The following is a 139,426-nucleotide window of genomic DNA, read 5'->3' as shown; positions in this document are numbered from 1 at the left end:
GTGAGAAACAAAAGGTTAGAACAGAACACAAACACACAACCTCAGAAGTTGGTTGCTTTTATTATTCTTTTCTTTAAATCAAGTTGGAACAAACAGTTTGAGATTCTGTGTCTTTTTTAATCATGAACTTTGTTGCCCGCTTTGCTATGAGTCAGTTTTCACACTGGTAACAACACTGATGTTGTGAACCTTCATTATGAACAGGATGGATCTCCAAGCAAAGCAGCAAATCACACATGAACAAAACACGCAGTTTTTGTGCAAGTAAAGAAGTAAAGACAATAAGTTGCAGTTATAAAGAAATAGCTAAAAATCACAGAACCTTGACATGTTTAGTGTAACTGGCCCAAACAACAGAGAAATAAACCCAGACAGTATATGCATGCATTTGGCCGTATGCATGCGATGGCAGCATTAGGAGACAAAGTGCTCATCAGTCTTTGTTAAGAGACTTCAGGTAGCATTTGTCTCTCTAATTAGACGTACGTAGTTTCAGAGGTTGTCTGGAGCAGCTAACAAATTAGCCGAATAATGAGCTCATGAGACGAGATTGGATAAATTGATGGCGGGATAATGTGTGATCATTTCATCAGCCAGGTAGTTAATCGGCTGGTCTGTTATTCAGTCGCTCCGAGATCCCGTTAGTTCGTCAGTGAAGCGTCTGTTTGACGAGTCAACCAACCAGTCGCTCCTCACTCAGCCACAGACTGAGACTAACTGGTGTCAGTGGTTCAGATGAAGTCACGTAACACAAGTTGTACACTTAAAAATCAAAATCCAGTAATAGACAAGATCTGATTTATTTTTCGACTTTGATTGTTAATGTGTTGGTAACATCTACATCCCTGATACAAATAAACACTTGTGGTAAATCCTCCTCGTCCTCCTCCTCCTCCATTTCTTGCCCCTCTTTATCCAGCCTGGTCTCCTCGGCTATTTCTGAGCCAATTAAAGTTGTCCCTCTGCCCGGTTTTCGGACGGCCGAACACAGCGGACGGACTTCATTATAATCCTGGAGAGGGAGGGGGAGTATGGATAAATTCACAGCAGGTCATCGGGGGAAAGAGGGGGGAAACAGACGTGTGTGGGAGAGCCAAGTAAAGAAAGACAAAAAGAAAATAGACAAACAGCACAAACTGGATATACGTTCTCCACTGAGCCCAGGCTCTTCTCATGCTGCGGAAGTCTGAAGATTTAAATCCAGCCTGGAAATATCGGGGCTTTGTGCAACAGTCAACAACTGAGTTCAAGTAATTAACTGAAGCACTACTTAAAGATGAAAGTTTAGGATCAGAGTTTAGATCAGTGAAAACTCTGATCGTATCTCAAAGACTTTTTCTCTTTGGTTTGTTCAGTTAAGGGTAAAAATTGCTGTCATATTTAATTGTGATCGCAGCAAAACGCTTGTGCTCTAAAAGTGCCTCTGTGTTATGACTTGAAACAGACGGAGGCACGAGAAGTTGTCATAACTTTCAATGCAGTGGTTAAAAGTCAAATAATGACACTGAAGCGTCCACATTTCCCTGTGTTTACCAAACTAATGGAAATCAACCTGGAATAATAACTGCAGAACTGAACCTTGGTCTGGACTCTGACATCTGGGCCAAGTTTGAAAACATGTTTGCAACCAAATGAAGTAACATTTAGCTCCACAAGATGCTACATGCATGTGATTTTAGCGGCCTCACATACCACAACTCACACTATAACTACAATCACTTTTTCTGTCGTGATCTCAGAACAGTTTTTTATTCACAGAACGCAGACCCTGAAATTCTACACAGTTTAAGTCATAGACTGTTAATAAAGATGGAAGCTAAAGTGATGCCTCCTGGTGGCTGGCTGCAGTATAGGTCACAAATACCTGCTCCTCCCCATTCGCAGATGAGACATGGACCAACTGGTTTTTCTTCAAGTCTTATTGTTTCTGGGAAATTTGGTTTATATAAAGTTAGTTGATGCTAAATGAACACGCGTCATCCATCTTTACGTACAGTCTATGGTTTGAGTTCTGCGTGTTCACATGTATAGTACATAAAGCCAGGAGGTGTGTAATTCTTCTCACAATGCAAACACAGTTAAAAAAGCCCAAGCACATCTCTGACCTTGGAACTTCAGGAAGTCTTATCTTCAGACTCGTCATCATCAGTGACGCTGGTCTACAAAACTGAGGTTTTACAATAAAGTAATGGTCGCAAAGATGCCGTCTCTAACAGGTTTCTGTCAGCAGCTCACTTATTAGCACCAGAAAAGATATTAGAGGGCCGTGAAGATAACCCGGCTCTCAGGAGAGACCGATCAAGATGGGGAAACACTCCCAGGTGACGGTGCTTTAGCCCTCTTTAATATCTTAGATGGAGATTCAATCGATCCACAATCCCATTCGGAGTGCTGAGGTGAGGAGCTTCCCACAGTGAGTCTGCAGTGTGTTGTATAAAGCAGATTAATATTGCTGCCATGCTTAGACATCCAGTAATGATTTCTCAACCTAATTTACAAAACCCTCAGTGCTGCACTAAATGTGTTTTGTTACTTCGAAGGTAGAAAAAGAGGATATATAAATACATGCACAGTTGCAAAAGGAAAACCATGTGTGCAGCAGTAGGATGTCTGTCTGTGTGCAAAAAGTTGGTTCACTTAACTTCCATGATATCATTTTTATTATTTGATATTAAATATTTCCTCTGTGGGAATGAAATGAAGTACCACCAAATACTCTGTATTTCCAGAAACTCTAAATAAAAATACTGAATGTAATCATTAACACAGCAGAGAAAGTAATTATGTGTAAATACAGAAAAATAAGTGAGAGGAAAGGGGCAGACAACAAGTCCATCCACTCCATGTACATTCTCATTTAAAAAAAAAAGCACAAGTTAATATAAATTCCACGCCTCAGTGGGTAATGTGGTTTTTTTGCCATATCTGCGTTTTACATGCTGATTTAAGCAAAAGCAAGTGTGTGAAAAATGATGTTTCTCATTGGTGCTGTTCCCTCCCCTTCAATTTCATGCAAATATGCACATTCACCTCTTCAGCTCACAATGTGGATAAAAACCCACAATGTCAAAGTTAGCGGACTCACAGGCAGACAGGACACAGATGCATGCACCTGCACATGGTAATGTGTCATAATATCTTCAACATCTGTAACAGCAGGTTTTTTTATTTGGAGAAATGAGCAGATTTACTTCCTGAAGAGATGCCAAACTGTATAAGTTGTGATCCTGGGAGGAATCATCAGGTCTTCAGCTGTCTCAAGTTGCAAAATTAGGAATAATGTGTTGTAGCTGGTCTCAGAATTTCAGAGATATGTTTGCTTCTACTGCTTTTAAAAGAATAGTTATTTGCATTTTGGGAAAAACATTTATTTGCTTTCTTGCAATGAATTACACGAGAGGATTTATCCCCTGTCACATCTGTGCAGCAAATATGAAGCTACTGATACTCAGCACCATGATGTTATTATAGATCCACAAGCGCTACAGGTTGAGGAGATCACTGTGGATGGACACAACAACAAAACTTTATTTCCAGATACCTTAACTCCAGCATTCACAGATGATAAAACAGATTTAAATTTTTCCATCAGTGATTTGGAACAACCAGAAAATGATGATGATGTTGTTCTTGCAGATGTTGATAAATTGCATGAGTTTTGTTCGATTTGACTCATTGGTTTGATAATCTCATGTAATAAACTAGATGCAACACAGTATTCAGTGATAATCAAGGTCCAAAAACAGGCAGAGGTCGTACACAGAAGACTCAACAAAATAAAACAGGAAATTAACTTAGTCTGTAATGTCACATGGTCTACAAATCTTTCTCAGATCAAGTTTGGGATTATGGCGACGCTTTAAATTCTCAACTCAAAGATGTCTCAGGTTGCAACGATGATGATCTCAGGTCAGATCCACGTTAAATACTCACCTGAGAAAGGAACGATTGGAGATTCTGCTGATGTAGATTTGATCCTTAAATGTATGAGTGACATTATGAGAAAAGATCTTTAGCAAAAATGTAGATGTCTTTTTTGTTTTCTAAAAGACCATGGCATTCAAAATACATGCGTGTGCCTGTGTGTGTTTGTGTGTGTGTGTGTGTGCCTGTGAAAGTGTGTACACGCATGCATTACAGAAACACACATTATCCCTGTGTAATCCACTGACCCTGACAAGCAAATGGAAAACAATACCTCAAACAGGATTGTGTGCATTATGAACTATTTTTCCTGAGTTTATTTTTTTTCCCACTTACGTCTCTTAATGAATTTGACTGCAGCCAAGGACACAGATCGATGCCGACGAGAGATAATGGACCGAACCGTGGGAAAAATCAACATGATTTTCTCCATCACGCTCACAGCTGAGCACGTTCACAGACTCGTGTCGACTGTCGACATGAAGGTCATCTTAACAATATTCTGCCTTTGAATTTAAACTTTATACTCCAATATTGTTAAATGTATCATGTCAATCACAAAAGTAAGAAAAAGCTTAATTGAAAGCTGTTAAAAACATACTTTTCTGGAATGTTAAATCTAAAAACAACATATTTTATGGTTGGCATACAAAATTTTAAATCACAATCTGAAGAGTAAATAATTGAAGAGTAACTAATGCTGCCAGATAAATGTAGCGGATTAAAAAGTAAATAAGATTTATGTCTCTGAGAAGAAGTTGCATAAAAAGGAAATACTATATGAATAATACTATGGAATAAGTCATTTAACATTTGAGTGATATTGCACAGGAATATATTTAACACTGCACCTGCACATTTTGGTGAATATTTTTCATGAGCTACTTTTCTCTGGATAACTTTTGTTAACAAAGCTTCATCTCTCTCCAGGGATCTGCTGGAGTTCAATGTTTTCTATTTTGAAGGAGCTCGCAGCTCAGAGGGATATACGTTCAAAGTGTCTTCCTCAGTGCTGCATTCCTCACTGCATCCATCCATCCATCCATCCATCCATCCATCCATCCATCCATCCATCCATCCAGGGTTGAATGTGACACTTTTAATTTAGTCTATTCAAGAGACTCCAATGAGAGCATATTATTTATTTGTTCCATGGTATAAAATAGAAGGATACGCTTTTACAGAAATGCAAGACAGAGTTTTAATTTTTTTTCATAAATTATACTTTGAGTAACCAAGAATCTACAAATAAAAAGACTTGGGTACAGCGCACATCAACGTCTTTGCATTATTCACCACACACACAAACACAGATTCGAAGATAATGAAAGTGCCAAATACATCCCACTCTAACTATTCTTCATCAAACTAATCCCAATATATGTGAGAAAAAAAACAAGCTGCACGACTTCCTCCTCCAACACATTTGAACTAATCAGCCCTCCGCTTCACTCTCACACTCAGATTCTGTCACTTTCCAGAGCCAGGATCTCTCCACAAAAAGAACAGCGAGATTGACGGCTGGAATTGGATCGAAATCAAAATGCTCAGGCTGTTCAGCCCATGTGGTTCATGTTTGTGACTTCAAATATGATTCATCACTCTTCTTCCTCTCCTTTCCCTCTGGTTCTGCTCCATGTGCTCGTTTGTTTTAAGCGACGAGAGGTTTGTCTCCTTCGGCGTGAAAAGAGAAGAACCTCCGCCAAGGAGGTTATGTTTTTGTCTGCATTTGTTTGTTTGATAGTGCCTTGCCCTCCAGATTATCATTCCATTTGTCCTAGGAGGGGAACGAGGACACTCAGGACAGAGAGGGCCTCCTCCGCTGACCAGGAGCTGGTCGATGTCGGCCAGAGGTTCTCAGTCCCCTCACAAATTGTCACCATGGTTTTCTGAGGCAGAACAATGAGGTCAGAGATCATGTCAACCCAGTCGGCTGCAGGGGTTTTACTGCAACATCCACCATCAGGTTGCTCAAAGATCTGGGAATCCATAGACAAGCCCTGTGCCAGACCATAATAGAAACATCCGGCCTGCAGAACACTGCAGCCAATCGCTCAGCCAGCCTTAGCATGGAGCTGCCTTGATGTTTTTCTATTTAAATGGAACACTTATCTCTGCCAGGCACTTGTCAGGTGACCATGAAGAAAAAGTTATTGTTCACATGCCCTAGAAATAACAGCTGAAATGTGTATAATAGTCAGAAGGGCCGGCTGCACTTGTTTTTCCGTAATTCTTCAGCTTCAGGATGATAACAAAAGATTTGTGTGAGAGAAATACCTCGTAATTGTTCAGTAAAACAGGCTGATGACTCAGATATATGACTCAGAGGACGACAGGAAGACTGCAAGCAAATTTTACAAAAGCGTGGTTGTGTAAGAGGCAGAAAGTCGGAGAAGGAAACATGAACAAAGAGCGAGGGTCAAAATAAAGGTCATAAAAGGTATTTTCAGCAGTGCTGGAGTTTAACACAGTCTGGTGGGTAACTGACGGAGAGCAGGCAGTTTGTTTACTGATGATCGGGGAACTGAGAGTAGGTGCGTTCGCAACAAGGTGCACAGGTGAGGGTGGGGGTCAGGTGATGACGATGAGACATAAAGCGAGGACCACTGCAGGGCATGAGAGGAACTGCAGGGTTTGAAATTACCCAGAGGGCAACAAATAACAGGGGTTAAAAGGCGTCTGCGTGAAATTAGAAGGAATTTGGTTTTGAGCACATCTTTGCTGCTTCCATTTAGTTTTCTAAAACTACAAATGAGGCTTTTTTCTAATTACATTTACAGATTACATCAAAGTTTAAACCTCAGAATAACATGCATAAAATTTAATTATAATTTAAACCATATTACATAGATTCATATTTTGCCTCTGGTGTTTGAACTGTGACACTTTTACTTTGAAATGGACAAAAATATCACCTGAGTTATTTTAAATTCTGAGGCTACTTCTTTTATTTTTGTTTCAGTAAAATGAACATAAACAGAAGCAGCTTCAAATGAAACAAACTGAATCTACAACTGTTCCTCCTGTGAAATATATCATGCACAACTGAAACAAGTGTTAAAACCATCGACGTATTGAATATCTCACACAATTTTGTTCATTTTCTGTCTGCAACACTTTTTATCAGCAGCACCCCCCCCCCCCCCCCCCCCCCCGTGATGTGACTATGACAACAAAGAGGGTTAAACCGCACCGTGCAGTGGGCGACTGACCCTTTCACAGGCGTGTCTCTTTTGACCACTTAGCACCACACACTCTGTGTCTGGATCCAGATCAACATAAATCTTTTGCTGTTGCTTCTGAACAGTTTGGGGTCGACATATTAACAAAGTCAGACGTGCAGCTACCTTAGAAACAAGGCAACTGCAAATTAATCACAGCTCATTCCCACTGCACGGGGCGATTTTAGTTGTTTCAAGAGAACAAGTCAGTTGCTATTATTTATTATTATTTCAAGAGTTCTGGAGGAAATAATTCTACTTGACAATAGACTGACAGTCGGATTTTATTAGCACAAACACAACAGCACAATACTATTAATATATATAAATCGAAGGTGATTGAAAGAGCCATGAAGTCAAAGGTTTATACAAAAGTAAAAAGACAAATTAGTCAGAATCCAGAACTAATTAGACATATGTATACACACATACACACACACACACATACATTTAAATCATCAGCATTATCAGTAATACACAGACACACTGGGGCTTGTTTGAGAAGCTGCACCATTTGTCCAGTGCAGTTAAATTACTATACTTTCCTAAATAATATGCGTCAAATATATATTACATTCTGGTACATCACAATTTTAATGTTTTATAAAGTCACAATTGCCATTCCACACAAGCATTGTTTCCCTCTGGGGCGATAGAGGAATCAGAAAATGTTCAGGAGCAATTTGCTCATCTCAATTTGGGCGACTCTACACAAGCACAAGTCTCAGCAGAGACTCTTTTCCATTTAGCTGCTCCTCGTGTCATACTCAGCTGAATGACCACATAAAACCAATTGAAATTCATTTGCTCGAGGGCTGTTTGAGAGAATTACTATTACAACAGGAGCCGGAGAGAGAGAGAGAGAGAGAGGTAGTTATCTCCAACAAATTGTTGACAGTGAATGTGAAATGAAAGCCACTGACAGTGTTTTCCTGTGAGGATCAAATTGGACAGGAAAGGAAACACGAGGCAGACGTCACTTTATTTTTGATCTACTAAAAATATGCATCTCTATCTGGAGGTAACAACTCCCTCTGGCTTTGGTTTCATTTCACTTCTATACGCTCACAAACACAATCAGTCTTACATAAACAGCATGTCCAAACGTTTGTCACATTATTGACTTCGGTGCCTAATTTGCACAGTTTAGGAAGAAGCACATTGGCAAAGTAAAATTTAAAGTGCATACAAATAAATGTCGGAATGAACTGAAATTGAAACAATGAACTATATATATATATATATAAGTTTTTAACAAGTCAGTGGAGCTTTGAGTTAAATTGTTTGAGTCGAGCTTCACTGAACTTTGAACAAACAGGTGAACGGCTCTTTGTGCAGCAGCGGTGGAGCAGCTTCAGATTTCCGTGGACACAGCAGCCGGTCTTTATTTGCTGCAGCTCAATTACTGCAGGTTACTTTTACAATCAATTTCAGAAAGAAAAACTGCGGCCAGCTTGAGAGAACATGTGAGTTTTCAGTTTAACCTTAAACACATCGATAGATTGTAAAAGGTTCCAAATCTTTGGAGCGGAAACAGTAAACGCCACAAACGACATGTGTACGTATGTGACAGCTTGGGAGTGAACCTGCCCTCATCGTGGTTAGAAGGAAACCCTGTCCGATCACGTGCTGTGAGTTACCTCATATCCAACATGTCAACACATCAAGAGGTTCCTTCTACTCCCTGTCTGCGCGGATACTCACCACTTAAAAGCCTGTAGAATAAATATCTCTCTCCCTCTCTCCTGAACTCCCCGTGGTGTTTTCTTTAACAGGACTAAAATAGAGGCTTCTCTCCATCCCTTAGATTTACATACGACAGCGAGCAGGTGACATGCTTCATTTTCACTTCAAGATTAAACATTTGCCGCACTCCTGCCGATGAGACGTCTGCACAGAAGTGAAGCCAGCGGAGGCTCTTTATTGATGTTGTAATCAGCCTTTCAGGAGAGAGTCTCTTTGGGAACCACTTTCGATTTAACAAGTCTCCTATGGGGCTGTGAAGGAGGGAATGGGCTCCAGCGAACACACTGTCACCTGAGGATAATTGGGGACGTGGAAGAGAGGGTACAAAAGAAAAGAGCAGTAACACATCCGGGGGAGGAGGAAGATTCCCAACTTCTGAGTTAGAGGGTAAATGTGGAGTGGGCGATGAACTCATGCAAACTTGAATGTGAGCACATACTGTGTGCTACACGACGGTGAAATTATTCCACTGATGCTTTTTTTGGGTTAAGCACAGGAGAAGGTGCCTTAGGAGCCCACAACAATAGTTAGAGGAGTATTGTCACAAAGCCACTATGGGGAGGCTAATGCATAAGTGAGTGAAACATAGACTGTATCTAAAGATGGATGACGCGTGTCAACTTCCTGCCACTGTGCAGAACTTGAGCGGATGTTTATAGCATCAAATAAGTAATCACAACCAAACTCAATGGAAAGATTTGCACATGAACATACATCTGTGTGTTAACAGCCTCCTAAAATGACTTTCTATCTTTGAGAAGAATGTATTTGAGTGTAGTTCATCCATGTCCCCATCCACTAACATGGAGGAGGGGGAGTTTACGAGCCAGCCACCAGGGAGCTGGTACTGTACTATTACTGCTATAACTATTATAATATTATGCTATAATTACTATTATATTATTATTGCATTGCTATCACTATGCATTATTATCATTATTATTATTATAGTTATTAACATTATCATTTCAGCAGTATGTTATTTAAACCATTCTTTGCACTCTAGTATCATGACTCTCTTATTTATGTCATTATTAAATGTGTATTGCACTCATCTTTTTGTCTTTTTGTGTATTTTTACCTTGTTCTATATTGTATTTTGATTTACCTGACTACCATGATAACTTAATTTGATCAATAAAGTTATCTATCTATCTATTAAGACTGTGGGTGGAAGCTGGAGGAGCTGGAAAACTGACACAAACAAGAACATGCAGACCCCACACAGAAACTGGGATTCGAACCAGCGAGGCGTCAGTTCTAACCAATTATCGGCCATGAAATTAATTTCTCTTGGCCGTGTTTGAAGAGATAACAGACCTCGGTTTGTAATTCAGATTTTCTGGCTCAATCCTGACAAAAAACTAAAGTTCAGAAACATGTGGACTCCATGTTCATTTTTCTAGCTCGTGTGTAATCCATCCAAACGACCAGGTTTTAAAATCTGGCACTTTCAAGGGGAATCAATCACAGTCCAATCTGGTCACTTTGAATGTGTAATTTCCCTCAGTGTGGAAGGCAAACTTTCATGTGAGCACCACAGGTCACTTTATAACTAAAAAATAAACAGTATGTCATTAGTCTGTGCAGTTTTAATTTACATTTTAATTGGATTGCACTGAGAGCGAATTAACGGCCAGCCTCCTGTAAGTAGAGTCTACAATCAAGCTGTTAACAAAGTCATTTTGTGTTGTGTGATGTGTTGTGTTAGGAGACAAATGGGATGAACCCTACGACAGACTGTCAGGAGGGACTGCATGGCTCATATCATTCATGTTCATCAGATGATTATTATTTGTGTGTCTGGTGAAGCCTCCAGCTTTCCTAACATTTCTACATTCACCTCCACACCTCTGGTTTGTAGTCTTTCTCTTCTACAGCCTGACAGGATGCCGACAAAACATTTCATGTTCCTCATGTCTGAGCGAGCGAAGGCACAGGAATAAATAAAATACAAGATGACTAGATTAGCGAGTCTTTCTAGGAACTGGATTCTCACCAAGTCTCACTTCTCCCTGTTTTCATATGTTGTGTTTTGAGGCTTGGCTGACTGGCAGGTCTGAGCTCTCGCACTTGTAAAGGTTACCGAGAGTTTTAAAACTGCCAAGTCTATTTCCAAAGTAGACGTCTGTCAAAAAGACTGGCTTCTATACACCTGTCAAAAACCCACAGAGAAACCCACACTGAGACATTTACTCAAACACACACACGTCTGTTATTTCATCGGCGTGTCAGCTCTGTATTTTAAAGCAGGATGCCGATGTTCAGGTCATCACAAGCTGTAGATTTAATGATAGTAAGTTATCAGGTGCAGATGGTGAAGGAGCAGGGAATGAATGAATGTCTTTAGTGTGATCCTGCAAACTAACAAACAAACACTGATGAAAGCAATCCTTGGCAACGTAGGGTAAATTGAGACCTGCACCCAGAATTATGTTAGCAAACTTTTTATTCAAGTGAATTAAAACATTTCCTACAGAAAAAAATCCTGCATGCATACTACAGAATGGAACACGTACATCTGCCAGGTTTCACCAGATTTCACCATAAACTGCAGTAAAGTGCAAAGTGTACAGTTTATGAATTATGACCCTACGACTTCTGAACTACTACAATTTGAGTTCTGTTTGTTTCCTTGACACTCAGGAACATCATACATTTATTTCTAACCTCATAAACACTTGAAAATCTTATAATGTGACACCAATGGCAGGAATATGTATTGCATCTCTGTATGAGTGATTCAGATTGCTCCACAGCGACCCTAGTGGTCAAAAACTTCACAGGGTCACTTTAAACGATGAAATGTATTTAATCTAAGCAGTTAGAATGACATTAAAGACGAACTGCAGAGTTTTCCAGTTACTTTGTTTACATTCATTTCTTTAAAATAACCCGAGTTACAAAGACTGAATCATAAACCTAAAAAAATCCTTTAAAGAAAAAAAAAAAGAAAATCAAACATCCTCTGACACTTGAACCTGTGATTTCTCCACAGTTCACATTCCGGTCAGGTTATTTCTTTTCATCCCAACAGGAAATAAATGTTATTTAAAACCCACGTTGCTCTGTAGTGCGACTTATGAACAAAACCACCCCAGTTCATGTTTAACAGCATTAATTGGCCTTTAGCTTTTGTAACACAGCATGAGAAAATACTGAATAAATAATTTCCACATTATACAAACACAAAAACCAGGCGGAACTGCTGCAGTCTGACGAGGGTGATGACAACATCGACATGGAACTAATAAATACAGGCTTTTGTGGTGATGCGAACATTCGCTGAACTTGATTTCACTTGATCTTCACTAACTGTCGTAAATGAGGGATAATGTAAATAAAACCGAACAAAAAAAAAAAAAAATCTTCATGTTGTAATGTCTTGGCCGGAATGAAATGGAATCAAGATTACAGTCAGATGACGGTTACGTTTGAGTTTGTAAAACACAAGAGGTCAATCGTGTTTTTAGTTTGGGTTAAATCATCTGTAAGTTTTGATTCATATAGAATCTCTGGTTATTTGAATCTAACTCTGTATGTGTCCCAACTCAGGGGCCGATTGCATCACAGTCGTAGGATCCTTCAAATGCGGCAGACGAATGTGTCCTTCCACTCCCGAGCAATGAAGGCTCCAATTGGTGGATCCCTCGGCCCCGTCCTATCCCACGATTCATTGCACTTTGGTGATTAACTATTTTTCAAAAAGATAATGCTGACGGCAAGCGACAAGACCAAAATGTCAGATTCTTACACATTAAAAATGTAAGAATCAGGCTCCAACTAAACAACTAATGGTGCAAGTGCTAAAAAAACAAAGGGGCATTTAAACTTATCGTGTCCAACTGTAGCTTTGTTGCTAGGTGACAGCGCTAGGGGTGGGACAAGTCGGTTATGAAAATTACGGAAATCCTCCGTAGACCAGACCATTTCATTTCGGTTCGACCTTTCGCAGACTACGCAGCACAGGCGACAGCGAAAAAGGTGGGACAAGCCGATAACGCAAATTACGGAAACCCTCCATAAGCAAAACCGTTTTCTTTCAGTCTGACGTTCGCGGTCTGCACAGCCCGGGAAGGCCGCCTCCTACATGGGCTGCGTACACCGCATCCTCGGAAGGAGATTGGCCCCTGAATTGGGACATTCTGCATCTTGTGGCACGTTGGGACTCGAATCTGTGAATAACTAACAGTTTAGGTCACCATCTTTAAATGCATATTTATCAGGTTTCACAGTCCAAAAAATATATATTCATATATACATGTTATAAAGAAACGCATAACGAGGATGTGGTGATCCCAGATGTTTATCTGCAGAGCGGAGACGCCTGGGACCCACGCAGGAACCATCACCGGGGTCAGAGCAGGTGACACAGAGATGTTCTGAGGTTCATCACCGGCTGACAACAATCAGAGTTTGGAGCCGAAGAAAAGCGCTTCAAGCTGAATTTCACGACTCCGTCATCTGTGGCTTCAGAGCATAAGTTATGTTATATTAAACCAAAAGCTGAATCCACGACAACATTTAACTGCACGACAGACAAAGAGCGGCTGTTTGATCTCGTGATTGTAGCAGTGCGCCTCATGGTTTTTTGTCAGCCTGATACCGTAAACGTATTATTATATATACAAATAATTTGTACCATATCATTTTGAAATACAATTTTTTTTGTTTTTGTTCCCTGTACAAATGCTCAGGGTGCCTTTGTAAACTACCCTTTCACTGAACTTTGCACGTCTCCCAGTACCTGCAGATTCGGATGTAGATAATTTAAAAACTAAGCTCAATTCTCGCCGGTTGGTTCTTCTCTCCACCTCTGCGACGCCTCATCTCTAGAAGTTTTGCAGCTCAGGAATGTTCTTGTAAAGGTCCAGTGAATCAGGGTTGGAGAAAGCTCCTCTCTGCGTCACCTCCCGGCCGGCGATCACCTGCTTCACAGCCACCTCCACCTTCTTCCCGCTGATGGTGTACTGCAGAGGGAAGAAGAAAAGAGCTGCCAGTCAAACCAGAGCTGACTTTTACAGCCGTGATCATCTGACAGGTTTGTTCATATCTGATTTGCAGCGTGTTCTTATTTCTCTTACCGGAATGTCTCGGGTCTCCAGCAGCAGCGCAGGGACGTGTCGAGCAGACAAAGCTTTTCTGATGGCTCCCTTAATCCTCGCCACCAACTCCGGACAGAAGGGCTTACCAGGTGCCATCTTCAAGAACAAAATAACTCGCTCTTCTCCATCTGCGCTGTACTGAGGAACGCACAGACTGTCTGACACTTCCTCAAAAGCCTCCACTACAAAGGAGAGTAAAACAAAAAGAGGCGAAGAGCAGATGAGAGGCAAAGAGAGGAGGAGGTGCTCAACAAACTTAACAGTAGGTAATGGGACATCAACATGAAGAGCATCACGTTTCACCCTCTGCTCCGCCTGAACGTTCAAGACTCACCGATGTTGTAGAGCTCTGAGCTGCCAAATCGGACTCCGTTGGGGTTCAGCGTACCATCGCTGCAGAAAAGCACGAGTTCAACATTCAAAACTCTAGAGTCTGTCATTGCAATGTAGCAGCACACAGGAAATAATTCAGTTTCTGTGAGCTGGTTTTTCATTCTCTCTTTATACATTTTTAAAACATTTATGTTTGAAGGATTTTGTCTCTGTTCGTTCACTTTATTTCCCTTTACCTTAAAAGAACTGAATATTTGTGTGAGTTATAAATCAAAATGATGTTATATAAATAATTAAAAACTTAAAAGTGGGAAAAAATACATACACCAAATCTCTGGTATTTTGAATAGAAGAAATTTAACAAATTAGCATCTAATATTAAATATCTACAATCTGTTTAAATGTATATTTTCACCTGTTCTTTTGCATTGTTCTCTAAATGAATGAATCAATTCAAACTACAGTGATAAAACAATTGAGAGGAAGAGTGAATATCTGACCTCCTGCCCAGCATGATGACGCCTCCGGTCTGTGGGTTGATTTTACAATAGTCTCCATGAGCCCATACACCTACGGAGAAACAGCAATACTGATATTAACACAAATTAAATTCTCTGAAGATTTTGTGATGGAAAAATGCACAGCATAGAATCAAATGATAAAACACAATAAAACAAACACATCTTAGAATGATTCAAATCAGAGGGTAAAGACTTTGTATAATAAAATGTTGAAAATGTTTTTTCTAAATGTTTAAGGTTAATTCAGACTTTATAATAATAATAATTATTATAATCATTCTGATCATAATCATGAGATGATAAATGTTTTATGTTGTATGCATTAGTAGAAAACTAGAAACAAAAAGTAAGGTTTGAGTTTTAACTTTTTTTCTGGTTTCGTTGTGTACATGTGAACTAGAGTGTGGGTAAATGATGGTGTTATTCAGGTTGGGGACTGCATGTGTGTAATCACATATGATGTTTGTGTACTTACCAGCGAACGAAGAAAAGTAAGCTTTGTGGTATTTGCTCCCATTCTCGTCATTCCAGAAGTGTGTTGGCTGACAAGGGATCGGCTTTAAGCAGACAAGCTCCCCACTTTCTCCCCACACAGGCTTACCTGTACACACACACACACACACACACAGACAGAGGAGCGAAACAAAGTTAGAGGTTTCAGATATACTTTGTCATACACACATACACACCTGAATTCAAATCCGACACAAAACACACACTGACACCGATGCAGTATAAAGTACTCTCAGATAAAAACAGGAAAAAAATCACCAGGTAATGTGTCCCACTCTCAGAACCTGATACACTTCAATGTGAGGTTTCACAAAGCCCTCTCCTCCTCCCTCAGGACGGTGTTACAGGCTTTAGAGACCAACTAAAATAATCCCATGCTCTTCCTACAAACTGCCTTTAAATTATCCCTCAGTCCACTCTCCTTTGAGGCGGTGGAGACATGCCAGTGCAGACAGCAGCAGGGATTGAGAGCTGGGGAACAAGGGACTAAAATCAATGAGAAAACATGGAGGGCTTTGAAGACTCCCAGCAAGATGAACAGAAAAACTCACTCTTTTTTTTGTTTGGACTGAAGTGTAAACCTGTATTTATCCAGGAAAAGTTCACTAATTACTCCCACAATTTTTCAGGCACGGCTTGCTTCAGATTCATGCCAACACATATGGGTACATGCCCATATGGGAGCAACCAAGTAGAACCACAGTCCTGTTCTGGTGGCTACCGAGCAGCTCCTGAAGCAGATGGAAAGTTTGCTCGATGGCACATTAGCGAGTTCTTAAATGTGTCTGTGATTAATTTTCCTCGTTAATTTTTTCATGATCCCTCCTCAACCTGCAAATTTGTAAAAAAAAAACAAAATGTGATTCCTGGACCCTGTTGTTGATGACAGATAAGAGCGTTTGGGTTTAAATAGAAAGCAAGTACAATTACCACACTGCAGTTTTATGTCTCCACCAACCAAAGCAGTTTATGTCTGCATACATTTAAATGATAGGATTTATGAAGCCACTGTGGTTTTTGACTTTTGACCAAAGAAATGCTTTCAGTTCATCTTTGAGTCCGAGTGACAACTGGTCAAAATTTAAAGATATTCCCAAAAAGCAGACTTGAGATACACGTGAATTGAGAGGTCACTGTGACATAGACCTTTGATCACCCAAATCAGTTAATTTGCAAGTTCAAGCAAATACTTGTACCAATTCGAAAGGAATATCTCAAGGTGTTAAAAAGATAAAGTATTCACAAAGCAAAAAAGGGTGAACGTCAAGGACCTTGACCTTTGTGCTTGAAATGCTAATGCAGCCATTCTTCAGTCGGTGTGAATGTTTGCAGCAGATGTGGTGACATCCACTGTGGGTGTTCCTAATATATTATGTTCACAAGAACATGAGGTCACCGTGACCTTGACCTTTGACCTTCAACTACAAAAAACGAAGAAATTCAACTGAACATTTGTAACAAATTTAAAGAAATTCCCTCTTGAGATATAATGTTCACAAGAATTGGACGAAAAACCTTAAAACATTCCGCCTCCGGCCGCTGGCTGTCACTGACGCAGAGGCATAAAGCAAAGAGTGCAATATTTCTCAGCAATTCACAACAGACACACACTCTCACCATCAAGGCTCCAGGCTTCCACAGGCATGCCGAGGTTTCTTGCTTGGATCTCGCCCCGATACACTGGAACTGTTGGGTTCTGACCCATGAAACATGACACTATGTCAGTGCCACCTGCAAAGACATGGGAGAGAAAAACAGTCATGCACCAAAGGAGAGATTTAGATGGTTCATAGACTGAAATGAAAAAACCTCACTTCAAGTCATTGTGTGCAGTTTTCATTTTAAAGAGGGAAAAAAATCCTAATGTCGAGAAAGAGTAAGATACTTTTTATGCTGACCGTGAATCACATAAAGACGTAAAGTGAAACGAGCTCCTCGCAGTGACAAACCCTCAGAGAATTACCACCCAACTCTGCTGCTCTACACACTTTTTTAGCTTCAATTAGTTCCTGGTTATTTCTTGCCACTAGGCACTCACATACTTTTCTTAGCAGTTAAAAGAGGACTAAAGAAGGAAACGATTGGCTAGTAGCCTAACAACCAACTAATCAAATAATAAACTAGACTAGCGTATAGCTCCACTAAAGCCCAACAGTTTCCATAAATCCAAATCAAGCTGCACCAAATTTCACACGCTCATAGATATCTGTCACTTTAATATGAAGATAAAAAGATTTTTTTTCAACTAGATCAATAAATTATATATATATATATATGTGGTCAAATTGAATCGAGGTCACTGCAGGTTTAAGAGATTATTTCTTACGTTAAGTACAAGTTAAGATACCTGGAACTAACTGTGCCTCAATGTGCAGGAGTGAAACTGAGTTTGGTATCCAAGCAACATATCAGTGACACTTAGAGACATTACTAAACTTAGTGTCGGTATCAATCTGGTATTTGGGCGACACAAAGCGGCAGATTTAGTGCCCTGCTCCACCTCCATTGACCTATATAGGAGTTCTACTCCACTATAGCACATCCCTTAAATCACACTCACACATACACACACACAGACACACACACACAGACACACACACACACACACACACACACACACACACACACACACCTGCAATATCCATTTGTCTCTTTCTACCTTCCAATCATTTACTATTTCTGACGCGTTCGATTCATCTCGCCTCCCATTGTTCCCTCTCTATCTCCCCGTTTCGCTCCCTCCCTGTATCACAGACTACATCCATCCATCTTGTTCGCTTCCTTTCAACTGCTTTCTCCCCCTCCGCTGCTCCCTCCTTCCTTTCCTTTCTTTCTGTTCTTTACACTCGTTCTCTCCGTTGTTTCTCTCTCTGCCAGGTTCTTTATTGAGCTTTAATTGGCTCCCAGGAGGAAGTGGAAACTTTGTCTTCTGATTAAACACACACACACACACACCTATAGCAGGAAGACCAGGCGTTATTATCATCACGCAGACTTTAATGGGTGGGTACACATATGCACACACACACACGCAGATATACTCAAGTATATCTGAAGCAAAAAGCCACTGTTGCCTTCTTGAGATGCTTCCATCAGCAGCCATTAAGCGTGCATCTGTGAGTGAATACACAAGAGGGTAACTTGTCACACTGATCTTGTGTTTCTCTTAAGAGCACTGACCAACCTGATGAGGAACAAGATTTTAAAAACTCTATTAAACTATATATGTGAAAACGAGGATCATCCTGTGGCAGGCTGCGGTCAGACAAAGTCACCAGGGGAGACAAAAAGGTGACCAGCTCAACGCGAAGACACAGAAAAGATAACAACACACAAAAAAAAGATGAGGGTTCTTTTCTTTTCTTTCAAAAGAGAAGAGGAGAGAAGAGAAGGAGGAGAGGGCTGACATATGGGCAGTCAGATGGAGGCATATTATAATGGGGGGAATCCAGCAGTGAAAGTGTTAAAATCCCCCAATGAGAAACAACGGGGGTCAAAAATCCCTGCTGACAGGATAACACATGCACACACACATGCACAGACACACACACACACACACACAAACAAAATTCAGAATAAGCACAAGATTAAAAAAACAAACACATAGACATATTCCCACTCGAGCACACGTCTGCAGACACAATCACACAGGGCGCAATCGGCAAATGGGCCCATCACATATGTCACTGTGGCCACCAGTCAGACACATATGTTGTAAATCCTATGAATCAACAAACACACACACACGAGCAGCGGGTTGACCTCGGGGGTCAAGGTTTGGGCGGTTGGCAGCCAACAGAGCTGCAACCTGCTGGTGCCCTTGGTGACAGGGAGGAAACTGACGGGGGCAGGACATGCTGTTCTGAAAACACACACACACACACACACACACACACACACACACACACACACACACACACACACACACACACACACACACACACACACACACACACACACACACACACACACACACACACACACACACACACACACACACACAGTGCGTCTTTGCATGTGTGTAAAAGTGCATTTGAAGCTAGATGCTTCCCCCATCACAGCCGTCCTTCATTTGTTTCGGTGCAGCCAATAAGCAAGAGAGATGCTCCAAGCCGCTTCTCACTGTGTTTGTGTGTCTTCAATACGTCACCCAGGCTTTCTAAATGTTAAATGTGTCAGGAAGCACAGAGAGGCAGATAGCATTCGAGTGCCCTGTCAACATTACAATGGACTGAGAGGGCCCCTGCAACTGTGTGTGGGTGTGTGCTGCCGATGTGGGTGGCGAGGAAAATGTGCATTCCTATACAATCTATTTTTTCTTTTTCATTCATCAAGAATGTTTGGAAAATGTTTACCGCTATTTGTGCCCTTCTGTGAAAGATATCGCTCAGTCACCTGAGATGGAGCCCAGCAGCACGTTGCTCTTGATGCAGCGGTAGACGTAGTCGTAGCTCTGAGGTTTGAGAGGAGATCCAGTTGACAGGATTGTGTGCAGAGACTGGAGGTTGTGTGTTTCCGCTGAGGGAGAAAGAGAAAAAGAGAAAATAATTATAAATACACGAAAGGAAAGATGAGTTAAAAAGGTTTCATTTAAATATGGTTGGGAGTGTATGCAAAAATTAACAACATGTTTCCAATTTCTCTCATGATTCAGATATGAAGCCAAAACCTGTCAGATGAGAACCAAGCACTCTGTGACGCACACATGCCCAAACCACCACAAGCCAATAACACCCTGCAAACTAATACGCTTCCAGCAACCAACCCTCATCCCATAAACACGCACAGACACACATGCACAGACACACACACACAGTGGGATCTTTTGCTTCCCCCCCCACCATGCCTCCAGGTGTCCTGGTCCAAATGTCAACCCAGGGAAAAGGGCCTCTCCGCTGGGGCAGCCAGTTAAGAAGCTCCCTCTACCCTCCCCAGCCCACTGGAGGCATGCTTGCAAACACACACACACAGCTCTCCCTCTGCCATGCTTTTCTCTAATAAGCATCCAAATGCGCGCACACACACACACACACACACACACACACACACACACACACACACACACACACACACAGTGCCAACTGGATCAAGTGGTTGGCTGACTGATGGGGGAGCAGCAGAGAGACAGACAGTGAAAGAGCAAAGTTGTTTTTTTTTGGGGGGGGGGGGTTGTACATGCCCACTTGTTGTTTAGCCACAGAGTTGGGACTTTGTTTAACTAATTTACAAGATGCATGAGTAAAGATTTGTGGTGATTACAACAGCACAGTGGGAAGTGACACACAACACTGGTTACAAGTGCTGATTTAACATTAGGAGAGGAGAGGAGGAGGGGAAGAGAGGAGAAAAGGAAGGACAAGTGGGACACAGCTAAGCCCTTTGCATTAGTTATAACTGGTAATTTACATGATGATGAGGACGATTCGATTCGATAGTTTAAAGAGGAGGGAATGAAGACAAACAAACATGGGGACATGAGGAAGAAAACAACAGAAGCTCATGTATGTAGATGCCAGCTTATGGGACTTAAGTGCTACATCCTTGTTGTGCACAGACATTACTGTGACCCGGGTACAGAAGTTGAAATACCATCAGAATAATGTGCTTGATTTATCAAATTTACACTCAATTAAGGATCCGAGCATAAGAATCTGAAAAACCTTGCAAGTGCTCTGTTCGGTGACAATACAGAACGTACCTTTACAAAAGAGCACAGAAATAATTTGAGCGTGCACGTCTAACAAGGCATTTTCTGTCACACAAACACTAAGGGGAGAGCGGATGTATGAAGGTTAGCAGGAAGGCTAATAAGCACTGGCACAACGCTGGTTATGTGCGGAGACCTGGTTCCCTCCCTTGAGAGCTGTGACAGTAAAAGCAATTAGACGGGCCTATCCATGACTCACATGAATTATCCTAACAGCACTTTTATCCATTCGATTCAGTGTCAAACAGCAGAGCACAGGACAAACTGTTGATTCACACAGTAAAATGGCGTAAAGGACATTTAGAGTCAAACAGCATCGCTTTAATAATCATTATCGCGTCCATCTGCTCTTATGGTTTCAGGTTCCACAGAGGAGGTGTGTGTGTGTGTGTGTGTGTGTGTGTGTGTGTGTGTGTGTGTGTGTGTCTGTCTGTGTATGTGTGTGTTTAAGGGTGAATGCATTTCTCTCCCTCACTTTCTGCTCGTTATTTGTGTGCGTCCATGTGCGTCTCTGGATGTCTGCTTGCATGCTCACGTTGGTGTGCACAAGATTGTGTCTGTGACCACAACTCACCGGGTTTCAGGTTCTTCTCCTGCAGCACAGACAGCCACTTGGCCCCAGTACCAAAGATGGTGATGCTGGAGAAGAGGAAAAGAAAGACTGATGAGATCAGAAAGGCTGCGTCAAATACAAGTATTTTCAATATGAAGGATTTGTGGACCTCTGTTTTCCAACAATAACATTTACATCACCTCCCTTCCCCATAAGGGGAAGCTGTTGTCTTTTCTCTTTGGAAAAGACACAGAATTTGCGTCAGTGTTGCCAACAAAGAGAGCCAATGTAAAAGTCCTCCTACATACATGTACTGTATTCTGCACAGTGACAGCAGAAAGAATAAACAACAGAACCAAATTAGCAAACTTTCTGAATCATCCTCCCGGGTGGTTTTAATGTTGGCAGTTTTCATGGCAATCTGTTTACTTTTGAGATGCAGAGATTGATGGGTGGATGGACGGACCGGTTGACATGATCCTTCCCCATCATCTTAAAAACTGTCAGTACAGTTTATTGGGTCTTTGGTGTCTCAGAAGGTTTTAATCTTGATTTTGAAACTGGGAGTAGAAATGAGGAATTTAGAAAAACAAATGTCCCTAAAACACACGTCAACAACAGATCTTGGTCAAATCAATGATGCCAAATGGTTGATCACATTTGAAGGAGGTTGGGTAGTGGAGGAACATGCTATGGTTACTGACAGATACTGAGTAAGATTATGAGCGATACAAAGATCTTAGACACCCTCAGATTAATATATGATGGGATGTTATTATTCAACTGGGCACAAAGCACTGATGGTGAAGCACGAATGAAGCAGCTGATGCAAGTGAGACTCCAGTAATCACTCTGAACTGATGCAATGCTCCACTTGTTGCCCTGAATCTATGCATGACAAGGCACAATTTGAATTTTGTCTGTGTGCTGAATGCAAAAGTAAAAAAAAAAAAAAAAGGGACAACCGTTAGTGAAGAGCCTTTGCCCTTAATCCCGTCTGCTCCAGTGGAGCTGCTCAGTATCCTGCTTGTACCAGGAAGTTCCCAGGAGACTGTGTCACTGTGTAAATGTAGAGCAACATGATGCTGAAACACTGGCTGTGTGCTCAGTCAAACCTCCGTGGATAGATAAGAAAAACGAAAAGAGGGGGAAAAAACTGATTGGAAATTGACTTTCAACCGAACAAACAGAAAAAGAGTCAAACACAATAATGGCCAGTGTAGCATGAGAGGACAAAATGTCTCCTTTGTCAATGTTTCACCAGGAAATAATTCCAATGGAGAGTGTCGTGACAGGGTGTGTGCACACAACAAAGCTGAAATGAAATGATTTTGGGAGGTGCTTTCTTCTGTGAGTGGAAGTCACCCTGACAGCTGACAACAGATGGACAACATGTGGAAGACGAGAAGTGACAAAACGTCACTTCAGTGCTCCCCTGCACTTTTAATTTTAAAACAAAGGGCCTTTTAAAGTCTGCCTCTGTGAATGGGTGTGTTTGTCTCCATCTGCGTCTTTTCCAGTTATTTGTGTTGACACTTAATCAATGAAATAGCTGCCTATCACTATGGTAACCATGTCTCTCAGTCAAATATGAAAAAGAATCTGTCTCTGGGATACAAAACAACTGTCTGATGCTTGATTGGTCAATAACATGCAATTGGTTTGAGGTGAAAGATGTGTTTTGCTCTCGGAGCCTCAAATCGATTTGTGCTGATACAGGCTGCTCACAGGGTGAATGAGGGCGTGAAAGGGCAAAGGTCCCAAGAAGTAATATCTCAACATGGACCAAAGTGAATGATGCACGCAGCTCTAGGTCCACGCTGGCTCTGCATGCCTCACACTTCCACCTGCTGAATCACCGGATTCTAAAATGTTATGTGTCATTTTCTATATAATGTGGATTAACCAGACTTGAATGTTGTTTCATTAATGTTTTTGGGCGAATTCCATAAAGACGTGACAAATAAGTCACTTTATCACAGTGATGCAACAATCTGCAATAAAATGTCCTTTTTTCTTTTTATGAATTCATGGTTAAATAATTTATCTTTTATCTATGGAGGCTGAAACTGTTTGGGAGAGAATATTTGAATAGAACATAATGCTGCTTTAATGATCTTTTATTTTGTTGCTATAAATCGGATTTGTATTTTGACACTATATTGCAGAAAAATAACATGTGGAAAAAAATTACAAACCCTAACCCAAACAAAAATGTTAACAAATAAAAAAGAAAATGAAATAAAACTATAAAGAATTAGTAGAATTCTATTCTGTCATTATGATTTCTAACCAATTGTTTTTGTATGGTCCATATTCTCTGTAAAAGGGGCTAAATCCATCTCTCACCCTTGAGTCACACAAGAGATATAATATATGTATTGAGGGTGTGATATATATATATTATATGTAGATGTATATTCGTATCATATGTTATATTAGGATATATATCTGTTCTCCGTGCACAGACTGATCTGATATGACAGACTAGACGCATTAACTCAAAGACCCCATTTGTCATCTGCACCCTCACACAGTCCCTCTCCATTCTATCCATCATGTCGGACCCCCCATCAACACATCTGGATTTGTTTGCCGGTGGCTGCCATGGAAACAGTCACTCCGCTCTGATTGGAGGCAGGTGGCCAGGTGTGGCGGCTAATCGGGTGTTTAGGATGGAGGGAGGAGGAGAAGCTGCGAGCGTCCGTCTGTGAGAGTGTTTGTGTAAAGTACCTGTGTATCTGTTTCAAAGAAGACATGGTACTCGAAGCTGCTCTGTCAATAAGAGGCACTCGAAGCAGATCAGACACTGAAGAGCTCTTCCTGTGGCAGTTATTACATTAATGTGTCTCTATGCATGCTGGGACGCAGCAACCAGAGTCCCACTTGTCAGCGCGTGGTTTCTGAACGAATCCCACACTCGTCCTCCAGGAAGAATTGTAATTGCTTTCTTGTCAAGCAGGCACAGGCCGACACTACTGTTTGATGGTGTAATTGTTTGCAGATTTGCTATTATTAAAAGAATGACTAGAAACTATCTTCTTTAATAAATCAACACAAACCTAGTTTATGAGCGTAGCTTGATTTAATGACTGTGTATACAAGAGGAAATGTTCGGTATGAGAGTGTGTTCTTAGTACGATTGTTTTGAAAATGAAATTCTCTCAACAAGAGGATTCTGCTGATCTGCCTCCACTGTCCCTGGCATATATTTTTCTCTCCCATGTGTTACTCAAATAACAGACATGTTTAAAAGGGATTTCGTCTCTTTATCTTTCTTTCTGTCATGTATTATTGTGAAGCTCATTCCATTTTTTGTCTTCCTCCTGCTACAATCGATCCCGTTGGCAGACAATTTAAAAAGACAGAGCAGATGTCAACATGTCTCAAAATGAATCTGGTCATTTTCTTGTCTCAATGTTTATCTAGCACTTCAAACAAGTATGGATGAACAAGGAATATTTGAAAAGCATTTGAAGTCATTATTCTGCAGTTTGAAGAATTAAAAATGAGGAGATTTTAAATTGTTATGTCCGCGCGTCTAAAACTGTAACTGAGCTGGAAAACGTGCAATCTGCTCAAACTGTATCTGTTCTTATCGCTCCAAAGAGAATAACTTGAGAACTGTGCTTGGCATTAACCATAACACATGGTTTCCATTCAGTAGATGGTGCAAGAGAAGAGGACGAATGTTTTCAATCCTATCAGCCCGACACATAATTGACAAAAGATGGAAAAGACGACAAGTTCCTCAGAGAAAACAGAGGAGCCCCTGAAGTCTCGTACATACATGGAACCTGTCACGACTTTAAATGCTGTAACCTTTAGCTCGTTTCACTGAGGAATACTGCAGAGTTTGTCTCCACTGACGTACAGTCTCTGCTTTTCCTGCATGACACAGGTAGGAATACTTGTCAGAGCATTTAGAGGTTAGTGAATTAAAATATAGTGAACTTATTTACTGCAGTGATCCACCACTCTGTACTCTGAACTTCCATACTTAAGGTTTAGATGAAGAAAGTCTACTGTGGCTCACATTTCTTTAGAAATTCTTTCAGAAATCTACTGAATAACTAAACATAAACACATAAGTTCTGTCAGACAGTCACGGTGCAAATCATTAATCATCCATTACAGCAAACAAAACGGTTTTTTTGTGCAAAATTGTCCATCCTTCCCCATTAATGAAAATGTCATCTTTCAAAAAACATCTATAAAAAGGGATTTAAAACTGTAAATGTCACTTAATTGGTGAGATGTGGAAATAAAGCAGTTATTTAAGACCGCATAACTCACAAAATTCAAGGCAACAGGGGAAGCATCAGTTTAGACTTAAAGGCTTTTGTACAGCAATCTCACTACATCGTCTCAATCTAAGTGGTGCAAGTGCATTTATGGTGTGTTCAAATACACTCCTGCAAAAAAGGATGCAATGCCAGGAGCGTGGTCTGAAAAGATTGTACTACAGTCGGTGTGCTATGCAATAAACCAATCAGAGTGTCATCTCCCATTCCCTTTAAAAGCCTGGTGTGCTTATCCCTTGGCACATTCTGCAGAGTGCAGCATGTTGTGCACCTTCCAATGTAATTCCATATTAAATTAAAATATAAAGTGCTTTGCTAGTCTTGATGAAAGACTGTGGAGCATGTTCTCGATCACAAATCAATCACACACCACGCACACTCTTTAGGGATAGGAAGGACGTTTAGACACAGAAGACGGAAGACTGGGATCAAACCGCCGGCCTTATGGTTAGTGGACGATCGCTGTGACTTCGCAAAATACTGAACCATCAACATCAAACCCTGTTTTTGTTGGTTAATTGCTCTCTGTGCCAACAATGCATTTGACCACATGACCTACACAGCCATGAGTGCTCAGAAAGCCAGAGGTGTATTTGCTATTTCAACATGAGCCTCGGTCAGAAACTAGCAGAGACACTTTGTGTTTTGCCTGGTGTCACTTTGTGCCTGGTGCATGATCCGGCCCCAACACTGACGATTCAGCTCGTTTATAATGTCCACGCTTAGATGAGGGTGCAAAAAAATAAAAAAATAAAAACCCTCACGTCAGCCTCTCCCACGGGGGGTTAACACTCTACGCTGCGCTGGGCTGTGGGACATGTGTCTGAGGTGGCAACATCAGCACTTAATTGGTTCAAAAATCTTCCCACAGTTTGAAAGGTTCCATCTGTCTTTCTGTCGCGCTGGCAGCTCTCAACTCAACTCCTCCATGTGGGTAATTATGCTAACAGTATTCTAACCTTGTTCACTCCATTTCCCCCATTTTATATTTTTTTTTGAAGGGGCAAACAAGCAGCAAGGTTGAAAGACAAGTACATTTATCTCATCTGAGCTGCTGCACACCAAACAATACTGTTGATATTAACCAACCGTGAAGCTCCGGAGAGTCGTTTAACACTTTCTCTATTCGTCACAAAGAACCAATCATAGTTTAAAGATCTGAATGTTTTTGGTATTTCTAATGTCTACTATAATAGTGAAAGGAGCTCATTAGGTTTTGGATATACAAATCCTCTTCTGGGTTTCTGCAGTATAAGTACTTTTTTCTTGGCACTTTCAGTCTATAGCTTCCACTCCTCCCCATCTGTGTCAATTTTTTCTCCCCATTACTCCCTTCCTTGCTGAAGGCAATATGCCACCTCCACTGCGCTGAATATGTGTCTGGGGTATAACTGTCTTTAAGCGTCTTACATTTGCTGACCACACTGCAGTTTTGTTTTTTTTTAAACATAGTTTAACCAAAGGTTGAGTGAGTGTCCTCCACATGACACCATCTCCAACTGCTGGATGTTTTAAGGACACATCAGGTGCAGTGTTTAGCAGGGAGGAAGATTTCATCCACCACACTCCAAAAGCCTAACGCCCAACGTAATGTTCTTGTTAAATTAAATGCATCCGTCCATCCATTGTCTTGTCACGGAGAAAACTAATATCGGCCAAGTACAGTTTTCCAGACGTCGCTCTCCCCAGCCACACTTTCCAGCTCGATAAGACCTGGGGTCTCCTCCCGGTTGGGCATAAACAGTAACCCTCCAATGGAAGGCACCCAGGAGGCATCCTGACTAGACGCCTGAACCACCTCCACTGTCCCCTTTCGATGTTAAGGACCGGCCCTTTGACTCCGTGCTCCCTCCCTCTGGATGTCTGAACTCCTCACCCTGTCTCTAAAGCTGAGCCCAGCCACCACACAGAGAAAACTCATTTTGGCCGCTTGTATTTGCGATCTGTTGTGTTCTTAAAACTTTGCAGCAGGAGGTTGTTAAAGAACTGGCAGGTCATCTTCATGTGTTATTTCAGTTAACAGTATATTTTACTGATCCTGTATTTTCCAGCTAATGTCTTGAATACGTTCCTAATTATCTTTAAAAAAAAGTATCTGGCTACGCTTCAGGAAGCCACGAGAATGAACTGCATAAGTAAATATTTTCGTGTATTCAGAGGACATCCTGATTTGAAAAGGTCTTTAAAGTGAAACTACTGGTTGAACTGGCCGATCATCGTACCACTCATGTTTTGGAGATAATTATGTACAATACTCTACGATCTATCTGAGCTTAATACTCTGCAATACTGACATTTTAATTGGAAACGCTCGGGGCGTATTGAGCACACACAACTTTCACAAATTCAAATACACAAGTCCACAATGAGAAAAATATATATTTGCTCACCATCCTCCCTATTAAATCTGAGCCAATTAACTGCGCCCTGCACTCGGTTGTATCCTTGACCATTTCAGCTTCTCTCTCGCTGTCTTCACCAGACAATAAAAGAGGATCAATACTGGGTTTAACATCTGCTGTTTATGGTGGTGATAGTGTTGGTGATGGTGGTGGTGGTGGGGGGGTAATCAGGACCTTTACCACAATAGAGCATCTTCTGTTAATATCGTCTGTGCTGTTTTGGACCTGAACCGACCGTGTGTGAAAATAGGAAAAGGGGTTACAGGGTATTTACAATAGGTGGGTCTGTACAGTATCCTCTGTGTCTTCAGTCGTAACTCTTCAAACTGGATGTTTTACAGCGTGAAGCAACCTCTGGATTAGATGGAAAACTTTAGGTCTGACTCGGGTTTCATCATCTCCATCAATCTTCAATAACAACAGCCTCAGGGGACGACTGACCCCGCTGACTTTAAACAGCCCGTTCAGCTGAGCAGAAGACGCCGCTGCACTTTCAAAATGACAGAAGGGGCAGCTCATTTGTAATAATCGATGAGCAGGTTGGGAGTGGCTTTTGTACATCTGAAATATGAGACTGATTTATGTTGATTTATGCTAAGTTATGTGAAACTTCATAGAGAGGTATGGTTTCTATAAATACGAAGGCATTCGCTATTTACACTCAAACTTCCTCTTTTTTCCTTGGGCTTCGTGTCCATTTCAACTGATAAATTAGTGGATAAACACAAAATAATTACCAAATAATCCCCCTCTCTGTTTTTAATGCACGTTATAACGAGCAGAAATCTTTATTCATGAGTCTGCTCATGCGAGCTCGTGCACATGTTGTCAATTAAGTGAACACATCATCGGTTCTGAGGTTAAAAAGAACAGGAATGCTTCACCACTCTCTTTCTGACTGTGTCCTTGTTTTAATTTCACCGTTTTTTTCAATATTCTCGATTTCTCTGTTTCTAATAAATGACTTATCCCAGTTGTTCTTCTAGCCCTTCTGTGAGAGTTGAATCACTTATTGAAAATGTATTATTAATATTGTATAGAGTGTATGGACAACATGAATGAGAGCTCCCAGAAAGTGAAGCCAAACAATCTTGATCGCCCTCTTGTGGCTGGCTGCAGTATAGGACATAAACCCCGCCTCCTCCATGTAAGTGGATAGGACAAGGGCCAAATTAAATAGCTAATTATTTTCTTCTCAAAGATGGTTTCTGCACTTATTTGTGGGTTTAAAATAAAAAGCTTCCATCAGTAAGCAATAAACACCAGAGAAACCCAGTCACTCCCTTGTGTAGGTGTGTGCGTCTGTGTGTGTGAGTGAGTGTGTGTGTGCATGTGTAACTCACCCCAGCTGGTCCGTCAGGTTCCACAGTACATCAGGTGTGGGCATCAGTGGTGAACCGTCGTACAAAACCACTGAGGCTCCCGTTGCCAGAGCCGACACCAGCCAGTTCCACATCATCCAGCCAGTCTGTTAACACCACAGACACAAACCCGGTGGTCAGTCTATCTGGCTCCTCTCACATCAACACGTTACACACGATACATGATTGTGTTTCTCTTTCAGCTTCACGCTGAGCTGCAGCTTCCATCGCTCATATGTACAAACACTGGTGATGTTCATTCTATTGCATTAAAACTGCATAAGTGCTAAGTGCTTGCTCAAACTGTTGGGTTTCTCTAGAATATTGTAATGTCTCATCCATACTGGGTAAAGTGCATTGAGATTATTCATGTTGTGAGTTAGATACAAACAGAATAACATTAATATATGCTAAAATTAATATAGGGGCGCTAACACAATAGCAGCTAGTGGTGAATTTCTCACTTAAGTAGCAACGGAAGATTCACCGTGTTTCAACAAATGAAAAAACAAAACAGAAATAAGCCGGTTTTAGCTTCTCGGTTGTGGGTGTTTGCTGCTGTTCTCTGTTTTCTTCTATTGTAGGTTTAATTCCTATAATTTTGGATTCACAGTCTGAGAAAAAAAGTTATTCAAAGATGTTATCCTAAGTTCTGGGAACGTATTATGGATTTTTTTATGTTCCCAGCTCTAAATACATATGCGTCATTAACTGATTTTATTTACAGGTTGAATAATTTTATTTTTTATGCCACAAATAAAACATCCAATGAGGGTCGGATGACAAAATCTAGTCGATATCAATAATTATCATAATAAATGTCACATTGTTATTTATTTCAAGTTAAAGACTGATTCTTCCTCCTGATTTAAAGTTGTGGTTTGGACTCTTCTTTATGAGCACTTGAAAAACAGCTAAATATTTTAAAGATCTGTGGTAAATAAGTAAAACCGATTATGTGCTTTACCTTCTAATCAAGCTTGCACAATGCATAATAAATGAGTCGATTGTATTGAACTTTTGTTATATCGCAATTAATGAAAACGATAATTAGTGCTATAGTCTCATCACCCAGCCCTACGTCAGTGAGTCTTAATGAGCAGGATTATGATTAATAACAACCTACAACATTAAACTTTATACCCCTGCAGATGAGACAGTAGGAAACTTTGGTACCATTAGTGTTTCTCTTCATGTGAAAAGGTTGTGGACCTACCGTTGTGTAGTAAATGATGACATCACTGCTGGTCATATTGCCATGGATGATGTGTTCCTTCAAGTGTTGGATGAGCGTGCCCTGCAGAAACAGAGATATGGGAGCGTTAATGTGACAGTGAACAAGTTAGACAGACAGGACTCGTCTTGAATGAAAGACACTTGTAAAACACTGAATCTTTGAATAATAAAGTTTTTTCCAGACATATTTCCATGCTCCTTCGTTCGGCTGCACAGGAGATGCCTTCTATCCACGGCAGCTACACAGAGAAGATCTCTATCCAACAAAAAGGGCAATTCAGGATAAGTGTGGCTTCTCCCACAGTCACTAACCCATCACAGTCGGATGGGTTGTTATTGGTGGTGTAGAGTATGAACTATATGTGTGTGTGTGTGTCTGTGTGTGTGTGTATGTGTGTGTGTGTGTGTGTGTGTTTAAGTTTTGAGCCTACGCGTACTTTGCTGTTCACATAAACCGCTGGTCCGTGTACTTTGCGTGCACGCGTGTGCATATAATCTTTGGCAGGACTCAGCTGCCATGCCCGTCCACCGGTTTGTGCCATCGCGCTGCTGACAGCATGTTAACAGAGCCGTAACAAAGCAGAAAGCACAACGGCGCTGCGGCTAATTGGTGGCGCCAGAGAGGACCGCCAGTGTCACAATGTGAAATGTTTTCACCGACGCATTACTGTCCAATTATCTGCAGCATGGGGAGAAGGATGGGGCACAAAAAAAAAAGAAAGAGATGGAGAAAGAGAGGACAATAAGAGAGGGAGGGGAAAAAAGGAATACAAATACAAGGATAGGAAGGAAGAAAGAAAGAGGTGATAGGGGAGGAAAGAAATCAAGAAGGGAAATGAACCTAATGAGCATCTGAAAATGAGGACTAAGTGGGAGAAAAGGGAGGAAACACATCTAGCAAGTTGAGACAGAAAATGAATGTGAAAGAAGGTTGAGAGAGTGAAAGAACGCAGCAAGAGGAGAAGGAAGGGAAAAGAGGCAGAACGACTGCTTTGTGGAATGAGAATGCATTTGTTTATGTGTGTTAACCTGTTTTGAATGTCGAGTGCCTTAGCCTTCAAAGAGCAGTGGTCCTTTTGAAATCACACATTCATCCAACACTCTACCGCACTCAGATGTGACATTCAGCATTCATAACCCCCCCTCCTCTGAGAGAGAATAACTTTCAGGGACCTGCGGATGGAGGTCTGCTGCCATCTTGTGGTGGAGAGTTAATTGAAGTAAAAAGCTGAGAAGTGAGACTGGGAATGATTTCAATAATCTGTTGGTATAATCTGATTTAGTCTCCTTTGAAAAAGAGGAATTGTACAAACAGACGTGACAGAAGAGCTTTTTAAATGGGACATGCAGATGAATTATGTTCTTCGACTTTAGACGTTAGAAGAAAATCTCCCTCTGCGTTCTTTAAAAACCAAACACCGGAAAAATGTCAGCACCTAATTACTCCATGAGTTCATGTTGGAAAACAGTATAAGAGTGTCACCTTCTGTTTATGTGTATTAATATAAATGTCGTGCACTGCAAATCAAACCGCGAATATCGGCCAACTCTGCAGAAACAGATGTGACCAGAATGTTCTTGTGTGTGTGTGTCTGTGTGTGTGCCTTTGTGAAACAGCTGTGGTCCCACTAACACTTATGGGTCAGTAAGAAATATTTTTTTTTATTTACAGAAATACAAACTAGAACACAGGACAACCCATGGGCCAACTACGTTCTTTTGGGATGTGCGATGTACCATTCCTGAGTAGTTTGGCCTCAGAGCCATTAAAGAGTTCAGAGTGGGGACATTCAGCTTGTTTATGGACCCAGGGACTCCACTTCCTTCTCTCCTTCAATTAAACTATCACACAGATATTGAACGGAGACAAAATCTACCCACTCTCAGGAAAGAGCGGCTTTTAACACGTCAGAGAAATTTACGTCAGATGACTGGGGAGATTAAAACAGGAGCGACTAAAGGCAGCTAAATGGAAGTAAACAAGCAAAGTCTCCAAAGAACCTCAAATCTACAACAACAGGGGCTCATCCCTGATTAACAGTTACATGTTACTTTACTTAGAGAGAGTATAGCCTAAAAGGGCTGTAATCAACAGAGGTGTGAGCCCTTTTCCATTCTCGTGCTGTTGGTGTTTAATGTAAAACGTGTTCAGAATTTGTCTTGCTGAATTTTGAGACAACTTAAGCAAAAGCAGTTAGCGCCACCTAATGGTGAGTGTGGACAAGTTAACATTCCGTTCTCAAAACTTGTCTCTGTTTTGATTTGGCTCCGCACCGTCACTGGCACTGTCCTGGTGTCCTCTCTCCGATATCAGATTGCTAACAGGCCCAACTATAAATCACGCTGCGCACCAACTGTGACTTAAAAAATGGTTTTTCTCCTTTTTGGCACATGGTGGGATAAAACTTCTAAATTAGTGGTTTCACTTATTTGCAATCAAGTTTATAACATCCAGCCAAATATTTCTGTGACCCAGCCAAATATTTCATCTCTCTGCTGCAGACAGAGCCGAGTTACTGACCAGCACTGTGTGGTGGGTTTCTGCTGAGGGACCGTACAGCCGTCTACTGACAATATACAATCCAGCATCTACCACACAAACCACAATCTTATTTTTTTGTAGTATAGCCTCTGCTTATTTTAATAGCAGAAATGATCTACTCTCTCTAATGACCAAATAAATCATGTATTTTCTGCTAAATGTTTTGTACTGATATGAACGTCATTGATAATATAGTTTTATATTGATTTATAATATTTAATAGGTCATGTTGAAAGTACGTTATGGTCCTAGAAGTAGTTTATCAGTTTTAATAGTTATAAGTTAGCAAGTCTCTCAAATGTGTATCTTTTATTAAATTGCGTTCCCCCTGTGGTACTAGATAATTAATACTAGATTAATGCTCCTTATTTAGACCCTGGTGTAGCTCCTTATAAAGTAGAGGTTGGAGATCCATCCATTCTACTCCTCAATTTAATTATATAGTCTAAAGTTGCTCACATAGGAGCTGATGTCCCCTCAACGAGAGCATAATATTATTCAAATCATAAATAATTCTCCACCTAATTTTATTTCAGGTGTGTTTCATGTGGAACGATGCACAGATTATAAACTATGGGTTAATGAGAGCCAGTGTTTTTCTCACCCCGGCAGAATGCACCATGCATTTAGGAGCTCCTGTGGTTCCAGACGAGTACATGATGAGCAGAGGATGATTGAACGGAAGCTGCTCAAACTCCAGCTGAGGAAGCTGGTCGCCGTCACCTCGTCCGGACGCCAAGAAATCGTCTATAAATACACTGCGGAGGCAGTCGAGGAGAGGGAGAAGAGAACATCTAACCTGCTCTCTGTCATGTAAACAACAGAATTCTGAGAGCACAGCTGTATCCACAGACACTCACCTGTTGGGGATCTTGGAGAGGTCAGTCTCGTGTTTGGACCGAGCATAGGGGATCACAACCACTTTCTTCAGGTCAGGCAAACCTGGAGGTCCGAGAGGAAGAAAAACTGAATTATTTAGCGGAAAGTCTTTTTACAGCTTTACTTTACTCAGACAAATGTGTCACTCTTTGATGGTCTCTGGCTTCTATATCAGATTTTACAGGAGAAACTAAATGATAATAATGTTGGAGAAGAAACACTTTTTTTTTAATATAAAAAATGATAATTGTCAGTCGATTAGTAAATGTGGTTCCCAACCTTTGACGACACTAATCAGCTTTTCCATGTGGTCGTGTGTTTTGCCGTTGTAAACCACGGCGGCCACGGAGAAGATGAGTTTGGGCTGGATTTGAGAAAACCTGTCAAGGACACCCTGAAACAAAAACAAAAAGAGAACGAGCGTGAAAAGTGATGACAAGTAAATAATTACAACAACAGAAAAGCCTCAAATTAGTTTTCTCTCCAGGAAATGAGAGATTAATAAGACTTTGACCAACATGCACATGATTCTGATCTGCCAGATGGGGGCAGTAGCACACCAGAAACACAGCACGATGACAGAGGGACCATTGACGGAGGAGCTGCTGCAGGATGATGTTATTTACATTCACTCATACACATGACACCATCCTTCATAGAGCTCAGTCCTGTTTCACTCCACATGTGGGACCACCACCTCATTCACTTCCTTTTGGTTTTTTTGTATATGGGTCAGTTCTGCCACAACCATGAATCCACGAGTACGGAACAAGCCTTACATTGACTCCAAAGTCGACAGAGGTGGAGCTCCAAATGGCTCCGATGCTGGCGGCGGCCAACATGGCCTCCAGTGCATGGATACCATTGGGCAGGTAGCCTAGAGTCAGATGAGAGGAAAAAGGAAAACAGGTTAAAAGGGTTTGATAATGACATCTTAAGAATCATTGATATTTACTTGAATATGTATAATCAGCAAAGAAAACTTCATACTGGTCGGGCTCTGGTGTCATTTCAATAATTTAAACTATTTGTTATGTGTTTGTTGCGTATTATCTCATGTTGTAATGCTGCAACGGTTTATGTGATTGGTTGCACATTTGTATGAGTCACCTGTGGTTGACTGCGGTTGCACCATATGTTTTAATGGAAAACCCTTATGCATTCCCCAGACAGGCTATGAGCCTCGTAACAGGGTGGAGGGCACATCGAAGATGTCAAGACCAAGAAGAAGAGCAACGGAACTGAAGAGTGCATGGAAAAGAGAATACGTGTGTGTGTGTGTGTGTGTGTGTGTGTGTGTGTGTGTGTGTGTGTGTGTGTGTGTGTGTGTGTGTGTGTGTGTTGGCTCATGTCCTACTATAAAGCTTGGCTGGCTTCATCAGCTAAGTGCCGATATATCTCCTGGATTACAGACACTGACACGACAATTAAGCTACGACCCAAGGACGAGGACGTCACTGTCTCTCTCACACTCAATTGAGGACACACAATAACGTAGATTTGTGATTAGATATACATTTTATTTAAAGGAAACTATTGATTACCTATCCTCTCTCTCTCTCTCAGTCGTCTCCCTTTTCTGTCCGTCCCTCCCTCCACGCGTCCCGTCTTTCTAATGAGATTTCTACAGAGCTTAAGTCATTTAGCTAATGGATTTTCCTGCAGTGACATACATCTTTCTTCTGGGCTTTCATCCTTATCCTGGTCATTCCTGGACAGAGTGGCTCAATGTGGCGGCCATACACTGCTGCTTCAAAATTGAATCCAGCGTGAGAGGAAACAGAAAGAATTCCTCAGAGTGAAAGTCTCCGATATCTGAGATGTTTGTTGTGAGTTTGTCAACCTCGGTGCAACCGAAGCCTCTGATACTGACACAGCACAAACAGCTCAATATGCTTCTCTGCACCACAGCTGGAGATGTGGCAGAGACAGAGAATGAAACAGAGAAGGGGACAGATAAGACTTATATGTCTCGGACCTGTCCTCACAAGCAACAAACAATTTTATATGAAAAATCGAGTGTGAAATCATTTTTTTAAGGATCCACGCAGGAATTCTCTACAGTACTAAAAAAAAAAAGAAGTTTATTATCTGCACCATGGAGGTTATTTATTGTGTGGGTTATGCAAAAACTCAATTTCACAACGTTTTGTGGACGGGTGTGGCACGACCCAGGGAAAAACAAATACAATTTTGGTGCTCAGGCTCAGGGGACAGATGCAGAAATGTTTTCACTTTGTTTGACATTGTGAGATAAAGTGTTTTTCAACACTTTAGTTGATTTCTCATTCATGGATCTTGATTTTACCTCTGTTTAGTCAGTAATCTTTGGTAAGGGTGTTTCTTTTGAGATCAGACAATTAAAACTAACCCTATTTTCTTTTCTTTCCTCAAAGAGTCTGTTCAACAAATTACTCAGTCAAGTCTGAGACACTTTTGTTTGACAATCTCAGAGTAACTGAACTCCTGATAACAGCTCAATATCCAGCAGCAACAAGACAGAGACAAGTTTGACATTTGAATTATCTGTAAAATGTACAGTTCACAAACTGGCGTGTAGAAATGTACATGACATGTCTTCAAGCAGTTGCTGGATACGTGTTTACGACTACAGTACTGTGTTGACCTGCAGAAAGATAAATATTAACGTTGAAAAGGTAAATGCTGACATTCATACAGTCCTCTTCCTAAGTGCACACTGACCCAAAAACTAGTTCTAACTTATTCTGCAAGAGGCTCCAAATAAAAGGTCTGGATGATGAAGAGGTCACAAGAGGAGCAGGTATGATTATAGTTTTACCAGCACACAGGAAATGCTGGGCCTCCAAGTGTGTGTGGTGAAACAAAGATATATATGAAATATATCAATACATAAAATGCCACCACCATTTTTCCATATTCTCTGGTTTACCCCCAGTGAGACAGAGAGACATAAATCTGAGACTCACCTACAACCCTGTCTCCAATCTGGACACCCATCTTCCTCATGGCTGCAGCAAACACTGCCACGTCACGCCTGAGCTCCCCAAACGTCACCTTCACGATCTCCTCATTGGCCTCCCCTGAAAGATGGACGCAAAGAGAGAGCGAGACACAGAGGCAGAGATAAATAAATACATCTCATGAAATGATTCCGGTTACCGTAGATATCTAGATATGGTTTGATCGGTTTGGACATTTTAGATTTTGAGTAGCACTTTGTAAGTTGTGTTTTTGACATTGCAAATGAATTTTAAAACCACAGCTAAGACAAGGAAAACCAGGGAGACATAAACGGAGACAGACTGTGCGGAGGGACATAAGCCACAGGCAGCAACGCTCCCATTATCTCTGTAAGCAATGGTTAAATGAGATTCAAAGAGGCTCCACAGTATTGTGACAAATGGGCCATCCCATAATTACATTCCAGGTCCTGAGGTAGACTGTGTGCAAGAGCTCACTCTCCCTTACACTAACTTCTTGCAGTGATGAAGGTTCCTCCCTGTCCATTAGTATGTGACAGCCAGAGTTAGAGCAGGAAGCAGCAGTTGTGCCAAAGTGACGTATGAAGCCTGACGTTCGCGATTCTGTTCTCAAACATCCTCAACACTGTTCTCTCATATCTGTCTTTGATTCTGCTTCATTTGTAAATGTAAATTCTGAGCAAGTAAACCCAACCTGTGTGAAACACAATCACAGAAACCAAACGTGTTAACACTCACGCTTACAAAACAAGTAAGGTGCAGACTGCATGACTTCCAGAGACAATGCATCTTATTTTCATGGAAATACTTTTCTGTCTTTAAATAAATAACATGATCGTGTTAAGTACTCAGCAATTTTCCTTTTACAAATGGTAAGTGGACTGTATCGTCAAAATACTTTTCCCAGTGATGTCGAACACTCAAATTCACCGTTTCACACAAACATTCATCCAACGCTTCAATACACAGAAACTTTTCTATCACCCAGCATTCATACACTGTCAGAACAGCTATCAGGGCCAATTTAAGGTTCAGTGCCTTACTCAAGGGCGCTGCAGGTACCAGGGGTTCGAGCCACTGACCTAATGGACCTTTTTCAAATCAGATGCAAAGTATAACAACAATATAATATCCTGCTCTCTAAATATCAGCATTGACTGTTGGAAAACTAACAATAGTCCAATAATCCAGATGTAAGAAAATAAAAGAAAAAAAAGGTAAAAGAACTGGTTCTGCATGATTGTAGTGTTTGAAGGTGTGTTCAGAGAGGAGAACCCTGTGTTATATTAACTATCGAGGCACATGTGTTAACATGCATAAAAACAACACTACCAACATTCAGGAAAGAAAAGCACCACTTTTAAATTTATCACTGAATATTACTTATATCGGTGCCATATCCTCCACATACTCACTTGCAGCGTAGAGAGCCACTTTGTCCTGGTCTGCATGTTTGAGCAGGTTCTCAGCGTAGTTGAGTCGAGCCCCTTTGAACCACTCTGGAACATCTGAGATCCGTTTGGATGCGTCCACCACCTGGTAAACACCAACAAAACCAAACAGCAAGGACACACAGAGGAGAGTCAAACCAATGACACTGATCTGGCTGTGATGTTTTAGGCTTTGGTTATGCAGCCAGCAACCTTTTCCTCTAATTCTTGTTATTTTTCATACATATCAAAAGTTTATTCCTTTAAGCTTTACTTGTAACGCACAGATGTCACTGTACTTGCAGCAAAACATTAGCAAGAAACAAATTTTTTTAGAAAATCCACAGCAACACTGGGATTTAATAGTCTCGCCCGCATTGTGCATTATGGTAATCTGGAATCTACTGCTGCTGCTGCTGCTAACCTACCAAAGGATTCAATGTGTAAGATGAGAGTGTACAATAAAAGAACCTTGGGCCAGTGTGTGACGTGGAACGTGTTATCTATGTGTACTGAAGGGGTGTGTTGAGAACAAGGCTCAATGTCATAACATCAGGCATCTTTTGTTTATCTCACACACTCAGTGGCTACATCCTGGTTCTGAGCTACATGAAGAGGCTACAGAGAAAATGACATCATGTAAAATCATTAATCCAACTGACTGGTAAAAGTAGCCTTGATGAAATGATCTAGATCTGAGCGTGTGTTTAAAAAGGGCCGAAGCTACTGCGCATGACCAATCCCGTTCATGTCCCATCCACTAACACGGAGGAGGCAGGTTTTTGACCTGCCAGCCACCACACAATTTTGGGAACCTTTCAAACCTTTCTACTTCTACTATTACGATGTAGCGGCAGAGATTGGTTGGACTCACCTCCTCGTACGGTTTGGAGCTGACGACTCCACAGAAGCGCCACACCTCCCCCCAGAACTCTGGGTAGCTCTCCACCGACCACTGGTACAGGTCACTGTAGTTAACTGGACGACCGAATAATTATTACAGATTAATAACAGATTTGTTTTTCAGCAAAGATCCAAAAAATGAATTAAAATTAATAATTTTTGGCCTTGTTGTTCGACCAGATACTCTCACACATCTGTCAGTTCTGTCTGTCTGTACTCTTACATCAGGGGCAGATCAAGGGGCGAGGTCAGGGGGCACTGGCCCCAGCTGAAATCTGATTGGCCCCTGAAGTGCCCCTGTCCAGTAAATAGTCTTAAGAAAACAACAACTGGTCACTTACTTACTTACCATTCTAACAATAATATGACAAGTTGAGTTTCTAATCTATACTTTTTGAAGTTCACAAAGCGCTTCAACAAGTAAATATATTCAATGATGTGTGGCAGTGAGTTTTCTCAGCTTCAATTTCACTGTGCAATTATTAATTTCTGTCTGTAATCCAGTATCTCATACACAAAACATTACACTTTACGTGCTCTGCTCACAGTGAATACATTCAGTTTACACTGCAGATATCAACTCCATTGTATTTATAATTTCATGTTTCTGTTGCATGTTGCCTGTTTTTTGTGTTCTCTTTGTGCTGTGAAACTGAAAAAAAGATCTTATCTTGAACAAGGAATGACTTGAATGTGCACTTCAGACAATCAGGAATCGTGCGTGGATGTTGGACATATAATTGGCCCCTCTTAAATAAAAGGTGGCCCCTATCATCTGCCAATTTAGAATAACCCTAGATCCGCCACTGTCGCGATTCATATAATAATATCTCTTCCTCCTTCTCTTCCTCTTTCTCTTTCTCTCTATTCATCCAGTGCCCTGCAGACCAAGTTCTGCAGCATTCCTCCCTGAATTGACACGTTATCACACAGACAGGAACCATCAATCCTCATCGCCTGGCAGCTGAGTGGCGACAGAAAAACACCAACAGGAGCCGCAGTTTTCATGCACAGCTACTTCCCCCCTGTGAGCCTGTTCTCAGCGTGAGCAGAGCATCAGCTGCAGACTGAGGGCATTCTGAGGTAATTCATCTGAATGAGGGATAATTACACAACATGTGCAGACAGATGCAGAGGCTATTGTCATGGTTCTCGGAGGATTAACCCTCTCCTCTCCCCTCCCTCCCTCCTTCCTACTCACCCAGATTAAGCCCGTAGTTCCCGTTGACCTGTGTCCTGAACGTGTCCATCTGCGTGTTCCTCTTGGAGTCCGGGTACCACAGCACCTTGCCCTCCACCTCCATGATTCTCTCGCTCTTCCCCTCCGCGTCTTTGGACATCTTGGCAGGGTGGAGCGGCTGCTGGGCGGCTTGATATCTGGTGAGGGGGGGCGCTACCGGCGGGGAGGTGAGAGGGCTGGCGTCGGGATAAAGCTCAGCGGCTCGGCTGCTTCGTGTCTGCGGGGAATCACAGCGGCTGAGGCGGATACAAAGTGTCAAAGACAAGCGTGGGGCTAACGCTGAAAAGCCACAGGCCACGCCCCGGCGTCATGACGTAGCGAGCTGCGTTCAAGAACGGAAAGTTACAGATTTCTCATCTGATCAGTTTGAGGGATTTAATGATGCATTTCATTAGAAACTGTTCTGACACTAAAACGAGTGAAATGACCGTGACACACACGAGCACTGGTAGAGATGGTTTAGTGTGGTGAATATTGTGTTAATGCCTGTTCGAACACTGGTGAACTCAACTCTATCACAATAAATCAACTCCTCCCATCGCTACACAGAAAGAAAGATATGTTAAAAGATGATCCTGAAGAAAAGACAAGAAAAGAAAGAAAAGCCATCTATTAAACAAAGATTAAATATCGACAAGAATGATCGTACATTCTTTAATTCTGTGCTTGCTCGTTGTGGGACCTGTTGGGTTTCTCTATGAATGTTAAGGTCTTGACCTTGAACTCAATTAAATATCTTTTATTTTAGTTCATTCATTTTTTGCGAAGCACTTTGTAACCTTGTTTAGATAAGTGCTGTACAACGTTATTGTTACCACACAAATGGAAACTCTTTGCTCTGTGTCTTAACTCTTTCTAGACAGTCAGAAGAATCCCCAACACCAAAAAGAAATAAAATACTTTTTGAGGCAAGCAATATTCTTGACTGCAGTGGTGCAGCCCAACTCACAACATTCACAAATACACCTCATTACATTTCTGCTTAAATTGAGTTCAAAATAATAAAAAAAGAAATTGTTTAGACACAGCTACAAAGCGTTTTACAGAGTTAAACATGAATATATTTACATCTTATGCTTCTTCCCTACATTCAGGGGCAAATATATACATGTAACTAAATACACATAGTTCTATGGTATATGTGAACACCATAGAAACGTTTTATTTAATATAAAATGCCTATTTTAATTACACACATGGCTCCAGAGCACAGTGTCCTCTTGCTAAAACATATTAGTTTGCATGTCAGTGTACGTTACATTAGTGTAACTCTGATGTGGCAGTGTGTGTCTCATATTTTCTGACCTGTTAAACCTGTCCTGTTGTTTGCCACACATGCTGAACAAACCAGTTTCCCCTTATGGAATGTGCACATACACAAAACCCAAAGTTAGAGACAAATTACAATTATTGTGCCAACATAGAAAGAATCTCATTAATACATATAAAATATTTAAGTTTAGTTGTCCAGTAGCTCACAAAACAGTCAAACACAAGAGCATACGAATAATACAAGTTCTGAATAAGTCTAGAATAAGTTAAATACAAGTATATTGTACTGTAATATTACATATATTAGAAGTATAAGGTGAATGAAAGAAAGAAGAAGAAAGAAGTAGCCGAGACAGAAAATTGAAGCCAAATATAAATACAGATTTAAAGATAAATAACTGAACCTACACAAAGTTCTGCATTAGACTAACATAGCCTGTAAAATGATGTTTTTAAATTGATAACATACTGGTCATGCAAATATTGTACTTTTTCGTTAAATACTTAAATTTGTGTCCTGGGTTTTTAGACTTTTAAGTTTTTCCCTGTAGAGGTCTTGAACCTCCCCCACGCGTGAACGCGCAGCAGCCAGGCCTCTCGAGCCTGTCAAACGGAGACCTCTGATTGGTCCTCAGCTCACTGGTTCCACATCAGACGACTGATCGGTCTATGCGTGGGACAGACCGTCCCCAGTGGACTGGCGTCTCGTTGGACCAATAACAAATAGTCGGCTGTGGTCGTATTGGCCAATCAGAGAGCGAGGAGGAAGGAGTGTTTTAGAGGTGTGCCCAATCAGAGAGAGGCGTGAAAGACCCTCCTCACTTTGGAAGTGGTGTCATCTCAACTTTGAGTCTGTGACGTAAACTTTTTCTTCTACTTCTGCAAACTTCTGTCCTGTCTGAACAGTCACTCCATCATCACTACACACTGTCTGCACTAGAATGTTTGTCATTCACTGTTTGACACTTTAAACTCCTCCTCATTCATCACCAGGTCCAAATGGAAAATATAATCCATCTACATTAAACATAAAAGTCACGTGTGGGGTTTTAAAATCTTAGATACACAGAAACCAACTGGGAGATTAAAACTATCATGAATGAGTCACCTGAGGCCACGTTATTATCTGCCCAACGCAGTGAGTGGGAATCTCTGTGACTGTACATTGACATGTTACACTGCTGTGTGTTCTGGCAGAGCTGGTGAAGACAGAGGGGACAGGCCAGACAGAAATGTTGAAACTTGTCTGATAATGTCCGCTGACTACCACAGTCCAGATTTGCCTTGTGACTCAAACCTGAAGTCACCTACTCTGAAAGCTGAAGTCATTTTTCCCCTGAAAAATATATCATGTGAGTGTGTTTGCGGAATTAATATCATTCTGTACTGTGGAAATGTCGTGGTAAGACAAAAAGACAAAAACAGACCTTAGTGTTCATCTTATACACAAAGCAAAGCAGGGTAACAAAGATGAAAACAAGAAAAATATAAATGAATTCAACAAACATTTTGATATATATATATATATATATATTTATATATATATATATGCTTGACTTATGAAAACCTTTATCTGACTAAAAAACTTAAAGATGTCTTCTTTAAACTTTGGGTTAATTGGTTTACTTTCAATTATTTTCCAAGTCCTTGGATCTCCTGTTTAAAAGACAGACAAATCCACCATGGATTGATGTTGGTCTAGATGTCACAAGATTTAATTATTTGTTCCTGTTGTAAATTTGTCATAATGACTACACCTGACCTTTAGATAACACTGTATTATATCTGTAAATCTTAATTAATATGACATCAGATCCTCTCCCCCTGTTTAGTCATTTATTATCCCAGGTTGGAAACGTGACTTGCAGTCGGGAGCAAAGGATGAAACAACACAACAGTATAGTACTAAAAAAAACTTCATATGTACATGAAATACAAAAGTACAGATGTGCTTATAAAATGTCTCAACACACTTTAGAGACAGTAATGGTGTAAATGATTATGCCTAGATAATATATAAATAACACAAATGAACTGATTTACTAAATGGTTACTTTAGTGGAATATCAGAGTCGTCTCTCTACAAGCTTTAAAAGTCTCTGTCAGCTTTGTACACCTAGATTTAGACGCGCTAACCCATTTCTCCTGGCAGATCCTCTCTAGCTGCCCCAGATTGGATTGGAAGCGTCTGTGACCGTCGGGCCAGCTCCAGATGTCAAAGTGGTTTAAGATTGACACTCCGAGACAGATCACAGCAGCTTGTCTTGGCTGTTAACTGTCAGTGTGGCAGCGCTGAAAGGTGAAGCATCGCCCCCGGTCCCAGGTCCTGCTCCCTCCCTGTATTTGGCTGCATTCATCTTCCCCTCAATTCTGACCAGTATCTCTGTTACTGCCACCACAGAAGCATGATACTGTGAAGAGCTTGAAATAATATTTTACACCCTTGCACTATAGCTATATAATATGATGGTCGGCAAAGAGTTTATTTGATTTCATGGCTTTTTTTTAACCTAACATAGAGTATGAATTTTGGGACCTGGACACATATGAAAGGAAGGTTAAAGCAAACAGGATGCAGTTAGGACCAGCACAACGAAGGGTCTACATTTAAAGAATTAAACGCTAGATTTGAAAATATTTAAAACGTGTTTTCATTTTGTCATTATGGGTTATTGACTGTTTGTTGATTACAATTTTAGAACACAATATAGTCACTTCAGAATAGTTCCTGAAGCCACTGTTAAATGCTCCGGCCTCCTCTGGGATAAACCTGATTGTTGCTGATAGGACACTGACTTGAACTGGAATAAACTCTGGCTTCACTCCACAGCAAGTGACTGTTTTATCTGTTTATTTTGGCTTTGCCTCCACATGAGCTCATTTGTCCTGCAGTCCGGCCAAAACTCACATTTTGAAACAAGCAGTAGCTGCATCTGACAGCTTCTTCATTGAAGTCTCTTCCTGTGACAGCCGCTGGCTGGATCCTGTGAGGGACAGCGCTTAAAGGCGACCGGCCCCAGTGCGGCCCTGCACTGATCGGTCTGGCAAATCAAATTCCATTCAAAAATTAAATTAAATAAAGAACTTAAAGGTACGTGTGTAGAATCTTGTGATAACTAGTGTTGAAGTTGCATGTTGCAGCTGAACACCCCTCACCTCACCCTCTCCTTGAGCAAGGCACCGAACCCCCCAATTGCTCCCGGGGCTCCTTCATGGCTGCTCACTGCTCCGTGTGGTCACTGTGTGTATTGTGTTCCATGTGTGTCCGCTGTGTTCACACGGATGGGTTAAATGCAGAGGTCGAATTTCCCCATGTTGCATGTAGTGCTGTGTGTGCATGATTGTGTGGGACAATAAAAAGGAATCTTAATCCTTTATCTTAATCTAAAAATCTCAAAAGGTGTTTAGTTTGTCCAGTCTGGACTAATGTAAAAAACATGGCGGCCTCCGTAGAGAGGGTCCCCGCAATGTAAATATAAAGTATTTGAATATAAAGGGCCTTTTCTGAGGTAAAGAAAACTACAATTCATACAATTTAGAAGAAACGAACTACTGAAAACATCATGAGGATTATTCTACATTACATTTCTGCCAATAGTTCCCTTTCACCTAAATCTTACACACTGGACCTTTAAAACTCACCTTAAAGTTGCACATCTGAGTGAAGTCAGTGAACGAAGTTGAAAAGTCTGCTGAGCCAGTTTGTGACTCCTCAGTTAAAAGATTTAAACTCCTTTTTGAGATTTCAGGTGAGGCCTTGAGGTGAGGCCTTTGCAGTTTCCCTCCAAAAGCTACTTCCTTATCTAGTTCCTCATTTCCTAAAAAAAATGTATTGTCTAAATCCAGGGAAGTTGAATGCATCACATTAAAATTTTGCTTTATCTAAAATACGCGTGCCTCCTTCTCCAACAATGGCTGTTAAATCCTCACTGAGTTAAAATAGAAATACTGCTGCTGGTCCAGATGCTGTGGTGCGCACTCCTCTCCACAGGGAGGCGCCATCATGAGCTTTTACTCTTCCGTGGTTAAAGGTGGAGAGGCGCGATTAGTCCAGAGCAGGACTCGATCTGATTGGCTGAACAGAATCAGTTGGCGGGGCCTGGGGGGCGTGTCGTGAATTGAAGGTGTCCATAGATTACTTTATTGAAAACACAAGAAATACAATGACAGCCAATGATATTCTAAATACACAACACAGGCATGCAAATACACAAGGTGCAGTGGAAGTACACTTAAAATACCACACTACTGTGCAAAGAATGGTGGTAATAACATAATGATGAGATGAGGATCATGTCAATAACGATGTCAATGTTAATAATAATAAAAATGTACATTCTACATACTAATGATAATGTACAGTGATAAAATAATAATAAAAACAACAACAACAATAATAATAATGATAATAATAATGATGATGATGATGATAATAATAATAATCGTCTTTACAGAATTATCATTTTCGGTCACAGTTACTTTTTGTCTGTTGAAATTGCTGTTTTCAACTGGGCTCCTAACATAAAGGATGTCTCTTTACTTTAACACAATATCTTGGTTTATTTTGGTTTTGGTAACAAGATGCAAGATCTCATCAGAGGCTCACTGGGCCATCAACAACTGACGGCACACACTATATTTATATTATACATTATATCTATATTGTATGTATGTATATGTATGTACATACTAGTTTGAATATATTATCATGCTAGTCATAAATACACAAATACTTAATAACTATCTATGTATATTCATATTGTTTATAAAGTGTTTTTAAAAGATATTATTTATAATTACATTTATCATAACATGCTTATTGAATCCACTTAATAATGTCTCATTAATAATCACTGTATAAACGAGGGTATAAGTGTTAGATGACATTATTATTACACATGATTAGTGAATAAAGTTTTGGAGATAAGTGTGTGTTCCACCACTTTCTTATATTTTCGGGAACATTTTGTTTCCTCGTCACATGACTGATTCTTGTCTCTGCGTCATCGCTCCTCCCGGAAGTCAGCAGCTTCGGGCAGATGGTGGCGGCCTCGGTGCAGGAAGAGGATGTTTGTTTCCAGTGGAGGAATAATATCAGCTGATTCCAGCTCTTTTTAACAGAGTTAAACCACCGAACAGTTTTTCTGCGGAGCTCCCTGGGATCACCCCCCCCCCCTCCTCCCTGTTCCCTGTGCAGAAGCCCGGCTCCTGTGCGGCTGAAGCGCTGCGCTGCTGGAGAAGATGTCCCTGTTCCAGTCGGCACTGGATTTCCTCGCCGGGCCCGGCTCGTCCGGAGGCGCCAGCCGGGACCAGAATGACTTCGTCGGACAAGTGGTGGAGCTCGGTGACTTGAAACTGAGGATCAGGAGGGTGATCGCAGAAGGTGAGGCGGTGAACCTCCGATCGAAATGTGGATAACGTCCTGCGGCGGCTAGCCATGCTAGGCTAGCCGGAGTGGCTAACAGGCTAACCTCCATTGGTTGTCAGGGGGAGAAGAAGAAAAAACAGCGTTAGCAAGTGCAGAGCTGTGAGTCACCAAGTAAACAAGGTGGATTCATTGGTTAGTGATCGACTGATGGTTTGGTTTCGTGTTTTCAGATTGTGCAGTACAGACAACTTTAACTTTCTCGCTGCTTGCTAACGCTGTGGAGCTTTGAGTAAAGTCGTGAATGTACGTTAGGTTTCACTTTACTGGAATACCAACACCCAACCTGTTGTTAGGAGCTCTCTTCAATCAGCAGCATCTTCCCTGGAAGCAAGACTTTGTTGTTTCTCAGGGAGAGATCATCCTGACAGGGACAAACAGGAAGTAGTGTTGTTTGAAAACTCTCACCAGCCATGACAGTCAACTGCTGCTGTTACCAAAACACAGAAAGTAAATAACACAAGCAGGCAAAGCATCTGCAGATCTGTTGGATTTCTTGGGCCAGTTCTCCTCCTCCTTCTCCTCCTCCTCCTCCTTCTCCTCCTGATAACCTCCTTTTTGAGCCAGCTAGAGAGATTTATTTTGATGATCCCAAACTGGGAATTTCCTGAAAATAAACTCATGATCGACAACATGTCCTTAATTGTTTTGGTCTTGGGATGGACAGCATGGGGACAGTCGTCTTTTTTCCTATGTGACCTGAACTTTAATGCCACCTCACTTGAAACAGGGTTTATACATCATGTATTATACAATAATAATAGTAATGCATAACTACAGCTACAAAGATTGGCTGATGCCAATACTATATGTTCAGGAGTAAAACCATTTCATTATCATAGGAGGAACACACAAATATAAAAATATAACATGCACATCTTTTCTGGATTGTTCCTTTTTGGAATTGAGTTTTGGGCCATATTGTTTAAATCAATAGGATAGAGTCAAGTGTGAAAAGAGGAGGGGAGCTGAACTAGCATGTGGTCTCTGCAGGAAGACTCTAAACTGGATTTGGATTGTACGTCAACAATGCATTTTTTATTCTGTAGAATAAAATATCATATTGGCAAACATAAATGCAGATAACTGACCAATAGCAGCTGGTTTTATCTGCCCACTGATAAATCGGTTGAGCTCTAGTGCATGTGTATAGATTTATCTCTGTAGCGTAGCCACTATTTTCAGCAGCATTGGTTTGAAATGATGTGTTTGAGTCTGAATCTGAAATAGAAGCCTGTATTTGTCTTTGTGCATCGACTCTGGTTGCAGGAGATGTGTAAACCCACAGGTCAGGTTTCTGCTCTCAGGCAGCAAACACCGATTCTTGCCCTCAATGCAAAGTTACAAGTTGGCAAGACGGTCTTGCAGCTATACTACACCATGTGGTTAGTCACTCAGCCATAGTGGTGGTGGAACAGACAGTACATGTTTAATGTAAATGTTTATTTAGGTTGTTGTTGATTGAAAAATACTAATTAAATCAAGTGTAACCACCAACACATGATTTAACCACTAGTATTTTCAACCACAAAATTGTGGTCTGGCATTACCTGTGAGCCCACTTTGTTCAAACGAAGTACTCTTACAGTGTTAATAACATGGTCAGGCCAGTAAGTCAGAGTTCAACACATCCTAAAAAATATAAATGCAGCTAACTCTTATTTATTTGTGATTGTTAACAGCTCTAAGACAAAGCTGACCGTTGTTACACTCACTTTGAATTTGCCTTCACAACTAACTGATGGGTTTTCAGGTAATTTACTTTGTGGACATGAAACTGTTTTGTATTGAAGACGTTGGCAGGATAAGCTTCTTTTTTTGGCAGCAAGTAATGTCCCTTTGAAAAACTAGCATCTCAGTCCACATTACTATCGAGGAAATCGATCAGAAGGAGGTTGTTGCTCTGAGCCGTGGCTCTGGCTCTGTTTTCAATGATTTCATGTTGTTGGTTGTCAGGTTTATCCACTGGATTACATGGCTGAACAAACATGTTCATTTCCTTTTGTTTATCTTTCTTGTCCTGAAACCTCTTTTCAAATATCTGGAGGAGTTTTGCTCCCCCTTCACAGCAGACCTTTTGTTTTTACAGAGAAGTAGAATGCATGAATTTCACTCACTTTTGTTCTAGCAGCTTTGCAGCGGTAACAAGAGTCTCCTTCACAAACTCTCCCACTGAGCAAGTTTTCTAAACTATCGGCTCGCTCACCACAGAACATTGTCTCTGTCCGATTGCAGACTTGTGAAAGCTGTTTTTTGGGCACAGAGCGAAACATTCAGCTTCTACTTTCATTTTCCTGAGAAGCGCCCTGATACTACAATGACACGCAACAGTCACCTGTCACATGTCATTCCTGACAAAAGCTTGTTTGTGTGTGTGTTTGATTCACTCTGTCTTGCAGGCTGAATATGGCCTGGGCCGTTCTACATCCCTAAATTAAATGATTGGCATAACTTCCTGAAGATAGACTATCAACTGATTGTTTCTGCACTGATTCCCGTCTAATCAACAGTATAATCACACTGCTGTGATTGCAAATCCTCAGCTATGGTTAAAGGAAACACAAAAGACTTCAAACCAGAGCAGAACAGAACGATTGCCTTGTTAAAACTCCTGTCCTGGTTTTTGAAAGGTTTCTTTGTCGTGTTCTGTCACCAAGATCTTTGGTGACGGGAAAATACAAAGACCCCCTTTATAAGTGATGGTTGTCATCTAGTATTACTGAGCAAAGTTTCACAGACTCAGTCCTCTTCAGGTTAGAGGATGGTACCTTTAGATGAAAATAGGTTTTTAGGTACAATGATAAATCTGACTAGTTATTTGTTGTTGTTTTTGAGCAGGTGAAACAGTAGAAAACAAGGGTCTCTTTATTCAGAGCTGGCCTGGATATAAATGTCCTTAATGTTTTATTCCCCATTGATTACACATTAATTCCGCCCTAGCAACCTTTAACAACGTGGTGTATGATGAAGAGGCATCTTGCCCACATTTTTCATCATTTCTATTGGAATGGCCTGGTAAGTGGAGCAGAGGAAATTGAGCTTTTCAGGTTTCATTCCTTTGCACAGAACAGAGTGAGACATGTGATCCTCACTGGGACAGGTAGGCCTGCTCAAAGCAAAGTCAGTGATTTTGCTCATAAATGTTCCTGTAATGGACAAGAGACGATGCAGTGAGTTGATTGCTGACTTGAATCCTTCCACCGCAGTTTGTCATGTAGAATATTCATTGTTAATTATTGAATTATTGAATTATTAACGGCCCGTCGATGCAGATGACCGCCCACCCTGAGTCTGGTTCTGTGTTTGCTCTCTTTTGGTTTTTCTCTGCAATATTGTAATATTGGTCTCTTTGTTATATGGTTTGTTAAATTAAAAAAAAATTTTTTTACATCATCCAAACAGAAATCCCCAATGTATGTGAGCGTGAGGTTACTGGTTTGAATCATGGTCAAGTTAAAATTCAGGACCGGCTGAATAAAAGTAACTGCTCCCTTCCCTTGGTAAATAAAGCGTTTGGGTCTTGAGTTTCTTCCTTTAAGTTTGCAGAGAGGTTCTCAAAGTTAGGCTGGTAGTTGATTTACTCATCACTATGGTAACCCTGCCATGTTCTTGTTCGGTCTGCACACGTACCAGCACACACAGCTCCTTGTTCACCAATCTCAGTGACTTGCATCCAGAAATTGTGTTACTCTCTTTTCTTTGACGTCTGACAAATTCCCTGTGTGGGATCAGTAAAGTTCATTTGAAATGATTTCCTCCATAAAATCCCATCGCAGTGTGGTGTCTGTTTCAGCTCTTAGTGTTTCTGTGGAAAACTGATCAAACCAACACTTGGCACGTCAACACCAGTTCAGGTTTCAACCACACCCTCAGTGAAAAGTCAAGACTCAGCCGGGCTTAGAGCTGGCCTGAGGTTGAGTGGTGTGAGCTTGTGGCAGAGATATTGTGATTGTCGTGTGGTGTTCTTGAGCAAGGCACTTCATCTCCAATTCCTATCATGTGGCTGTGCAGTGACCCACAGCAAGGAAGGTGATAGCTGGTATTATATCAGTGTGTAGTCAGTATTCATTTAGAGAGTGGTTATTGTACTTGGCAGCTTCTAGGTTGGAATCAGGGTGATGCCGATCTCTGTTGTTCTACAGTAAATTAATTCAGTATCCTGTGGTTGGTGGCAAGTGTCACATCCCGCTATGCATCACATCTGGTCTTCAATACACTGAATATTGATTGATGATTATTTTTCATTTTAAGAGCTTAAGGGCCGCACGTAATATCTGTGCAAGTGTAAACATTGTTAATTACACTCTGCTCTCTCGCTTTTTCTCAGGTGGATTTGCCTTTGTGTATGAAGCCCAGGACATGAGCAGTGGCAAAGACTACGCTCTCAAGGTAAGATAAAGTTGTACCCACACAGCAGATAAATGTCTATATATGATGCAATGAATCAGGAACATTAGCTCCAGCAACAATGATTCTACAATATAAAAAGTCCCAGCTGTCAATCATTTTCAAATTAATATTCAAGCAAACGTCAATGTGGTAAGAACTACCTCAAGAACTACCTAAAGAACTACCTCAAGAACTACTTAAAGAACTACCTCAAGAACTACCTCAAGAACTACCTAAAGAACTACTTAAAGAACTACCTAAAGAACTACTTAAAGAACTACCTAAAGAACTACCTAAAGAACTACCTAAAGAACTACCTAAAAAGGACGGAACCACCTTTGGGAAAAATGTATTGAAGTGTACTTTGACATTGACACAATTGGCCTGTGCGTGTTCTTTTCTTTCAGAGGCTTTTGTCAAATGAGGAGGAGAAGAACAAGGAAATCATACAGGAAGTCTGCTTCATGGTATCCACTATCATTTTCAGGCATCTGTGAAAAGACACTTTGTTTTCTTTGGATTGCCAACGAGCATTTCAGTTTCAATACACAGCTGCAGGTGAAATGTGACAAAGTTCAACTCTAACCCATGACTTTAGACTGTGTGGCACATAAATGCTGCCATCACTACTTTTTATTGGCAATAATTAACAATGCCAAAATGTGTGACTGAAGAACTAATATATCCTGAGTGTTAATCTTCATAATAAGCACTCTGTGTATGTGTTGCTGTCTTTAAAAGCTCGGCATTTCTGAATCTTGCATGAGAAAACATGAATGAGTGATCCATCCATTGTATTTCAGCTAAAAACTGCTGCAGTGTCTCTTGTTCTGTTGTGCAATGATTGCTTCGGCTGTGGTCATTGTGGAGACACATTCCTGGATCCATTGCAACAGTTGTGTTTTCAGAGCTTAAATATTTGCCCAACGTTTGATGTCTTCAATGCTGATAAGACAGAAAAATAAGCTCTAAAATCCCCAGTGAAATCTTCCTGTCACTGAACTACAATCTCTTTCTGATTGCACTGCTGGACTAAGTTTTCGACTAGAACTGTTTATTCAGAGGCTATGTGTGCATTGTGAATAGATCAGATATTTGTACTGTCTCTTTGCTTGTGATTTCTGTTAAAGTTTCTGAATTGAAGGACCTATATATATATATGTTAGTACTAACAGATGCAGCAGTAGGTGTGTTTATCCTGTATGTTCCTTGACCTGTTTGCCCCATAGAAAAAGCTGTCAGGTCATCCCAACATGGTTCAGTTCTGTTCTGCTGCCTCCATCAGCAAAGAGGAGTCAGACACCGGACAGGCCGAGTTCCTCATCCTCACTGAGCTGTGTAAAGGTAAACACACACACACACACACACACAGACACTTCTAGTTTCTCAATATCTGTTTCTTTACTACCTCTTTCTGTCTTATTACATCACTTCTGAGTCAGTGCTTACTCATTCAATAGACTAAAGAGCCGTAAATCTGACCAGTCACTTCGGCTTCCTAGTAACTGACTGAAATTATTTTGTAATGAAACAGCTTCCTGTCTGTGGCCTTTAACTTCCTGCTTCCTTTCTTTTCATTTTTATTCAACAGTTTTCTAGCTTTACAAGCAAACAGCAACTCTTTGCTTCCTCCAGTAAATTGTGTAATAATTCTATTCAAACATTTATGTAATGTGGAAAAGCACATTTTAATCCCATTTACCTATTTTATTTCATGATCCAATGCTTCCCCTTTTGTTTATAATGAAATGTTTTCTTTAAATTCATCAGACCCATTACAATCAACACGAGCAAGGGTTACTTTCACTTTGCCTCACGGCCTTTCATTGATTCGTGTGTTGGTATCTGTTCTGCCTCAGGTCAGCTGGTGGACTTTATAAAGCGAGTAGAGGAGAGGGCGCCCCTGTCATGTGACACTGTGCTGAAAGTCTTATACCAGACGTGCCGCGGCGTGCAGCACATGCACAAACAGAAACCTCCAATCATACACAGAGACCTCAAGGTTGGTCTGTCCTTGGTGAATTGTGAAGCATCCATAATATGCGGTACTCAAAAAAAATATTTGATTCAGTGCTAGTAAAAGCCCGGTTGTTGATTACACATGTGTTTGATGTGTTGCAGATTGAGAACCTCTTGATTAGTAACCAGGGCACCATCAAGCTTTGTGACTTTGGCAGCGCCACCACAGTGTCACACTACCCCGACTACAGCTGGTCGGCACAGAAGAGGTCCATGGTGGAGGATGAGGTGCGCACACGCTTCTGTTATTTCCATATTTCCATTCAAATTAGTATAATAGTTTGGGTTTTTTTTCCATCTCTGAGACAAAAGCAGAGTAAATTCATAAATATTTCACACCACACTAATGTTTTGGATGAAGCACTAAACGTTTTAAAAGAACAGTCAGTTTTCTTTTAATTTTATATTCTAAAATTTTACTAATGAAGTCTGTTCTTCAGCTTTAAGAAAAAACAACAACAGCGGTCAGTCAGTTGAGAAGTCACTGGATCAGTAAGTGAACAGGAACCAGAAACCTTTAATCGAATGAACAGCTGGAGGTTCAGGAAGGACTGATCACTCAGGTTAATTATATTAATACCAAAGCCACACACACACAGACACTCACACATCAAAGCTTTGCCACAGATGACCTCAGTATGCAGAACCCAGGAGATGTGAATTTGATAACAGGGATGTCCATCAGGGACCTATTTGCAGGCTACAAACAAGATGTTGCAGGAAATTGATTTTTATGGTAGAAGCTGTTTAGTGAACATTTTAGAAAGTTTGCTTCGCTCTTTATGTGGAAACAAGTAACAGTTTGTGTTTTCCAAATACTCAGAAGGTTCTAAAGCTTTTTCCGTAATTTAATCTTTTAATTCCACTTCAAAAAGATATCGTAGGCGAACATTTCACTTGTAGCCAAGGTTTATTGCAGTACCCCACCGTGGTCTTTATTTTGTTTTTCTATTTGCATTTAGATCACAAGGAACACAACTCCAGCGTACCGCACACCAGAGATGATCGACCTCTACTCCAACTTCCCCATCAACGAGAAACAGGACATCTGGGTCAGAACTCTTTTTTCCCTAATCAGTTGTTTCTGATTCAGGACTAACACAATAACTTTTAAAGGTTTTTAGAGACTAATTGTGCATCTTTATCAGAGAGTTAGTTTATCCTGTTTTGTGTTATTTGCTCTGATTATGTTTTATCATTTACTTCATTTTGCTTGTACTCATGAAGAAATGGATTTGGAGAATTTATATATTTTCTGTGTTCTTTCTGCTCTTCCACCATAGGCCCTCGGATGCATCCTCTACCTGTTGTGTTTTAAGCAGCACCCGTTCGAGGAGGGGGCCAAGCTGCAAATCGTGAATGGGAAATACGCCATCCCTCAGAATGACGTGAAGTACACTGTGTATCACAACCTCATACGTACGTACTGCCCGTCTCTCTGCCAGCCTGCATGTACTACTTTATTCTTGCCATTTATCCATCTATCCCTTGACCTGCAGCTGCTTCTGCATCAATTTACTTGTCACCTTTCCCGTGTTACGCATGTTTAGGATGGCACATCTAAAGTTGGCGTTAGAAACTGTAGAAATGTTATGAGAGAAATGCCAGGGCAAATTCATTTTGTTAAATTTCTAAACCAGGTCACTTAACAAGTATTATCTTTCTTGATTTTAACATTTCTTCCTTCTTTCAATGCACAACCATCTCTTCTTCTCCAGGTTCCATGTTGAAGGTGAACCCAGAGGAGCGCCTGTCCATTACAGAGTTGGTCAACCAGCTCCAGGAGATCGCAGCAGCACGCAACGTCAACCCAAAGTCTCCCATTACAGAGGTAGGTGTGAGCATTGCTGGCTGCTGTGCTGTTGTAAAAACTACGACAGCTTTTGATTTAAATTCCTTCACTTACATTACTGTAAAATTATTTCTTCAATGCCACTTAGTTTTTCCGTCATTTGCTTGTAGTCAGTGACAAATGGGTCGTGCTGTTTTGTTTTAATCAAAATCTGAACATTAATTGCTTCGTATTCTCTTGGAAATGAAGTCACAGGCTTCCGGGAAATAACAGATGTTATAGAAACACATAAATGGAGCTAGACTTTGGTCCTGGGTGTTAAATTTATCTGCCCTTCAAACCAAGAGACATTTGAAAAGCATCTAGATCAGAGAAGCACCTCTTACAATGGAATTAGGAGGGAAGTAATTCATTAATTTTGAGTGGAAGATATACTTCAATATACTTTCACAAATTGTACTTCAGCTACACAATGAGTAAGCAGGTTGATTTGCTGAGCCACAGAGTCACATTCCCATTGTCTGCCAGCCTGTTTAAGAGGGTATTGACAGGGTGACTGCACAGCTTCTTCCGCCCAGTGTGTGTAAGCGCACACGCACACTCGTACACGCTCAGATTGCTGATGTGGTTACACTGGCTAAGCTTCAAACACACACACACACACACGGTTGCAGGCACAAAGGAGTCTGTCTTCTCTCTTCCCGACTGACATGGTCTTAATGGGTCCAGAGGAACAGAGTAGACACAGAGGTGGAAAATGTGTGAACTTAAATTCAAAATAAACACAAACCCAGTACCAACATTAGTGCAGCAGAACTGTGGCTGTAAAGACAGAAAGCTTTTCTTCATTTACCACCCACAGAAGCTAATTAAGCACAATCAGATTTCAGATTTTAGCCTTGGTTTTGAAGCAGAGAATCCATCACTGACTTAACGGCCACGGCTTCTAATGATTCTTACAGCAAATCCACAAATCCTGGTACTTATCACCAAATCCTCAACTGCAGTTGTTAATATAAAGCTGATTCCAATGTCAAAAATCTCCACGTTTACACTGACTCCTATTTCCTTCGGCAACTTTCTGGTCTGCAATATAATGATATACAGATCAGTCAGTGTAGCTATACTCAGCTAAATTTCTATTTCACTTAAAAGTATAAATATTTGAGCTCTTAGTAAATTGATGCACAGAATTATTTTATATCCTAATATCTGACTAATTGGAATCCTGATAAGGCTCCCAAATATGTGCTGTGCGGAGGCAGATCTCTGATCTGATTAGGATTAAGAAGGGGTTTCCCTGCTGGACATAAGAAGATTAGAATCCTACTTCTTCTTCTCCTCCTCCTCCTCTTCTCTCTGCTGCTTCTCGGCTCAGACATATGGAGAGACAGACTGTGAGATGGAGCATTGAGGAAGAAACCAGTGAAGGAAGGGAACTAAGATGGAAGTGAAATTCTAAAAGGGAAATACTGCAGACACCCTGGAGAGGAACAGAAGCTGTGTTGCTCGTTGGAAAAGTATTTTATCCAGAGCATCAGAATTTATTTTTATGATGCTTCTACTTTTTGTAAATCTTTTGAGCCGATGATTTTACGTTCTGGGACAGAAACAAGACCTGTCGCTTGACAGATTTTTGGTTCCTCTATTTGTGGACCTTAATTTTTCAAGCAGAGTTTTTATTCTTTGCTGTGATTTCTACACTGTTATATGATATTTTAAAGAGATCTGTTTTCTGTTGCTGCTCTTGAATATCTCGGAAAAAAATCTTATGCCCTGGCTTCAAGTTTTTTTGCCCTAACAAGTGCCGTCTTGCCCACTTGTCACGATGTTGAGTACGTACTACTGTTGGCGTCCAGTGTATGACGGCTATGAATGTCTGCAGCTGCTGGAGCAGAACGGAGGTTTTGGCAACAACGGAGCTCAGCCGCCAATGCAGATCCACAACGTCCAAAACAATGCAGGTAAGGGTGTTTTGTAATTTATTTTTTCATGACGTTTGGGTTTGGTGGTTTTTTGAGAGGTTGCTGGTTTGTTTGTGTGTTATTCTGCCTCTATGTTTTGAACACAGCCTATAACCCCATAAGTGACCTCTAGAATAGATTGGTCCTGCTGCACTGACAATAACAAAATAATTCAAATTTATGACTTCAAAACAACTACGCAGCTATTTTACAAGGGCAATGAGCAAGAGACCCAGTGTCATTAAAGCTCTCTTTTTAAAACTCTTGTTAACTACCCATATCACTGAAAGTCCAGCATGACAATCACTAATCTGTTTAGTTCCCCTATGATCACCTGACTGCTGACACACACACACACACACACACACACACACACACACACACACACACACAACACTTCCTGTCTAATCAGCGCCCAGTGAGGAAACCTAAAGTTTCCCCCCCGGGGAGCAAAGGGGTCGTCATGCTCTTCAGTCAGTAGCTCAGTTTGTTTTTGTTACGATGACCTTTGGTATGTCTGAAGCATAAACACCTCCCAAAAATTCAATTTAGCAGGTTTTAGATGGTTAAATTCTGTACATGAAAAGAAAAATCAAGTTTTATGGTGTAACTTTTCTTTGGGTGAGTGTAACATGCTCATCATTTCCCGATCTATAAACCAACAGTTAACGCTGTGTGCTGTCCATTAAGAGGATTTCTGCTCTGTCGGTCAACCATCTGTCGAAAGGCAGAAAGCGTACGTCCAGACCTGAGTCATGTGCCTGTTCTTCAAACCTGATATCTGGAACCTTATTAGTTGATAAAATGCAAAACAAAAAAAATAATTCCTCCCGATGCAAATATTGCATGAGTATCTTTGTTGTCATTGTGCGATTAACTGTGTCAGTGCTTAAGCTGTGACAGGGCATGCAAATGTATGATACTTAGACTTTGCTCTATTACCTCCCACGATGTCTGCAGGCATCTATGATCCTGATCAGTCAGCCAGTGGCCTTTTTGATATCTTAAAGGGAGGAACCGAGCGCTTCCTGACCAACATAAAGGACACTTCCTCTAAGGTCATCCAATCAGTAGCCAGGTAAGATGCTCCAACCTGCTTACCATGAGTATCATGGTTGTATTTCTACACATTTGAATTAGGTCTACGGATCAGATGGCTTTAATTGCGCTTTATTCACACAACTGGACAGTATTTCTTCCAAACACGGTGTGGACAATGTTCTCTGTGGAGTTGACTAAACATTTCGTAGAGCTTCTCACGTTTTGCACTGGCTACTTTCACACACAACTCTATGTATTCCTTAATTAACCCTTTTAGTTTCACCACCTCGTTAGTACTCCTGTAAGGACGTTTGCAAATGGCATAACTATATATTTCAATTGTCAGCTGTCGTGTTTCATCAGTATCATCAAACTGAAGTGTAGAAATGCTGTTGATTCATATTATTATATACAAACTGATATAATCATTCATAATCATACCTACCCTGCCCTCAGATCTACTTTTAAAAGGAACATTTTGCTACTGTTTGAAATGTGGTTCCCTGTCATCGCTCTCTGTGCGAGGATGTAATATCATCACATCTATCTTAATGGTGTCTTCAGTCAGGACACGCGGGGTGTGACTTTGCGTACCTCGTTCCTCTTCTTCGGGGACAAATTTAGCTGTAACATCTTGTTCTTGTGATTCTCCCTAAGAACCTTATTTCAAGCTGTCTCTCTTTGACTAACCTCTGCAAGAATAAGTGGGTGGATGGTGGGAGTTTTAGTCTCCTTAATTAATTGACATATGGCTGCATATGTATTAAAGGGTTGAAAAGGTGAAGCAAAGTGTTCCTTTTATAGCCCCTCTATGTTTCATTTGGTTATATTCTCTCATCGGTTTGTTCCATTTGTTTGGTCGTTTTGTTTATTTTTGTTGTTTCTTTTCTCTGTCCCAATCCCTCATGGTCCCAATATGTGTCCATCATCTAGCAACCCCAGGTAAATATGGGTCAGTGAAGTGCATCGACTCAGGCGTTGCTCTGTGTGTTCCACCATTTGTGTTTAATTTAGAGGAAAAACCACAAAAAAACACGAAAATCACGCATTTTGTTTTTGCTGTGTCCGTCATCACAGCTTGCTGATCCTAACATCACACATTCAATAACTGAGTTGAATGAATGCAGAGGAAAAAAAGGACAGAGATATTTTTCACGTTTAGCTGTCTGGTCTGAACGAGTTACTGAGTGAATGAATGGTAGCGTAAAGGTTGTAATGTTGCTTCACCGCCTACTAAATCACCATTTCAGCAACATGTGCGTCTTCATATGTGTGCATTAACACCATAGAGATAATCATTAGAGTAACCAGCGTAGATAGATGCGTTTCTTTGCTTGGCCTACAGTTTGTTTGTCTCTACTAAATTAACCAGTAGGAATCATCCTGATTTTGTTTTGCTGCTCTCATTGTTCCCGTATGATTTAGTTTGTTGTAAAATCCAGTGTAACCTAATTTCTACCTTAATTAACTTCTCATAAGACTTAACACGATGGAACTAGTGGCAGTAATGATTCTTTTGAGTCTATTCCCATGTGACTTTAAACACCTGCTAGATGCATGAGGAAATATAAACTGAGGACTTTCTTGATCTAATTTGGGTATTTCCTGCCTTCATCTAAATCGGTTGAAATGTTGTGTGGCAGACATTTACTTCTCCAGAATGCAACATTATGGATTCAAACCCAGGGTCATATTAGTAATTCAAAGCTTTCGTGTGTTACTAAGCTTTGTGAACGGCTGTGTGTGTGCAGGCTCTTAGATTTTAGTCAAACAGTTTGATTTCCCTTTTTATTTCTAGTGTAGGTTTGTGTTTTGTTCTCTGTTGTCAACCAACTCCATTCATAATAAGTTTACTTGTATGTTCTCTTGCAGCTATGCCAAAGGGGACCTGGATATTTCTTACATCACATCTAGAATAGCAGGTAGGATTGTTACCCTCCATAAAACATACTTAGAATAATCCTGGGCCAACAGCTTGAATGAAGGGGATGTGACATATGATCTTTTTGAGTAAAGAAATACACATGTGATGTAACAGTAACACATGCTTCTCGTGTGTGTGTGTTTGTGTCTTGGTGTAGTCATGTCCTTCCCAGCAGAGGGGGTGGAGTCAGCAATAAAGAACAACATTGAGGACGTCCGTCTGTTCTTAGATTCACGTCATGCTGGTCACTACGCTGTCTACAACCTCTCCAAACGATCCTACAGGCCTTCACGATTCCACAACAGGGTATGACGCGCGTGCATGTGTGTGTGTGTGTACCTGCGTGTACCTTCCAAATCATCTCTGTGCATGAGTTGTTTGTTTACACTGAACAGTCGAGTTCTACTTTATTTACTCATGCCGCTTAATGAGATTCTTGTTATTCAGGGGTTTATCTTTATTCGTTCCTGTAGGTTTCAGAGTGTAACTGGCAGGTGCGTCGTGCCCCCAACCTCCGCAGTCTCTACAGTGTGTGTAAAAACATGCATCTATGGCTCAAACAAGACCAGAGGAACATCTGCATAGTTCACTGTCTGGTAAGTAACCTTACTAAACGGCTGATCGATGGCTCCGTCCTCCCTCATAAGGTGAAGGATAAATTCTGCAACGTCTCCTATTGTTACCTTCACCTTTTCTCTCCCTGTAGGACGGCAGGGCAGCTTCTGCAGTGGCAGTTTGCTCCTTCCTGTGTTTCTGTCGCCTCTTCACCACAGCTGAGGCTGCTGTCTACATGTTCTCAATGAAGAGATGCCCTCCTGGCATAGCACCCTCACACAAGAGGTAGAAAACACCAACATTGAAATTATACATTTTCAAGCTTTTCTCTACACCAACATATTGTGTGTTTACTTCCACTACATGATCCTGGTCTTGCTTTTAATTGTTGCAGGTATATCGAGTATATGTGTGACATGATGGCAGAGGAGCCCATCATCCCCCACAGCAAGCCCATAACAATCCGCTCCATCATCATGACACCGGTGCCGCTGTTCAACAAGCAGCGCAACGGGTGCAGGCCGTTCTGCGAAGTTTACGTTGGAGATGAGAGGGTCCTCACCACGTCACAGGAATACGACAAGATGAAGTAAGATAACGCAGACAACAGGACGCCAAACAAATTCTCGTTCATGGAGGAAATACGGCAAAAACCTGTGCTTTCAATCTTTCTAAGAAAGAGTTTTGCTCTTTTCAGGGATTTTAAGATGGAGGATGGGAGAGCGGAGATTCCCCTCAATGTGACAGTTCAAGGAGATGTACTGGTCGTGATCTACCATGCAAGATCTACACTGGGAGGGCGTCTGCAGGCCAAGGTACAAACACACACACACACTGACACACAAGCTTGACTGGAAATGAACCCACAAAAATACCAGACACGTAGCAGATATAGAATTGTAGCGTGCATTGTATATCACATTTTAAATTCCATTCTGTTTTGTTCCAGATGGCATCCATGAAAATGTTTCAGATCCAGTTCCACACAGGCTTCGTTCCCAGAAATGCGACCAATGTCAAGTTTGCCAAGTAAGTAAACATCTTCACTGCTGCAAACTTCATACTTCCTTCTTCATACCTTCAGCTATTCTAATGAGGCTGACTCTTCTGTTGTAGAAGTTGTAGAAGTACTGCCCACGTCACACTTGTACTGTGATCTCTCTGTTAACTTATTTCTCTTCTACCTGTTTGTCCCGTCAGGTACGACCTTGATGCCTGTGACATCCAGGAGAAGTATCCGGACTTGTTCCAGGTCAACTTAGACATTGAGATGGAACCCAGGGACAGACCCAGCACTAAGAGCCCACCGTGGGAGGGCTTCCAAACCAAGGGCCTCAACCCCAAAATCCTATTCTCCTCTCGCGACGAACAGCAAGAGATCCTCAGCAAATTTGGTAAGTGAGGCAGGTTCTAGGGTCAGGAGTGGTTTGATCTACTTTGTCTCTGCATCCGTTGCTCAAACCATTTTGTACAGTTTTTCTAATTCACTTCTAAATATGAACTATATATTAAACCTTATTCACTACAGGTAAACCAGAGCTGCCTCGTCAGCCAGGCTCCTCAGCATTTTATGATTCAGAGTCGTCTCAGCCGGTTCAGACTCCAGAGGGCTCCAGTGCAACAGAACCAGAATCTCCTGGGAGCACTGACCCCAACGCTAACAACTTCTTCCAGACACTGGATTGGGAAGGTACGTTCTGTCTAAAGAGGAGAGAGCTTTGCATTTTCTTTACTGCTTTAGTTTCCCCAGATAAGCTATAAGCTATAAAACATGATGTAACCTCTCTATGTACCAACTCCCTCTCTGAATGATTCCAAAGACAAAATCAATTCCTTTGAAAATACCCATCATTTGTTGTATCTGTAGATGTGAGTGGCCCCCAGGACGCCTCAGACAGTCAAGCAGGGGGATCCATGAACGAACAGGAGGACTTGAGTGATCAATCAGAGGGAGAGTCCTATTCCTACTCGGCCCCCGGTGGAGAGCCGCTTTCACGTGACCCCAGCGAACCACTATTTGATGCTGACTTTGAGGTAAGGAGGTCTTGCCTGGCTGATTATAACATCCCAGTAATACCGTTAAGCTTTATTTTCTTCCTCCGTCACTCTATTAATTTCTAATTTTTCCTGGTTTCCCTATCTCCCCCTAGACTTCCCCCCCTGAAGCCCAGGAAGCTCCTGTCGGTGGCACAGCTGATCTCTTGGGTCTCAACTCTGACCCTGAACCTCCCTCCACGTCCTCCTCCTCTGCTCCTCATCAAGGAGTCCAGGGAGGAATGAAAGCTGCGTCCAGCAACAGCAACCTCCTTAATGATCTGTTTGCACCCCCTGCTGGACAGACCGGAGCTGTGCAGGAAGACTTGTTCTTCACTGAGACCACACCAGACTCAAAACGTAAGGTTCCAGGTTTAATACTTGATGATTGCACCGTTGTTAAAATCTTCCAGGTGTCTTACATGTGTTTTCTCCCTCCCGCTCAATCTCTGTGTTGCAGCCACGGGCGACCTGTTTGATCCGTTTGGGATGGGGTCCGGCTCTGGTGTCAGCTCCAGCGTGGGTTCGTCTCGGCAGGCCTCTGGACCGGACCTGTTTGGAAACTTGTTGGGTTCTGATAGTTCGGCCACCAGCGGGTTCAGTTCAGGTCACAGTAACCCCACTCCTGCTTCCAACACCAGCCTCTTCAACCTCAGTAAGTTCGACATCACTCAGCATTAAATCCGTCACAACGGTTCAGTGTTCTTCTGCCGCTCGATTACAGACACTGACAAACCGCCCGACTGTATCTTGAAGCAACGTGATGCAACTTGTTACCTTAAAACATCAGCCTCTTTTTAACAAACACTGGAATGTGTCACATCCCTCCCTCGACTGACATTTTCTGAACATATTGTCTGATTGTGACATCTCAAAGAATCTTGAGTCTGAATCAGTGATACTTTGGTCATTTGTGTCTTTACAGATAAGCTTGTAAATGATGCCCCAAAGATGACATCCTCCGCCAGCCAGCCGGACCTGCTGAGTGGGTGGGACAGCTGGGCAGCCGGCACCAACACTGGCATAAGTAGCACAAGCAGCAAACCCAGCTACACCAACACAGGTAGGCGGAGGAACAACCAAGTTTGGGTTTGATTGTAAGTCTTCAGTGATGCTTCGAAAACTGTAAACCTCTAACTCGCACGCTGTCCCTCTGCCTGTAGCTGCTGGTATGTCGTCCATGTCAAAGGCCAAGTCTCAGACCTTTGACCCCTTTGCCGACCTCGGAAACCTGGGGAACAATCTACCAGGTAAGACTCCTGCTCAGATATTCAGTTAGCAGTCTTCCAGAAATGGAAAGTGCCCTTAAAAGACAAAACCATTGTTAACTCACTATCATTCCTCCATGTTTCAGGACCTTCTTTTAGCACGAAGGCTCCTCCCTCCTCTGCTTCCTCCTCCACCAAGCCTCAAGCCCAGCCCTGGCAGTCCGGCAGACCGGCCTCAGCCCAGAGCAAACCGTGGATGTCGGGATCAGGATCTGCACCCAAAGCATCCTCAGCATCTCAGCCTGCAGCCGCGCAGCCCACCAAGCCTAACTACAACCTCAACTTCTCTAGTGTCATCGGCGGGAGAGAGGAGAGAGGAGTCCGTGGGCCTGGATTTGGTAAGAAACCGTGAGCTGAGGGGAAGTGATTCGATGCTGGAGTTATGGATCGTGCAGAAAGCGTAGATATAATATCAACCACTTGAAAAAAGAGATTCGATGCTGCAACTCTGACATCATTTCATTCAGTTTTTTAGACGATCACAGAAGTTTATCATATTGTTTCGTCAATCTTCTCCAGAAATAACTCCTCTTGTGTAAAAGTCTGCCTGCATCTTTTTATTCAAAAGCAATTTCCTGTGCTCTCAGACTTTCCCTGTGCTGTGTTTGTACATGCAGGCCCCAAGCCGAAGGTGAAGCAGGATGATTTTGAGGACCTGCTGTCGACTCAGGGTTTTGCCTCTAAGCTTGATAAGAAGGGACCAAGGACCATAGCGGAAATGAGAAGACAGGAGATTACAAAAGACATGGATCCGCTCAAACTGCAGGTAATAAACTGAACACGTGTGGAGGACGAAAAACACACGCTGCTCAAAACACATTCCTGAGGAGATGAAATGCAGATATGAGTTTGAATCAGTTTGATCTTTAGATAAGAATCAGTCTTGATCTTCAAGTCGCTTCGTAGTGGGACAAAGTTTGCACTTGCCCTGCTAAAAAATATTAAAGTTTGTTTTATTGTCATGCTGCAGATCTTAGACTGGATCGAAGGGAAGGAGCGAAACATCCGCGCGCTGCTGTCGACGCTGCACACGGTGCTGTGGGAGGGTGAAACCCGCTGGAGGCCTGTGGGCATGGCTGACCTGGTGACACCCGACCATGTGAAGAAGTACTACAGAAAGGCTGTGCTGATCGTCCATCCAGATAAGGTACAGTATTAACACTCATTCAGCCAGGTCAGGAATAACAACAGGAGCTAATTTGAGCATTCAAGCGTTTCTCCCTCCCTCTCTCCACAGGCAACAGGCCAGCCCTATGAACACTACGCTAAGATGATCTTCATGGAATTGAACGACGCCTGGTCAGAGTTTGAGAACCAGGGATCCAAAGCACTCTTCTAAAAGTCTGGTCTGGATCCCAGCCCGGACTGGACTGGATTCGGCCTAACCAAAACAAGGGGTTAGACTGGACCAGATAAGACAGGACTGAGCCCACATTGGGCCTTAGGGGGCAAAGAGCCTCTGAGAGGTGTCCTCTCCACCATTCCCTTCACTCCCTTATTCCTTCTTTATGTTCTTCTGTTCCTACAGTCAAGGAAAAAAGACCTTTTGTTTCATGCCTGGCTGTGGTAAAAAAAAAAAAATCCTCACTGGTTATTAAAGTGCCAGTTAAATGTTGTGATCGTTCTTTAACTCACTGCCTACCTGTACGACTGCCTGAGTGGTGCTGCAAAGGACGGAGGAATGGGTGACAATCACACGAAGAAGACGCAGGGAAAGAAATAGGAAAAATATAAAGACTTTTTGGAGACGATTAACAACATAATGGTATTCCAATTAAAAACAACAAAAAAAGATTTATTTATCCCTCACTAATACATGCTGGTGATTTGGGCTGTGGCTTGTAGGTTTGTCATTTGTGCTTGGCACCTTTGCAGAAAACCAATCGTTTATTTTACTGGTAAAAAAAAAAAAAAAAGGAAATGGAAATTTTCAAACCTTGATTTAGAGTTTTGAAGCTCAGCTGCCTCAAAAAGTAACAAACATTGCTGATGAATCTTGGAACGTACCAGCCACAGCAAGTGACAGGCAGGGAAGGTCCTGAACTCTTAATGCAGAAGATCTGTGGATAAAACACGTTTAAACTTTCAAAGTGCTTCTGCTGCACCTTTTTGGGGTCAACTCTCGGTCGGGTTTGAGCCATTTCCTCTCCAGAAGGACGAGACGATTGCCTGCTGAACACTACTAGTGCTGCTTGTACCATTGCAGTTATTGCTACGCGCACACACACACACACACACACACACACACACACACACACACACACACACACACACTGCTCAGACTGATGTGAAAACCTGCATCCTCAACTCCTGACGACGGAGCTGAACTTGTTTCGGAGCCCCATATATAAACCCAAGCGGGCCGTGTGTTGTTTTTGAAGTGCTCTTTGAATTCCACCCACTTGGGCTACACCGTGTAGCGTTGTGACTGCATGCTCTCCCACACCAGACCCCCCCCACGACAGGGGGGTGGGCGTGTTTGATTTCAAACCAGGGTAGTCCAAATGGACGGTGGCTTTTTTTTTTTTTTTATTGAAGTGCTCTTTTTCTTGTAGCAGAAACTGAGTCTACCTGCGTAATATTTGCTGAGGGGCAGACGTCTCACCGCTTGTCGCTTCTGAAGCATCTCCATCACGGCCATCATTTATAACCCCCTACTCATCCTGTTTGACTCGGTAAACCCCGAGCCTCGTTCTGCGGATGGTCAGTGCATAGGACGAGATCAACAAGTGAAGGAATTAAAAGTGAACATGGTGATTTAATCTGGTTTTATATTTTTTTTTTTGGGGGGGGGGGTTCTGTGTTGAGCTTTTTGTTAGTTAATCATCACTTTGATTGTAAATATAAAAACATCATCATTATCATCCATCAAGTGGCTTTGTTGAGATTACAGCCTGTGTGCATGGGTGTGTGTGAGTCTGTGAGTGTGTGTGTTTCTGGGGTAGACAATGAAACCATTGTTAGACATGATGCTTTCCTGTCTGCGTCACAATCTTTGCTTCATTTTTTTTTTTATTGTTTCTTTCCAACTTTTGTCTTTTCTTTTATCGTTTCACATTTTACCTCATGGACCAATCGAATCACCTGTTTTCCTATTTATTATGGGTTTTTTTGGAAGTGTTGGGGCGTTATAATGACATGTATTCATGCATATTAATGGCAAAAGTAAAAGAATTGAAAATCAGATAATATATAAGTGGAATGTGCTACTAGGACAGTTGTTGGTTGATCACGGCCTCTCTTGTCGCTTTTTTCATTCCAAACCATCTATTATGAATACGAATGTGCTTTTACAAATATATATATATATATCCTCCTCTCTGTTATGTGGTATGTGTTTATCATTTCTTTTTCTTTTTTGTTTCGTTCTTTTCTGAGGTCTTTCCTTCTGTTTTGACGTTTTGCTACAATTCCAACACGAGGGGCCAGTAAAACCTAAGTAAGACGCTGGAAAATTAAAAAAAAAAAAAAAAACTGATGCTTGATATTCAGTTGTAACTCTTGACGGCGTGATCAGTATAAAGAGGGAGGCTTGTAAAACCACATACTGGCAGTGTTTACTGAACCAAATGACATCATACTAATATGAATGTAGATTTCGATGCAAAAACAAATGATTAAAACTTTTGATCTGAGTTAGTCTGGTGTTTCATTGTCCTTATCGTGATGAGCATCACCTTCACCTCTGTTATTGGTTTGTTTGATTCTTAGTTTTAGAACAGATTTCCACAAAACTTGGAAGGATGAGAGAAGAGCTGAGAAATAATGACAAATTTTGTCTTCTCTGACTTTTTAGGGAACAACTGATTGATTTTGATGAATAAAAGGCACATTTTAGTAACTTGTCTATGAGTGTGTGTAGTTTGGTGCAGCTTGATTTAGTTTGAGGGACCTGCTGGAGGTATCTGCTCTGAGTTATATACATGAATTGATTATATACAGTCATTTCTGTTCTCTGGCCTAATTCCAGTTCTGGCTTCAATCATCTTCGTGTAACATTTACTTTGTGATCAGTATGTATTCACTACGTCTCATCAGCCAATTAACTAAGCTGGGTTAGTTAATTGAAGATTGTTTAACTATTGAAGCAATACAAAAGTAAGCCCCTGACAAACAAGAGTCTGAGCTGATACAAGTTGTCATTTACTGTTATTTAGCTTGTTCTTTTCCTCCCACTATTTAAAGATGTTTTAAAAAAAATACAAAATCTACCATGAGCCATAAAACACAAGTTACACGAGCAATGATTTTACATCAGTCATGTACCAACATAACACAGGAAGATAAGTTAGAAAAACACGATCTTACAAATGTGTCTTTGCAAACTAAAGATCGGTCAGGAAATTAAACACTTTTCCAAATGTCAACTGGGATTGGCTCCAGCTCCCACTGTGACCGTCAAAGGTTAAGTGTTATCGATACTGGATGGATATAAATTCCCCTTTTTTTTTTAAAAATACATTTGTTTTTCCCCAGTTTGTGTCACAGTGTATGAAGTAAAAACATAAGTCAGCATCACGATGAACTACAGCTTTATTTCAAAGTTGGATTAAGTCAGACCACCAACAGCCAGATTACAGACTTTGAACACAACTGTATCACATCATATGGTCTATACAAAAGGAATTAAAAAAGAAAGTGAGGGGGGAAAAAAATGCAAAAAAAAAAATAAAAAATCTTGAGTTCTTCCCTTCCACATCCGCCATTTTCCAGAGGCCACTTGAGCCATAAAACTTGTTTTTAGCATCAGACTAATGTAAGCAGTGGCACTTAGGAGGCAGAGGAGGACAGGAGGACAGTGGAGGGGGAGAAGCTCGAAACTCTGACTCCAAGGAAACGAGTCAAGAGCAGAAATCTGTGATTTTGAGATGTGACAACAGGAAAAGTATGAACACAGGCCCAAGTGCAAACTAGCCACTTCCATCCCTGCTACAGTGTTCACATGCATTGAGTGTGTATGCAGAAAGGAGGCAGACGTTCTCGAGAGGTGGGAATATATAAAGTACCAGGCGCTGCTGTTTATCTTGCTCTAGGATTCTCCGTCTCTCAACAACGTCTGCTTCCGCTGCTAAAAAATTCACCGTTCATGCCTTTGGGGGAGAAACACAGATTTAAAAAAGGAGCCATGATATGTTTGTTTCCATTTCTGCAGAATAATGACAACAGTCTGTTCTGCTGCACAGAATTCAGCATTTTGGGTTATTTTTTTGCATCTGGTTTGGTGTTTTGACAGGAAACCAGTGCAGGAAAGGCACTTCAAAGTGTGGATATTCCTTCGATTTCCTGACGGCTCCATCGCAAGCCCTGAAAAATGAAAAAAGCTCAATGGCCGGCTGACTCCATTTAGAACTCTGAGTCCTCAAAATGACCAAAGGGGAATCTGGAATTCAAAGGAATTGTAAGTTCAGCTGTAAAAACACAGGTTATCTATGTGATGATAGGATGATTCAATATCGTGAGCAACTTACAAAGACTGTGTGGCTCTAGCCCTCGATGGAGACCTCTGGAACAATGTGTCCATTCAACGCCGTCTCCACTGACATCTCCTGAACAACAGAGGACATCAGATCGGGTGAGATCACAAGCATTGGCAGCAAACAAGTGAGTTGATTATGTCTCATTCTACGAGAAGGTTTAAACCTCTGTCGTCTGTCTCTAATTGAATTTCTTTACCGCTGCTGAGTTGAGCTGCATAGAGTCCACAGTGAGCTGCATCTGACACGGCATGTCACACGCCTCTGACTTCAGTTCCTCTGACAGCACATCCAGACATTTCTGCTCAGCCAGAGCATCCTGGGAAAGACACGGAGAGGAGAGCGGTAGGACGTGTTTTAAAAGACATGTGCTGTACTCCATACACCACACAAAGTTAAAGTATGTATAACTTACAATGATCATTTCCAATGCAGGGGCAGCAGCAAGCTCAACTTCCAGAACAGGCTCGGGCTTAAGATCAACCTCAGGTTTAAGCTCAGGCTGAAGCTCAACCTCAGCGGGGGCCATATCCATAGGCTCCGCCAGGGCGCAGGGGGTTTCAATCAAGGCCACAACTTCCTGAACATGGCAGCGAGAGGAACAGGTTAGAAAGTACTGACTGAAGACGATCATACAAACTGAGCATTTTGTAGTTGACGACACTGATTTAACATCAATGATGCAAACGACTGCATTTACACTTATTGACCTATAATGTTGAATGTTAGAAAGCTCAGTCTTACCTGTTCGGTCTCTGTGGGTGCAGGTGTAGCATCAACTGACTGAATCTGGAGAATGAGATTTACGACAAACACAATGTTAAATTGATGAATAGCAGCAGAGTAAATTTATCATTCTCAATTGTTTCTTGTCTAATTTGTTTTTATTCTGTTTAATTTATACCAGATTTTTAATTTAGTTTTATTTATTCTCATCTTGTTTGTTGCTTGTTTTGTAACTTTTTTTTTTTTTTTTTTTTTTTTTTTTTTTAAAAATCACATGAGTCCATTTAAGTAAAGACTTTACGACGCATTTGTTGCAGCCTGCCACCTGGTGGACACAGGATTCACGTGCCATTTCAGTTGATCTAAATTACAGATGCAAACAAAATGCCGACTCTTATGTGACTTAACAAATGTGTTGCTTATTGATAATGTCCAATGATAAACTTCAGTGTGTAGGTCTCACCTCCTGGGCAGCGACGGACTCGGCAATGGCGACCTCCACTTCGATGGCAGAGTTTGTGACCACAAAGTCATCGACTAATGTGTCAACCGGTGCCTGGAGAGAACGGGGGGGGGGATGTTCAATGCAGTAAGCACACAGAATAACGTCCAAGCACAAATGTTTGATTTGGAGAGAAAAATTGATCAGATAAAAATTTACCTCTTTGACTTCAGCTACGAGAGTTTCTTCAACCAGAGCCTCGGGCATGGAGGCTGGGACCTGGAGAGACAACAGTTTGGTCAGGACGTCAGTTTACACAGAACATGTTGAGGAGTAAGTGTTGCTACTCATTTAAAAGTAAAATGGGTCAACATGAACTGCATAAAGCTTTTCTTACTGAGGGACAGAAGAAAAAAAAAAAAAAAAAAAACTCACCGTAGGGATTTCTGTAGATGCAGGAACATCCTGATGTAAACAAAACAAATAAAGGTCATTATGAGTCTTTAATGTTGAAATTAATGACATTGGATGCTCAATAACTGATGCAACATTTAAGACTCATGCCGCACACCATCGACAAATGAAAAACACACATTAAACTTTTAGCACTGCAAGACAAAAACTCAAAAAAGAGATAAGACGGGGAAGAGGAATATTTTTTATCAGCGTGGCACCTCTGCGAGTGTAACAGGCTCAGCAAGTTCTTCAGGTGCATCTTCTTCAGCCAACACTTCTACTTCAGCTTTGTCCTCCTCAGCTGCAGGACTGACAACAGCTTCAGTCATCTGTTCAGGCATCTCTGTGATCTCCTCCACAGCTTCAGGTTGCGCTTCTACCACCGGCTCCTCTGTGGCTTCCACTACGGGCTCTAACGAGGTGGTTTCTTCTGTGACGGCCACTTCGACTGCTTCTTCCTCTGCCAAGGCTTCAGCCTCAATTTCAGTCTCGCAGACATCATGCGTCTGCACGTGCGAATCCAACACAGCACACATTAAGTAACCATGCAACATGCATCACACTGACAGACAAAATGACCAAAACGACTGTTCACTGTGATGTGGAGTCATGCAGTCGGGAAAAAAAGCTCAGTCTTACCTGTATGGTTTCTGTGGTTACGACTGTGGCTTCAACCGACTGCAGCTGCAGAACGAGAAATAAAAAACAGTCAGGACTGGAAGGATAAATTTAACAGATACATGACTCTGCTTAAAGTTTGCAATCATCTATATTCTAAGATTAAAATCTGCTGATTTATCTCTTATGTGTCCAATGGGCTGTTAGTTATTTACCATGTCTGGTTTTAAAGTGTTTTGTATTTGTAATGTTCTATTTTTAGTTATCATTCAGTAATTTTAAAATAATGCCCAATTTCAGCTTTTACATCAATTGCGTCACATGAAATCCCTGATTACCTTTAATTTCATAAGGTTTGAAGCTTGAGTTATAGAAACCTTTACACTTTTCCACTGAAAGGGTTCTTTCTCTCTCGCCCAGTTACTGCTGCCGTGATCTCATAAAACATGAGTGGAAACTGAGAAACTCTTGTTTAAACTTGTGCCGTCACTTCCACAGTAGGTTGGTGTGACATATGAGCAAAGCCCCCACAGACATGCATTTCCAGAAATGTTGAGATTTTTTGCACTGGACTGAATGCAGTCTACTGTACTCCTTAAAAAATAAAATAAGACCAGACCAGTAATTATTTGTTTCTGCTTTATTTAGCAGTTTCTTTTACTCTGATAAAATGTGTTGTTCTGTTCTACATGGAACCTCTTTAAGAAGCCTATATCATATTATTGCTGTAAAACAACACTCACTGGAGAGGTGACATATTGAGTGATGCCTCCCTCATTCAGACCTCTTATCTGCCTCTGGCAGAGATATAATGCCTGAACAAGTTTATGTTGTGCGTCTGCATGGGTTTGTTTCTGTGCATGAATGTTGCACATGCAGCTTTTCATTTGCAAACTCCTGCTGTGTGTGTGTGTGTGTGTGTGTGTGTGTGTGTGTGTGTGTGTGTGTGTGTGTCTTACCTCAGCCTCAGCAGGAGTTGCCTCTGGAGCCTCAGCTGTGGGTGTAACCTGTGATGAGAGTTTATTCATGAGTCACACAAACAAACAAATGCAGTTTATCTAATTAAAAAGAGTAGCTGGCAACAAAAGGCCCACCAGGCTACATAAAATGCATTAACAGGTAATTAAAAATATATGCTGCTGCCGTGAGCCTGTTTTCTGACTTTTCTACAAAGGTCGGGGGCTGGGAGGGGCTCCAACAGCTGTCCTAAAAATGTGCCCAAAGCAAAACGACCTTTTAAAGAAAAGTCTGAACAAACTGCAGAGAAAGTCCAGCAAGACTCAGCAGGATTAGTGTGTCCATAACAGGAAACCTTTTCCAGAATGAGAATGTTTTCAGACCATAAATTTGAACTGGCAGCAAATGTAAACTCCCTTTAGTGTGATTTGCATGTGTGTGAGAGGAGGCACATTATAAAGCCTACAGGAATGCTGCTTCCAATTGCATGTTGGGAAGCTGCTCTCATCTCACTCCCTTATACAATTCACCTCTGGTTCATAAAACCTAAATATTCCAAATAATAGAAGTCACTCATAGGTCTCTATTTTACAGCCTTTGCCATTGATTCACTGGATCTGTGGGCAGTACTCTACATGGCCACTGGTGGCCTCCACTGTACAGTCAAGTGTGTTGATTGAGCGTAGCAGCAATCACAGGGAGCAGAGCATAAATATTGTAAATCTCCACAGTCTGACAGTAAATTATTCAGCCTGTGTTGTACCAGCTCTTCAATGTAGGACAGGCCTGTGCGTGCAGGCAGCTACAGAACGTCAGGAACAGGCTGAACACTCACCGGATAAAATATATATTAACAGCAGAGGAGTGAAAAGTTTCACAAAAGACGGTTCAAACATCTTTGCCTCTTGTGCTGCTGGGAGGTGAGGAATCAGTTTCTGTGGGACGCAAACTACTTTTGAAGAAAAGCCTGAGTCGGCAAACAAGTGTGCACGTGTGGTTGAGCAGGGTAAATGTATATATAGCCTTAGAGGGATGTATAGGGTAGGGTGAGCAGAGGGAGGGGGGAGGCCTATAGACCTTCTCTTGACACACGTGTGGCCACATACAGTAGACACACCCCCCCCTCCCAGCCCCAGAACACTCTGTACCAAACTGATCTGCACACACATCCTGCTCCGCACGCCCCACTGAAAGACAAATTGAGCACAAACTGAGGCTGATCTGGGAACAGCTTTACTTTAGGCAGCCCGCATGAAGAGAGCAATACAGTGTACCTACAGTTAACACATGGAACTCTATGTTCCAACCAGCTTCACGCACAGACGCCAACACACACACATACATACAGATTCTCACTCCGGCCTTTTCAGGATCTCTGACGACCAATGAAGACTTTAGGGGGACATGAATTTGAAGTTGACACAAACAAAACTTAAATTAAGTTAAAAATATATATAAATAAAGGTTTTGTGAAATTTAATGGGAGCCGTCATGGTTTGCCAGAGGACGATAATTTAAGACAATGTTTCATTTCCTATATCTTCATCTTTAATTCAGTTTTAACCACTTTCTCTTTTCTCTGATCAAATGAAATATGCAAACCAATCATATTCTAACGTGCACTTTCAATGTTGGTGAACTGACGGCACCCTCAACCAGAAATCTGTCAGACTTTTAAAAAGGTTCTAACAGCTGTCTGTGAGCTCCTCACACAAATACCACGATCTGAACTACACATTTCTACAGACAGACACCGCCCACGTCCCAACATAGAAATCAATAGTCCCGTCTCCTCCCTCTACTCTAAGCAACGATAAAAGGGGGACACGTAGATGAACGCAGACACGTGCTGATTAGACAAGCCTATATGAGCCTATGGGGTGCCATAGGATACACGGAGAGGAGGAGGGTGAAGGAAGAAGGGGGGAGGAAAGGGGAGACAAGTGGTGGGAGGGACGGAACAAATGGTGAGAGGAAGCGCACATTTACAGGAGAAAGCCATGAGAGGGGGGGGGCAAGCTGGTACAAAATGTTCAGCCTCGGCCGCGCCCACCACCCTTTTAGGCCACAGAGAAATAAAACATGACTCCAGATTGAGCGGTGGGTTTATACTCACCTGACTGTCTGTGGTGACATCCAGAAGTGGATGGGCCACCTGCTTTTGACCCAGAAGCCAGCTGAACACAAGCCCCATTGTGCCCTACACCTACTGCTGTCACAGAGTGGCCGCAAGTGCAAATTGGCTAAATATCAAAGTCAAGTGAAACTCTAAGAAATAGTTCATAAAAAGCAGAACGAGTAAAATAAATAAATCTGCAGCTGCTTTCGTTGGCGGTTCGGTTTAATCTGAACTGACCAATTTTCAGTTTTGCAAAGGTGTCTAAACGTGGCCCCGACTGCAGGCGGTGAAGGAGCAGACAGAAAGCAAGGAGAGAAGGGAGGTATGGTAGATGGGAGGAAGGGGAGAGAGGAGGGAGGTTGAGACCAAGGGACGGAGGGGGTGGATATTGGCCCAGCTCAACAAGTACACAATGATGTGCAGCCCATCTCCTATAGAAACGTCTTTAGTGGGCCATTATAGACCAGTGGTTAAAGAACAACAGTCCAGGTTTAGAGGGTGCAAACAAAACCTCCTAAATCACATGTGTGATCAGAACAGGATGATCCAAGTAAGACTGAGGTGAAATCATTGGGGGGAAAGCCACTGATAACACCCCCACTCCTTTTACACTATAGACATAGGGGCCGCCGTGCTCTGTGTGTAAGAGTCCGGGCAACACAGACGCGCACACACATGTGCCGTTTGCACCGTGTGTGCGTCTGTCTCCAGGCTGAAACAGAACATTCTGTTCCCCCTACACTTGAGCATGAAGAAACAACAGCAACCACCGTTTTACAGCTCGCTAATGACAATGTTTAGCTTTGGGGGGTATGAACGATCTCGGGCTAAGCTAATTACATGATATGGATCTCAGTGCACAGCAGACCTGGAGCAAAGCAAATCACCAAACAGCTTCTTTAAATAGCAGCAGAGAACAAACAGCACATTTTTCATCCAACTGTCAGAAAAATTCTAAAGATGTCATTTAAACAGACGGTTCCATTAAGCAGAAAGGTGATAATGTGCACAACTGCTGAAGAACGCTCCGTCCACTCTCCCCCTGACGACAAGCTCTCTCCTACTCTCCACCTCTCCGCTAAATGGAACATGTTGTTCCCTCTGCCCCTCGCCCCTCACCCCCCCCCACACCTCCCTTCAGCACAACTATTTCACCAAATGGCATCGAAAAGAACCTCCGAACCATAACACAAACACCAAACTCACAAATATGTGTAGGATTATAAACAAACTGCTCAAAGTGTCTCTGTAGCAAACCATATGCAAATTGATACCAAGTGACGCTTATTTCTAACATATGGACAAGCATGTAAAATGTTGACTGCATGCATTGTAAATGAGGGTACAAGCTGAACCCAATTCACTGTGCCAAGAATAAACCAGTTTGGTAAAGGGTTATTTCTTTAAAAAAAAAACTGATTTTGCAATATGGCTCCAGTGATTTGAGAAAGTTCGACTGAATCTATGATCTGAAATTTGTTTAGACGGTGGAACAACAAACATTTCTTCATTTCTCATCTCCAACACTCAAGTCCAAAAAGAAAAATGTTCTTACCTCAGTTACTGGTTCTGTTTCAGGAATGATGGGTTCAGCTTCACATGCGTCAGCTGCGACTTCGGAAGGCTCCACTGGAAGAGTCTCGACGACTGGTGCTACTTCGACGACCGGCGCTTCTTCGACGACTGGTGCTACTTCGACGACTGGTGCTACTTCGACGACCGGCACTTCCTCTACGACTGGTGCTACTTCGACGACCGGCACTTCCTCTACGACTGGTGCTACTTCGACGACCGGCACTTCTTCGACGACTGGTGCTACTTCGACGACCGGCACTTCTTCCGCAACCGGCACCGGCACTTCAACCGGGGCTTCTGGAGTCTGTTCCAATACCACGGCTTCAGGCTCTGGTGTCTCTAGTTGGACTGGGACGGGCTCTGCGACGGGTTCTTGCACAACTGGTTCTTCTTTGGGGGTCTCCACAACAGGTGCAGGGATGGGAACGGCCTCTGGGATCTTCTCTGGAACTGGTGTCGGAGCTTTGGCTGCTGGCTTTGGGGTTGCTGCAGGGGGCGCACTTACTGCGATCCCAGGGCTAGCCTTGACCGGCGGGTTGCCTGCATACTGTTCTTCAAGGGCTCGCCTCTGGGCTTGCTGCAAGAGAAGGAAGAAACAAAAACAAGGGTATAAGTAAATAAAAGTTTTATTTAAGTAGCCAAATAATTTTGAAAGCAGAAGAGTGATCTTCCAACATGAGTCCTTTTGGGAACTTAGTGTTCCATAAACAAACATATCTGATACTTGATGTACAGCGGCTGTGGAGAGTTGTTCAGTGTGTAAACCTGGCTGATAACACGCGATGGTGAAATGCAAAGAGCGTGTGGTAATTGCACTTTTTAAGGGTTTGAAGGCCCTGAGTGTTCATCTGCTTATGTCAGTCCCACGCCTATCAGCAGGAATACCAGGCATGCCAACCCAGCCAGGTCCAACATGTTTTTCAGCTCTGGACCAAAAAAAAACAAACCCCTCTGGCTTCAATGGAGGTTTTAGGAGCGCAGGCCACTGGTGGGTGGGGCTGAGTGTTTCTGGGAGTGGGCACAGCAAAGCTAGTTTGATAATGGGGGCTAATTGGTTGAATTGGAGCCATCCTGACAGGTCTGGTGAAGCGGGAAGGAAAACCACACGAGTCAGCACCACTGATGGTTCCCCCGCAGGCCAGACAGTGGGCCTAATCACATCATAATCAGGATATAATCAGGTTACAATCACTCCCCGAAAATGCTTTTGTTTGGCCGACACAGCCCTGGAGCAGTACTGTAAGCCAATGGAGCAGATACCCACTGTCAAAACAACAACCCCCCCCCCTCACCTTTGCTTTCACTGTCTTAACCCTCAAACTATTCACTGCCCTGAAATCCAAATTTCCCCACAACACATATGTAAACCTCAGTAAATCAAAGTTAATGGCTGTACCACTGAGGCCCAAACACTTTCTTATCAAAGTGAGAGTGGATATGTGGCCCAACAGGGGCATTCAACCTGACGTGTTCAAGCTCCTTCCCGTGCTCTGATGAACTCCACAGTGGGAGTGACTGTGGCACCGCAGTGTGAGTGACTTCACAGGGGCCACTTTTTATCTGAGTGTCACTGGCAGACAGAGAATCAAGGAGACTGTGCAGGCAGGCTCCAATCTGGCAAAACCTGAGGCAAGACATTCCTCCGGTCCACACACACTACCAAATACAGTTGTGTGGTGCTGAGAGTCACAGTCGAGCCCAGAGGCATGGGGGAAGGGCAGAGGGGGTGGGGAAGAATGCCTTCGACTCCATGCTGAGAGGTTTCAGGAGGACTGGGCCTCGAGGTGGACTTTAATGGAGAATTATCCATTTCAAAGATGAAATTGTTAACTGAGTTTGAAACAATGACTTATTCTGGATGGAAAGTGTTTGGAGGTGGGGGGGGGACCTTTGCCCTCTGGGAAAAAGGAGCTTCTGTGTTAACTTTTCACTGTATTGCCCCTCCCCCACTACTCTTGAGCACTGAATGTTCAGAAGTTAAAAAAAATCCCTGTTACCTAAGAAAAGTGGAGTGGAGTCATATTTCATAAATATATATCATACTGAGAAATGTAAACTGAGTAAAACAGATTCTGCATGTGTGTGGATGAGAGGTTGGGCCCCAATTTCTGCTTTGCTGGAAAAACATTTTTTTTCCCCCCCTCAATGTCTCACTTTCAACTATTAATGACAATAAACCGAACATAAACCTAAAATCTCCATCCCTGCATTTACAAATTCACACAAAGCGCACCGAGAGAGCACATGGCGCACGTGAGCCAATTAAAGAAATTAGCCATCATATTTTGTCTATTGTGCATAAATGCAGAAGCATCTGCAAGAATCGTGCAAACTGTGACAGACTCCATGGTTTAGATGCAAGTTTGTTTGGATGCACATTTTCTACACCACCGTCTATTCTGGCGAGATTTTACGCACGGAGCGTGGAGGGCCCCTCGCAGCGGAGAGCGTCACGCGAGAAGCAACAACAGAGTAAATGTGTGCAGTCAAGTGAAGCGAGACTGAAAATATAATTAATTAAAACAGAAATTACATAATTAAAAAAAATATTAATGCTCATATTTGGTTTTACGCAAAATATGCACATCTAAAGAGACGTGTTTTTCTTGCAAAACAACACAATGCAAAAGTTGAATCACTAATTGCAATCTTTACGCACAAACAATCTTGATGGATTAGGTTCACAAGGAAGGTTGTTTCTCAAGAAAAACCTTGAAGACGCATGGTTTCAAAAAGAAAAACGCTCAGAGGCCATTTTCCGAAAAGTGGACGGTCTCAACTTGTTCTAATGTTTGCGTCCGAACCAGTAAAATCAATTCGAGAGCTGAGGAGGGAAAAGTCTGTCGCCTGCCACCACTTACCACCCTCCTCATGCGGCGCTTGTTCTTCTTCCTCTTGCTGGGCATTTTGGTGCGAGCTGGTGGAAATAACAAAGAAGCGAAGAAAAGACAGAGGCAGAGGGACCGAGCTCACACGACGGAGCCTTTATAAAGCCCCCGGTTCTCCCGACACCTTTGCAAATAACCTATGAGAGCGCCGGGATGAAACACTGGAGAGGGGGGCGTGAACAGACCCGGACCCAGAGACGGAGGGAGAGGACACACCCCATCAGACACGTGCAAGTGTGCGACCACTCAGCGGGATGGTTGCATTGGAGTTTGTATATGAACCGGCTGCAGGAGGCTGCTGTTATGCAACCACTGAGCGCCACACCCCCTTCTCTGTGATCATTGAGAAGCGGTTTTCGAGCACATGGCGACAAATCCACATGTTTCTCCTGAGTCTCAGTCTCTAACTGCTGGAGAGTGTCTCTGTCATCTCGTCTCTGCTGGAGCACCGTGTACAAACAACATGACATCTAGCAGCAATAGTGAGGACACACAGTGGGATAATGCATTCCACAGACCCTTTGTTCAAACAGCAAACCCCCTGCGTGGGTTCGACCCCCCCCCACCACCACTACTCCTCCTGGTAATGTGTTTACATCACAGACCCAGTGTTTGAGTCTCTAAACTCAGCAGGAGGTTTTATCAAGAGTGGATGCGGAGATAAGATCTTTAAATAGCATCACAACCAAGTCCCTAAACCCTAAAGATAACCTTAAACAGATTCTAGCCCTCGAAGAAAGTCTTCACACTCAAGGATTTCTGTCCCCTGATCAGCATGTGACTGACAATACTCGAATGTTGAGAACGTTACACATGTTTTACAGGAATATGCAAAATATATTCTAGTTTAAATGGCATTTGACTAAATTACACACGTCCTGTAACGATATGATTGTCCCAACTTTCCACTCTGTAACTTCTGCTCTCAAAATGGCAGACACAAAAATATACATACACACACACACATGGTCAGCTCATGTGCAGTTTCAAGTTTAACATTAAAGTTCCCAGGATTCAAAGTTTTATTAGGACCTGCACCAAATTTCCCACACTGATAAATATCAGTTCCATGAACAGTTTTGTTCCATCAACATTCATTCAATTATTTCCTGAGAAATCAAAGAAAATAGTAAAAGAAAACCCTAAAAAAAAAACCTGCCCCATCTCACAATTTTAAGGAAAGTGAAAAATCTATGGGTTCTTCCCTGGCAGGTAAATATGTGCAGCATGTTGCAGTCCACTATCATTAGAGCAAGGAGCAGCCACGTCTGGCTCTAAAGGGAATGGGAAATGGCACCATGATTGGTTTATTGCATTTTATGACCAAATCACACAAGAGACTAAGCACAAGCCTTTTGACTGTATGCTGTATAACCTTGAACTTAGATGGTCAGAATACAGAGTCAGTTCTGCCATGTACACAATGTAAGTCGTGATGCTATTCAACTAAAAACCTCCACACGTGCGCAGACTCTCTTGTGTAGAAAACAACGTGTTCTTCTGTCAGTTCTTAGCAATCCATTAAAACCTCGGAGCCGGAGAACAGTTTTCCTTGTGTGAACGTATGATCCAGACAATAACAAGTAGAAAGCTTGTACATGTGTCTACGCCCCCCCAACGCCTCCCGGCACTGCTTCCACTGTGAGCACCCATTGTCTCCCAGATCCTCGGGTGCAGCCGTGCTCATACATAATTAAAGTGAAGAAGAAATATACGTGTTATTCTGTGGTGAATGAAGTGGACTGCCCTTAGCATGTTTCTACACATGTTGTGCAGGGAGGGGACTGTGTGGGCTGGGTTTATATATAGGAGGGATCTCAGTGTTTGGCTGTATATTACATTACTGTATGTATTATATATACAAACTACACTGGGGTTGTACAGCGTGGCAGTCTCGCCTGAAGGCTCCACTTGCATTCACTCCTTCACTGTGGGTGTGTGTGGGGGGTGGATCACATGCTGTTAACATGTCACCAGAGTGTCTTTGTTGAACTGTTGATCTTTCCATGATAGTCACTGTGGCCCAAGATAACATACAGCTGCTGCAGGAACTGAACCACTGACGCTTCTGTCACTGGGACTTTTGCTGTAGCCACACAGCAAATATCAAAATAACTCCCGACACGTGCGTAAGCTGAGAGGATTCATTGTGAAACCCCAAATACTTTGCAACTCCTTGACTTTGCATCTATGTTTCCTTTAGTCATTTTATTTAATTGCAAATTTTCTTTTGTTTTGTACACGTTTAAAACAAAACATAGAAACGAGAAAACAAGAAAAACAAAGCACATCAGAAGTCAAGTTAAAGAAACGAAAGGATTCTTGAAAACAAGTGGGAGGAAGAAGATAAGAAACTTTTTCAGGTTTAGAAAGTTTTGGACAACTGGAAATATCACTGTGTTGGTGCCACGATTCATCCACTTGGCACTGTGACTGTTTGCACGATGTTTCATGCAAATGTGACTAATCCTCAGTGACAGACACCTTGAAATTAGTTTTGAATCTTCCCACACTTCTGTCAGTCAACCACTGCTGGGGTGTGATTTAATCTAATTGAGATTCAGTCGTTAACAGTCAGAAAGACACTGATCTCGTCAACATTTGTATTTAAACTGGTGAGTAGGAATCTTTTGATACTAGATTATTCTAATCACTTTGCTTTGTAGTCTCCTTCCTTGCAAATGTCGATTGCGTTTTCAGCGATCAATAATTAATCGCATGCTGTCGTGAGTAGATCAACCCACAGCAGAGAGACGTCGACGTGTTTCCCCAGTCAGACGAGATCAGTGGGTGAGGGGGTGTCAAACTATCTCACTCAGGATGCAGCTTCAACGTTTAAGTCTTGTGAAACTTTAATGGAGATTATTTAAAAAATCAATTATTCAGCATTAAAATACAGTAACTTAAAAAGGGAAGAAATGTCCTACAGTCACACTTCATACATCTACCCCGTCCGCCCTGTTCACCCTGTCCACCTTGTTCCCCCGGTTCCCCTTGTTCCATCTGAGCTCCCCCTGCAACATCCCAGACACGAACGGCTCCACTTCTTCTGATTCAGTTGCACGAGTCAATGGTTTGATGCTGCGGTGAGGTCATGCAGTGATGTGAAGTTATTTATTACATCACTATCCACTGGGAGCTATATTTTTTAATACATTGGAAAAAAAAATATTTTCTTTTTCACACCCGTGTTTTAAAATCAGCCCGATTATTGAACAATGAAATACGGATAAACTATGAAAATACCAAATATCGATGGTATTGTATGTTTTCATTCAGTGTTTTTGTACCTGGAGCATGTGGACACTTGTGTCACATGACACTTTACAGATCCAGAGTCAGACAGATGAACGATTCCAACACATGCAGGGTCACGCTGACGTTCTCAGAGTCTTAACATTTGACACAATCTGCTGTGACACAAACCCTAAATATAAAGTTTTTGGGACCAAGTCAAATTAAGCGATGCCAGAATGAAACACAGTTTTTGTCTCGGTTTTACTTTGAAAACAACCTCGCAAGTGTGTATGTTGTTTTTATTTACTACAGAGTATCCAGAATAATACTCAAGCATCCCATAGTTTATATGGAAGACTGCAGGAGACAGCCGGCTATCAGCTGGTCAGAGAGAATCACCATCTTTAAATAGGCACATGATCTTTACCTGCGCACACTCACACACACACACACACACATAGTCACACACGCACACACACACACACACACTCACACACACACATGCTGGAATGTTGTTCGTCAACAAACACCCCTCCCAAGGTCAGCTCTATGGTTACCGCCCCTGTTTCATCAATGCAAACAACACACACACACACACACACACACACACACACACACACACACACAAACACAGCTATGTTTTGTCTTTCGGTTTTCACACTTTTTGCCCGCAGAGAAAAATGTTGGCCTGCATGTCACAGACTATAGTTAATGCAGGAAAAGATACATATATCTTACTTCATGGAACATGCAGCTTAAAGAGAATGTGTTTTAGTTGAAGTGGTATTTCTTCACACGTTCCCTGTAATAAGATAATCTGAAAATACACAACAGAATTTCTGTGGGAAAAAGGTGTGGAGGTGAGAACACAACACAAACCTGATGAACACAAACTTTATTTCACTTAAAAGGAGAGGAACAGACTCTAAACTCACTACTTCAAGTGATTTGCAGAGTTTCATACAAACGTGACAATATCATAAAGCAGCTACATAACAAATATTTTGGAAGAAAACAAAACTGAATCTCTGAGTGAGTCAGAGGACGACTTTGAAGCAAACTTTTTAGCACAATAAAACAATGTTTCATCTAATAGTCATGTTTCCTGAGAAAGATTTCTGCTGCTCGTCTCATTGACCTAATTTCCTCCTGCCTCCCTCCAGAGTCACCAACTCTCCTGTCAACACCTCTGACCTCCCGCAATCCCACCAACAGCAGCCCACCCACTTACACACACAGGCATGATGTACAAATCATAGTGAGTGCATGGAGCAAACTGTGTAGCCTGAAATGTGTGACTCTTTTTATTCTATTCACACATGAGGGACAATATCATGGGATCTGGATACTCTGTGTATAAATGATGAGAAGTTTATTTTGAGGATTAATGTGTCATTTGTTCTTTTCATATTCAATTAGATTGAATAGATCATGATTTTTCTTTTGATCTGCACCAAATTTCAAACACTCTAAACATTCCTGAATGAGAAATTATTTCACAATATTAAATAAAAGGTCCAGCAAAAAGATCAATGTAATAGGTTCATTCTTGAGGAAAATGTTTTACTTATTTTCTTTTCCTGGTGTTTTCTTAATGCACCCAGATCCAGTTCCTTTATCCCCCAACATAACACTAAGGTCTGGGCTGAGACAGACTTTCTTCTTTTAATGTTAATTATAAGGTACCTGTGAAAAACACAGAATGAACTTTGAAGCTGACCCGTGAGAAAACTTGCTTGCCTACATGTGAATTCAATTGACCAGAACTCCCGTGAACCAGCAGAGCCATCAGCTCAGCAGAGGGTGTGAGGACACTGACCAAATGGCTAACTGGTAGATGGGAACACTTTATATCAGCCTGTCCCGGACTTTCATTCACCTTTTGTCTTCACACGGACTTCTTTGTTTGTCAACTGTTAGAACGACCTTTGGTGTGATGGTACAAACTCTTTCTTGACTCTTGACCAGAAGACAGAATTGTGTTGCCTTTGTGTGACACTGGCTCCACTGCACAGAGAATAAAACTCATCTGAACCAACCTCAGAATTTGGATCTGAAGGAATTTTTATGTTTCCCCACACATCTACCCACTCTACTGTTGGTTTCGTTGGGAGTCGTTTGCGGATCATAGGGAGTCGTGGACCCACCCACCCACTTTGAGTCATGAGTCCTAAGGTAGTGAAATATCCCGGGGATGGAAGTCAAGACTGTTTTGTATGCAGCTGTTAGATGGTGTATTTTAACCTCCTCTGTTCAGAGATGGTTTCTCTAGTCTTTCCTCATTCCTCTTTCAAACCATCGGTCTTCCTCGGCAGAAATGTTGTCTTCAAATGAATGTCCATTGTCCTTGAGAGCGGTCCAGCGACCCCACATGTTAAACACCTGGGACTCCGTCTTCAAGAAACTCAACCAAGTCCAGTTGACCTGTTTTTATCACTTGGATATACCACGAGCTGGATGACTGGGAATCTCCACAGACATCTTCCTTCCACCAAGTTTTGGGAAAACTTGTTTGCTAGTTTTTGCGTCATCCTGCTGAAGAACAAACCAATGGACAAGAGGTGAAAACTTGTTGTCAAAATTCTGTTCATCAATAGTCGCAGCCTCGGTGGTGGTGGTGGTGATGGAGGCCGGACAAAGATAGCAGCCTGGAGAAAGACTCACTGAGAGCACCAGCAGACAGCGTAATGCCTGAGGCCGTCCATGTGTGTATTCATATCACCGAGTACGACGGAGAGAGGGGGGAGGAAGGAGGTGGGACGTCCTGCTAATAAAGGCAACTGTGCTCCGACATCATTCATCACGGAGCAGACAAACAAACACTCCCTCTCTCTCTGCATAGCTTCTGCAGCTCTCTCGCTCTTCTCTTTGATGGACATGCTCACATGCACAAACATAAACACGTCCCAAACTCATGTTCCTTCATAATCTCATCTGTTCTTCTGTGTGTGCAGCCCTCAGGGGGTTTTATGCCTCCGTCCAACCGTTCCTTCATCCCCATATATAAATATATATATCTCAAGAACGCTGTTAGGGAATTTTTTTTCGAATTTGGTCCAAACGTTAACTTAGACTCCAGATTCGGGTGGTCAAAGGTCAAAGGTCATGGTGGCCTCTTGAACATGAGTCTGCCTTTGGGGAATTTCTTGAAATTTTGAGCAGTTGTCACTTGGACTCAAATATGAACTGCTGAGACTGAAGTGGTCAAAGGTCAAAGGTGACGCTGACCTCGTATTATCTTTGTGAACCGAAACTGCACTCGTCGGTGGAGGTAAGCAAACACAGGGTGATGATTGTTTGACTTCTCTCCAATATTCAAATGAAGACTCTGCAAGATTTTCACGAAACAGAAACTTTTCACCCTGAGCTTGAGTCCAGTTTGTCTCTGTCTCTGTTTCTTGTCATGTTGCTGCGCTCCTCTGTCGGCCAGCGTGATTTCTTAAGAGGCAATGAACAGATTTCTTTGTGGTTTTCTGGACAAACGGACATTTTAAACTGCCCACGTGTGGGTCATTGATACAAAGGCAAAGTGAAATATGATTCAAACTCAGAACAATGTTTTAAATTGTTGTCTTCGTCAATGAGATTCTGACCAGAAATATTCCCAGAAACAACAAGGAGCAATGTGGAATAAACATCTGGGTAAATTGTTTTATTACCCCTAGGACGTTTTCCTCTCAGTTTGTTTTTGGAGTAGTTCTCGATTTTTACCATTATCCAGAATTTCTGTTCATTTTCCTTAACTGTACATTTTCATTGATTTCTCAGAGAATGATTTATGGAACTTGATAAGTCAGGCATGTTGAGAGGACCGGTATTTATGGTTCATTGGTTTACGCTGTGGCGGCTGTATCACATGATCTCGCCTCAACCAATATTTTTGATCTAGTCTAAATAACTCAGAGAAAACTTTCATCTGAAATGAAACGATCTGTGGTGTTGAAGCCCTCAGTTCAGATGTCATGAAATTACACTTGTGTGCAATAATATGAGTCCGTGAGGAAAGATATTCTGGGATTGAAGCTCATGCACATGTGTACATGGACACACATGTCTCCCCCTGCTCTGTGTAAGTGATAGTGGATGGAGCAGTGAAATATGGAGAGCTTGAGAGGATTATCCCTTACAGAGGCACAACTGAGCTCCTCCTGTCTGTAAGTTTAAAGTGCCCTTTGACCTAACCAGTGTTTGACCATGTGAGTGACAGAGAAGTGGACCTTCTAAATCAAGCGTCACCACACTGTACACCTCATACTGTTCCTTCATACTCCCTGACATAGCCGTTAATATGCTCATATTCTTTATGTGTTATACTATTTCCTTTTTCATATTCCTGTTTACAGTTTGTTATCACAGTTTATTTTATTTACAGGGTTTATATTACGATATTTATCTTTAAATGATGTTTACACCCCTGTTTGTTTGTTTGTTAATAGGATAAAACAAAAACTGCTGAACGGATTACTATGAAACTTGGTGGGAGGATGCGGGATGGATCAGGGAAATACTCATAAAATTTTGGTGCAGATGCAGGAGTTGCTTTTCCATTTACTTTCACTTTGAGGGATAATGCATTTTTGGCTCATTGCCACCACACACAGACGCCTGAATACAGAGAGAAATGACATGATGTCCAGGCCCTCTTGACATATATAGGATTACAGATCATGTATGTGTGTGGCTGGGTTACATGTTGCACCACCTGTGGTTGTATGTCCAGTATCTACAGTGTAAGTCACTGTGGACATCCTGCTCCAGCATTCACTGAACAGCTGCTGAGCTTTAGCATCAGACAACAAATGTTAATGTCAAGATTTTGTTACTGAAAGCAGATCCAGACTTAAATTCAGTTGTAACTTTGAGACAAATTGATGAATTAATAATAACAGTAATGTTAATCCTGAGAGGGACGGAAGGAAGGTGGCAGATCAGGAGCAGGTCGAGGTGACGAGGTGACCACAGCAAAACCAAGTGTGTGAGACCATGATGCAACAGGCCTGAACAGCAACAACACAAATGAACAAACACATTTGTGTGTCTGTAAGTGCTCAAATGTGTTGGTACTATGGTGCGTCTCTGGTCACACATACACGTTGAGCTGATGTGGTGAAAGAGTGGACTCTGCTGGCCTAAGGAAAAAAACAAAGCAAAGTTAGACTTGATGGAAAACAAAACTAAATAAAACCAGAAAACCTCTTTATCCTGCAAGTTCAAAGAAAACGAATAACATGACTCTCAACATTAAATATTAAATTCAGTGTTACATGTCATTATACAACAATCGATAATAAAATTAGTGTGTGTTAATTGTTCGTTATGTATATAATTCACCGAAAAATCTAAATTCTGTTTCTCACCTCTAGATTATCGATAAGGTTTTCCACGTACTCACTGTACTAGTGTTTGTTGTATGTGAAATGTGTGTGGTATGAAATACAATGGACGTCATTATGAACAGCTTATATTTACACACAAATATCACATCAATTAAATATATATACATCGAAAATACATCATTATATTCAGACCATTATTTCTTTGTGTCCCATTACAGACAATAATTTCAGTGACTAAATATATCACATTTTATATTTTGTGTTCACATTTCAGCCTGAGATTTATTCAACTCTTTTGATCGTTGACACATTTTCTTTGCTGTTCAATCAACATCTCGAATCAAAGCTCCAGAAAAACACATCGAGCAGCTGTTTAATCAGAAGTCTGTTATTGCTCAGTGTAGATATACAGCACACCTCGGGCCTTAACACACTTTTTCATATTTCAGGTAAATACTCAGTGTCCCCAGCCTCCAGCAGTGGGTTGGGAAAAAAACAAAACAATCAAGGAAATGAAAGAAATCCATGAAGAAAACATTGATCAACTTTGATCACCCTATAACAAGTTGATGTTTTCGACCATTGAGTCATAAAAAAGTTGCGTCTACGTTGTTTCAATACATATATACATATGCTTATGTATATGTATATATAAGTATTCTGTATACATATACATTATACATACCAGTCCAGTAGTTTCTGTGTAATCCTTCTAAAGACAAAAGCAGAACCGTGTCGGCGGAGGTAATGACGCCCACTCCTCGTGATTCGGGAGACTTGCGTGAAAAGAAAGTGCTTCATAAATGGCCACATGGTGGCACCGTTGGGTTTGGATCTGCACCTGAATTTATAAAAAACTTTACCAATGCTGTTTTCTAAGATACGCTGCTAAAAAACGAAGTAGACTGTACACACAGGGACGTGACCCACACAGTTTAACGATCATCATACACGCCGGTAAAATCTTTTAAAGTGTTTTAGTGGTTTTGGAAAATGCAACGTGAACTCACGCCAACGCAGCTTTAAACCTGGTGTCGTCTCTGTAGCGTCATCATCTCTGTGCCATCCTCACGTTCATTACCACAAAAACCCACAATAAAAAAAGGTCCTTTAGAATATTGTAAACTTCAGTTACAAGCTCGCTCAAGTCCAAGGTTTAGTGCAATAATCAAAAGTGTCTCTAACGCCACACAGGCACAGTGGGATGGTCCTGGTTTATGGTTGTGACACAGTTTGTACCACGTCCGTGTGAGGTTGGGGTGTTATCGGATGCACAGGAACATTGTGTTCTGTGTAGGCAGGAGGAAGATCCTCAGGTTTAAATCCCAGCTGAAACACACAGAGACAAACACAAAGATTTCAATCTAAATACCAGGAAACACACATTAAAGGGATCTTCACAGAAAAATTCAAATTCACTCTTTATCTACTCGTGTTTACGTTTGAAGCAGTTGTCTCCATTTACCTCAATTGTATTGATCGGCATAGTGGTGAGTAGATAATGAGTGGATTTTCATTTTTGGGCGAACTATCCCTTTAAGGTACCAGCTTCAGACTCCATCTGAGGCAACAATGCCAGTAGTTCATAGGAGTTTTTACCTCATTGTAGGCGGGTGGGGGCCCAGCGTACACAGCGTTGTATTGTGGAGGTGTGAGGACCTCCTCGCTGTATCGAGGCACCCGCACCTCTTCACTGTCCTGCGGTGGAATGCTTCCATGGAAGGGAATGAAATATATGGAAGGCGGGCGGCCGTCCTGCTCGCTGCGTCTCCACACCTCCCTCTCTATCTGCTCTTCTCTGAGGCGACTGCACGCCCTGCAGAAGGTGGTGCAGAACATGATGGAGAGACCAAAGCCCAGCGTGCCCAGGAAAATCCTTGGAGAGGAGGAAGATAAAGATGTGGCTTTATGCTGTAACCAAGAAAGACTACATGCTCATGGATAATTTAAGGTTTAATAAGGTATTTAAATGTAGCAGGATCCTGGGGATCCTCAAACAGATTTGTTTTAATGTGCTGTTTATACTTCTTCAAGAGAATTGCTCATGAAAACCTTTCTGAAGCGATGTTTCAGAGATCTGCTACAGAAAAAGGATGGGAAACTTTATTAAAAGTCTGTTTGTCTTTGAGTGACTTTAAGCCAAAGACATATTATACTATATTTGTAATGCATTGCAAATATAACATTAAAATATGATATGTACCCTTATATGGTGTGAATACAATATTTTATGGTAATTTCCATCTTTTGAAACCTTCATTAAAGCAACATCGTGTCATTTCTACTTGGCAACAGCGCCCCCTGGAGCCACATGTGGTGAATAATTCAGTTGGGCTCTGTGTCCGAGCGATTATGTGGTTTTCTTGAAGTATCAAAGACGATCGGTCTCTTGCCTGGACGTCTGATGGTGTCGTCCCACTCACTGAACTGAAGCACAACTGAACAGTGGATATTACCCATGATCCCTTGCTTCCTGAACAAGAAGAGTTGCTGCTGTAACAAATCCACCAAACTCTGTTTATAATTATTGATATTTTAAAAAAGTTTTTCTGAATATTGAAGATAAACAGTTTTTAACTGATCCACAGTTCAGCTTCACTCTTCGACTAAATGCCGGACCTGATTCTGACGGTCGAAGCTGCAACTATCAGTGAGTTCCGAACTTCTCATGGGAGAAGTTAGATTAAAGTTATGAAGGAAAGAGGAAACATTCTCCAAATTCCAAGTCAGCGAACCATCAAACCCAAAGTCAACAAGAGAGAGGAGTTCAATCAATAACCAATGAAACATACTGATGAAAAGAAATGTGTCTTACTCTAGAATAGGAATTTCCATAATGGACATTGTTTGGAGTCGTGTGGTACAAACTCCCACTGGACCAGAATAGAGGAGGAGCAGACACCACTGAATGAACCTGAAGGGGAAACAAGAAAAACTGTGCATATGAACTATGTCAGCAAATAAAACTGGATTCATTCATCTTTCTACAGCTGCTTAACTTCACAGACTTGAACCACTCTTTTGTTCTGTTTCTTCTGTGTAAGGTACAGGCCCATTGTCTCTCCCTCTACAATAGTCTTTGCATAATAAAGCCAACTGATCGACAGAAATACTTTGAACTTCAGTCCCATAAATGTTTCTTACCAGATTAAATGATCCAAGAGGTTTTTATTGCGCGACTCAATTTGGAAAACGAATAGACCTGCTGAAAGGAAAAGCATTTACCCTGCAGTGACCTCACATGGTTTACAGGCTGAGGCACTGATTAGAGTTATTACGCAAAGACACTTGTTCCACTATGATTGTAAACGTGTCCAGTGATAGAAGGGCAGTTTCTTCATTTGACACATCCCTGTAAAATTACGTTTATCGCATGATGTCTATGATTTACTTAAGTTATCATCATTATTATATTGAGATAATAGTGTACGTGGAGGTCAAGAGGCATCAACACCAAAGCCTGACACATAAAACATGTCGTCTCAACTTTATTTAACATAGAGAGAGAGTTTATTTATCATCTAATTTGTGTGGGGGTTCTGATTGTTTAAGACAAACCTCTTAAAACCCACTGAAATACCTCTGAGACGCTTTGTCACAACGCTGAAGAGTTTCTTTTCTAAAACAAACCTGTGAAAAGTTACTCAAATCACAAGAGTGTCATTTCAATGAAGAAAGGGATGAACATCTTCGGATTTACACACTGACTCTACCTGTGGCCTGATTTCCTGTTTTGTGAGGAGGAAATTACAAGGAGCTGCGGGGCCATAAATTTATGACAGGTTTTAATAATATTTAACTTTTACCGATACGAAGAGGGAAACAAATTCAGATTCGGTAGGATGTTGAATCTGTAATTAGAAAAACTTTAGCGATATAAATATTTACCTCTTTTGAAAAGCTGAATGGATTAGTAAAGCAAACAATAAGCCACAAAAACCACAAAAGGAAGGTGAGGTCAAAACTCCCAACACACGGTCACTGAGCACTTTGTGACAGAGGCCAAGTCTGCAAACACTGACTGAACAAACAAAGAGCTTCTGCTGTTTTTCAAATATTTGTACTTTTCACTGATATTCATCTTGACAGGTTCTGTGTAACAGAGCAGTACGTTTAATTAAGAGGAAGCAGAAGCAACAACACGAGGCTCTTACCTTCTGGTCAGGTGTAGCACTGGGAGGACGAACTCACCGGTCCAGAATGTGGTTTCTACTGTGGGTGTGCTGATGAGGGGGCGGAGTGTGAGTGAGTAAGTGAGTGTGTGTGTGTGTGTGTGTCCGTGCACTGAAGCGAGTACAAAGCTCAGAATATATATCATCCACTGAAACCCCTTTAGAAATTCAGATATTCTTACGTCAGCAGCTTGTGCTCATCTTCTACACTAATGTGATGTGTATGAATAAAGGCTCCCACACATATATAAGTGTGTGTTTTATCAGCTGGACAGTGTGTTATGTTAGTTTGTGCCAAAGGTCCATCAGAGAAGTTTATGGCGGCATCAGAAGATTTAAAGTCACAGCTGCCTCTCTCCACAGGGGCTCCGCTGACAAGCACGTCAACTAAAACTAAAATCAATTTTTACATTCAGATTAATGAGATAGATTAAAAACAAAAGTTTGTATATTAGTTTAATGGGTTTAAAGCCTGAATTCACAGGATTTTCACTCAATAAAAGTTGTGTCTTTCCTTAATTAAATGTTTGTCACAGGGGCTCTGATATTATGGATGAGGCTAAAATAAGGAACCTGTGAAAATATCATCAGAGGTTATTTCCACAGACATGGAAAACATCCAGAGCTCCAGGGAACATTATGCAACTGGTGTCACAGGCCAGTTAGTTCACTCCCTTTGACGAGTGAACCTGTTTAAACACCAAGTAGTTTGACTCTGGTGTCCAATGAGGAAATGTGTTTGTGTGACAGAATGGAAACACAGGTGAGTGAAATTACCCCATAAATCTGGAAATGTAAGTTTTACTGGTTCGAAGCATATGATCCGCTGATCAGAGAAAAGAAAGGGTCCGAAGGTCACATCCATATAACTCACAGGGATAAACTTGTGACACAACGATACAAGACAAATGGAATTCAGGGGAATTTTTCAACTTTATTGGACTAAATTCAACCAACACATATTCTCCTTAGAAAACAACAGATTTGCTATGAATCCTGTTTGACTGGAGCCAAAAAATCATATTCAGATTGAATCAAATAAATTAAGTCATTGTTTTGTAACAACATTTTCCTAATAGTGCTTTTTCTTAAGTCAGCCAACAGGTGCATTTCATTAAAGTTGAACATGTTTTGCAGCATGTCATATTACAGCAGTGTGTTTTTAAGTTTTAGACATTTTATCTCAAAAGTTACTTCAAGGCACTGGAACTATATACAAAGTGCAATAGGATAAATTATTTCTGCTCTCGACTTTTTTCGGAAGTCATTCCAGTGTGGATGTTGTGGATGTTCTCACATTTTGAATGTTGGAGGTCAGCAGGTCTCTCTTTTGGCTTCGTTCTCTTGAGTCAATGTCCAGTCTTGTTGTTTTGTTTTGTTTTTCATGTGAAGGAAAGATTTGTACCAAGATATTTGAGAAAAATCAAATATCAGATGCAGAGCACTGCATTTCTTTTGTGCAACATTCACCGACAATGCTTCTGTTTAACATCAGCAACACAAAAAGTGAGACTTCAGACCAGCTTCACTGCACTTATCTTTGAATGTTATCAAATTAAAAGCTCACACACACTTCTGATTTAATCCACAGCACAAACACACACTAAGCCACAGACAGATACAACCAGCTCTGAATAGAACAATAAGTTGCAGAGAAACAAATTGAGAAATTAACCTCCAACTCAAAGAGCATTTGGAGCACGTCCCTCTCCCAAGGCTCTAACCCTATCAACACAATTACTGAGTTCTTCCTTTGCCCATTCCCCCCTTTCCACTAAGTTTTAATAAAATCAGTGCAGCAGCTTTTGCCTAATTCTGCTAACACACAGAAACACAGCGACGATAACATAACCTCTGGTTCTTGGAATCACAACGACGAAACCACATATGGGGCTTCTTGAACTTCTTTAACGAAACACAAATGCTTCATCAGCCTCAACTCTGCCTCCCTCTGTTACTTGAACCAGTCTTTAAACATCAAGGATAATAAAAAGTCAAGTTGGAGCAGCTCAACTGACAATCCATCTCAGAAAAGTCCAGTTATCTACTCTGGTTTCATCTCTTTATTTGTTTGTGGACTTTCTTGTCACAGAAACCAGAGGGGAAATGTTAAGAGTGGTCGTTTTCACCTGAACACTTCGTACCCTTGCTAAATACGAGGAGGGCCATTACTTCAATATATCTTTACACAGAACACAGTTTTCAGCTGCTATATTGATGTTTAAAATCTGTTTAAAATCTGAAAAGTATTAATTATAGATCTGGGAACAGCAGTTATTTACCTTCTGAACATCACATCACAGTATTTATTTAGGCTATAGTTTCACAGAAGTGTAAAAAAGTCACTGTCTGGGTCACTTAGTTTTGGAGTGTCAAATAAAATAGATCACACTAAGTCGATTCCAAAGTATGACAGTTTTTCCCAATGTTTTTTAATCTACTGGATTATTCGTTGTTCAAGTCAGTGTTGGGTAGTCAGTAGGTTTTGCCATTCTAGTTGTCAAATATAAAAGTCATCCAACACTTGCCTTTAGCAACATAACTATCCGCACCAGACTTTCTCCTGGAACTATAAATCATCATGCACTTTGTGGCTGCGTCGGTCGAGCCAGGCCTTTAGCAGAGGAAGGTTGGTGTCCATCCAGCGGATGTTGTCCTCGATGCTCTCGTAGCTCTGCTGGATACATCTCATCTCTGAGCCCGTCTCCTCGGTCAGGGAGCCAAAGAAGCTTTGTACCTGAGCGCACACAGAGGAGGAAAGCCTTAACATACACACACACACGAGACCAGAAAATACACATCCATCCCCAGAGCAAGCTTTAAAATAGAACAAGCTGTGATGACGAGATACAAAACACTAAATATGATAAATGACAAACAGACTGCATTTGTTATAGCGAGCCATGTGGTTCAGAGGACAGTTCAAATCTGCACTTCTTACTCTTACCTCATGCAGCATCTCCCTGGTAGAATACTGGTTGGTCACACCCTTCACCATGTATGAGATTGTGTTGGAGCCGAGGTCAAACCTGAGTCATCAAACACAGTAAAACACAAATTCAGAGTTCAGGAGACGCAAATCTGTTTTATTCAAAAAGAGAAGGATTGGTATTAGCTGTCAATCACAAAATATCCACGCCCCAATGAATTCACTGCTTTATCGTCTATCTGACTCTAAATGTGAGCGCCGTTTCCAGAATCAACATCATGCTGTGTTGAAGAAGACTTGAAACTAGAGACTGAGCCCATAAACTGTTTACTGACATTTTAAATCATGTGAGAAGTGAGAAGTCATTTTGTTTTAGACTTCGACAGAAACAAACTTTAACCTGTGGAGTCGCCATCTGTTGGACATTTGAGACAGTACACGTTTCTGGCACTTAAGCACTGGCTTCAAATTCTTTACACTGCTCCATGTGATTTTTTGGAAAACTTGTTTTTAGTGTCTGCCAGCCTGAAGTCAAATCCGAAACCCTTTTAGTAACGTAGGTCGATGCAACTGGTGCAATTAAGTACAAATTATACAAAGTTAGAAAGGGACAGAAATGTGTGAATGGCCGACTGACTTCTTGATGAAGGTGTGCCAGTTGGCTCGGAAAAAGTCCCAGGCCAGTTTGTAGCCGTGGAGGTTCCTGCTGACGGCGACGACCACGTCTGGGAGGTCCTGAGTCTTCATCACTTCACCGTGGAGGCTCTGCTCCATCATCCTGCAGACACAAAGAGAAGGTTAAGGGAGCGGACAGGAGAGGTCACAGATCCATTACTGATCGTTTTCCTTTTACATGGAGTACGCACCACTTGAGCTTGTCCTGCAGCGAAGTGACAGTCATTGCGGATTTCATGCGGAACTTGACAGACATTTGCATCGAATTGCGGTATTTCTCGAACAAGAAGTCCCACCCCTCCGGAGTTCGAGCTCCAATCACAAACACAGCCATGGTGATGTCGACCGGGAGACTGAAAACAGAGACGACTTTCACTTCAGAAAGCAGCAGGTGAAAATCTTCACATACAAGCGCTCGTACATTTTGTCCTCCGGTCAGTTAACTTTTGTTTGTGCTGTTAAGGACCCCTGACCTCATGTTGCCATCAGATTCCTTCCACTTGTTGAAGAGCTGTGTGGCTTTGGTCAGACAGGGGGCGTAGTTCCTGACACAGGCGAACAAGAGCAGGTAACTCCTGAGCACTCGCTCAGACACCGATCCAGAGTCAGACCACTCCTGACGATCAATCAGCCCCCGGAACAGATCCACAATGTAGGTCTGAGGAAACAACAATGGCTGCTGTATGAATTTATACTGAAATGACACAAGGTCCCACTGACAACTCAGCTCCTCTACTAAGAAATAATTCAGTTTCAGCTTAAAGACAATATTGAAGACTTTTATGTTTCTTAATCACGTGTTCTGTAACGCGACTGCTGCCTTCACTGACCTTCATCTGGTTCTCCAGAACCTCCATGTCTCTCTTCTCCATCAGTTTGTAGAGAGGTACAAGTTCTCCGAAGCCCTGAGTCACAGCCATGATCTCAGTCTCTCTGGACAGGTAGAGCGACAGCTCCAGAGCTGTGTCCAGCCTCACCTTCCCGATACTGCAACGCAAGACAGGCTTCAAATCAACACCACGCTGCAGTGTAGATTTATCAACAACAACAAACAGCCAGTACACTGAGACTAACTGATGTGGGATCTGTGTGGATGTCTAACAACCGACCTGACCAGCTGGAAGACGTTCTGGATGAGGCTGGCTCGGTCGTTGCTGGTCAGAGCCGTGTGGTTGTGGTGCAGCAGTCTGATGATGGAGTTCCACCCCTCGCCTGCATAGTGGACCATGTAGTAGCCACACATGTCCACGTTGAACTTCACCCAGTCCACCTCCTCTGGCAGGTACAGGACATCTGCATGGAGGAGCGCGGAGTAAAGGACAGCAGACTTGTGGAATTAACATTTTATGCATCTGGCTAAAGGTAAAATAATAATAAAGATGTATAAATTAATTTCAAAATCTGCCTCCTCACACTGAGTAACACACTCACCAGTCTTGGTTTTCAGCAGGAAGCGGTGGACAGTGTTGGAGGCGCTGGTCACATAGGTGAGTGGAATCTGCCACAGGAATCTATCAACACACAACAAATCAAAATAAAATAAGATGAGAAGGAGCTGTTTAGAAAATGTAGCTCTGCGGCTTTATTATTTACCCTTCAGTGAGGGAGGGGTCGTCCGTCTTCAGGTAACGCTCCTGACTGAGCCTGACCTCGCGACCTCTGACCTCCACAGTGACCAGCGGGAAGCCCTCCTGCAACGTCCAGGTGTCCATGATGGCCTTGACGTCCAGCTCATCACCAGAGTACCACTTCTGAATGGACACACACATATCCATACACAATCAATCATTTAGCATCATGGACACTGACAGATTTGTGGCTCCATCAATGGTCCTCTCCTCAGCCGGGTCGCTTAAAAGCGTGAAAACTTACAGAGGCTCCAGACTGGACTTTGCGTTTGGAGCAGAAATCTTCGTGTTTCATTCGACCTTCGTCCAAATCATCTGAGCTGCAGATCTGTTGAGGAGAGGCACAAAACTTTGACAGGGAAACATGATAATACAGACACAGAACCAACTGGTTTTATAATTTAAGAACTTCAAAGCAAACAAGCACTGTGTGTCCCCTGGGCTTTAACAATCATTATTTGAAACTCAAAATGTAAATTCCATTTAACCCTCTTCCACTTCACGCACACACGCAGCACTCACATCGGTTAGGCTCTCCCACAGGTGGCTGTTGACTGTGTTTTGGTAGCTGAAGCGCTTTAGGTATTTGATGATGCCGATCTCAAAGGCCTCCGGGGTCAGGAAGTCCCGCAGCATATTCAGAATACATGCTCCCTAAAAGAAAAGAAATACACACATGCATGCTGAAAATTACCAGACAAGACACATCCAGTTGTGTGATTAAGTACTTCAATAATTTTGTACCTGGCTTTTAATGTTATATTTCAACTGCAGTTTTGAGGATTTATGCAAATTCAGGGGAAATCGCTCGCTCATATTCTGAGTCTATTTTCTGCCCCTTGCCCGAATTACAGAACAGTTTAAATATCCAAGTGCATCAACACTAAATGAAAGGTCCTCATCCCAGAATGAAGCTGACCTTGTCATATGACACGTCATCGAACATCTCCTGGATCTGCATGGGGTTTTCCACGGGGGTGGAGACTGGGTGAGAGGAGCTGAGGGAGTCCACCTCCATGGCCTCAAAACATTTCCCCAAGAAAAAGTCGTCCTGGGAGAAAAAGAAAAGAGGGAGGAGAAAATCATCTTTGTGGTCATATCTAACTGTTTATTGAAATAAGAGTTATTATCTTTCCTGTTAGTCCAGTAAAAATGTCTCAATATTCATGTGTCAGGTCCCCGTGCTCCGCTCTCACCACTTGCAGCTCTGGGTACGTAACGCGGAGAGAAACATACTCCATGAATTTGGCGAAACCCTCGTTGAGCCACAGGTCGTTCCACCACTCCATCGTCACCAGGTTCCCGAACCACTGGAGATCATGGAAGAGAGAGAACATGGAAGAACAGCTTAATCCCAAGAAAGGATGAAAGTGAACAGAAGCTAATTAAAGTTCGAGCTGAGCTTCACTGTAGATTCTACAGATCATTAATTCATTAGAAGTAAAAGGATTCTTCATTATTTCCCAAAAAATTCTGTTCATTTTCTTCATAACTAAAGCTGATGGATGAAGCACAGGACAGACACACACACGTACCTGGTGTGCGAGCTCATGGGCGATGACCTTAGCGATACCCAGTTTGTCTGAAGCTGAAGACCTCTCTGCATTGAAGAGGAGGCCCGTCTCTCTGTAGGTCGTCAGCCCCCAGTTCTCCATCGCACCTGACTGGAAATCAGGGATAGCAGCCAGGTCTGCAGAGAACAACACAAGCACATAAATAAAGTGAAATGTTGTGTAGTCACCTGCAGGTCCGACTCTTATACAAGTACTAAAATCTCCTCTGTTTATATTGAAATATATGTGTATTTAGGTCGAAGTGATCAATGACTAAGCAGTAGGACTTTATTAGAGTTTCTACTGATATTCAGGTATAATATCATTTTTCCTACAGACCCTGTTTGGGAAGTGGGTAAGGAATATCAAAGTAGTCATCATAGAAGTCCAGCAGAGTGACAGCAGCATCCAGAGCGAAGGCCGTCTGATCAATCTTCTCAGCTACAGCGTAGACTGAAATCTGACGGGAATCACGCTCTTCAGTATTAATATAACAGGAAGTGGAAAAGTCGACTGACAAATTCAAATGTATGTTGCATAAAATGTTCAAGATGTCTCTCCAAAGTAAATGGTGTCCTCACCTTGACGCCGTGCTTGGTGGTCTTGCTCACAGACAGGAAATCAGACACAATGTAGGCCACCAGGTACGTGCTCATCCTAACAGAGGTGTCAAAGTGATCCTCCAGCAAACCGCCTGGCAACTCCACTGTTTTAACCTGAGAAATAAAATGTGTGTGGTGAGAGAAACGTAGAGAAGGACGGAGAGGTCGGTGTGTCCAATGTGAAATTCATTATTAGATGTTAGAGGAACGCAACATGTTCTTATTTGTAATAATCCCGCATTTCATTTGTATTCAAAACAATTTCCTTGTACCTTAGGCATGTTGGATATGGTTATGTGCCGCGGCTCTCGTATGATCTGTATGGTGAAGTTGGCTTTGAAAGCAGGTTCATCAAAACAGGGGAAAGCTCCACGAGCAAACGTTGCTTCAAACTGTGTGGACGCCAGAAACCTAATAAATGAGTGAAATAAAAAGAAATTATGTGAAAATTATGTAATGAGGCTGAAGGACAACTTCTGTTTCTATATGTAGCATTTTGAGCAACAATTTATAATTGACAAATTTGCTGCACACTCATCTTTTTATATGTTATATCAATTAACTGCATTTAAGCCAACATCAGTGTGCTAGAACAAATCTCAGGCTCTTACCGGACCTCCCCGCTGCTGGTGCGGTAGCTGCTCTTGTAGAAACCGTGGTAGCTGTCAGACAAGTTGGCAGCAAACTCCAGCTGAACTTCATACTTCCTTCCTTTAGTCAGCACGGAATCCGACAGCAGGGCGAGCTGATGGAAATGTGGATACTCCAGCACCTGGAGAGGCCTCACGCCTTCGGGCGCCAGGAGCAGCACGTTAGATATCTGCATCTTCTTGGCATGGAGGACGATCATGCTGGTGTCTTCAATCACGTCCAGCTCGATGCGAACGAGGCCAGTGAAGTCCAGGGTGGTCAGGTTGGGGTGGATGGAGAGGTCATAGTGGAGCGGGTAGATGGTTTGGGGAAGTCTCATGCGGTCCCATGGGAACAGCTGGCCGTTGGTGGCGATGGGGGGTTCCTTGGATTGGCTCTGATTTGGCAGCTGGGCTCCAGATGAGGGAGGGAAAGGAAGGAACAGCAGCAGCAGGAGAGGAGCCACTGACATGGTGACACTGAAAGCAGGAAATCCTCTCACCTGTAAAATCCAATTCACACAAATGCATAATCATGTTCAGGAACATTATTGCTTTATGTGTATTTTCTATTTAAATCTGATTTAAACACACACATTTTATTTCCTCAGGACCAGAGGACACAGATAGATCTTCTAGCATCACTTTAATTTCTTTGTCGTCCAGCATCTCTATTCCAAATGGTGAAAGGTGCAGTATTTTCAATTACATGTCACCATAGTTTTTTTGTAATTGTAACATTACAACATGATAACTTTAAAAATCATCAAGATTAACATCACATTATTATTTCCTTTAAGTGTAAATAGTTTTTTTATTTCTTCTTCATGACCAGAGAAACACTTTAAAACACAGTGAAAACATTTACAAATCTAAAGTGGATCATTTATATGTTACAGCTCCTCCCTTCATCTATGAGAAACAAATTGAACCTTTAATATATTACTATTACTGAAGATCAACAGTATTATTACCCAGTCTTTCTTCAACACAACTAGACAATGACACACATGGCACATGATCTGGAAACACGACACTTTCGTTCTCACACTAGTTTCTATTCGTTCATGCTCCAAAATAAAACCTCAAGGAACATAACAGAGCCGGACAGGATGGACTGGGTCGATGTTTGGAACAGAAACATTTCTCACAATGATCTTATTTCTTCGTGTCTCCACTCACCTTCGTTTCCTGCTTCAATTTAACGCTCAAATAATCCAAGAGTGAAAGTGAAAGAGATGGAGGAAATGCATTGTGGGAAAAAACAAAAGAGCGGATCCCTCCTCCGCTGTGTGAAATTCAGTTTAAATCTCAGATGATTGTGAAACTGTGGTGACAAATACTGAGACTGTTTCGTGTCTGATTTTACATTTCTGCAGATTACACAGGAAACCAAGCTCGTTTACGTTCATGTACGTGTCCCGAGCTGCTTTTTTTAAATTATCAAATAAATCCATGAGCTCTGAATGTAGATGTGGAGTTAATGAACGAGTCCGTGAAGTTTATAAAACTAAAACAAATAAAAGAGAAATGACGGAAACAAGAAGAGAAAAGTCGTGTTTGCAGGAAACTTCCGTGTTGTTGCTAAGACCCGCCCCTACACTACCTCTGATTGGCCTACTCTGATACGCCCTCCAAACGCTATCAAATCACCAGTCATCATGTCTGAACCTAAACCAATCAGAGGAAGGGTAGGGGGAGGGTCTTCTCCCTGCTCAGGAAACACTGAACCGCAGTAGTCTGCGGTGTTACCTCTCACCGCTAGAGGCCGCCATTTCTATTCCTGTTGATTTCATTAGAGTAAAGTTGAGCTAAATCAAAGTTTCTTCCAAATTAATAATTTAATAAAAATGTAAACTAAGTATATTCAACGCCTGCTACTGATTGATTAAAAATCTGTCCATGGTAAATGTAAAGATTCCTTCACAAATACAACTGTTATTTATGATTCATCACAAATCACTCAGGCTTTGAAACGACACTCTCAAACTCATTGTGTGTTTTTTTTTTTTTAAAGTAAAGTTTAGTTGAACGTACAGCAACATAATTTACCATCAATATCGTTTTACACTCACATTCACGTCGTCAACAAAAAAGTTTTACTGCTGATTTTACAACTGATTTTACAAAACTTACAAAGCAAAGACTTTATTGTATCGATTCTTTATGCAATAAAATACATGTTCATGGATTCTGTTTCATAAATATATAATAAAACAGCTGAATAACAAATTCAATGGCTTTGCATGTCACGATGGTCTCAAAATAAAAAGTTCAGGTTTGTGATAAAATAGTTTTATAAATGACTCCAGAACATAATGGAGAAATACAGTGAAAACAAATTGAGAGTTGATTTCCTTGTTCAATAACAGATGTTATTCATATCAGTCTTGATTCTTTCCAGTGATTTTTACACAGGACTTAAATTCTCCCTTGAATAACTTGAATGGTCTGTCATAAAACTCACTCGTGTGGATTTCTGACCTGAATATGTTGACATAAGATTGTGATTTTATTGTTGCACTGAAAGCTTTTGTATCATCCACGGAATATTGTTTGGACCTAGTGGTTTTGGTTAAACACACCATTATCATATTCAAAGTTTTACTTGTTTAATGTTATGCAAAATTGAAAATACAATTTGTAAAATGGTTAAAGCTATAAATCTTTTGCACATGTCTGCTTTTGTTCTTCATGAACCAGATAGGATTTAACATTTTAACTAAAAACAAATAATGCACTACTGTCGATCGCCTGAACTTCAAATACTGTAGGTTTGTGTGCAAAAACATGGATTTAAACTCCCTCACATACACACAAAGGGCTAAAGTCCATCCCATACGCAAACAGTAATGAGTAAACCTTGCAATGATAATGCCTCTGTCTTATGGGAGGTCCCTCAGCAGCTGCTCTGGTGTCACAGAGATCATTTGGGAATCAGAATCAGAATCTTACATCATGAGTTCATGAGCAACACCCTGTCACCAAAAACACTGTGATCACTGGAGAGTCGGCCACAGGACTCAGGACCACAGAGGAGGGGAGCTCGACTGTTCTCTTGAGGAGCTTATCCCAGGGAGGAGGATGATAAAGCAGGTGTTGATTGGGATCCTGAGTGGCGCTGCCATACTGACCGCAGGTATCCTGATCGGCCACTATGGAATCACAAACAGCAGCAGCTCGGCACCGTCCTGGATGAACGATGTGACCAAGGATGTGGACGAGAGTCTTATTGTACAGTTCTTGTCTGAGGTGGACAACATCCAGATCCAGGAAAACTTACGGTGAAACGATGAATGATTATATTAAGATTCTGTAAGGCACTGAACCCACTGTTCTATGATGATTACTAATGATTTTAAATGTGTAAATAGAAGATTAAAAGGGAAAACACTTTAGTTTGTAAGTAATAAAAGAGGCGGATTATTAAAGGATTTCATAGTGAAATGACTAAAAGTCCAATGATGTTCATTTGAAAACAAGGGAATCTTTGCTCAGCATATTCCTGAAGGTTTCCTCCAATTCTAAGACCATAGAAGCTCTAACAGATTGAACGATCTCTTTGTGGTTCCCTCAAGGAATCTGTTTCAAGCTTTAGATCGTAACTGAACGGCTCTCGTCTGTATCCGCTTGTTCCTCCACAGGGAGCTGACAAAAGTGCCCCACATGGCCACCACAGCTGGAGATGAGCAGACGGTGCAGTTCATGCTGAAGAGATGGCAAGACCCAGAAACCGGTCTGGACCAGGCCTGGAGAGAAGAGTACATGGTCTACCTGTCCTTCCCGGACCCCAAGAAGCCCAACAAGGTCACTGTAGGTGAGCGGACAGGTCACAGCATCCTCGTCCAGTAAATACTGTCCAGTCTGAAAAATCCAATGCCACATTTTGCTTGTTTCCCCATTGTGTTGCTTCAAAGTAACTTCAACTACAATGATATTTATTTGCTTGGAAATAAAAAGAAAACCAAACGAATCCCCCCCAAAAAGTTTGATTTTGATCATATTCTGTTGTTCAACATTCCTGAGGTTTTCATTCTGCCTGAGAGCTTTATGCCAACAGGCCGGTCACCATGACTTCTTGATTTCAGTGAACCCGTCGGACACTGTGCTGTACACCGCCAGAGAGAAAGAGAAGCCTTACACTTCGGATCAAGCTGATCCTGAGGTGGTTCAGCCGTACGCTGCGTACTCCCCTGCAGGACACGCAAAGGTAACAAGCAAAAACACATCTCTGTGTATCTCACTCTCAGTCTAAATGGTGGCTGATCACAAATTACAATCACAAGCTAAATGTTTTAATTCAGTGATTCAATCAGATTTAGTTATAAACTGCAGATTACTCCATAACCCCAAACGTTTTTGTTTTCATGTTTTTGCCTATCGATACGTTGATGTGTGGGTAGATGGACAAATAAAAAGAAGGCTGGTGTGTGTTATAATTATTTACTAAAACTATAAAAGTCCCATGATAGTCACCTCTCTGGTTCACAGGCCCACATCATGTGCTAACCTGTTGTAACCTTCAAGGCAGACAGATAACACATTTCTCTGTTTTTGTGTCGTAGACTCACAGAAACATCTGTGAAAATGCAACAAGGTCACAATTGATTGAAATATATAAGTTTGAAGAGCAGAGCAGGAATCTCTGGACTCCGCAAGCACATGAATCAATGACTCTGTATATAATCAAAAGTTAAGATCAATAAATCTTTTATCATTTTTCACTCTTTAGTTTCCTGCTGCCATCGATCTGTGTTAAGCTGCAACGTCTTCAAGGCCTAAAGTTACTTATCAAGATGATAAGATGATGATGTCAACTGATTTTATGAACTAACGAGTGCCCATCGGTTAAGATTTACGTAAGACAGGTTTATATGGAACATCATAATCTCTATGAGCGGAGGAGGCGGCAGTTGTAAAGAAGAAGATAAGAATACACAGTCTTTTGTTTGTTTTGTTGCATCTGAACTCACAGAGAAGAGTTTGGTGAAAGTGGTTTTTAAGAATCAGAAAACAGTGTATACATGTTTTGTGGGGTATAAATGGTGGGTACATGCACAAAAGTTAAACTCGTTATGTTTGAGTTACTCCTGCATCGTTGCTTTTGTCATAATGTTGACTTTTTGTGATGGTTTCAGGGGAAACTGGTTTACGCCAACCAGGGGACACCAAGTGACTACCGGCGGCTGAACCAGACAGTCGACCTGAGAGGAACAATCGCAATCACCAGATACGGCGGAGCAGGACGAGTAGCTAAAGTGAGCTTCAAGCTAAGATATACATGTATATAAATACAGTTTTCAGTTGTGTGTGTGTGTGTTTGTGACAGGAAACGACAGGAATCATCAGTAGGTCAACATCTCAACGCCTTTATTGAGACAGTGGGACAAACTTGAACAATCTTTGTACTGCACAAATCATCTACCAGTAATACTTTAGTCAAACCTAATAGATGACACTGATCATCAATACTAAAAAAAATTTAAAAAACTGACAAAAAACGGAAAAGTCAAATATGAAACTCAGAAATTAAAAGGTTTGAGCAAACTTGTACTCTGAAGTTTCCAAGTGGTCTGTTACAGTGAGTTTATTGAGAGTTTATTTATTATAGTGATTACTTCATTCATTTTCATGCAAAGTACACGGCTGAGGGCAAGGTCGTTCTTCATGGAGCAAAGTGCAAAAGTAGTTCAACATCACATTCAATATGGAAACATAACAGAGGTGGGTGTGGCTGCAGGTTATCAAGCTTGTGTTTGTACGACTGAAAAAACAATGACAGGCAAAGTAATTATGTTGATAAGGTCCCTGTAAGTAATTATACAATAAAAGCTCAGTATATACTTTATAAAAAAGTGAGTATGTAGAAATATAACATATAAAAACTCTAAGCATGAATAGAAAATTATATTATTGTATTATAAAACAGAATAGTATATAAAAAATTATACAATAGCATTCCGACAATACAAATTAGTAGGTGATAACAATGAAAGACAATAAAAGTTTAATGATAGTGTAATAATTGTATAAGTATTGTAGCAATATTTATATATATCATATATGTGGTTTATATCATATCAATGCTAATAATAAGTAGCCAATGTAATTACACATGTACAAAATACCACGTGTGTCTCATCCAGGCCATAAACGCAGCAGTGTACGGGGTCCTGGGCGTGCTCGTCTACACAGACCCTCTGGACATCAACGACGGTCTGATGTCAGACGTGAATGAGACGTATCCTCACTCCTGGTACCTGCCGCCCTCTGGTGTGGAGAGAGGATCCTTCACGAGTTTCTTTGGAGACGCACTCACACCCTACCTGGCTGCCAAAGGTAAAGAGTACACACAACAAAGTACACACACAGTAGAGGTACTCTTTTTTTGTTATATTACTTTTCCATAAATCCTACAGAAAAATAAGTTTTCGAATGATGATATTTCTACCGATTCATTATTTTGCAGAGGAAACCTACAGAATTCCAGTCGAGAACATCACAGGATTCTCTCCTATTCCAATTCAACCGATCGGATTTGAGGATGCGTACAAATTGATCTGGTCTGAGATGATATAAACATTTGAACCTATGTTATTGATGCAGCACAAAATAGTCAATATGATGCTATCTGCTGCTAACTCTCCTTTTCCTCTGGGGTGATTCAGTGAACTGGGAGGAGAAGCAGCTCCAGCTCCATGGCAGGGAGCCTTCAACTGTACCTACAGGTTTGGAGGTCCAGGGTTCAGGAACACATCAGACTTCCGCAACAGGTGAAGCAACACACACACTCAGGGAATAGGTGCACGGAAGTCTGAATAGTAATAATTATTAATATTCTTGATTTGGATGAATGATGTTAATCACTCCAAAACAGAAAAGGTGGAAAACTCCAGCACTGGATTTTTTATGTTTTTGAAATCTTATTCACTCATCACACAGTTCATTATGCCATTCAATATTGTTTGTTTGATTAATTTAAAAAAATCATATTTAGGTGAGCAATGTCTTTACAGTGATGAGATGAGATTAAAAAAATGTTTTAGGAAAGTTCTAAAACTTTCAATATTAGCTCCTCACTTTAAATTATTGTATTTGCTATGATCCTGCATTCACTTGTATTTGCAATTTCACGGAATCTCACCTTCATTTTGAAATTACAAAAGGAAGTTATCAAAATCTTATATATATATATGCAAAACTTCGTTTGTTACTTCATACATGTTGAATTTCTGTCCCAGTGATGTGAAACTGGACGTCTTCAACTACGAAGAGGTGAAGAACTCCTCCAACGTGATGGGAGTGATCAGAGGGAGCGTGGAGCCGGGTGAGACTAGTGAATCAAAACCAAATGATGACATTAATCATTTTCATCCCGTGATTAATCTGTGAGTGTGCGTTCGTGTCCACAGACAGGTACGTGATCTACGGGAACCACCGGGACAGTTGGGTTCACGGTGCCATCGACCCCAGCAGCGGGACGTCGGTCATGTTGGAGCTGACCAGGGTTCTGGGTCAGATGGTGAAGCAGGGTGAGCAGAGTCATGGCTTCTGATTGTATCAGACTGAATGCTGTGCTGGATAACAAAAATCTAATTTCCTCTGCTCTCTGATGCAGGTAAATGGAGGCCTCGCAGGTCCATCATCTTTGGAAGCTGGGGAGCGGAGGAGTTTGGACTCATTGGATCTGCAGAGTACACAGAGGTGATTTATAATGAATCCACACACTTTGACAAAATGTGAAATCTGATTTGTTAGTTTTAAAATAAGACAATGTACTTCAAGGAAGCTTGAATACGCACCTGTTTATAATCCACATCTTGGCATTCAATTTAATCTAAAACAATTTAATCGCAGTTATTTTATTCTTCTCTTTTTACGTATTTGTCTGCAGCAATACTTCACCAAGCTCAGCGAACGCACCGTCGCTTACATCAACGTGGATATCGCTGTTTTTGGTAAGAAGCTCCACCTGCAAATCATCACAGGCTTTGTTGACTATGTGGCTTTGAAAAAACATGTGGGAATTGTAAATTTAGCCTCAGATGTTTGGAGGACTGTTGTTGAAACGATCCTGTCGACACAAAATATAAAATTCATGAAGAAGATTTACAGTCTTACTGCAGGTTCTGTTCACTGACCAATGTCCAAGTCTCACTGTCTCATCTCAAGTTAATAATGAATCCAACATTACCATCTTCCACTGTTCAGCCAACGCCACCTTCAGAGCTTCAGGGATGCCATCAATACAGAACATCCTCTTCACAGCCGCAAAGCAGGTGAGCTCTTCATAAAGAAGATCTCAAGTCAGTCTCTGCAGCATCATGATTTGACCCAGTCACACGTCTCTGTGTTTGCTCACCAGGTAAACGCACCTGGACTGGATTCCACGTCTGTGTACGACAACTGGATACGATACTTCAACAGGACGAGCCCGGCCCGAGGTGTCGTTCCCAGGTAATGAAGTGCACGGTAACGTCCTATGTGTTGCATTGCATCCTGGGACTAGAACTTGTGATTGGATATTTCAAACAATTGGGTGAAGGTTGGTTGAAACTGTTCATATCCTGGATCAGATGGTCGACTGTGAAAAGAAGCATACAGGCACATCAGATGCTCGGTCACCACAGTAACATGAGATGTTTTGTTGCTTTTAAATTCCAGTATGTGGTCATGACAGTTTGAATTATTGTCAGAGCAGTTGGTTCCTACAGACCATCATTTATCATGAGTGATGTGAGGTTTTATTCCTATAGAAATCTCAGGTCTGACAATAAACCGATGCAACAAATGGATTTGTTTCTGTTTACCTTGGACAGTGTGGGATACCTGTCCAGTGCAGGGAGTGATTACGCTGCCTTCGTCCATTACCTCGGAATCACCTCCATGGATCTTTCATACACATACGACAGGGTAGGAAACTCGCTGTATGGTCACCATTCAGATTTCAGGAGTGTGATACAGTTTGATTACTTAGCTCAACCAAAGCCCTTGAAATGTCTGTCATATGGATGTTTTTCTTCCCACAGAGTAAAATGAATGCTCGTATTTACCCAGCGTACCACACAGCATATGACACCTTTGACTACGCCTCAAAGTTCATTGATCCCGGTAAAGGACGCTGTCTCCACTGTTGTTTTTCTTGTTCTATACTTCTTATGCAGCAACACTCAGTGGTAGAAATTATATATTATCCACTTGTATTTCTCAGCCTGATGGGCTCTACTCCATCCCTTCATCTTCTGATTTCTCCTCTCAGGGTTCGTCAGTCACCAAGCAATCGCCAGGACGGCTGGAAACGTCCTGATCCGATTGGCCGACAGCCTGGTGTTGCCACTAAACTGCAGTGACTACGCAGAGAGTCTGGAGGACTACCTCAATACTGCAGTGACACTATATGAAGACCAACTGAAAGCTAGGAACATATCCATGGGTAAGATGGTTTGAGATGTTTATTAAAGGGAATATTACAGAACACAACACACAGAGATAGAAATCTGAACTTCCCTCAGCCGCACAACATTTACACTTCTTAAAAACACACTTTATTTTCAAGGTTTTCCTTACTCTGTAAAGCAGCCTGGGTACCTCAAAAGGTGATATATAAATCAAATATTTATATACAGGTATAGGTGATTTATATTTATTCTGGATTTTAGGTTTAATTACGTCATTTACAGTTTAATTTGTCTGTTTTATGGCACGTTGAGCCAAATTTGATAACTGTTGGACCAAAGATAGATGACGTCTCCGAAGCCAAACGTGATTTAGAGAAGGTGAAAACTTTTGCATTGATCCGGGTTTTCTTTCAGAGCCACTAAAACGTGCAGTGTGCAGCTTTCGCAGAGCAGCTTCTCATTTGGACCAAGTGATTCACAGTTCAGACCTGGCAAATGAAACGTAGGAGCAAAACCATTCTGTTCCCATGCAGACGTGTTGCTATCTCCTCTGGTGTGCAGATAGAAGTCTACGTCAATCATCCCTCTCTCTCTCCATCTCTCTTATCTTAGACCACTGAAGGTCAGAGGGATCAACGACCAGCTCATGCTGCTGGACCGAGCCTTCCTGGACCCTCTGGCCTTCCCAGATAAATATGTGTACAGGTAAGAATACGATCTCCCAGCCTCATGTCTTCATGCTGCAATGTGCGTTAATTGTTTGGCTGCTTATCGTTGTTATATGATCTCTTTCATCACACAGGCATGTTATCTGGGCTTCGAGCAGCGCCGGCAGACCAACCTTCCCAGGTCTGGCTGATGCTTATGCCAACGCTGAGTCATCAACTCAGTCGAGCGACTGGGACAAAGTGCACTACCACCTGTCAGTCCTGAGCCAGGCCATCGAGGGCGCCGCCCACATGCTGGCCGATGTCATTTAGACGAAGAGGAGGAACGACACCTACTCAGAGATTCTTGGGTTTAACCCTGTCTGACCCTGCAGCGAATGAGCACTGATCTCCTGGGCCACGATTTATTATTCATGGATTTAGGAATCAATGAACAAAGCTCATCCCCAAACAAAAACATGAATGATGTCTTTGTCTTTGTCACTGGATTAAAATATTTAAATACCAAGATGACTCCTCAATTGTAAACATTAAAGATTAGCCAGTTATTCATGTAGATATTTTTAACACCAACTCTTTAAACAGACCTCTGTACAGGTCTAAAGTACCTGGTTGTGGTTACAAACATTTGTCTGCAGAGAAACTCTACTGTGGGAAACTGAATGTCTTTCTACACAAGATCCATGAAAGCAACGAGGACAACAGACCCTCAGGCACATGTAATGAAACCTCATGAAGCACCACACAGTAACTACATTATCTTTTTCTCTTCATGTTCTTGTGAAGGACCAAGACGTCTTTGTTGTATGAAATCAATGAGCCACTCTCCGAACCTGGTTATGTTCAGAGTAATAGAGTCTCTTATCGTTCATCGTCCTCCGTGTCACAGAGGAGATGACAGCGTGGCTGAATGTCTTCAAGTTAATGTTTTACATAAAATTCAGTGCATTAAAGTGTACACAGGATATTTACATGTTAAACACAAAATATTTCTATTGTGGTGCAGTGTTTATGAACCAGAAGTTCATGGATTAAGATCATTGCATGTGCTGGGTACACGGGATAAAAGCCTTTACAGAGAAAACGTTTGAGTTAATCATGGTTACAAGAATTAGTGTAGTGGTGCATCAAATGATTTAGTTTGTTAAAGCCTTCATTTGAAAGCTATTGCCCGAAAACAGAACCTGCCGCTCAAGAAACGTTTTGGGCCCTCGGTTACTCTCAGATAGATGGGCCTGCAATACCAGCGTGTACCAGCAGGAGTCAGAAAATGCTTTGCAACAGTCCTACAGACCAACTAAAAATATAAGCAATAGCTGTAATATATATATATATATATATATATATATATATATATATACTTATTTGCTTCCTATATATATATGTATGTAGAGAGAGAGAGAGAGAGAGAGATGTTCCTCAGTATTTTTAGCAGCGGGATATTTACTTAACATTTCCTTTTTTCAGCAACACTGACTGAGTGACTTGACATTTGTTGAACTGCTCAGAACCAAAGACTGTGTTTCCTCACACAGAGAATTTTCAGCGGCGCAGCAGAGGTTAGAGAAGGAAGCACTTTTATAACCAATAGATTCCTCCGATTTTTAAATATTCTACCAACAGGAATGTGTTTGTGACTGTTCATCAGCTGCCTCCTTCATTGTGTGTGTGTGTGTGTGTGTGTGTTTGTGTTTGTTTATCAGAATCTGACGTTATGTCTTCACTTTGCTTTTTATCTGGCTCGGTTTGAAAAGCTCATGTTAAGAGTGCTGTAAATACACAGCTTATGTAACCTTGATGGAACATTAACTTCTTTGTGAACTTGTTATTGATATTTTTCATTGCTGATCAGTCTCAGATGATAAACACTGGAAATAAAACATTGTGGTGCAACACAGATTAGCTGCTTATCGTCAGTCTGGGTGAAAATCAACACATAATTATTCATGAGACTTTGACACTATCAAGACAACTCTGGAAAAGATCTAAAGGGGCATGACCCTACTTTCACAGACATTTAGTTAACTTATCTTTATTATTATCATTATTATTATGAAGTCTGTGAAAACAGTTTTTTGGCCCTGGAAGATTTGTTTTAGTTAGTTAGGAATCCCCTTATTTTCTTTAAACTTCCTCAGATCCTATTTTTAAATAAAAGCAATAAAAAGTGAACCTCACTGACCTTCCTCTTGACTGTAACATGAAACCCAAATGCAGGCTGCTCTGATTACCCCCACCAAAGTGACTATGTTTTCACACATTTGTTGGTTTGGTTATTTTACAGGATTACGCACATACTACTGAATGGGTTTGGTAGAAAGACGTGGGCCAAGACAGAACCCATCACTTTTAGAGCACAAACTTCTGATAACTAATAATCTTTCTCTCACTTTGTTTAATTTCACTTGATATGCCTTTTTGTCCCTGTACATACCAGGATTTTATTTGTCATAGTCATGTTATTGATTTATTATCTGTCTGTGTATGTTCTTTATTTAAAACCAGTGTCTATATGTCATTTGTATGTTTTTCACCCTTCACCTTGTCAGGGACTGCAGATGAAAACCAGGCTGCACTGCTAAATCAGGCACATCTACACTTCAGTGGAGATACTAATTCATGTAAATTGCCTCTTTTAGATTAACACAAATTAAAATACCCGGTGTTATAATGATGAATAGGATAATATTTTGTACCAGACATTGTTGTGGCTGTACAACTTGAGTAGGCAGCGTAGCCGTGACTGGAAGAGCAACTACTAAACATAACATTTCATGACATGATGAAGAAAATGGCAGATGGCCAATCCACTGAGTAGAGAGAGATCTGGTGGTCTGTCAATCAAAAAACAACAACAAACAGGCATTACCCACTAGTCGCGAGAGTTTATTCTTTTAAATATACATAGACTTTTTCCCCATATTAAATTACCCCACCCTCCCCTCTCATCCCTCCCTCCCTCCTGCATTTCCTCCCTTGCTCTCTATTCTCCGCTTTCCTCTCTCCCCCCCTCCCTTCAGAGAGAAAGCTCGTCCGACTGAAAAACACACTCTACTTTGTGCAGTATATTGCTTATTAAGACATTTGCGAAAACATAAATTAAAAATACTACAGCTCGTCTTTTTCTTTTCTGCTCCGACTTCAGAATGTTCTGAGGAGAATAAAATAAAAATAAAAAAAGAAATTAAAAGAAGAAAGAAAGAGCACAGTGTCCCTCAGTCTGGCTACATCAAATGAACTGAATTCCCCTGTTTTTCATGACATGCTATGACCCTCTTGCTTCACAGTGGTCTGTACCATTGTAAGTGAAATGGTTAAAAGAGAAATCTATTCTGTAACGGACGTCCTGAGTTTGACAAATCGTGCTGATGCGTTTTTTACTGCAGGTTAAATGAACATCCAATCAAGATGGCCGATTCTAATTCCGCCCCCCGTTTCTTCTTGTCTTTGCTCATCTCCAGAAAGTGTGTGAGCGTGCAAAGGGTGGGGTTGCGTTGGGGGTTGGGGGTCATCATCATCATCAACAAACGGGGATGTGCTCATTGTTTATGTCTTTATGTCAAATCCAAAGCTGTGGGACTGATTGGTCCCATGAGGCGGTCGGAGCTGCAGGCAGAGTGAAGGACAGTGTGATACGGCACTAGAGGAAAATTCAGGTGTTTAAGTCACAAGGCATGCATGTTAACACTGAACTCAGAGAGTGGCCACCAGGCGTTTTTCAGCCGTGACGCGTGTGGTATGTGCTGTGATCGTGGGATTTGGTGTACGAGTGTGTGTGTGTGCATGTGTGTCAGTGTTTGTGCATATCTGTCTTTGTTCAGGTGTTGAAAAAATCCTGCTTTTGACTGCATGCAAACTCGACTGCTCCCGGACAAATATTTATTTTTTTAATATTTTCAGCGAATGGAAGATACCAGGAATGTCGTGTTTGTTTGAGTTGACATTTTTTTTATCTCGATAAGAATTTTCAAACGAAGAATAAATGCATCAAAAGTGGGACTTTCCCAATGACCAACAGTGTGTGATATGTGCATGTGAGTCTTGTGAGCATGTGGCATGTCTCTTCCAGTCTTAATCAAGTTTTGTGTCCATCATCATTCTAGCAGTCTGTCCGTTCCCCTCCCTCCTCTTTAGGAAGCACAGGAGGGTCCGTGAGGATCGAAGGGTCAAGCTTGGGTCAAACGCGGGGGGAGTATTTAGGGTTTCTTGGCACCTCGGTGAAAGATTTCAGCTCGTAAGGGATCCCTGTGTCCACCTCGATGGATTTGCGGGAGAATAGCAGCCGGATATCGTTGTGCAAGTAGATTTTCCCAGATTTGGAGCTCTGGAATCTGAGAAGGGCAGAAACGAGAGCAGTGTTAGCAAAACACTGAACACGAACTGTTCAAGTAGCTGAAACAAAGCTGTGAATTATATTTTGTGAATCAATTATTTGCTGTTTCGCAGAGTTAGACGAGGAAAATCAATATCACTTATATTTGTCCATTTAATACTGGGCCTCAGCCAGAAACCAGTTACGTTGGTTAAGCATAAAAGCTGAAAGTATGGGTAAACAGCTGGTCTGGCTCTGTCCAAAGATATAATTTCTTCCCTGGAAGCAATGGCCAAGTGAGGCTAGCTGTTCGTCCCTGCTTCAAGTCTTTATGCTAAGCTAAACTCAACTGCTGCTGGCTGTAATAGCTTCGTGTTGGCAGAACAAACATGAGAATGAAGTCAATCATCTCATGTCAACTCTTGGCCAGAATGCAAATAAACACATTCCTAAAATATTTACCTACTGATGTTACAATGGGATTTAACTGCCAATAGTTGATTGGAAGCATTTATAGAAAATTTCATGAATATACAAAGCACTCAAAGAAGTGTAAAGTAATAAAATCTGACTGTGACTCAGAGTACATTCTATATATTCTTGTGTCACTTGCAAGTTTTAAATGAAGTATCTTATAAGAAATTCACACATAAAAAGTACAGCAGACGGATGAAACCTCAGCCGTACCTGAGATGCATCAGGTAGCAGAGAATCTTCTTCCTGTCTATTGCTCCGCCTCCTGGAGACACCTCGCCTTTCCCCTCCACCCCCTCCTCCACAGGCATCAGGAAGATACGATGGCGCAGGAAGGTCATGTGATTGACGGGCATGTCCCCAAAGTTGTAGGTCACCAGGAACATCTTCACCACAGTTTTGTTGGGATTAAATAAGGTCTGTGGAAAAAATATGTCAGACCAGAGTCAGCATTTCAAAATAAGACAGGTAGGTTTTAATTTAAGCATAAATTTGAGCAAATTAAACTCACCACTTGAATGGTCCCTGCTTTGGGTATGCTATATCCTTTCTTTCCCAAAGGCTCGAGGGAAATCACCCCCTGTTAGAGACAGAAACATGGCACTGGATAAACATTCTCAGTAACAGTAATGATGAAATATTTTTTGGTTCAGTTTTATAGCTGTGGGCTTCTACAACAGGATCAGGATCTGGATTAAATGTCCTAATGTCACAACAATATGAGCTAAAGGTGCAGTTTGGCTCTTTGTCAGGAGCTTGATTTTATGGCTTATGTATGAAATCATCACAATGCTAATGATATAATAGAGTAAGATTTGGATCAGAAACTTAGACTTTCTTTTTGCATGTGTGGACTAACAGCACCAAGTTACTTGTAATGCGAGACCTACTGGCAATAAGTTCCCTCCTCACCCTTCTCAACAACAGAAATCTGGTGTTCTCATGGTTCACATGAAAGACGTGAAAGCATGGCTTCAGGGCAGAGAAATGTGGGCACAAATAGAATAGGAACGGCTCAAGTAGCCAACGACTTTTCCCTCTGTTCTTCCCAAAGAACCGTCGAAAAGAATCTGATTATTGTGAATCTCACATCACTGGCATGAGCAGCAGTGTGAGAGCAGTAATAATATTAATGCAGTTTCTGGTTTACCCAGGTAAAACAATTCCTCATCAAAAACACATCATACAGAAACACAACCAAAGCCAAAATGAAAGTGCACCGACTCTAAGAATAACTATATTATGATGCAGACAGCTACAAAGGGAGTCACTTTATGTTAAGTATAATTAACAGTTCAAAAGACGCCGACAATCACCACTTTTATACTGAACAATTCAAAATCAGCATGAGGCCCGAAGCTGAGAGAGTGAAAACAGCTGGTTCCCGAATGGACCAGTGTAACAGACATCGTGGTTCTTATTGTAAGTAGTATTAAAGTTGCTGATTATAATCTTCCCTCACTTCGCTCATATGTTGTATAGAAGTCAGTGCTGATGTGGACAGATGTGGAAAAAGGTTTGAGATATAAATGGGGAAACAAAGGGAAAACACATCAGATATTTCTTTTACATCTGGCTCTGAAGGAGGACGCCAACATCAACTCTGCTGAAGCCAATTCTACAGTTGGTTTTGTTTTGGGTCGTTATTCTGATCTTTAATTTTGTTTTGTTTTTCCTTTCAATGGTTTTATTACTTTCATACTCGGCAAACAATCCTGCTTTGTGCAATAAACAGTGTTGAGTGTTTGTTTGGTTTATTGTTTATGCCTGACTAAGCTTGCACGTAACCATTCAAACACACAAATGGACGATATCTGACGCACTCAGACGTAGACTGACCAGAAAGGGCGAGGGAGCGCTGTGCTCGGAGATGTCGTAGTATGTGACCTGCACAGGCAGGGTGACGTGCTGTGGGCAGTAGGAGCCACTGGCCCCGATCTCTGCCGTGAAGCCTTCGATCCGGCCAGATGGCGAGAATCGTCCCTTCAGTATGGACTCCTGCACGACAAAGAGAAGAGCGTGTAGATGAGCAGGAGCCTTTGCAAACTCTTTTTCTTGTAAAACCTAAAACGTATTGTTTAGTAACGACATGCTGCTGCTGCTGCACTGTGGAGTCAAGTTTGAACTATATCCACAAAAATTAATGTTTCATATTTCATATTTTCTGGATTAATTGTAAATCTTTGTAATCCTGGGTGAGGCTCTGGAACAATTAGACAAACAGCTCGGTTATCAACAGAAGAGGACCAGAAAAAAATGATTTCAGCACTGGAATGATGCAGTTTTTTATTTTTAAACAGGACATAGTAAAAAAAAATAGTATATAAAGACACACTAACAGGTTTAATATCGACTGAAAGTACTAAAACTTGTCCTTCTCGCCTTCTTTCTGCACACATTGTATTACATTAGATTGATTTTAGCTTGTGGGAATTCAATAACATAAAAACTTTTGAAATGTCAATGTCCACAGCAGACCCAAACCTGTCTCTGGCTCCAACTGATGAGATTTTACATTGATTAAAAATTTGCATCTTGGAGTGACACTGACGTCAGCCTTATCTCTGACCTGCAGCAAACCTGCGTCTCAGGAAGTTGTCTAAGCGATAGTTAAAATTTTTACCTCAAAGTTGCCAAGTAGTGATCTGCTGATGGAGGATGAGGGCCAGCTGGAACGTGTGGAGCGTCCGGTGTCTGTGTGTCTGCCGCTGCGCAGCTGCCGACTGAATATAACCACAAAAAACACACAAAACAGACCAGTGGTTAGTGGTTGGGAATTACACTAATTTTGTTTTAACCGACATGTCACATGCCTGTGAGCGTGTCTGAGTTTTCAAGTCCAGACACAAAACCCTTTAATTTAGAAGAGGATACAACCGTCCCTGACTCCCACCTCGTTCCCTGTGTTTCCTGCAGTCGATCTGCCATTGAACTTATCCTTCCACGTGTGCTTACACTTAAAAAGGTCAAAAATGCAGGTTTTCTGCATTAAAGTAACAAGATGCATGTATATTTGCATTATTCCAACTGTTTCAAGCAATTTTCAAAATGAGGGAAATTTTAAAACTGTTGTTTTAATTCAAAAGTAACAGTCCGTTTGAAAGATGCATTGGTGTATTTTATCCAATTCTAAGCCAAATTCCTATTATATACTTTTAAGAAACTGTTTGTTTTTATATTTTACCATCTTTTGTTGTTGTTGTTATTGTTTTGATTAAAAAAACCTTCGACTCACCTTTTTAACCGCAGCCCACTTTTCAGTCGTCTCCCTGATCTTGTGCAGTCTGTGGCAGTCTAGAGAAAGTGGGAAGAAAGGAGATCATTATTTGTTTTGCCATCGTATATTCTGATTCCTCAGTGTGCACAAAGTGTGGACCATTAAAAATTTTAAATAAAAGGTCACATTGGTTTTATCTCTCGTAATTGTGCACTTCATACGTCCTCTTACTTACTGAGCGCTGACTACTGGACGCTGTGTCATGCACACAAAAGTTCCCCATTCCCAGGCTGCAGTTGACACTAAAGGCCACCACGCTGTCAGATGACCCATCACCAGCTGACGCTACGCTACCTGCTGGCCATTTGCTCACAGCGAACCTTTCACTCATGGTTAGCTTTTTGGTATCAGCTAGTCCTCGGTTGTAGTGGCTCTCTACAGAGCTCGAAGGTCTTTGTCAGCTGGTCGCCTCATCACACTCGATCAAAACCACATAGGGCATTTTTAGAATAGTATCCCTTCTTACCTTTCTGTGTCTATAAAATATTTGCTAACTGTTATACCTAAATATTACCTGTGACTGTTTAGCCTTGCTCTTTTATTTTCACTGTCCCTCTATGTCTCTACTTTGTGTCCTTGCATCTATCTGTTTCTCCCTGTGCTTCCCTCACACAAACACTCAACGTCTCTCGTCATAATGATCTCACAACTGTATGAGGCCGGACTGGTGAACCCTATTGTGACCATTAGCTCCCCATCCCACAAACCCACACACTCAAAGCTCTTTCTGGCCACCCTGTGTTCAAAAATGGCCAATTCACTTCCAGAACCATTTTTTTAAGCCAGATGTATGTATGTGTGAGAGAGAGACACACACAGTACACTCGTGTGGGGGAACAATTGACCCTCCCTCAATGGGCTTTATTCTGGAGCTACTCAGCCTGTTCCAGTGTCGCGTGATGAGTCGGCCATCAGTTCATTCTTTTACTTTTATTTGTTCTCTTAGTTCCTCTTTATTTATGCCTTTTCCAGGACGGTCACGGCTCACAGATGTCTTTCCATCAACCATTGACTTTGGACAACTACTCTTAAATCTATATTCAAAGTCTTAGAGGCCTCCGTATAGAAAGGGCCTTCATGTTGTGGGGTATAAAAGCATGTTATTTGCATATAAGTGTGCACATGCTGGTTTTTAATGTATGTGACAATAAAAAAATCCTAAAGCCTCTTTCTAGTGGCAGTCAATTAGAGATATAAATTAGAAAACAACATAATTTAGCTGTTAAACTGAAAACTGTTTTCCTCAACTATTATATATTTTTAGGATATGTAGTTTGATACCATGGAATTATAGGCCGATGCAGTTGTGGCAAATTACACATGTATGATGTGTGTAGGTGAGTTCGCTAACCTTAGACCGGTCCCATGCAGAGGGCAGCAGGTGGTTCCAGTACGGAGCAGCTTTGGCATCAGTGCTGCGACATGAGGCCGGACCAAGTCCTGGAGCCAGCAGTGACAGCCTGCATCTCTTGGATGTGGAGGGTCCCTCATCTTCTGAACATGACTCCCCAGTGTCGCTTGGGGACAGCAGCCTCTTTTTGGCCGGCCAGTGACCACCAGAGGATAGACGATGGCCGTTACTGCTGGGCGTTTTCTCCCAGGGAGCCAGGCCGTGAGATGAGGACGAGGCAGCCTGGGTGGCACTTCGCTCAGGTGGGGAGGATTCAAGTCCAACTTCCCATTCGGTTGCCTCCCCTGGTTCCTGCAGCTCTGTGTGGTGTGGGGGAGAGAAGGGGCCTGGGGGGCTGGTGGGACTGGCTGGGTTGGGAGTTTCATATGTGGACATTTCATATATGTGGGGGCTGGGCTGGCCTCCAGATGAGCCATTATTACAGCTGTCATTTCCGGGGCTGCTTATAGAGAAGGTGGGTGTGCGGCCTCCATTAGGAGACTCAGTCCTGGCTGAGCTTCCAAAGGAGTGGCCCTGGTCGCAGAGATGCCCATGTGGGTCGCACATTGGGGTCGATTTAGGTGAGAGCGGAGCAAATACATCAGGAATGGGCTTATCGTGATTGTGCTGAGTAGGGCGCCTGGAGGGGGTGTGGCTTGGGGAGAGGGGAGGAGATCTGGGTAAAGGCCCCCCCTCAGAGTCTCTGTGCTCAATCTGTGTGCAAGAGAATACAGAACCAGGCCCACTAGGACCTGTCGCTAATCCTATCCCAACATCTTCAGCTGGTACTGGCCCACACAGCACCCCTCCCTCCAGTGCCTCCCTGTCTGAGGCGTCTCCAAGGTGAGGACGCTTGTAAGTCAACTGAGGCTCCTCTAGCCCCCGTTTCACACCCAGCCGGACAGGTCTCTGTTGAGTATCAGTGTTGGATTCTGTGGAGGTAGAAAATCCCCCCAACTGGGAGAAAATGGAGAGCTGATAGACCTTTTGAAGGCGCAACTCCTCCTGACCAAAGTGTCTCGGCGCCCCCGGTCTGACCCCAGGGTCTATGCTTTGTGTTGGGGCTGTCGGTGGAGGCAGGTCTCCCTCGCGGGCTGGAAGCTCCAATGGAGCCTTTTTGTGGGCTAATTCCACGTGAATGTGCCGCATGGTTGCGATGTTGGAGGACAAGAGTCTTGACTAAGTTTTGTGCAACTGGTCAAGTAGGTCCTCACAAGTGCCAGGAGGCAGAGCAAGATGTTCCAGAGGAATAGGAAGTCCTATAGTTCCTGCTGTGATGTCAAACACAGTGAAACAGGAAGCTGAGCTGCACAGCACCTGATGGAAAAAAATACAGTTTTACTTTTCTTAAAGCACTAGTACACTCCATAAAAAAATATATATATATATATATATCATGATGGAAATTTCAAATTTGTCTTGACACTTCAAATTTGAATGGATGTCCTGACTTCAATTTGTTTTATGTCAACAATTTCCACCCAGAGAAAGTATTCTTGGCACAAAAACAGTGGGGGAATCAGGTATTGATCCCTTCTTACAACCTTCCAGCTTTAAAGCAGTATGAAAATAAAGCTATTGAACTGCTTTAATGAGACATAGTGACATTAGCCTATTGTGTTTCAGGTCTAATTTAATTATATATTGAAGACAATGCCCAAGATCTGTATCTCACCTCTGTGCGGGTCCTTGTCTAATTCTGCCCGAGTGGACAAGCTGCATCTGGCACAACATCTGGAAGTTGTGTGTAAACTGGTCTACAAAATGAACCCATCTATCTCCATGGCAGCTGCCACAGAACAACGCCAACATCCCAAGGTAGGTAACCAGGAAACAGCAAAGACCCCGGAGGAGGCAGGAGTGAATTCGGTGGGCACAGGAGCTATGACCTGCAGACAAATAAAAGTTGGTTTGTTAGAAAATACAGTAGTAAGAATAAGAAAGTTTCCATTTGTCTCAACCATTAGAAGTTACAAGCAACTTGTTCAGGCAACCAGTTGGGTCAGTCCACATGATTAACATTATCTGTTTGGTTAAAAAGACTTTTGATCAAATCATCACCCAGAGGGACCAAAATTTACCAGAGGGGCGGAGTACCAGCAATTAAGGAGGGTCTTGAGAGGAAATACGTCTGCTCTAGAATTGGATGTAACTCTACTGGGGCTCCCTCTGCGATTGGCTGATAGCCAGACATGCCCTCCCCGGTCACCTAAGCCTGGGGTGTAGCACAGCTATGGCATCATTTCAGGGTAACTCCACCCAAAGTCTCTGAACAGACAGCAAGTCTATAATGTCAATATAAAAGATCAATTGTCAGGCATTTGGTTTTATTAATAACTAACTGTTACATGGGACAAACCATTTGTGGCAGATACAGTGATGTATTCTTAAACCGAAGGAAGCCTCAGAAACGCTCTCATTCCTTTCCACACCGCAGTTGAGGACACATATAACATGCAAACAGGACAACTTGGGATGTCAATATTTAAGTTCCATATTGGTCTTTAATCATCATTTTAATGCTCAACAAGTGAGGGAGAAGTATTACTCTCATTTTCTGAACGAAGCAAAAGGAGGAGCCACTGATGGATTTTTGAGTTGATTCTTCTGTTGCTGACTTGGCTCTGATCGGTGACAGGTCAAGAGAAGTGGGTCATTTCCGACCCACTTGGACCAGAACTTGGGAATGTGGGGTGGGGGTGGGGAGGTGGTCACAGCGAGCAGTTGCCCTGGCAACCAGTAGCCCAAGGATAACAGCTCCTTTGTGCATGGCGACAAAGACGGAGAGAAAGAAACAGAGTCATGGACGGAGAGAGAGAGAGAGAAAAAAAAAGAGAGAGGTGGGGGGCAGGACTGGCAAAGATGCTCCTCCAAGAAAATTATCTGCAAACACAAAAGAAAATGGCCTCACACACACTGTCTGTAACACACTGTGCTGCAGGCCTGTGTTCTGTTAACCTGAAGCTTCCAAAGCAGCCAGAAGCTTGAAATGTAAAATGGGACAATATCTCGCCATGTTTAAGAAAGTACAAGAAAATCTGGATCAGCTTCAAAATATAATTGGTTCTTCCTTGGGATGTGCCCCACCCCTTCACAAAGAGTCATGGAGACCTACATTACATTACAGCAACTAGTAACTTCACATTTTTATATTTCCTTTTGACGAAACCATGGTGACGCAGGACGAGATCTGCTACTAATGTAGAAATGATGACGAAGTGTGAGGAAAGAGAGGTGAGTAAGTAATGAGAGTTGTTGCATATTTTTCACTAGATTGAAATATCAAATATTGATGAATACTGAATACCAGGTGTTGAATAAAATCAGTGCATCGCGGCGAGTAATTCAGAGGGTTTTATAACAACACAACTTGAACAGTAATAGAGGGATCATCTGTTTAAGTTGACACATGAAAGAGAGCTATCCTGACCGAGGATATCGAGACCTGCAGATCTTTCAACCCCACCCCCCTCAATATTTCTCAGGGTGGAGGACTCTCGACAGCTAAATCCGAACTGTCCCAGTCAAACAGGCATATCTGATTAAAAGTATAAGCTATAGGCAGCAACACTTATTTATGAGAGTTCAGATAACATAATACAACGAGTCACTTTCTGTTGTTTTTGTCCCCGTGAGGAGCCACTGCCCAGGGGAGGACATGGGCAGTGGGGGGATGGGGAGGAATGGGAGAGGAGTCAGCGGTTGAGTATTTATAGTTATTGCCTATGCCTGTGTCACAGCTCACTGGGAGCACCCAAAGGCTCTCTTAGGTAACCCCACTTGATTTCTGACCTTAGTCTGAATGAACTGAGGCCTGCAGAAGCTTCCCAACCCCTTTTTCAGATTCAGTCCAAAATATAGGTAAATTAAACAAATGTCATCTTGTCTCATCGTAACTGTTTGCAAAATTCCATTACACTGAAATGTTATCTCACATTTCGTGAACGCTGGTGATGTAAAGCAGGAGGATGTTACGCATCACTAGCAGACCAGGAGCAATTCTTGACATAACATCTGTGGCAACATAGGAAATGCAGCGGACAGTCATTCAGAAAGAGTCAGAGTAGAAATGACAAGATAACAGGCAGACACAGAGGAGAAAGGGTGAGGGAACACATTCATTAATAAAAGATTACGTCCCCTTGATCACACAATTACAACGAAACCATTAGAAAACATAAAAAAGTTCAATCTAATAAACCACATGGAGCTGATGGCACTGGAGCCCTGAGGTGAGACAGGCCTCGCATCCATCTCTGGCTCATCACGTTTTATGAGTTCACACTTGAGGGTTATTAGCATGCACAAATAAGGAGGAGCGACAAATGAGAAAAGAGAAAATAAAACAGAAAAAGCATAAAAACCTAATGTAATGGAGACCCGGTAAAGAGGTGTACTGGACCAATGGGACCAATGGAAAAAAAATCCATACAAAAAAAAAAAACAGTCCAGTGTTCCCTGGTCCATGCTTTGCTCTGGATCACGATGAGTGTAGACTGAATACATGAACATTCAAATAAATGTAGCTCATAATCAAAACTGGATAATTACTTGATAGTTGCAATATTAGGAAATGGCTACTAGATGTGATAGTAGAGTAAAACTAAAGAATGAGAGCTACACCAACGCCCTTCACCTGTGACTGCTGTGGAGCCTTCAAGGAGGATATTTATCTGCTGAGGTGTGTTAAAACATGCATGTGTGTTTGTGTGTGTGTATTCAGAGGAATGCGTACACGCCTGTGAAAAGCACCATTGTGTGTCAATATGACACACACAGCTTAAGGTCAAGGAAGACGGCAGTCACGATGTTAGAGGTTAACAGTCGGGGGTCAGCTGATTTACAGCAGCTTCACGAGAGAGGTGGCGTTCGAAGTGGTGGTAAAAAACGGGCATTTGCAGCGTGCATTGGTTTGTTGCACAGCTGATAAAGAGCTTGTGAGATTGTGACGCATCATCACTTATTGGAGTGAACCCTGTGAACACACACTTTTCATTCGGAGCTATGCTGACACTGGCCCTGACCCAGAAACCAGCACTGAGTGACATGAATGGAGGTGGAGGGGGCAGAGTTCACAGCCAGCATCTATCCTCAGGAACTACCATGACATTTGGCCCATATACTTTCAACACCCAGATAACGCATGCACGTGTGCACACACAAACACAGGCGCACACAGAGCACAGGATTAAAGACACTGTTGCCTGCTCTCGTTCAGCAACTAGGATCACACGCAATTCACAAAAAAGTATCATGGGGGGGAAACACAACCAACATTTACTATAACTTTTAACTTTGGTTTCTTCTAGAGAGCAACAGATGCGGCCGCTGCATAGTTCATATTTTTGTTTGTGTGCTCTTCAACATTTGCTGTACTCCACCTTTGAGAAACAGTTCATGGGAGAACAGCTGCTGTGTCTACTACTGTCTTAATCTAATGTCTAGAGCAACACTGCGAGAAATTAAACGCTGTTCTTCATCATCATTCATAAAAATTGGTTGAAAAGCGACAAAGTTCACCTTTTAAGTAAAAATTTGTTCAGCAGCAAAGGCAGATAAAACATAGCACACAGCCTATAGAGGTTTGATAGCATCAGCATGAGATTAGCAGCTCCCAAACTGCCTTGATTGTCTCATCAGCCTTCAGCGAAGCCCCACCCAGCCCCCGGCCTGTGTCTGGGGGCTGATGAACACTCACATACTTATGTGCAAATTGCTAGGAAAAGTTGCCAAACAGGGCTGCACAACAATCACCTGTTGATTAGAGTACATGGAGCCAAGTGGAGTTTTTGAAATCTGATGTCACTGTGCACGAGAGGGGAGGGGGGGGGGGGGGGGGGGGGGGGGGGGGTCAAATGACAGCTGGCTGTGTGTGTCAGACAACTACAGAAGACAGGAAGCAGCAAAGAAAGACAGAACATGACGGAAGGAGAGCGGTTGAGTTGATTGAAACTGATAAACCTGATCAAGCGAGGCAGCATTTCAGCAAACACACAGTGCTGTGGCCAGGGAGTCATGGCAGACTGAACTAAGCTGGCTCAGTGACATAGTTGCTGAGAATGCTGTTTGACACGGGGTCCCTTTCTGTCTCACCCTCCCTCCCTCCCTCTGTCTATACAGTATGTCCCTTTCATGTAGCCATTTTAGGAGACGTTGAGTCACCCATAGCCCAGCTGACAATGTGACAGCAATAAACAGGAGCAACTCCAACACAAGTGACTTGACAGCAAGAGAACTTGTGACACTCACCCTCCTGAGAAGATGGACTTTATCTCCCTGCCTCACTCTCCTTCCTTCCTCTTTCTGTCGTCTGTGGGTTGTTGACGTGTGGCTGTGCTGGCTTCTCTGTCTCTCCTCCTCTTGTGTTTCTACGTCCACTGGATCAGGCTGCCTTCTCTCGTTCTCTCCAGTTTGTTGCTTCTTTTCCTTCCTCCTGCAGAGGTGGTGTTGAGACAGACTGAGAAATGTCAAGTCGTCCTGCCTCCATCTGCTGTTTTGTCAGGGTATCCCGGCACTATAGCTGTCTTCTTCTCCTTCTACGAATCTTGTTTTCTTCCTGTCTACCTCTCTCCACCCTCAGCCCCACATACTCAAATCAAAACCCCCTCAGCAACTTTCACCCCCCCAACCAGTCTTGGTCTTTTCCCCTCCCTCTCGGGCTTCCCCCTCCTCTGTTCTCTCATTCACACCCCTCCAAAATATCTTGAGTACAAAAGCCACTCCACATGCTAGCGTTCCCCCCTTCTCTCTCCTCCCATTCCTTCTCTTCCTCACCCTCTCTTCCTCTATCTACTCTCAGGGCCCTCCTATCAATCCTCTCTCATCGTCCCACCCTCTTTCTCTCTCGCCCTCAGTGAATGTTTGTGTGTGTGTGTGTGTGTGTGTGTGTTTTCTTTCTGTCGGTTTCCTCTCAGCTGATAGAGCAAGGTGTGCTTTGCTTTGCTCAGCAGTGAAGGCATACAGGGGAAAGAAAAGGGTAGGGGGGAGATACTGCCAGCTAATTGGCTACAGAAAAGGGGGGTCAGCTCAGGGGGAGGGATTCAGAGGCGGGAGGAGGCGTGGGGGAGCTGAAACCACGCCTGCTCGGCCCTGCTCGGCCTGTTCTGCAGAGGAACCGGACTGAAGAGCACTTTCCCTGGTGTGTGTGTGTGTGTGTGTGTTGAACGGCAGCTTTAAGCATGTTTTGTGTATATTGTATTTATGCGTAACCTTTTTCTATTGTGTATCGCCAACATTTGTAGTTGTGTGTCTGTGTGTGCTTCAAAGAACGACACCTTACAGCAGAAGGAGTTAACGCCTCAGAGAATAAAGATACAAACATCTGTGCATTTCAGCCACCACCCCTTCCTTTGCTGCTTAAGCGGTTTTAGACAGGAACTCTGAAAAATTGGATCCAGACATGTTCCAGAACTGGCCTTTCACAAATGAAGTATGCAGCAGGAGATTGTTCAGGTCAGACGCGTTCACAACAACAGGAAAATATCTGGAAAATTCAGGCGAGGGGTACCTGGGTTTACTGAGCTGGAGGCAGGACATGACGTGTAAACTCCACACAGAAAATCACCTGTTTTTGTTCCAAGCTGTCTGCGTCTTTTATGTATATGGCACCGTTTTTTCATACTACGATATTTGTTATAAATTTTATCAGTTTTGCGTCTGTCGTAGGTTTGAAACATCATCAACGCGCCCACTGTTTCTTCTTCAGTCTGAAAGCAACTTGAGTATCTATATCCTACCCAAGCCCTATAGCAGGCGGCTAATCTGTTGCTGGAGTGCAGATAGAGAATGAAGTGCATGTGAAAAAGTTTATCAGCTCAGTACCAGGAGCAGCCCTCATCCATGTGTGTACTGTATATCTTGCCGTCTGTGAGCTAATAAGGAACAGCATGTTGACGAAGCAAGAACTATTTTTCAACTGAGTGGTGTGGTCAAAGTGCACATCACACGCTTTTTTCACCACACACACACACACACACGCACACGCGCACACACACACACAGTACCCAAAACCCACCAAGTTGTCAAAAACAGATATTTAACACACCACTTCTGCCAGGCCTTCTTGTTACAGACACAGCGACAATGTAATGCTTTATCCTTATTTAGGAGACCAGAGCTGACTTGAGACAAACCTATTGATAGCTCTCGGTCTCTGTATCTTTCAGCCACTGTCTGTCTCTTCTGTCTTTCTCTAAATCCTCAACTGTCAGTTTCCAAAACAGGATGAAAAATGTAATTGGTGCTGAGCTGCAACATTATCACAGTCATGCAGAAGTAGTCTTCCTTCACCTACTAATTTAAAAGCTTGTTCAATGCAAGCAACAATCAAAACCTCCAATATTTTTAATTTATTATCCTATAAGACATTAAAACACTAAACACTGAGATTTGAGAGGGAAAACTTAATCTTATTGATTAAAAAGTGACTGAAACTATTTAGAATTTATCAAAACAGTTGTTGAGTTGCTGAGTGGGTAATCGATTTATCAGCTAACTGCTTTAGCTCTGCATGCATGTCCTTGTAGATGTGTGTGGGAGGATGGCACACTTGTTTTGATGTGTGTGTGTGTGTGAACAGTAAAAGTGTGCAGAGAGGAGGTTTGAAAAACAAGACACGTCTCCAGCTACATACCTCCAAATATAGAGATGAGGGGAGGTGGTGGAGGGGTAGAAGACAGAAGACAGGAAGACAGAGAGAGGAAAACAAACTCTCAAGGGTGATACTGAAATAAGGTTAAATGTCTCCCATCTAATAACCTGCTTCTGACGGCAAACCTCGCTAAAAAAGACACAGAGAAATGAGGAGTTTCTGCTCGCAAGCAGCACTTTTGTTTTTGAGATCTTTGTGTTTCTGAATACACAAACACACACTCACACACTTTCTGCACCTTTAAGAGCCCGTGTTGCCTTCCATATTAGGGGGAGATGGGTGTGTCCTCTCATTTAAGACCCGCCTCTATTCAAGGGCACCCTTAATGCAGATGAGGAGAAAGAAGCACTGAAAACACTCACTCACATTCCATCAAACACATCCATTGATGCAATCCTGATGCGAGAGCAGGGCAGTGTTTGTTTTGACGATTATAAAACTGCGGCAGGGTTGGATTCTCAATCCCAGCACGTGTAACGCCGCGTCACAAGACACAGACACTATGCCTTGTTTTCTAAGGCCTCTCAAAGTGACACCAGCTGTATTTTCTATTTTTTGGGAAATGGGGGTTACCCATCCGCTCTAACTAAACAGCCGCAGCCTTTACAAATGTCAGTTTGACTCAAACAGCCCCAGAAACCTCCTTGGGAAAATCAGTTAGTCACAGTTTTCATTGGGCAGTTTTAGATATCGAAAACAAGGTCCAATTCACCCTCCTTCTTCGGGGAGGGAGAGAACAAAAGAGGGAGAGGTGGAGGAAGGGTGGGAAAAGAAAGTGTGTCTGTGTATTAGGGGGAATACACAGCATGTTTAAAGAGCTGTAGGCCCCTCTGTGTGTAGGAGAGTGTGTTAGTAGTACACACAGGCACATGGAGATGTACAGTGTGTTCCAGAGGGGTACACAGGAACGCCAGGAAAGCTCCAATGTGCTGCAGCAACTTTCACAGCTTATATTTACAAACTACAGTCGATGGTGTGTTGACTTGCAATGTGTTTTATTTTACTGTAACATGTGAGTGAATTATGTGTGATGTAATAGAAAGGCTGTCAAGCATTATTCAAAGCCAATGCTATGAAAGACCTTTTTCATTTACAGTGCTACACCAATGACAGGATTAAAGTTGGCAATTTAAAATACAAGACTGCCATAAGCTGTTTTCAAACATGAGATATTTTTCTTTCATGCAGTTTCACATCCATCACGTGAAAACGTTATCTACACACCCACTTGCTTGCTGTGAATTTTCCGCACACTGCTGCATTCTCACATGGGCTCACCCTGAAACATTTTGAGGGGCTAGCAGGAAAAGTTCAGGAGAAATGTTGAGGACGACTGACTCAGACATTTTGCGTTCTTAAATACGGCTCCTCCAGAAAGTGGATTTTACAGTATATGTAAATAAGATGTCTACCTGCCAGTTTAACTGCAATCTTACCAGATTATCAGATGACCAGTTTCTGGAGATACTTTCCCTCCCTGAGTGGTTTCTTTATATTTACATTTCTAAGGCGAAGTCACAATCTGGTGAGATGAACTGTGAATGGAAGGGCATGTTTGACCAGCTGCCTGTTGATAAATAAGCTCCACAAGCTGAAAAGAGACAGAGAGCCCCTTTAAAGTATAATCATTTAACTTAACTGCTCAGGGAAAAACTGAGTGTGTGTCCTTTGCTCTTTTTGCCATCGCAGTAAATCAGCTGCTAATACTGGACCCATAAAAACTTGGGTTAAAGTTATGATTTGGGCTAAGATCTAAATTGGGCAGATGCAGCAAATATACAACCCTGAATATAGACTATTTGTTTTAAACACAGGAGCAGCCAAATAAAGTATTCCTGAAATAAATTTTATTTGTTGTTCCGTGACCTTACACTGATGCTTCTCCATAAAAATTTGAATCAAGTACGACTAGACTTGAAACTGGACTTCAGTTCTGACTGATTCCGAGATACTCTGACTCAATCGGTAGCACTAAGATTATTTTGTAAACCCCCCCCCACACTCTTGGATTATTTGGGCAGATAATCGGCACCGAGTGACCTCCAGTCGAGAACACCCCCGCAATTGTCGGAGGGGGACATCGGGTCGATTATCCTCCAGTGTGCAGCAGCCTTTATCAATCCAATATGCAGCAGAACTGAGAGTTGACTCGATTATGAGAGTGTGATAACTTTTCTTTTGTGTATCCTGTGATTTCTGATTACATACATTCCTTCCATGCACAATGGTCACAATGATTTGGACAAAACAGTTGACTGTTATCTCTCTTTTTTGCAGAGAAAAACATAATAAAAAGGAATTAAGTACAGCCTGATATGTGCAATCAGAAAAGCAAGAGACAAGAGTGCACTGGGAAGAAATATGGAGATGGGGAGGAGTAGTGGCACCCTGAGTCTTGGTGACAGGCCGGGCCAGCTCAGAGGATGGAATGTTCCAGAGAAATATGTTGCCTATTCATGGAGGACAGGAAATAAAGCTCACTCGCTCTCCTTCTGCACCTCTCCTCCCTTCTCTCTCTCTCTCTGTCACTTCTTCACCCTGAATTCAGCTGCTTGTCTTTTCACATATCTCTTTTCATAAATCTGTGTGTGTGCTTCCTCCTCTCCTCTCTTCTCCTGGCCATTGACTGTTTCTTGTGCATCTTCCTTCAGTTTTATAATCAATTCCTTTTTCCCCTCTTTCATGCTTGGGGAACTTGCACAGCATGGGGTTGAACCATGACTGGTAGTGGGTGAAAGTAGTCTAGCCTGCCATCTGGCTAGTAAAAAGGGAAAGAAAAAAGTCGCCATCATTTGCTATGTAGCATACTGTCTCTATGTGATTAGCTAACCTAACTGATAATTAGTAACAAGAAAAAGCAGAGATGGTAAAGAAAATTGCAAAAGTAGTTTTAATCTAATTTATAATCACATTGCTTGCTGTGTGATCATTTTCCACCAGAGTGAGTAGGAAATGAGAAAAAATAAACGCACAACTTTACAAAGAACTTATAGAAAGACCATGAAGTTCGCTCTTGTTTATGAGCACACACTCAGAGAATGGCTCATCCATTCTGGTTTAGTAGACATTACAGGGTGGAGGGTAGAGCGAGAGGTCTGGCTGGGGTTAATCCTGAGATCAGTCCAACACAAACACACACACACACACACAAATACACACTTGCTTGCAGTCGTTAAGCAGCAGTTATTAACGAGAAGCTTTGGGACCAGGAGAGTTGCTGTTCTATGGTTGAGTCTACGGCCATGCCCACATGTACGGTGGTGTTTTTAAAAATGTAAATTTTTCTAAGTGTTTTGGCCTTGTGGGTGTCTGTACCAAATTTAAAAGTCAATCCTACCAATAATTAATTAACTCAAACCCACAAACAACTAGGGTACAGGATACGTGAAAAGTTTGACCTGTCTATTGATCTATACAAGGGTGAATCATGAAAATCTGTATTTTCAGTGCAATCTGTCCAATAGCTGCTTGTATTTTTCAGTCTGGAGCAAAATGGTGCACTACACACAACATCCTGCCATCCCTAGACAAATGCAACCAGCATCACTGAAGCCTTGTCTGCTAACCGAATGAGGAAAAACCTGTCTATAGCCTCCATTGTTGTTTTAGTTTCTGGTGCAGGTTCATTACACAAATTACACATTGTTTCGTCATCGCCGTGTTTGCACAGATACACAGAATAAATCTGCACTTTGAATGGTGTTCTCATTTTTTGCGACTTAAAGCAGTGTTTATGTGGATGAGAGGCCCAAATGCTTAGAAAAAAGTTTGTTTTGCAAAATATCCTCATTAATGTGGACAGGGCATAGAGGAGAATTCAGTTGAGGAAGGTCAACATTCACTATTAATGACTTATTACTCTGATTTGCACAGTCAGGATAAGTGGCACAATAAATCCCTCTGAGTTGATAATGCTCAGGGTAAGGTTGTTCCCTGGCTCTTGTGGCACTAGAACAGCCAGTTACACACACAAACATTTCTACGTGAACCACAACCACAAAAAAAAAAGGCATCATCTTGATGTACGCAAGATTAGCACTCCCTTCACGCACGCTTTAAATGTGGAAAACAAACACACACATGCACAGCCCTGTATTGCTTAAAGGTGTTCTGTGTACACTACAGCTCTGGGAGGATGAGGCATACTGATGCATTCAGGCCTGCAGGAAACACACCATTGTGTGTGTTCTTTTATATCAGGAAAAACATGACTGGGCAACTGACTGTTTCGACTGAACCCTTGAAGTATGTACTTCCAGTTGCAGTTCAGGTACACACAGCAACCACAGATTCCAAATATCTTATTATCCATGTTGGATCATTTCCTGAAGGTCGTTCCTGCTTTTTTTTTTTTTAATTCAAACATGCAAATCCAGTATGTGAAACATTATTATAAATGTGTATCCGACCGTGGGTGTCATAGTATTCAAAAGGGAAACATTCTTTCATTCTTTGTAAAAGTCTATCCAAGTGACAAATAGTGCATGTGAAGGCCTGATCCTGTCATACATAGTCAGCCTCCTCATGATGAGAGATGGGAATAAAAGCAGCACAGAGAGATGGAGGGCTTTGATGCTGGATGAGGGGAACGAGACAAATGACAGTATAGTGGAGAGTAATGGACAGAGGGAGCAAGACAAGGATGAGAGGGAGAGGGGCAGAGAGGAGAACAGGTCTTAGCTTGATAAGCTCTGTGTTGACCTATATAATGCAAAGAGACACATCTGCTTTCCAGCATCTACTCGTTCATTCTGGGGATTGTGTGAAAGGTATATCAACAGACTAAATGGCTCAGGATACGGTCAGTCCACTTAGTGGTATTAACAATTCCCAAGAGCTTGTTCCTTATTTATACTCGTTTTATTAGTGAGTGTAAAACATTGCTACTGAAATACACATATTGCATTTCCAACAGCCAAATACAAACACTGTACAGAGCTTAATTCTGCCTCTCAGGGTGTAATGTCAAACCATACTGATTTATTCAGCAGTTGGTAATGTCACCTTGCCTTCATCCTCTCCGGAAGTCTGTCAGTTGTGTTTGGATAAGAGAGAGCAGACTGCCACGAAACAAAGACGGAGTACTCAACAGGACAGAAACTTACAGATTGTCTGATGCGGGTGAAATGAAACATGAGAGAGAGAGTAAGGGAAGTGAAAGAAGTAGTGCAGTCTCTCTTTAGCTGCTTTTAGACACACAGTGAAGCCCCAACATTTTCCTGAAATTATCTGGAGGGGCTGTGTGTGAGAACCATACAAGTTTTTCCTGCCAGGCCCCTTGTTAAATATGCGGAAAATGTCTATAGATGAATTTATACGTCTTTTCTTGCCTCCAATGTGCTGCTGTTGATAATGAATCTGCCCTGAACAACATCCTACTCCATTCTTCATATGTGAAAGGCAAACTCTGGACATTTTTCGGATATTGTGTCGAAAGAACAGCTTTATTTGAGATTTCTAAATCCTCAGATACACAAAAAAGTACAAGCCTATTTTTACTATTTCCATTTTGCACTTTTTATAACTGCAATTATCCTCAATAAAACTGATTTATATTAATCTACTATTACTAAATACTTCATGGAGTTAAGAGTTTTAGGCTCTTTTTATTCAGGAGAAATATATTAAAAATGACATTCAATTCTGGCTTCAGCAACCTCATCATTCATGGTGGTAAACCTTAAAAAACCATTGAAAATATGGCTTCCCTCGTTATTTTCTAATGGCTAAATGTCAGTAAAAAAAAAAATCAGACCGACATATGAATCAGTCTCCAGATGCTCACATATTAAAGGCATCCTTAAAATGTATTGGCATTCCCTCCCATGCCCTATAAACAGGTTATTAACCACAGCCAGTCAAAGCTCAAAACATATGGGCAGTGCAGGTCTCTGCAAACTATCTCCTCTCATTGACAGACTGTTAAGTAGACTAACTGTCTGACCTTTAATGGTAAGCCTAAAGCTGGGTTTAGTTAGTGTGCAGGCTTGTGTGTGTGATGTGTAAAGAGCAGAGGTAACAGAGTGGGGGTCTCAGGTGAAAGATGCACCAGTCAGAGCTGCACAAGTGCTATTTTAGGAGCTCGGGAATAAGCTGTGATTAAGTAGAGTGAAAACTTGATGGTCTCGGACATACGCACACACTCATAATAAAAAGAGGATTCCTTGCTTTATCGCCTTGAATCCTTGCAGAAGTGACAACCAGAGAGACAACTTCACAGTGGAGGCGTTCCACTTAAGTCCGTTGAGTGTGAGGACATTTGGTTATCATTAAGGTGGAAATGACGTGGAGACGCTTGCAGTTAATGTCGCCCTCTGACCTGACCTCTTGTTAATTTTATGTTTCATCTCGACCTGCCAACGTTCCGTCGAGCTGAGGTATCTTCTGGCAAACAGCATCACTCTCACCCCGCCAATAAAAAACACATTTTTCATCCACTGGGCCTCAAATCAAAAGTGAATCAGGGAAGAGACATAAAAAGATCTTTCATTAGCGTTGCATCATGTGAATGGAAAGATCTTTATTTTTACACAGCACTGACAGATCAATAAGGCTTACACTGTCATTTAAGAGAAGCTCCTGAGGAAGGTAGCATTTCTGTATTTTCAGACAAGAAATAGACTAGATTGTTCCTGTCAGTCTATGAGTCACTGGTTCTTAGTGATGGCTTTGTTTGTACACACACAAGTGGAAAGCTCTCCTTCTCTTAACCTTATGTGTAACCTTTTATGGTGAAATATCTTTTTATTTAAAGAGGTCATTTAGCTTGCATGTGGATGCAAACAAGATGTGCACACACACACAGACACAAACACACACACAAGATCAATATTGCCCTAGAGCATTGTTGAGTACTGGATCTAACCCACATAATCATCTGTAATCTCTGACATCAAATCCTGCAGAGACACATTGGAGGGCTGACAACAAGCCTTCATCAGCTCAAAGCATTTTAATAGCCATCCAACACTTACCTCACACACAAAGTGCTGCTAGGTACGGACGCTAAAAAAGGAGAATTGCAACCATGCACCATAAGCACTCAAACAGAAAACCATAAGAGTTATAAGTAAGGTAAAATCCGATTGGTCAAACATTATTGGTTGGGTGCACAGTGAACGACAGCATTAATGACGTCCTTTAGCTTGGATCCCTTAATGTCACACATTGTCAGCTGATCTACACGTGCATAAAATTGTACACTGCAGCTGAACTGCAGGCAAGAGGAGCCAACTGCAGGCCAGCATTTGACTGACGCTGTTACACTGTTATTCTGGGCCTAATCTATTCAGACAGAATCAGGAGATGCAGGGATCTCATAGTATTACAGGTGTCAAGTTAGCGTTATATTGGCCATAATGTACAAATCTAACCAGCCTAACAAGGCACTGGTGGCTCTACCCTGAGAATACTGTTACTCTTGACCAAACTCTTGTTGAACCTTATGTAGTTTATAAAGTAAAAAGCCACTTACAATATATTTCTCTGCGGTTGAATATAATTATACAATTTGAGTTTGTGACCCTCAATGTCCCTTGTCCTTTTCTTTTGATGTGAGAGTGTTTTCTCAGTTTCTTTGTCTCACCTGAACAGACAGACCGTCTTGTTTTTTTAAAAACTGTGTGACTGCACATAGGACAAGCCCAGACCCAGGTCCCGCTGAATAACATGCACCTCGCCTTTAAGGTTGGTTAGAGCTAGGATCTGCATGACGCCACACTCAGCTGAGGACAAAGCCCACTGGTTTCTCACAGACAGGGAGGTGGGGAGGGGGGTGTGACTGTCAGACCAAGGCAAGGACAAGAGAAAAAGAAACTGTAGACTTGCAGATGTATTTGCTGCAGCAATGTGGGTGCGTGTGCATGTTTATGCAGAAATCTTCAATTACATGCATGTGACAGCTGGTGGATTGCCATACGCACGTGTGCTGTATGGGTGATGTAGAGTGAGGGTGACTGCATATACACGTGCTCCTAATGTGTATGTCAATGCAACTATGTCCTGTCTTACACGACAATTGGAGGAAGTGCACTGCAGCTGAGCGTAATAAACCTGCAATTACTCACTCTTAACACACTATAGGTTTGATTTATACTGTAGCGAGGGGTTCAGTGCCCACATCATCATTGCATAATGCAATGCAAGGGAACAATACCACACAGTGCACCCAGTGCTATCCCTTCTCCATGTAAGCTTTACAGTGATCACCATCACTCTACCCGCTGAGCTACAGTCATAATCTCACAGATATACACTGATTGATCCATCCTCCATCCTCGTCCTTGCACAGCCCAGATCTGCACAATCCCAAGGGGGCAGGAGTGTGTGCGGCGCAATTATAATAAAAAAAAAATCTAATATTTACACATGCACTTTGATGTGCAGGCGAGACACAAACCAGTGACTGTGACCGATGCACGGATTCCTCCATCATTTATTCCCTCACCATCACAGGGTGCATGCACGAACACACACACATAAAGGAAAGGGAGCAGACAAAGCAGGGGAACGCCCCCCTACACCCTGCAAGATGCTGCTGGCAGGACATCAGCTGGCTCGGGCTGGATTCCACTCATTCTTTGCTCACGTTGACAAAGACGGACAATGACTGTGATGACCCGCGAGGTGAAACATTTACCTGAACCCGCGAGGAGAGATCCGTCCATAAATAAAGTTCCCACCACGCCAGCAGACCACAGAGGAGCTATCTTGCCAAAGATTGTTTTTTAAGAGGCCGACTCACCTCACAGGGAAACGGGGGGAGTCAGGGTTGGTGGGTGGTGGTGGTGGGGGGGAGGACACGGTGTTGGATGACGCGTCCGGGTGTTTGGCCTTTTCTTGTTTCACCTCTCCGCTGCGCTGTCACGTCCCCGGTAGCCAACGCTCGGTTCCGGAGCTGAACAAAAAGCCGTTAGCCGCTTGTAGTCGTGGGTTTGGCGGGTGAAGAACAACGGGACAGCTTCAGACTCGTCTCCCCACATCTCTCGCGGGCCGTGCCGTCCACGTCCCTTCCTCTCGCCGCTTCTCTCTTCGTGCTCGCAGCTGTTTCCGTTGTTTCTGGAATTCCTCCTCTGGCCCTTTAAGCGACAGCGTTTCCGGGGTTTGCCAGGATATATATCGAGTGGGCGGGGCTTCGCGGCCCAGCTGAGCGGCCTGTCATTTAGCCGATTGGCCGCCCCGGTTCCGCTCGACCAATCAGCGCCCGGGGGATTAGCCCGTGGTTAAAATATGCAGATTTATTCGAACGATCCGGCTCCGTGATTGGACCGTGGATTAACCCAGGAAACGCCCAGTACACGTGCTTTTTCTCCCCTCCCACCCTCCACTGTGAAGGAAGGCTGTTGAAGACTTTGTCACATTTAATTAAAAATCCTCAACAAACCATTTTACTGAAGCACCGAACAAACCCTCCATTCAGTTCCTGACATTTAATAGAATAACACAGTGCAGTGGTTAAATGTGCAGTTGACCCCCCCCCTGCTTTTCTTCCGCTTGTACAGAAAGGGCCATGTTGTCACAGAGCTAAGAATAGAGGAGCTACACGTTGTCTCCCCATATTGCTTTGCGGCTGCATTGAGCTCCACGCCCATCCACCCAGAGCACACTGGGGCCTGATTACACCAGAGGAGGAGGAGGAGGAGGAGGAGGCCTGCAGAGTATCAACACTGTATGGTGCAGATAAAATGAAGCTCAGGGGCTGTAACAGAAGATGTTGCATCTACTGCTCCTCACCATTTGTTCATCTTTGTGCTGATGTTGCACTTGGCAATGCGACTGCTGTCTGTTTCAAACAGTAATAGCTGTTTTTATGCAAGGTGGCGGCTCATACACCGCATTGCAGGAAAAGCAATTCATTATACCCATACCCAAACCAGTTATCCTTATCCTTATCATTTTACAATACATATGATATGTTTTTGTAATATACATATATCATAAATCATGTGTGTAGATGGTGTTTTGGAGATCAGCAGTAGTTCAGCATGTCAGGATACAGAAGTTGGATTTTAAGGCCTTCCAGTGGGCCTGCCCTGTGGTTACAAAAATACAAATGCAAATTTCAACATTAGTATTTATTGCTTTTTAACAAATGTGTAAAACAGTAACACAAAAGCAAAGCGCACAACTGTTGAGATGGTTTAAATTCTACTGTTTGTACTGCAATTCTCCTTTATTTGGAATTATAGTGTTAGAGTTTGGCACAAGTATACAACAGAGGAAAGCTGAGTCCTTCATCGAATGTTCCATCTTTCAGAGAAATACCACAATCATGGTATTTATATCTCATGGTATATACTTTGTGTTTTATAGGATTGCAAATAGAGGCTGATCCTCCTTGTTTAAGAGAGCACTGAATCTGACGTATTGGTACTTCTGCGACAAAAGATATTTTAAAATTGTTGTTGTCACATTTTATCATATCTTATCTCAACACGACCAGCATTTTGATATATATATAAACAAATCTATTGTAGAGGGAAAATACTGAAAATACAAGAGAGGAAAAACGCTCAGCTGCAAAAAAGGGGTTTTTACCAAATATCTGACATTTTATCTTTTGCCATACACGCACATGTTTCCTGAAAAGGGATAATTCGGTGAAAGCTGTTATCATGTCCCTTCAACAGATTCCCTTCATGTCAACTGTTCATTCAACACACAGCAGGTGCCTTTG

General features: G+C 41.9%; 7 protein-coding genes across 16 annotated transcripts; 2 read left to right on the top strand and 5 right to left on the bottom strand.

Moving 5' to 3' along the window:
• Window positions 1-11,322: 11,322 nt before the first annotated feature.
• Window positions 11,323-41,517, bottom strand: aacs (acetoacetyl-CoA synthetase). Its single transcript, XM_020099360.2, has 18 exons — window positions 40,845-41,517; window positions 39,615-39,718; window positions 38,726-38,846; window positions 37,296-37,409; window positions 35,127-35,224; window positions 34,627-34,741; window positions 34,329-34,410; window positions 34,073-34,226; window positions 30,907-30,987; window positions 29,673-29,797; window positions 21,645-21,709; window positions 19,759-19,881; window positions 16,981-17,094; window positions 15,326-15,451; window positions 14,830-14,899; window positions 14,331-14,389; window positions 13,976-14,178; window positions 11,323-13,861 (listed from the first exon to the last, which is right to left on the bottom strand). The coding sequence occupies exons 1-18, from the start codon at window positions 40,981-40,983 to the stop codon at window positions 13,724-13,726; spliced, it is 2,031 nt and encodes a 676-aa protein (XP_019954919.2). The 5' UTR covers window positions 40,984-41,517; the 3' UTR covers window positions 11,323-13,723.
• Window positions 41,518-47,151: 5,634 nt separating this feature from the next.
• gak (cyclin G associated kinase) lies at window positions 47,152-68,201 on the top strand. Of its 2 annotated transcripts, XM_020099331.2 has the most exons (30): window positions 47,161-47,538; window positions 51,908-51,969; window positions 52,377-52,436; window positions 53,199-53,313; window positions 53,829-53,971; window positions 54,091-54,216; window positions 54,951-55,040; window positions 55,272-55,407; window positions 55,707-55,819; window positions 57,666-57,744; window positions 58,705-58,822; window positions 59,719-59,727; window positions 60,658-60,707; window positions 60,867-61,015; window positions 61,183-61,305; window positions 61,416-61,549; window positions 61,659-61,853; window positions 61,962-62,079; window positions 62,214-62,293; window positions 62,465-62,658; window positions 62,793-62,954; window positions 63,132-63,298; window positions 63,415-63,658; window positions 63,759-63,953; window positions 64,224-64,361; window positions 64,462-64,548; window positions 64,653-64,904; window positions 65,184-65,332; window positions 65,537-65,713; window positions 65,804-68,201. In XM_020099331.2, the coding sequence occupies exons 1-30, from the start codon at window positions 47,397-47,399 to the stop codon at window positions 65,903-65,905; spliced, it is 3,909 nt and encodes a 1,302-aa protein (XP_019954890.2). In that variant the 5' UTR covers window positions 47,161-47,396; the 3' UTR covers window positions 65,906-68,201. The 2 variants fall into 2 exon arrangements, with proteins under 2 accessions (XP_019954891.2, XP_019954890.2); XM_020099332.2 differs by lacking the exon at window positions 59,719-59,727 and having other exon boundaries at window positions 47,152-47,538.
• An 880-nt stretch (window positions 68,202-69,081) lies between these two features.
• Window positions 69,082-79,955, bottom strand: LOC109637112 (fibrous sheath CABYR-binding protein-like). 6 transcript variants are annotated; one of them, XM_069523421.1, is made up of 14 exons: window positions 79,795-79,955; window positions 77,052-77,510; window positions 76,914-76,997; window positions 73,242-73,289; window positions 72,304-72,348; window positions 71,883-72,170; window positions 71,644-71,673; window positions 71,428-71,487; window positions 71,230-71,322; window positions 70,785-70,829; window positions 70,456-70,620; window positions 70,240-70,359; window positions 70,035-70,112; window positions 69,082-69,946 (listed from the first exon to the last, which is right to left on the bottom strand). In XM_069523421.1, exons 1-13 carry the CDS (start codon window positions 79,837-79,839, stop codon window positions 70,050-70,052), a joined length of 1,545 nt encoding a protein of 514 aa, XP_069379522.1. In that variant the 5' UTR covers window positions 79,840-79,955; the 3' UTR covers window positions 69,082-69,946; window positions 70,035-70,049. The 6 variants fall into 6 exon arrangements, with proteins under 6 accessions (XP_069379522.1, XP_019954836.2, XP_069379521.1 ...); XM_020099277.2 differs by having other exon boundaries at window positions 76,914-77,510; XM_069523420.1 differs by having other exon boundaries at window positions 73,248-73,289; window positions 76,914-77,510.
• Window positions 79,956-88,503: 8,548 nt separating this feature from the next.
• On the bottom strand, window positions 88,504-92,840 carry LOC138407455 (uncharacterized). Its single transcript, XM_069523418.1, has 4 exons — window positions 92,549-92,840; window positions 91,210-91,308; window positions 89,994-90,270; window positions 88,504-89,723 (listed from the first exon to the last, which is right to left on the bottom strand). Exons 1-4 carry the CDS (start codon window positions 92,710-92,712, stop codon window positions 89,610-89,612), a joined length of 654 nt encoding a protein of 217 aa, XP_069379519.1. The 5' UTR covers window positions 92,713-92,840; the 3' UTR covers window positions 88,504-89,609.
• A 640-nt stretch (window positions 92,841-93,480) lies between these two features.
• Window positions 93,481-102,171, bottom strand: erap1b (endoplasmic reticulum aminopeptidase 1b). Its single transcript, XM_020099336.2, has 19 exons — window positions 101,765-102,171; window positions 100,565-101,085; window positions 100,226-100,364; window positions 99,933-100,067; window positions 99,691-99,811; window positions 99,334-99,488; window positions 98,995-99,108; window positions 98,718-98,849; window positions 98,321-98,452; window positions 98,043-98,126; window positions 97,764-97,921; window positions 97,602-97,681; window positions 97,280-97,463; window positions 97,001-97,157; window positions 96,644-96,828; window positions 96,362-96,523; window positions 96,133-96,273; window positions 95,514-95,595; window positions 93,481-95,303 (listed from the first exon to the last, which is right to left on the bottom strand). The coding sequence occupies exons 2-19, from the start codon at window positions 101,053-101,055 to the stop codon at window positions 95,136-95,138; spliced, it is 2,820 nt and encodes a 939-aa protein (XP_019954895.2). The 5' UTR covers window positions 101,056-101,085; window positions 101,765-102,171; the 3' UTR covers window positions 93,481-95,135.
• Window positions 102,172-103,405: 1,234 nt separating this feature from the next.
• Window positions 103,406-112,544, top strand: naaladl1 (N-acetylated alpha-linked acidic dipeptidase like 1). The gene is made up of 19 exons (XM_020099151.2): window positions 103,406-103,866; window positions 104,227-104,399; window positions 104,671-104,792; window positions 105,721-105,840; window positions 106,729-106,921; window positions 107,052-107,145; window positions 107,251-107,355; window positions 107,824-107,909; window positions 107,995-108,114; window positions 108,201-108,286; window positions 108,477-108,540; window positions 108,794-108,861; window positions 108,948-109,039; window positions 109,402-109,495; window positions 109,612-109,693; window positions 109,842-110,015; window positions 110,395-110,482; window positions 110,593-110,685; window positions 110,783-112,544. The coding sequence occupies exons 1-19, from the start codon at window positions 103,667-103,669 to the stop codon at window positions 110,958-110,960; spliced, it is 2,232 nt and encodes a 743-aa protein (XP_019954710.2). The 5' UTR covers window positions 103,406-103,666; the 3' UTR covers window positions 110,961-112,544.
• A 965-nt stretch (window positions 112,545-113,509) lies between these two features.
• atosb (atos homolog b) lies at window positions 113,510-137,846 on the bottom strand. Of its 4 annotated transcripts, XM_020099314.2 has the most exons (10): window positions 137,495-137,800; window positions 126,351-126,534; window positions 121,777-121,990; window positions 120,063-121,418; window positions 118,670-118,728; window positions 118,058-118,157; window positions 117,274-117,432; window positions 115,946-116,014; window positions 115,648-115,853; window positions 113,510-114,979 (listed from the first exon to the last, which is right to left on the bottom strand). In XM_020099314.2, the coding sequence occupies exons 4-10, from the start codon at window positions 121,248-121,250 to the stop codon at window positions 114,826-114,828; spliced, it is 1,935 nt and encodes a 644-aa protein (XP_019954873.2). In that variant the 5' UTR covers window positions 121,251-121,418; window positions 121,777-121,990; window positions 126,351-126,534; window positions 137,495-137,800; the 3' UTR covers window positions 113,510-114,825. The 4 variants fall into 4 exon arrangements, with proteins under 4 accessions (XP_019954873.2, XP_019954871.2, XP_069379518.1 ...); XM_020099312.2 differs by lacking the exon at window positions 126,351-126,534 and having other exon boundaries at window positions 137,495-137,846; XM_069523417.1 differs by lacking the exons at window positions 126,351-126,534; window positions 137,495-137,800 and adding an exon at window positions 137,390-137,446.
• Window positions 137,847-139,426: the final 1,580 nt, after the last annotated feature.

Source organism: Paralichthys olivaceus, chromosome 4 (genome assembly GCF_024713975.1).
Source record: "Paralichthys olivaceus isolate ysfri-2021 chromosome 4, ASM2471397v2, whole genome shotgun sequence".
Classification (NCBI taxonomy): Eukaryota; Metazoa; Chordata; class Actinopteri; order Pleuronectiformes; family Paralichthyidae; genus Paralichthys; species Paralichthys olivaceus.
This window is presented reverse-complemented; position numbering and strand designations above follow the sequence as displayed.

What these genes read in the sequence shown, in the direction of transcription:
- erap1b (XM_020099336.2), bottom strand. Translation starts at nt 101,055, where the DNA reads ATGTCAGTGGCTCCTCTCCTGCTGCTGCTGTTCCTTCCTTTCCCTCCC. An exon ending in TGTGGGAGAGCCTAACCGAT is followed by an intron (nt 98,127 to 98,320) that starts GTGAGTGCTGCG and finishes TCTCCTCAACAG; the next exon opens with ATCTGCAGCTCAGATGATTT. An exon ending in CCTGCTGAAAACCAAGACTG is followed by an intron (nt 97,464 to 97,601) that starts GTGAGTGTGTTA and finishes TCCTCCATGCAG; the next exon opens with ATGTCCTGTACCTGCCAGAG.
- naaladl1 (XM_020099151.2), top strand. Translation starts at nt 103,667, where the DNA reads ATGATAAAGCAGGTGTTGATTGGGATCCTGAGTGGCGCTGCCATACTG. An exon ending in CAGATCCAGGAAAACTTACG is followed by an intron (nt 103,867 to 104,226) that starts GTGAAACGATGA and finishes GTTCCTCCACAG; the next exon opens with GGAGCTGACAAAAGTGCCCC. An exon ending in TTTCATACACATACGACAGG is followed by an intron (nt 109,496 to 109,611) that starts GTAGGAAACTCG and finishes TTCTTCCCACAG; the next exon opens with AGTAAAATGAATGCTCGTAT.
- LOC109637112 (XM_020099277.2), bottom strand. Translation starts at nt 79,839, where the DNA reads ATGCCCAGCAAGAGGAAGAAGAACAAGCGCCGCATGAGGAGGGTG. An exon ending in CACCCACAGAGACCGAACAG is followed by an intron (nt 70,621 to 70,784) that starts GTAAGACTGAGC and finishes TGCCATGTTCAG; the next exon opens with GAAGTTGTGGCCTTGATTGA. An exon ending in CTGCATTGGAAATGATCATT is followed by an intron (nt 70,360 to 70,455) that starts GTAAGTTATACA and finishes TGTCTTTCCCAG; the next exon opens with GATGCTCTGGCTGAGCAGAA.
- atosb (XM_020099312.2), bottom strand. Translation starts at nt 121,250, where the DNA reads ATGCGGCACATTCACGTGGAATTAGCCCACAAAAAGGCTCCATTGGAG. An exon ending in AGTGGGCTGCGGTTAAAAAG is followed by an intron (nt 118,158 to 118,669) that starts GTGAGTCGAAGG and finishes GGTTATATTCAG; the next exon opens with TCGGCAGCTGCGCAGCGGCA. An exon ending in GCGCTCCCTCGCCCTTTCTG is followed by an intron (nt 116,015 to 117,273) that starts GTCAGTCTACGT and finishes TGTCTCTAACAG; the next exon opens with GGGGTGATTTCCCTCGAGCC.
- gak (XM_020099331.2), top strand. Translation starts at nt 47,397, where the DNA reads ATGTCCCTGTTCCAGTCGGCACTGGATTTCCTCGCCGGGCCCGGCTCG. An exon ending in GGTCCATGGTGGAGGATGAG is followed by an intron (nt 54,217 to 54,950) that starts GTGCGCACACGC and finishes ATTTGCATTTAG; the next exon opens with ATCACAAGGAACACAACTCC. An exon ending in TGATCGTCCATCCAGATAAG is followed by an intron (nt 65,714 to 65,803) that starts GTACAGTATTAA and finishes CTCTCTCCACAG; the next exon opens with GCAACAGGCCAGCCCTATGA.
- aacs (XM_020099360.2), bottom strand. Translation starts at nt 40,983, where the DNA reads ATGTCCAAAGACGCGGAGGGGAAGAGCGAGAGAATCATGGAGGTGGAG. An exon ending in GAACTACGGGCTTAATCTGG is followed by an intron (nt 39,719 to 40,844) that starts GTGAGTAGGAAG and finishes TCGGTCGTCCAG; the next exon opens with TTAACTACAGTGACCTGTAC. An exon ending in GCTGCTGGGCTCCATCTCAG is followed by an intron (nt 17,095 to 19,758) that starts GTGACTGAGCGA and finishes ATGTCTTTGCAG; the next exon opens with GTGGCACTGACATAGTGTCA.
- LOC138407455 (XM_069523418.1), bottom strand. Translation starts at nt 92,712, where the DNA reads ATGATATATATTCTGAGCTTTGTACTCGCTTCAGTGCACGGACACACA. An exon ending in GTGCTACACCTGACCAGAAG is followed by an intron (nt 91,309 to 92,548) that starts GTAAGAGCCTCG and finishes TTTCCCCTTCAG; the next exon opens with GTTCATTCAGTGGTGTCTGC. An exon ending in ATGGAAATTCCTATTCTAGA is followed by an intron (nt 90,271 to 91,209) that starts GTAAGACACATT and finishes CTCCTCTCCAAG; the next exon opens with GATTTTCCTGGGCACGCTGG.